Source organism: Cyprinus carpio, chromosome A5 (assembly GCF_018340385.1).
Source record: "Cyprinus carpio isolate SPL01 chromosome A5, ASM1834038v1, whole genome shotgun sequence".
Lineage (NCBI taxonomy): Eukaryota > Metazoa > Chordata > Actinopteri > Cypriniformes > Cyprinidae > Cyprinus > Cyprinus carpio.
The window spans coordinates 27,778,798-27,922,976 of NC_056576.1; the positions used below are offsets into that span (position 1 = coordinate 27,778,798).

A 144,179-nucleotide genomic window follows, 5' to 3' on the forward strand; every position below is an offset into this window, starting at 1 on the left:
TTGATCAGGATTGCCAAACTATTTGCAAAAAAAACACTAAAACAATACAAAAATACACTCAGAACCAAAAAAGCACAATACATCCAAAAACAACTTACAATAATTGAGAAGTCAGTGAACACAAACCAATTTTGGAATAATTGGAACAATCGGAAAAAAAAAAACTGATCATGAAGAATTGGCAATCCAAAATGGAGAAATATGGGAAAGTCATTTCCAAACATTGTTTAATAAAGTACAAACAGACACAAACTGTAAACAAAATGAAACAATCAACCAACTGGGAAAACTAGAATTAGCAATCAAAGATGACCAAAACCCATTAGATTTCCCAATAATTGGTAAAGAACTTAAAGAAAAAAATCAAACACCTCCAACTCAAAAAAGCATCTGGACCTGATGGTTTATTAAATGAAATGATAAAACATACAAGCAGTAAATTCTAATTAGCCATTCTTAAACTATTCAATGTGATTCTGAGTGTAGGTTACTTCCCTGACATCTGGAATCAATGCTTGATGACACCAATCTTTAAAAACTGAGGTTAATTTGATCCTACCAACTACAGAGGCATCTGTGTGAGCAGCAACCTGGGAAAGTTATTCTGTAGCATAATAAATGCTCGACTATTAGACTTCCATCACCACACACAATGTACTGAGCAGAAGTCAAATTGGATTTTTACCAAATTACCGCACATCAGACCACATCTATACATTACATACTCTAATTGAAAAACATTTTAACCAAGATAAAGGTAAATATATATGCATGCTTTATTGACTTTAAAAAAGATTTTGAATCAATTTGGCACCAAGGACTATTTTACAAATTTAATGAAAGCGGCATAGGAGGTAAAATCTATGACCTTATCAAATCAATGTACACTGAAAGTAAATGTGGCGTAAAAATCAGCACCAAACGTATGAGGTATCTTTCCCAGGAGCATGGAGTGAGACAGGGCTGCTGCTTAAGCCCAACATTATTTAACATTTACATCAATGAACTGGCGAGCAGTCTGGAGCGATCTGCAGCCCCTGGCCTCACCCTACACAACTCACAGATCAGGTACCTGCTGTATGCAGATGATCTGGTTCTGCTGTCTCCCACTCAACATGGTTTACAGCAGAACCTGGACCTGCTAGAACAATACTGCCAGACCTGGGCCCTGACAGTCAATCTGAAGAAACCTTCTACGCCATAAAACGGCAATGTCCTATAGAAATCCCTATTAGAATTTGGCTTAAAATATTAGAATCAGTAATTGAGCCCATTTCCCTCTATGGCAGTGAGGTGTGGGGTCCACTGACAAATCCAAATCAAGATTTCACCAAATGGGAAAAACATCCAATTGAGACACCCCTGCATGCAGAACTCTGTAAAAATATATTACATGTGCACTGGCACACAACAAATAATGCATGCAGGGCAGAATTAGGCAAATATCCTCTAATCATAAAGATACAAAAAGGGCAATTAAATTCAGGAAACATCTGAAACTCAGTGACCTCCAATCATATCATTATAAAGACCTGCAATACCAAGAGATGAGCAAAGAAAGCAGTCCCCTCCCTCAGCTGATCCAGAGCTTCAGTCATGATACTTCACTAACATCTACTGATTCTCTGAATAACATCAGAATCAATCAGATTACTGCACAAATCAAACAGAATTACATCACTCACTGGCAAATCCAAACACAACAACAGAGTAAAATGCAATGCAATTTGGCCCTAAAGGGAGAGTACAGTATGGCAGAATATCTATACACATTGTCAGATAAGAAACTGAGAAGCACGCTGACCAGATACAGACTCAGCGGACACAAGCTGATGACAGAGACGGGACGACACAGAAAAACATGGCTGCCACTGGAGCAGAGATTGTGTCCACACTGTGATCTGAATCAGATGTAAACAGAACTGCACTTCCTAACAGAATGCTCCGAATACACGGACATACGGACAGTGTTCTATGATAAAATACAGCAGATCCATCAGTAATTTAAAACTCTTTCAAACCAGGAGAAACTGCCGTATCTGTTAGGAAAACACAACTGGTGTGTGTTTGTTGCTCAATATGTGTCTGCCTGTCACCATAGAAGAGAAAACACTTAATCTGCCCTGATCTGATGTTTCCAGCACATGTAGATTATGTTATGCCATATTACTCTATTACATTATGTAGATGTATATTTTGCCTCTGTAAATCTAATACTTTATCTTATTTTATTTTACTTCTAACTTATATACTTACATACACTAATTCATTTTGCACTACATGCTTAATACTTTTTACATATTTTTATTATTACTATTACTATTATTATTTTTCTTTCTGTTAATACATATGTGCACTAATTGTAAGCAGCCCAGCTGCAACTGCGTTGGCAATACAAATGTACAGTTTTTGTCATGCCAATAAAGCTCACCTAAACTAAAATTTCATTGAAATTGAGAGAGAGAGAGAGAGAGAGAGAGAGAGACAGACAGAGTCATCGCTGTTAACAGTGAACGTAGGTAATAAAAATAGGGGGAAAAAAGGCATCGGCTATTTGCACTGTGTAAATAGCGATAGAGGCTATTTACACTAAGTACAAATAGCAGCATTTTATAATTATATGCTATTTGCCAATAGCTATAGATTCTATTTACACTGTTAAAATAGCAGGATGCTCTACTATTTATACTACTTATTGCAAATAGTGGCAATTATCTGTACCTCAGTATTGTAGTACATTATAAAACAGTATGCAGCAATAACTTGAGTGTAAATTTTTAATTTAATTCAAATTATTAAATGGATGCCACCTCATTGGGACAATAAAGCCCTCCCATGTCTACACCTACCCTAATCCTAACTGCTTTTCTGAAGTGATTTGAAATGGGAGAAAAAGTTTGCCAAAAGTCGGATTCGAACCCGGGTCGATTGCGTCAAAATGAGTACACACGTTTTCCAATCCACGCCATTGGAATTGACAACTGTTGACTTTATTTTGTAATGTTGATTAGAGTCAGTGTAAATAGTCTCTGCCAACAATGCGTGCTATTTACACTTAGTGTATATTTACACTTAGTGTATAGACAGTCAGAAAAAGAAATATCTGGACCTGTTCAGCTTAAATGTTTTGTTTTTGTTTTTCCTGAAATAGTCATAAATAGTCAAATGGTAGAACAACTCCAGTACTGCTTCTATCTATCCATATTTATATATACATTATGACTGACAGTTTTAATTTTAGGACACCCAAATGGAAGTAGCCTGAATGAATAGGTAAATTTTAAAAAGCTGAAGATATCTACTATACTAGACAGATACAAGTGGAAGAAATTTTAGTAGAGCCCAACAGCTAAAATGTGTTACTGGCAATCACCTTTAATGTTACAGTAAGAAGCATCTGAAGAAAAAAATCAATTATTTTATATGTTATTAATAAAGTGGATAATAACAAAGGCAAGGCAAGTGAAATCCCTGGAGATAGATAGACCAATTATGGCTAAAGACATAAACCATCCATTCCGTTAGGAGAGAGCGCTCTCTTGCTCTCTCTCTTGGGAGACTTTTTTTGAGTGTTGTAACAGACAAAAGTATGAAAAGCAACTAATAAAACATTTCTTTGACCTGACTGAGGCGTTATTAGAGAAGTAAAGTCTTAATATAAATGTAATTTTTTATTACTTTATTATTATTGAAAATGTTTGTAATAGCTATATTAGAATAATATAAAATCTAAATAACCAAAATGGATCGGCATTAATATAATATCCCCAATTAAATTTAAATAAACATAACGGATACAATCAAAAAGACATTTATGCAAACTCTGATAGAGTTAATATGTATATCTTAATAATTAGCTATTTACAGTGCAAAGTCTGAATATCAATCATGTTACAGTGCTTGCTGTATCCTTATAATAATGGTTACAGCACTGATGTGCATCCTGGCGATAACATATTAAATATTTACATTTAAATTTAGTAATTTAGCAGAAGCTTTTATCCAAAGTGACTTACAAATGAGGACAATGGAAGCAATCAAAATAAACAAAAGAGCAATGATATACAAGTGCTATAACAAGTCTCAGTTAGCTTAACGCGGTACACGTAGCAAGGGTTTTTTAAATATAATAAATAAAAAGAAAACAGATTTTGTGCTTCTTTGGGATGGCACAGTCAAGCGACATTCACTTGCAGAAAGAAAGCTTCTAGAGGGTACATAACTCTGAAGTAATGAATTTAGGTAAAGGTGTGCAGAGCCAGTGGTGGTTTTGTAGGCAAACATCAATGCCTTGAATTTTATGCAAGCAGCTATTGGTAGCCAGTACAAATTGATCAACAGAGGTGTCAAATACATCATTTCAACATCACAAAAAAATAATCTTCCTGCCGCGTTCTGGATTAATTGTAAAGGATTGATAGAACTGGCTGGAAGACCTGCCAAGAGAGCATTGCAATAGTCCAGCCTGCACAGAACAAGAGCTTGAACAAGGAGTTGTGAAGCATGTTCCGAAAGAAAGGGCCTGATCTTTTTGATGTTGAATAAAGCAAATCTGCAGGAGTGGACAGTTTTAGTAATGTGGTCTGAGAAAATCAGCTGATCCTCGATCATAACTCGAAGGTTTCTGGCTGTTTTTGAAGGAGTTATGGTTGATGTGCCTAACTGGATGGTGAAATTATGATGAAACGATGGATTTGCTGGAACCACAAGCAGTTCTGTCTTGGCAAGTTTGAGTTAAAGGTGATGGTCCTTCACCCAGCAAGAAATGTCTGTTTCAAGTTCTATGGCAAGTTGAGATGCGAGCAACTATCCTCGGATCATCAGGATAGAAGAGAGGTAGAGTTGAGTGTCATCAGCATAGCAGTGGTATGAAAAGCCATGTTTCTCTATGACCAAACCTAATGATGCCATGTAGACAGATAAGAGAAATGGTCCGAGAACTGAGCCCTGAGCCACCCCAGTAGTTATATGTTGCGACTTGAACACCTCACCTCTCCAAGATACTTTGAAGGACCTATCTGATAGGTAAGACTCAAACAACTGGAGTGCGGTTCCTGAGATGCCCTTTGCCTATAGAGTTGACAGGAGGACCTGGTGGTTAACCTTGTCAAAATCTGCGGACAGATCCAGCAAGATAAAAATTGAAGATTTGGAATCCGCTCTTGCCAGTCTTAGGGCTTCAACAACTGAGAGCAAGGCAGTCTCGGTTGAATGTCTACTTCTGAAACCAGATTGGTTGCTGTCAAGGAGGTTGTTCTGTGTGAGAAAGGCAGAGACTTGGTTGAACACAGCTTGTTCAAGTGTTTTTAGAAATGAAAGGAAGAAGGGAAACCAGTCTGTAGTTTTCTAAAAGAGATGGGTTAAGGGTGGGTTTCTTAAGTAGTGGGGTTATACGAGCCTGTCTAAATGTTGAGGGAAAAATACCAGTGTGAAGGGATATGTTAATAATGTGAGTGAGTGCAGGTACAACTGCAGGAGAAATGGCTTGAAGGAGATGAGATGGAATAGGATCAAGCGGACAAGTAGTAGGATGATTAGAAAGGATGAGTTTGGAGACTTCTGCCTCAGAGTGTGAAGACAAGGATGTGAATGAGTGTATGTTTTCTGGTAAGATGTGCTTGACAGATTGTGGTGTGGAAAATTGTGCACGGATGTTTTTAATTGTGATAATGAAAAACGTGGCAAAGTCGTCAGCTATTAGAGTTGATGCAGGAGGGGGAGGAGGACGAAAAAGGAGTGAGGAAAATGTTTTAAAGAGCATGCGAGAGTTAGACGAATTGTTAATTTTGTTATGGTAGTATGTCTTTTTAGCAGTGGAGACATTAGCAGAGAAGGAAGAGAGGAGTGACTGATACACATTAAGGTCAGTAGGATTTTTGGATTTACACCACACCCTTTCAGCAGCCCTGGGCTTAGAACGATGTTCGTGGAGAACATCAGATAACCAAGGGGCAGAAGGGGTGGTACGGGCTGGCCTGGAAGACAAGAGGCAGACAGTGTCTAATCAAGATGTAAGAGTGGAGCAGAAAGTATCACTAGCACTGTTAATATCAAATGATGCTAACAGTTTAGGGGAAGGAAGTGAAGATGAAACCATAGCAGATAGCCAGGAGGATGAGAGTGAGCGTAGGTTACGTCAAAAGATGACATGTGGAGGGGTATGTGTTGTCAGGAACCATGTTGAGGTAAAGAGTGAGGTGGAAGTCTGAAACCTGAGGTTTATCTAGGTGGATGTTGAAGTCTCCAAGCATAACCAGGGGAGTACCATCCTCAGGAAAGGTTGAGAGCAGCACATCTAATTCATCCAAGAAGTTACCTAGTGGTCCTAGAGGTTGATAAACAACTACAAAATGGATTTTAAGAGGGTAGGTAACTGAATGAGATTCAAAGAAGCTGCTGATACCCAAAGATGGCAAAGGATTAAACTTCCAACCATTAGAGATAAGCAGACCAATGGGAAAATGAGAAATTACTGGAGAGTGCTGCAGGTGTAGCAGTGTCCTCTGCAATGCAGGCTATTAAAAAAATAAATTAATTAATAAATAAAACTTTTAAGTTGCCAGTACAGATGAAAACATTGCAGACGAATTTAGACATTAAAGTTTTTACATTGTAATGTAATGTAACTCATCATGTAGATATGTAATGTAGGTCAAAAACCCTTGCTACATGTAGGCTACTGCATTAGACTTCACTTAGACCAAGTCGTTAGACTAAGTCGCTGTGGATAAAAGCATCTGCAAAATGATAAAATGTAAATAAAAACATGAATTTATTCTAGACCTACTACAGAGCTACCTAGTGAATACAGTACAGTCCAGAACGTCATCGTGCTGTAGGTCGTTATCATATGAAATTTAAAGGGGACTGAGGTGATCACAAATTCATGTACAGTTTATGGAGCTAATCACAAAATTTAAAAATGGCCTAGTGACACCCATGATTTACTAAAAGCAGGATTGCCAGTTCTTACACATTTAGCGTGAGGCACACTTCCAGGCTCTGTCTCATGCTCTCACTCTGCCCATATAAATCTCATGCCAAACTGGCAACCCTGCTTGTGATATAAAACAAAGACTTTTTTGTAATTTTGTAAGTTTAATTATGAAATGCAAACAATAAATGCCATTTTGCCGCACTTGATATGGCAAAATTTGTTGTAGCACGGTGCCTCGGTTAAAGCCAGAGGTTCACCGCTTGAGAGGATTCCAGAGAACGCAGCCCTGTAAACCTTGGTTCCAACCACATTAGTTCCCAAGCAAAATGGAGGAGAGGTTGATTATTGCTGTGGCGGGTTGCTGATGTGCATTAACGTTATAGGAATAATAATCTAATGATATAATAAATAATAGTATAATAGTCCCAGTTCACTTTTAAACCTTTAAGTAAATTTTTCTGATTATACTTACATTAAGTAATGTTTTTACCTGATTATACTTACTTAAGTACAAGATAAACAAGCTTGTTTGCTTTGCGGCCCCTTTAAATACAAGATAAGCATTCGATCTACGTAAGAGCGTCAGAGCATCCACAAATCTTTCTACAGCGTTCTTGGCAGCGTTGTCAACCAAAAACAAACAAATAAATTAATTAAAAAATATAGAAAATATAGTATGTTTAGAACTTTAGAAGTGTTTACTAGCAAAGATCAGTGAACACATTGTCCTAGAGGGAAACATGAATGAATGAAGAGACACATATTTTGTACATTTATAGTGAATGAGAGAAATGTTGCTCAACAGTCTCAGTAAAACATCTGTTTTACCTGCTAGACTTCCCATCTGAGATTATCAATGGCAAAAATAGAAAGTCGTATCAAATGCTGGCTAAGAGTGTTATGCTAACGGTTTAATTTTTCATAACAGGACTATAAGAAAATCAGGTAGATCCCTTTTTGCTCAGTTACTATTACTGTTTTGCCACACATTTGTATTTCCTGCTGTGATTTAGATTTATGCAACGTTAAGCTAGACACGTATGCTGTGACTTCCGCATTTACTTGCAAATACCATTTAGCAATTCCTCATCCTGTTTTTTCAGTAAAAATACAGTAAATCTGAGTCAAGATTTCAAGAAGATGATCTGAATGAATGTAAACAAATAAATAAAGGGAAATTAATCCATCATTTGCAGTATCAGTAGGCCTGGTTTACAATATAATATAAACACACTTAACTTGCACTTAAAGTTTTAATTTTTTTAAAGAAAAAAAAATAGCCTGGGTTGTTGGCCCATGAGGTATCTCTCTTAAGTTAACTGTTAAAAAATCCAGTTGAGTTGCAAATACTGAAACTCATCTGTGGAATGTGAAAACACATTAAACAATAAACAATAGACAAATCTACTTTTAATATATATATATAAAGGTCATTATGAATTGTAATAATAAAACTTAATAGAGGGGTTTTACAGCATTTTGATCAAATAAATGCAGTCTTGGTGAGCACAAGAGGCTTCTTTCAAAAACAATTTGAACAGTAGTAGCTCAAATCTGAGGAGAGCTGTGCTGCAGGTCTCCTGTCTGACACAGATATGTCTCATAAATGCACTTGTGAACAGAAATGCCAGTGGTCTGAACAACAGAGGTCCTTTTGTGCTCAGCAAATCTCAGCTGATTGGCAAGCTGTGATTTGCCTCAAGTAGCCTACTAATGAGTTAATCCATATTTTTGTGAACAGCTATTTCAATTTTGCTTTATTATAAAGGCATGAAAAGTATCAACAGTTTATACTGATCAGACCCAATGCATTTCTTTGAAGACATAAAGTATTATTTTTATGGTTTTTAACAGCTAATCAGAGTGAAATGAAAGCTAAATTAATGACAGAAACCTGCTCAAGCAACTCAGAAAGGACCGAACTGTATGTCAAAGGAATGCAGAGGGAATGAGAGCGAGCTTTATCACTTATTTGCATCAGCGCTACATGAATAGAGGTGGAGCAATGCATGCAGCCCAGCACTATAAAACCATCAGAGCTGCGACTTTAAGGACCTTTTTGCTTCTATAACTGGCCTCATATATGCCTGGAACACAGCTCACTAAGGTACATCTTCTCCTTTCTCTCTCACAATCTTAGTATCAGTAAATTTCTGTCTAATTTAGTATGATGGTATCTAAACTTGCTTAATTAAATTGAATGCAATAATAAATAATATATTTAATTCTTTTTTTTTTAGGTTGGCCCACTGAATCTCTGCAGAACTTCTACTTCACAGTATCCCACCACTCAAAACACAAAGGTGAGGGGTTTCCTGTTTTTGTCTTTTGAAAAGGAAAATCCGGTCCTACTTGCACCAAAGGAACATAAACACCCCCTGCAAAGAACATCAATCCTGAGCCTGGTTTTGATCAGCACCTTTATTACACCACTGAATTCTGTGAACATTTACAGGAGCTACAACCACTCATGGCAAATCCAGTCTGTGAAACTACAGAGAAGAAGAAACAGCAGCCACAGGGACCAGAGAGGCCAAATTCACATCAGAAGTTTAAAGCAAAGCTCATGCAATGCATCTCTTACATTGCTGAAGACATGCCTGCGTTTGGTGAATGGATGAAAGGTACAAGAGTTAGTAGGATAGTGTTTGTAATTTAGAAAATGATCAATGAGGTAATCATATTCAGGTAGGGAAAAGCCCTGTTCTATGACCGAGCTAAGCATTTCTGTTTCTTTCACTATAAAGATGACTGAACAACAGTGATATTTTAACTCATCATTCTAAAACTGTTCTGTTATCTGTAAACCAGTGGGAATCTGTTAGATTTGCTCATTTAGTTGGTTTACTCAGCACTTTTTTAATCCACATGCTCTAGCAAGTTAGATAATGAGTGATCCATACCCGACTGAAAAACAATACGCTCTTACCAAAATTAATATATGCAGTCTATTGACATATAGTATAATCTTTATAATGACCTTTGTTAACTACAAAACACACACTCACAGATATGCAGATTAGTAGGAGTACTGGAGTAGCAGTCATTATTTAAATGTTCATAATGTAAATACAGTTTTGTATTCAAACTTTTATGGAGATTTTCTTTGTACCGACCATGTTCTCTCACATGTTTACCCTGTTCAGGGCAATTTATCTTGCTCCAAATTCTTGACTGGGTGCTGCGGGGAGCTGCTCAGGTGATGTTTGTGAACAACCCTCTCAGTGGGCTAATCATCTTTGCTGGACTGATCCTGCAGAACCGATGGTGGGCACTCAATGGTTTTGTTGGCACTTTGTTTGCTACGATTTCTGCCCTCATCATTGGTCAGAACAGGTATTTAGGTGATGCATTTACATTATGATGCTGTAAATGTTTGAGCAAGGTTTCAGTGTTATGCTATATTCCCCTCAGAGGTGCAATCGCAAACGGCCTGTACGGATATAATGGCATCTTGGTTGGTCTCCTGATGGCAGTATTCTCAAATGCAGGAGATTGGTATTGGTGGCTGCTTCTTCCCAACATTTTCATGTCAATGGCATGGTGAGTTCATCTCTTGGTTCTTCACTTCATTCATTTAGATTTGGTTTAAAAAAAAAAGAAATCACCAAAGACTGTAATACACTATAAGGTGGTCATAGCTGGTAGATTCAGTCTGCAAATATTGGGTGGTCATAGCTGGTAGATTTCACAGAAAATCACATAGTGTATAATCAACATAGTTTTTTTTTTTAGCTTTAAACTATGAATCCATCCAGTTTATGGATATCAAAACATATTTGATATTTTGAACAGATTTTTGAACACATATTGTTTTCATTTGTCACGCATCTCCTATCAACAAGGCGTATGTTTCTGCATGAGTTTGTTGTGTTTGGAATGATTAGATAGTCAGAACATTTTTTCTTCATCATTGCAGTTTTCTCTGAAACCATTTACAATTACGCAAGACTATGATGCCTTGTGTTTTAATATATGCTCATATTTTATAAGTAGTGTATTGTAGCCATAAGGAATCATCAAAAAATTAACAATTTACATTCAACAAAAAACAAACAAATTCACATAAATTATTATCAGTCAAAGACTGTCATATGATTGAGTTACATAAATGATTGAGGAATGTAAAACATTTAACAGCTATTTTAAGATGTTTGTTTCCTCATTGGGTTGTGTGTGGACAAAATGACTTGAAAGTCTGATTGTATCTACCTAAATATTAGTTAGTCATGCTGGTTGGCACATTTCACAGTTTAGTGTTGATCTTTTGCTAGTCTAGACCACTGATTCTCAGTCGGTTATGCTTTTTAATTTAGGCTTACTTTAGACTTTTAAATGAGATCTAGTGGTGATCCAACACAGTACCAAAATAGTTTATCATACAGAAGTAGACTGAATCTGACTGGACACATGCTTTCACACCTCCAAGAAATGTGAAGCATTTCCTCCTATTTCTACCTACTCCTATTTCCTATTCATTTGGCAAACTATACATGATTATATAGTTGCATTTTATTATTTGAATTATAATTATTGTTTCCCTATCAGTTACCCATCATTTATGAACTACTAATTTAGGTTCAGTGCTGAATTCTATAATCCTTATAGTGTTGTTTTCTCCAGTCCCATAGTGTCCAGTGCCTTGGCTTCCATCAACAGTCGGTGGGACCTTCCTGTCTTCACCCTGCCATTTAACATACTAGTGTGTCTCCATATGGTGGCGACAGGCCACTACAATCACCACTTCCCACAGGTTCTCTTCCAGCCACGCACATCCATGCATAACTTGACATGGTCTGAGCTGGATTATCCAAAGGTAAGTTAACAAGTAAATAATGTGGCCAAAATCAAAGATTTCAGAAGGGGAAGCTGTCCCAAATTTGAATCCTGATAAGCAGCCACTCCCCAGAGCAAGAGAATGTGATTGTGCAACAGTTCTGTTTAAGAATCTTCTAGATTGATGTCACATGACACTGAAGAGAGCAGGTTTATCACGAGATACTGTAACTGAACATTTTTTAAAGAAGTCTCTTATGCATACCACATGATCCTTCAGCGAATATTCTCAAATACGACTGTTTTTACTGTATTTTTCATCAAAAAAAAAAAGGGGGCCTTGGTGTGCATAATACTTCTTAAAAAAAAAAAATCATAATTATTCCAAACTTTTTTGTTTTTCTTTACAGCTCTTCCGCTCAATCCCTGTGGGTATTGGACAGGTATATGGGTGTGACAATGCTTGGACAGGAGGAATATTCATGATCGCCTTGTTCATCTCCTCGCCCATAACATTTGCACATGCGACTATTGGATCAGCAGTTGGTATGGTGTCAGGTAAGAGATCACAAGTGTATTTTACTATTTAATTATAAATAACATCAACATCAGACATCTCAAACTCATGATTAAGTCTCTTTTACTATGACTTTCAGGTCTCGCTCTTGCTGCGCCGTTCCAGAACATCTACTTTGGCCTGTGGGGTTATAACTGTGTTTTGGCCTGCATTGCCATTGGTGGGATGTTCTATGCTCTCACATGGCAGACACATCTTCTGGCTCTGGCCTGTGGTAGGTTCATACCAGCTATTTTCTCTCCTTCCTAATTATGTAATAACAATTTCCTATCATTACTCATATATCATTACACAGTTATGAGCAAATGACTGAAATTACATTCTTGTTTTCCTATAGCATTCTTCTGTGCATATCTTGGCTCTGCAATCGCAAATGTGATGTCTACTGTAGGTATCATAAACCCAGAACATGAAATATACAAAAATGTATGTGACTTTAAATGGTTTTATATGGTATTTTAACAGTTTGGACTCCCAGCATGCACCTGGCCCTTCTGTCTCTCTGCCCTCACTTTCCTTTTGATCACTACGGAGATAAAAAACATTTATAAACTGCCCCTTGCTAAAGTCACCTACCCTGAGAAAAACCTGATATACTTCTGGAAGATGAAGAAAGAGGAGAGGATCGCCAAACAAAGAAAAGAGCAAGAGAAAGACATAGCATCACAGCAGAAGAAAGAGAAAATAATAATGGCTGCAATGGAAATGAAAGCTCGTCAGCATCTTGATGCTTGCACTGTGGACGTTCTGCAAGAGGAAAGCACACAAAATAGGCCAGATAGAAAGTCAGAGGCAACTGAACTAAATTTAACTCAATTATAAATCTCCCTAAAATGGTTCACATGATGTTTATTTGTTCAAGGAAAATGCCACACAAAAATAGATAAGGGAAACATCACCTTCAATTTACTAAGCATCATTTTTAATTTTTCGACATTTGCCAAGTAAAAAAACAACAACAACAAAAAAAACTTATTTGTTTTTTACTCAAGTCACAATCTATTCTGTAGAAATATCAATATATATTAAATCATATCAGTATCAACAGAAAGAACACACACAATAGAAATGTAACTCATTTTCAGATAAATGAGAATGTATTGTTGAATAGATAGCCTGCACTATTTCAATGTTTTCATCATCTGTAGCAGCATTGTGTATTACTTTTTGACTTTTATAAATTCCAAATAAAATATATATTTTAACATAAAAGTGTATATCTTTGGAATATAACTAACACTAATCACTAATATAAGCATTATGCTCATGTAGATTCATTGAAATAGAGATGTAGGAGCACTACATAACTTAAAATGAAATAAACATTATTACATACTGTTCAACGGATATTTAGGTAATGCATAATCAAAGTTAGAAATGTCAAGAGAACTTTGATTTATTTTCATATATTCAAGAAAAAAAAGAAAAATACAATTGAAACTATTTTCATGTACAATACTTGTAGACAGTACGTGATATATACTTACAAAAATAGGGCCAGGATTCACAATCATTTTCTGATAGTTTTCTACAGCTCAGCCTGTAAACCAGTGGGAATCTGTTAGATTTGCTCATTTAGTTGATTTACTCACCACTTTTTTAATCCACATGCTGACACTTATGCTCTTACTAAAATTAATGTATGCAGTCTATTGACATATAGTCAGTCTTAGTCAGTCATAATCTTTTTTAATGATCTTTGTTAACTACAAAACACACACTCACAGATATGCAGTTTAGTAGGAGTAATGCAGTTATAATGTAATTGTTCATAATGTAAATACCGATCATGTTCTCTCACATGTTTACCCTGTTCAGGGCAATTTATCTTGCTCCAAATTCTGGACTAGGTGCTGCGGGGAGCTGCTCAGGTGATGTTTGTGAACAACCCTCTCAGTGGGCTAATTATAATTTAGAAAATGATCAATGAGGTAATCATATTCAGGTAGGGAAAAGCCCTGTTCTATAACCCAGCTAAACATTTCTGTTTCTTTCACTACAAAGATGACTGAACAACAGTGATATTGTAACTCATCATTCTAAAACTGTTCTGTTATCTTTAACCAGTGGGAATCTGTTAGATTTGCTCATTTGGTTGATTTACTCACCACTTTTTTAATCCACATGCTCTAGCAAGTTAGATAATGAGTGATCCACACCCGACTGAAAAACAATACGCTCTTACCAAAATTAATATATGCAGTCTATTGACATATAGTATAATCTTTATAATGACCTTTGTTAACTACAAAACACACACTCACAGAAATGCAGATTGGTAGGAGTACTGTAGTAGCAGTCTGTCAGGGACCAGTCAAGCCCGGTCTCATCAATCCCACAGCAATCACGCTCCCCGGAGTATTAATCACCTGCACCTGCACATAATTATCAACCTCATCACAGAGCACTATAAAGCACTCACCACAGCCCCAGTTCGATGTCAAGCCTCCAACAGGAACAGACCATATGCCATGGTCTCCCGACCTGTTGATTCACCGCGGACTCAAGGACGTAAAGTATACTCACCTTTGAAACACTAACCTCTGTGTCATTGTCCTCCTGCTTAATTCCCTGCTACCTGTGACCTGAAGTATCTCCGAGCTCCCAGTGTGTTTCTCTGAGCTTGCTTGGTTGTACCCGCACCTGAAGGAAAGAGAGACAAGTGCTAATCATCTGTGACTGCTTGGCATTGACATATCTATTCAAGACGTGCTCACCTGCATTCAGCCCCACACTGAGTATCTGCACCGAACCTGGGCCAGAAGTCACTAAGAACTCACCTTGCATTTGTGATTCGCAAATAAAACACTGTGATTGGATTCACTTACCTCTGTCTCTCGTTTATATCCTGACAGAAGGCTTGACCAACACCGCAATGAATCCAACACCGCCTGAAGACAGCGCTTCTGCAAACCCTGCTTCCACGCTGGTGTACATCGCCAACACCGTCTCGTGACCAGCGCCCTTCTCTGGTCGGGCGGAAGACTGTATCGGGTTTCTCGCTCGCCCTTGAACAGCACGCTCACCAATATCCCACGGAAAGATCCAAAATCTCGTTTATTATCCAGCAGCTGTCCGGGGCAGCGTTGAGATGGGCTGAAGCGTTGTGGTTTCAAGAGTCGGCGATCACCTCGTCTGTGCAAAGTTTCATTAATCATTTCAAAAAAGTGTTTGAACTCCCCTGGCGATACCCCTCTCACAGACAAAAAATAACACATACACAAATAAAAAATAACAGCCGCGAGAGTGTGTAAAAAAAAAAAACCCCTCACTACTACCTAAGAGGATTAAACCCCCTCCACGCTTCGCCTCCAGCTCACTATTTATGATGACAATTTGGGGTTAGAAAAATTCATGCAACAAGCTCTCCGAGTTCATCTAAAATCACAATCCTGCTATCAGGAAGTTCATGCTCCAGTTCCTGTTCCCCATCAAAACCTACCCGAAGAATCCCCAGAGCTGAAGTCGGAAAAGATGCAAGTGGAAACCCATAAGCTGTCTCAAGCAGAATGTACCCGTTGGCGAGAATTAAACCAATGCCTCTACTGTGGAAACGAAGGACATTTCGTTTGAACATGCCCGTCTCGCCCTCCTTGATTACTGGTGAGTTCAGTCCATCACCAACCCTCTGTATCCACTCCATTAACCATATGTGTAACTCTGAAGTCTTGAGATTTCAACGTTGCAGTCTCCGCCATCGTAGACCTGGGTCAGCGGGCAACTTTATATGCGGAGATCTCGCAAATACGCTCCAACTCCAAAGAACCCGTACCTCTAAGCCGTACTCAATCCATGCAGTGACTGGTGAAGTTATCAACCACAGGTATGTAACATCGCAGATAAACTCACTTCCCGCCCAACCTGAACCTGTATCCGTGAATTCCACCTCCATTGAAAGTCCAAAAGAAAATTTGTCAGTCAATATTACTCCGTGCTATTCATCTTTTGCAGATGTATTCAGTCCTACGGCAGCCTCCAAATTACCTCCACACTGACCTTGGGATTCTCCAGGCCCTGCATACCAGGAGAACCCTTCAAGGGTCGGATCTATCGAGCCATCCCCGAACAAGCCGCCATGCAAGAATACATCAAGAGGCTCTGAGACAAGGGTAATTAAACCTTCCACCCTCTCCAGCTGCCGCCAGCTTCTTCTTTGTCCCCAAAAAGGATGGGGGGTTGCGGCCCTGCATAGATTATAGAGCCCTAAATAAAATCACAGTGAAATTAAGTTATCCGCTCCCTCTAGTCTCGTCCGCCCTAGAACAACTCAGAGATGCCCGTATATTCACCAAACTGGACCTCAGAAGCGCATATAACCTAATTAGGATTCGAGAAGGAGACAAATGGAAAATGGCATTCCTCACCCCTGCAGGGCACTACGCCTGGTAAACGGCCCCGCTGTGTTCCAAAGTTTCATGGATGAGTTCCTCCGAGAATTCCTGAACCACTTTGTTCTCGTGTATATTGATGATATTCTCATCTTCTCCCGTAACAGATCTGACCATCAACATCATGTCTCCCAAGTACTTCAACGGCTCCGAGAGTTTTCCCTGTTCTTGAAAGCAGAAAAGTGCGTTTTCCACCAGACCTCCATCGAATTCTTGGGTTACCACCTCAGTGAAAAGGGAGTCAGGATGGATAACCAAAAGACCCAAGCCATCACCTCCTGGCCCACTCCTACACCAATCAAAGAGTTACAGAGATTCCTGGGATTCGCAAACTTTTATCGCCGGTTCATAAACCAGTACAGTATGATAACAGCCCCATTAACATCACTCCTGAAGGGGACGCCAAAGACCCTTCACTGGACTCCAGAAGCGGAACATGCTTTCCAAACATTGAAGACCACCTTCAACACTGCTCCCCTGCTCCAACATCCAGATCCAGAAAAAGTTCATTGTCGAGGTGGACCCCTCAACAACAGGCGTGGGGGCCATCTTGTCACAGTACCCTGAGAACTCATCCAAGCCCATGCCTTGTGCCTTCTTTTCCCGGAAATTATCCCCCGCGGAAAGGAACTACGATATTGCTAACCGAGAACTCCTAGCTGTGAAGCTTGCCCTGGAAGAATGGAGGCATTGGTTGGAAGGCCAGACATCCGCCAGACATCCGTTTCTTGTACTTACCGACCACAAGAACCTCCAGTATTTAAAGGAAGCCAAGAGACTTAACCCTCGCCAAGCTCGATGGGCTCTGTTTTTTACACGGTTCCACTTCCAGATATCCTACCATCCCGGATCAAGAAACACGAGAGAAGATACCCTGTCCCGTCTCCACGCTCCCAAAGAAGACATCGAAGAACCAGAAACCATCCTGCCTACCAAAATATTCGTCAGTCCCATTCAGTAGGACCTTGATGATCAAATCCTCGAACTATCACAGAACATGCCCGTTCCTCCAGAATGCCCCGCTGACAAAACCTACGTACCTGAAGATCTTCGCACTTCCCTCATCTCCTCCGCTCACTCATCCGTTGGAACCGGTCACCCCGGCATCAGCAAAACATACTAGACCCTTCAGCAAAAATACTGGTGGCCAAGAATGGAGGACGACGTCACTCTGCGCCATAACCAAGGTACCACATCAGTTACCCACCGGAAAGCTAATCCCTTTACCCATCCCTCATCGTCCTTGGTCCCATATAGGAGTCGACTTTGTTACTGACCTCCCAGTCTCTGATGAAAACACATGTATTGTCATAGCCATCGACCGATTCTCAAAGGCGTGCAAACTAATCCCTCTCAAGGCCTTGCCTACAGCCTTTGACACAGCGGAGTTACTATTTGAACATGTGTTTTGTAATTTCGGCATCCCAGAAGACATCGTGTCTGATAGAGGACCCCAGTTCATCTCCCGAGTCTGGCGATCATTCTTCACCCTCCTCAGTGTCACAGTAAGCTTAACATCCAGTTACCACCCACAAACAAATGGGCAAACTGAACGAAAGATTCAGGACATCAGCCGTTTCCTCAGAACATTCTGTCACTCCAACCAGAACCTCTGGAGCCGCTACCTGGTCTGGGTAGAATACGCCCAAAACTCCCTGCTTGTCAGAGGGAGTTTTGGGCGTATTCTGCCCAGAACTACCCCTGGTCCGGTGAACCCTGCCCAGAACTACCCCTGAATACCTGGATGCAAAACAGTGAAAGAGTTTGGAATCGGGCACACCACCACCTTCAACAGGCGATAAATCGCCACCAGCAATTCGCTGATACCCACCGCCACCAAACTCCCACTTATCAACCGGGACAACTGGTATGGCTCTCCACCCGTGATATCTGATTAAAGCAACCCTGCCGTAAATTAAGCCCAAAGTACATCGGTCCCTTTCCTGTGGAAAAACAAATCACTTACCGACTTCGGTTACCCGCTCAGTATCAGATTCACCCCACCTTTCATGTCTCCCTATTAAAGCCTCATCACTTACCTGTTTCTGTTCCCTCTGCAGACCCGGTCCCTGACGATAACCCCCCGATACCACCCGTAGAAGCCGAGCCCATCTACACGGTAAAGGAGATACTGGACTCCCGACGTCGTGGTGGGCGACTCGAATACCTGGTAGACTGGGAGGATTATGGTCCAGAAGAAAGGTGTTGGGTGCCTCGTCATGATATCCTTGACCCCAATCTGCTCACCGAATTCCATGCACAGTATCCGGAGAAACCGCCCCCAGGACCCTGGCGCGGACCCTGGAGGGGGGGTAATGTCAGGGACCAGTCAAGCCCAGTCTCATCAATCCCACAGCGATCACGCTCCCCGGAGTATTAATCACCTGCACCTGCACATAATTATCAACCTCATCACAGAGCACTATAAAGCACTCACCACAGCCCCAGTTTGATGTCAAGCCTCCAACAGGAACAGACCATATGCCATTGTCTCCCGACCTGTTGATTCACCGTGGACTCAAGGACGTAAAGTATACTCACCTTTGAAACACTAACCTCTGTGTCATTGTCCTCCTGCTTGCAGGACTCCTGCTTAATTCCCTGCTACCTGTGATCCGAAGTTCTTCCGAACTCCCAGTGTGTTTCTCCGAGCTTGCTTGGTTGTACCCGCACCTGAAGGAAAGAGAGACAAGTGCTAATCATCTGTGACAGCTTGGCATTGACATATCTATTCAATGCTCACCTGCATTCAGCCCCGCACTGAGTATCTGCACCGAACCTGCACCAGAAGTCACTAAGAACTCACCTTGCATTTATGATTCACAAATAAAACACTGTGATTGGATTCACTTACCTCTGTCTCTCGTTTATATCCTGACACAGTCATAATGTAAACGTTCATAATGTAAATACAGTATTTTGTATTCAAACTTCTATGGAGATTTTCTTTGTACAGACCATGTTCTCTCACATGTTTACCCTGTTCAGGGCAATTTATCTTGCTCCAAATTCTGGACTGGGTGCTGCAGGGAGCTGCTCAGGTAATGTTTGTGAACAACCCTCTCAGTGGGCTAATCATCTTTGCTGGACTGATCCTGCAGAACCGATGGAGGGCACTCAACGGTTTTGTTGGTACTTTGTTTGCTATGATTTCTACCCTCATCAATTGCAGTCCTCGCGACCCCCTGCTCTGGACATTTTGTATGTCTCTCTTTGTTAACACACCTGATTCAGATAATCAGCTTGTTAGATTTGAGCTCTGTGCATTACCTGTGTTCCGATTGATATGGTCCCTACACAGTGTTCATCGCTCCCTACTCCCTGAGCAGGGGAAATCTGTTGAAGTTTACCTCACTTCTGAACATTCATTCATGGATTTGCACTGCGCAATTACGTCACACATAGACAAGTGTGACATCATATACTATAAATAAATAAATATATACTCTGTATATAAATACAATTTAAATTCACGTTCAATGCACTTTGAATGGAACATATAGGCTCGCTTCGAGCTGGAATATCCTGTGGTGGAATATCCTGTGATGTCCACTTCGCAGGGCACTTACGTTTGAATAGAACAAGCATCTGAAGCCATAAGAGAAAAATACCAAATTTGCAGAGCAGGGGGAACTGCTGTTCCCTATCATAGGTTCACTTCGATGCTGCGATGACGTCATTGCTTTGGGAACAACTTCGGTGTGACAAATGTCTGCAGCCCTTATACCATCATGCCAATTCATTGGCCAAATAGCACTTAGCACCACCCCAACGTGCACGTATGTGTTCTATATAAGCGTGCTGCCTGCTATTTCATCAGATTTCATTTCCTTCAGGAAGCAAATCATCTGTCGCCCGTAGGAGAGCATTTTTCGTCGTGTTCTCAGCTATTTTTCTTAAAAGCAGTTTACTTCTCTTCAGCGGACATGATGAGCTACAGAAGATGCGTCAAGCCATGTGACAGGTTCATCACAAGAGAGACACTCATGACAGGTGCGTGCTATGTTTGGGCTTACAACATGCTCAAGCAGTTCTTAGTGGCCTCTCTGATTGTCAACACTGTGATAGTCTGCGGCTAAAAGTATTGCGCCCAAGGCTCGCGGCCTTCTCTAAGGAAGTATGCCCCGAGTCTAACCCCCGCTGTCCCGTTTCTGCGTTTGCCGAGGTGCCGCACGAGATGGTCACTTGGGGTGACGCATGCAAGCCGGGGCTCTTAGAGGGTGAGACAACTGAGTTTTCTCCTTTTCTCTCGCTCTCTCCAGGCCAGGTGAAAGTGCTCGAAGAGCGCTGCGGGGATCCCGTTGTCTTTGTCAACGATAATTTGCGGCCTACCCTGGAAGTTTGTGATACGAAGTCTTTCGGTTGTTTGCCGTGTGACAAAGACGTGCTGTCCACAGCGGCCTCCGATTCAGAGGATTTATTGGATGAAGTGCGCAGTTCTCTCCCTCTGAGCGGACAGGAGAAATGCACCTCCCTGTCTTACAGTGAACTGTTAGACATTGTAACACGCACCGTGGATAAGTTGGGGTTAGAGTGGGATAGCGAGCCGGCAAAAAATCAGGCCCAGTTAAAACTGGACGATCGATTTCTGTATAGCCTCATTACATCTCAGCCCTGTAGGCCTCTCCCTTTCTTCCAAGTTCTCCACCACAAGATTTCGAGGTCTTGGAAACAACCTTTTTCGGTGTGTATCACTAATCCCGCTGATTTCGCCACGGTTTCTAAAATGGCGGAACACGGATATGCGGTGATTCCGGCCATAGAAAAGACTCTCGTGCTGAACTCGGCTCCGTCTTGGAAGTCATGCCCCCTATTGCCATGCAAGCAGTGTAGAATTATGTCCGCTTTGGTCGGGAAATCTTATATGGCCGCTGGACAAGCCGCAGCTGTGCTCCATTCTATGGGTGTACTCCAGGCTTATCAAGCAGATGTGCTTAAGGGGCTGGACGAGGGAGAAGGCCTGACTCCGGAGGCTGTTAAAGAACTCAGACAAGCTACTGACTTGGTGTTTAGGGGTCTACCAAGCATATGGCTTGAGCAATAGGCAGGTCCATGGCAGGTTTAGTGTCAGTTGAGCGCCACCTTTGGCTCACTCTCACTGACATTAAAGAAAAGAACAAAACATTTTTTTGGACGCCCCCATTTCTTATGATGGCTAGTTTGGGGATTCAGTCATGACTGTTGTGGAAAAGTTCCGAGCAGCTAAACAACAGTCTGCCGCGTTTCGTCAGCTCATCCCGCGCAGGGTTAGGGAAGTAGAGCATCAACCACCTGCAGCTCGTTCACACTCGTCTTTTGTGCAGCGCCCTCACGAGGTCCAGTGCCATGAGCCATCGCCAAGGATACCCCCTCGTAAGGACTGGGGCCCTAGGTCTTGCCCACCTGCTCGCCCACTACAACACAAACGGATAGACCTGAGTTTGACGGCCAAGGCCTCTCATTCTCAGGCTCCCAATAGCAGTTCCTGATTCCTTTGCTCATCTTCGGAGGCCAGGCCCCCCTTTGGAGAGTGTGAACAAACCGCACAAGCGTATATGCCTCTCTCGCTGTGGCCTCTCGACTCAGATCTTAATGGTCCCGCCGCATACTGCGCTTCAGGCAGTTATAAGTCGAGTCCTTAAGACAAGCACTTCCTCAGATACTCTGCGCGTTCCAGCCTTCAGAGTTTGAGGGAAATCCAAGGATCATGCGAGCATGGCCCGTTTATGATGGCGATCAAAGCCCTTACTCTTGTGGTGGTGGGCCTGCCCGACAGGACATTTGGACATCATCCTGTTATAGAATTCCTCGCCACTCAGGTGCTTCGGGGCCCTATGCCGGAAAATCAGATTAATAATTCAAAAGTAGAATGACTAAAGCCCCTAGCAGACTATTGGGCCATGTGGAGATGCTTGCCCGATGTCTCACTGTGGGTACTATGCACCGTTCGACACAGTTACACCATTCAATTTCGGAAAGGGCCACCTCCTTTCAGCTGGGTTCTTCCTACAATGGTACATCCTGGGGAGGCCTCGATTTTAAGGCAAGAAATTGTGTCACTCCTAGAAAAAGGGGCTATAGAGGAGGTACTCCCCACTCAGATGGAGTCAAGCTCTTACAGCCGATATTTTGTTGTGCCCACTTCCGATTTTGGACTTGACTTCCGATTTTCTTGTCGTCTAAATCTTGCGCTCAGAGTGAGCAAGTTCAAGATGCTAACGATGAAGTCCATTCTGTCTCAGATCCAACCCGAGGATTGGTTTGTAACCATCGAACTAAAGGATGCATACCTACACATCCAGATCATCAAGAGACACAGGAAGTTCCTTAGGTTTGCTTTTTCAAGGGCAAGGCTAGCTTTGGCTCCTCGAACATTTACAAAATGTATGGATGCAGCTCTGGCCCCGTTGCGGCACCAAGGCATCAGAATTTTGAACTACCTTGACAATTGGCTAATATTAGCTCATTCTCAGGATCAGGCACTGTCACATCGAGATTTAGTACTCGATCATCTAAGAAGCCTTGGGTTACGGACGAACCTACAAAAGAGTGTCCTGCTGCCGTGTCAGCAAACAACCTTTTTGGGGGTGGACTAAGAGTCGTGCATGATGCGGACACATCTGTCTCCCGCATGTGTACAGTCGATACAGGCTTTTCTAAGTCAGTTCAAGACAGGGTGCCTAGTGCACGTAGGCTTATGTCTCAGACTGTTGGGTCTGATGGCGGCAGCGTCCCCTGTAGTTCAGTTGGTCCTGCTCCACATGCGACAGTTTCAGTGGTGGGCCAAGAGCCAAAACATTTAACCTCATTGTCATTCACTTCGCAGAATTATGGTGATACGCAAGGGCTTTCGTGCTCTAAGCCCATGGATGAGACCTCAGTTCCTTCAAAAAGGAGTCCAACTGGGGACATTGTGTTATCGCAAGACGATCACTACGGACGTGTCCCTTATGGGTTGGGGGGGCAGTCCATCAAGAATGCCCAGTCAGTGGAGTCTTGATGGAGGTGCACTGTGGCTGACACATAAATCATTTGGAGATGCTAGCAGTCTTTCTGGCTCTTTCTGTCATGTGTTAGTCAGGATGGACATCATGACAGTTGTTTCGTACCTCAATCGCCAAAGAGGATTACATTCCTGCCCCCTGTACAGGCTGGCGAGGCTTGTTCTTCTTTGGGCTCAGAAAAAGTTTCTGTCTATCAGAGCAGTCCATGTCCCAGGTCGCCTGAACTCAGGAGCAGACTTGCTATCGAGACAGAGTCTGGAGAATGGAGATTGCTCCCTCAGGTGGTGGATCTCATATGGCAGAAGTTCGGCCAAGTGGAAGTGGACTTGTTTGCTTTGAGCATGGCTCCCAGTAATTCTGTTGAGTGTACGATCAGACAGAGTGGAGCACTTGCTGGTGGTAGCCCTGTATTGGCCCACTAAGTAGTGGTTCTTGAACCTGGTCAGTCTGCTAGCCGGCCCTCCATGGGAGGTTCCCCTTAGACACGATCTGTTGACACAAGCTTGGGGCATGATTTGGCATGCTCGACCGGAATTATGGAGGTTATGGGTGTGGCCCCTGAGCAGAGTACGCTAATGTGTTCAGGTCTCTCGGCCGAGATCACTGACACTATTATAAATTCTAGGGCTCCCTCCACGAGACGCTTATATGCTTTCAAGTGGAGACTTTTTGTCTCTTGGTGTAGACAGCGCTCTCTAGATCTCTAGACTTATCGATTGTTTTAGAAGGCCTGACAGGCCATCCTTTTGAGCCACTGGAGTCTGGTGTCAGAGAAACTTTTGACCCTCAAGGTGGTTCTTTTGGTGGCTTTATCTCTCCATCAGTTCTTCATGTATGGATTTTGCCCCAGGGGTGGTTAAAGTCTTTTTGCGACCTAAGCCTGATTATGTTCCTAAGGTCGCTTCGTTAGGCGTTATGGTATAGCGTTCCTAAAGCGATGACGTCATTGCAGCATCGAAGTGAACCTATGAGAGGGAACATCTCGTTTATGTATGTAACCTTGGTTCCCTGAATAGGGAATGAGATGCTGCGATGTGGGCTGTTCTGTACCTTCGATAGCGCTTCCTTCATAAACAAGTGGAAATCTGATGAAATAGCGTGCGGCACGCTGATATACCTCAACTACATGCGCGTTGGGGCGGTGCTAAGCGCTATTTGGCCAATGAATTGGTGTGATGGTATAAGGGCTTCAGACATTCGTCACACCGAAGGTGTTCCCAAAGTGATGATGTCATCGCATCATCTTGTTCCCTATTCAGGGAACCAAGGTTACATAAGTAACTGAGATGTATTCCCCTCAAAAGTGCAATTGCAAATGGCCTGGACGGATATAACGGCATCTTGGATGGTCTCTCCGGTTTATTCAAATGCAGGAGATTAGTATTGGTGGCTGCTTCTTCCCAACATTTTCATGTCAATGGCATGGTGAGTTCATCTCTTGGTTCTTCAGTTCATTCATTTGGATTTGTTTTACAAAAAAAGGAAAGAAAGAAAGAAATAACCTAAGACTGTAATACATTACAATAATGCCCCCCCCCCCCCCCCCCCCCAATTGCAGTCTTGATTAGTTAATGCCAGCCTGCAGCCTACTGAGTGGTCATAGCTGGTAGATTTCACAGAAAATCACATAGTGTATAATTACATTTGTTAGTTTTAGACTATGAATATATCCAGTTGATGGATATCAACCATATTTTATATTTTTAACAGCTTTTTGAACACATGATTGTTTTCATTTGTCACGCGTCTCCTATCACAACGGAGACGTACATTTCTGCATGAGTTTGTTGTGTTTGGAATAATTCGATAGTCAGACTAGGTAATGTGTCATCTTCAGTTGTTTTGTGTATGATGCCCAGTTTTTCTCTATATCAAAAATACAAAAAAGGTGTGCACATCCAACAAACCCAACTAGAGTTCAGGTACAGGACAAGAAAAAGGGGCAAAGATAAGCAAAAAACAAATGAAATGTCTGCACACTGATATAATTGCTCCAAAATATTTTAATAAAACTCGTACAACATTTAGACTATGAGGTCTTCATCATTGCAATTTTCTCTGAAACCATTTACAATTTGGCAAGACTATGATGCCTTGTGTTTTAATATATGCTCAGATTTTATAATTAGTGTAATGTAGCCATAAGGAAGGATTAAAATGTGAGGAATTTAGATTCTTCAAAAAAGTGACAATCGCATGGAATGTTTTATCAGTCAAAGACTGTCATATGATTGAGTTACATAAATGATTGAGGAATGTAAAACATTTAACAGCAATTTTTAGATTTTGTTTTCCTCATTGGGTTGTGTGTGGACAAAATGACTTGAAAGTCTGATTGTATCTACCTAAATATTAGTTAGTCATGCTGGTTGGCACATTTCACAGTTTAGTGTTGATCTTTTGCTAGTCTAGACCACTGATTCTCAGTCGGTTATGCTTTTTAATTTAGGCTTACTTTAGACTTTTAAATGAGATCTAGTGGTGATCCAACACAGTACCAAAATGGTTTATCATACAGAAGTAGGCTGAATCTGACTGGACACACGCTTTCACACTTCCAAGAAATTTGAAGCATTTCCTCCTATTTCTAGGTACTCCTCTCTCCTATTCATTTGCATTTTATTATTTGAATTATTTATTTATTTTCCTATCAGTTACCCATCATTTATGAACCACTAATTTAGGCTCAGTGCTGAATTCTTTAATCCTAATAGAGTTGTTTTCTCCAGTCCCATAGTGTCCAGTGCCTTGGCTTCCATCAACAGTCGGTGGGACCTTCCTGTCTTCACCCTGCCATTTAACATACTAGTGTGTCTCCATAAGGTGGCAACAGGCCACTACAATCACCACTTCCCACAGGTTCTCTTCCAGCCACGCACATCCATGAATAACTTGACATGGTCTGAGCTGGATTATCCAAAGGTAAGTTAACAAGTAAAAAAAAAAATGAGGACAAAATCAAATATTTCAGAAGCGGAAGCTGTCCCAAATTTGCATCCTGATAAGCAGCCACTCCCCAGAACAAGAGAAGGTGATTGTGCAACAGTTCTGTTTAAGAATCTTCTAGATTGATGTCACATGACACTGAAGAGAGCAGGTTTATCACGAGATACTGTAACTGTAACTGAACATTTTTTAAAGTAGTCTCTTATGCATACCACATGATCCTTCAGCAATTATTCTCAAATACGACTGTTTTTACTGTATTTTTCATCAAAAAAGAAAAAAAGTATCATAATTATTTCAAACATTTTTGTTTTTCTTTACAGCTCTTCTGCTCAATCCCTGTGGGTATTGGACAGGTATATGGGTGTGACAATGCTTGGACAGGAGGAATATTCATGATCGCCTTGTTCATCTCCTCGCCCATAACATTTGCACATGCGACTATTGGATCAGCAGTTGGTATGGTGTCAGGTAAGAGATCACAAGTGTATTTTACTATTTAATTATAAATAACATCAACATTAGACATCTCAAACTCATGATTAAGTCTCTTTTACTGTGACTTTCAGGTCTCGCTCTTGCTGCGCCGTTCCAGAACATCTACTTTGGCCTGTGGGGTTATAACTGTGTTTTGGCCTGCATTGCCATTGGTGGGATGTTCTATGCTCTCACATGGCAGACACATCTTCTGGCTGTGGCCTGTGGTAGGTTCATAACAGGCTATTTTCTCTCCTTCCTAATTATGTAATAACAATTTCCTATCATTGCTCATATATCATTACACAGTTATGAGCAAATGACTGAAATTACATTCTTGTTTTCCCATAGCATTCTTCTGTGTATCTGCAATCGCAAATGTGATGTTTACTGTAGGTATCATAAACCCAGAACATGAAATATACAAAAATGTATGTGACTTTAAATGGTTTTACATGGTATTTTAACAGTTTGGACTCCCAGCATGCACCTGGCCCTTCTGTCTCTCTGCCCTCACTTTCCTTTTGATCACTATGAAGATAAAAAACATTTATAAACTGCCCCTTGCTAAAGTCACCTACCCTGAGAAAAACCTGATATACTTCTGGAAGATGAAGAAAGAGAAGAGGATCGCCAAACAAAGGAAAGAGCAAGAGAAAGACATAGCATCACAGCAGAAGAAAGAGAAAATAATAATGGCTGCAATGGAAATGAAAGGTCGTCAGCATCTTGATGCTTGCACTGTGGACGTTCTGCAAGAGGAAAGCACACAAAATAGGCCAGATAGGAAGTCAGAGGCAACTGAACTAAATTTAACTCAATTATAAATCTCCCTAAAATGGTTCACATGATGTTTATTTGTTCAAGGAAAACGCCACACAAAAATAGATAAGGGAAACATCACCTTCAATTTACTAAGCATCATTTTTTTTTTTTTTTTTTTAAATCTCTTATTTGTTTTTTACGCAAGTCACAATCTATTCTGTAGAAATATTAATATATTTTAAATCATATCAGTTTCAACAGAAAAAATACACACAATAGAAATGTAACTCATTTTCAGATAAATGAGAATGTATTGTTGAATAGATAGCCTGCACTATTTCAATGTTTTCATCATCTGTAGCAGCATTGTGTATTACTTTTTGACTTTTATAAATTCCAAAAAATATATATATTTTAACATAAAAGTGTATATCTTTGGAATATAAGCATTATACTCATCTAGATTCATTGAAATGGATGTAGGAACACTTCATAACTTAAAATAAAATAAACATTATTACATACTGTTCAACGGATATTTATGTAATGTATAATCAAAGTTAGAAATGTCAGGAAATTTTGATATATTTTCATATATTCAACCTTAAATGTGACCTCTTTAAAAAACATTTGAATTTGTCAGTGTTAACAAAGTTGATTAAATTGCACTTGTGTGTGTGTATTGTACACAAAATAGAAACAAATTGTTTTCATGTATATTTTTCATGCAAGATATATACTTACAAAAATAGGGCAAGGATTCACAATCCTAATAATTTTCTACAGCTCATTATCATTTCTGTTGTACATTACTTAACATATTCCCCTAACCAGCATGCCTGGTTGTGTTATATAATAGAACTCTAACTGATCCTATTACTGCATATAATAAAAAGTCCTGGCCACAATTTCAATAACCTGGAGTTAATGTCCTGATGCTGAACTGCCAGCCTGCATACTGCACAGGTATTTGATTGTGTGGCGTCAACAGAAGCACCAGGATCACCTATTAAAAGAGCTCTACTTCATCAGATAACAGTACCCATCTGAAGATTAAAATCTCTTGCATGAGCTACCAAAGATCTCAGCTATGCTGCTCTTATGCAACATGCACACTAATTTGATCCTAAACAAGGTCATTGCAAGGAACAGTGGTTCAGAACCGGCAACTCCTGTTCTTGAGGTAACATGGCCATTGATCGTTTTGACAGCTCACACTTTTGACGTGTGATGAAAAATGAGACAATGTGTTCTGCATTTCATCAGATTAGAGTACAACCTAGAAACTTCCATGATCAAGTTTGCTTTTCATAAACTAATGAAAAAATAAATATCATCTATCATTGTGAATTTTGCAACATATACACTCATTGGAAATACATGACATACGGTGCAGTTTCCAGGTGAAGTGAACACTAATGTTTGTTATTTTTAACAAATTGTTTGCAGGGGCAGATTGTCAAATAACAAAGACTTTTTTTTTCATGCAATTCCTTGCACAATACTATGTTATGACCTCAAAACACTTTTACCATGGTGCGTGATTTGTAAAACAATACATTTTGATGTTTGCATCACATAATCAGCTCCATCTGTCTGGCTTTTCTGATGTAGTGCTCGGTAGCTTACCTGATACAGCACAGTACTTTCAAAGCAGGCTAAAATGGCATGGTTGCGTCTGCAAATGTGTTTTTATCTCATGTTTGTAAACATTATTGTGTTTAGTACCTTCACATAGTTCTACACAGTTTTGACCAACATGCTTCAATCTGCAGTGAATCATCTGCACAGCAATTGGTTCAATTGATTAAAAGTTTCAGAAAGGTTAATTTCTACTTTTGCTAAAGTGAATAAGATCTCAAACAAAATTCACTTTGAAACCAAGCAACTTTCTATTGGTCAACGTGCCAAACCCATGCAAAGTTCCAGATTGCGTGGATCTCTAAATGACTGGATTTCTCCCATGAAAATTGGCTAACCAACAGAAAATGTGACCACCACCTTGAGTGCTTTTTTAATAAAATGTGGCTGTGATCAGATCACAGTGAGGTAGATGCAGGATGAGGTGTACTGACAGTTAAAAATCCAGTGATACGGTGTCATGTGAGGATGAGATCAGGTTGGTTGTTTGCTTTGTGCGTTAGTGATGTGTGCAGTTGTTAAAGGTCAACTGAGGCCAGGAGAGTAAGTCAACTGTGGTATGCTAGTGGTTTTTAAAATAACCGAAACCCACAAATGGAGTGTCATCTTCAGGGGTAAGAGCACGTCTGGCTCATTAATGAAGTTGCCTATTTGACCTTGTGGCCAATATATTAGCAGTTTATATTACAATTTAGCAGGATCACTAACAGTAATTACAGCCCTGTCGGAGGGGGTGAAATTACAGAAGACTGCTGCAGGAGTTACAGTGTTTTCTGGATATATCAGTATCTCAGAACCACTGAGAAAAAAGCGCTGCACACACAGGGTTGTGCCTGTTGAGATGCACTCATACCTGATGAGCTAAACTTGTGTTAAAATGGACCTTGGAGACTTGCACAGATAGACCTGCAAGTCTTCACACAAAAATATTTAGTGAATGATAGCCAGCTATTTACAAGCAACCAGGTCTCACACAAAACCAACTTAAGCCAATAGCTTCACCAAAATTAGCCCTACGTACAAATACACAGCTCTATCCTGGAAATAAGGCACCCAATATTGCATATTTATAACCAAACTGAAAAACATACCCAAAGATGCTATTAATTAGCAAGCCTGCCAACCCTGACTCGGGTGATAAATTGCTTCTTGTGAACTCAGATGGTTATATATATATATATATATACTTATATATAAATATATATATATATATATTCATTGTTTTCTTTTTATATATATATATATATATACTTATATATAAACTGTATGTGTACTGTGTATGTGTGTGTACATACACTATGGAACACTGTATATGCATTCATTGTTTTCTTTTTTCTATTAAGTGTCCCTACTTATCCCTATACTTATCTCACATGATTGTTGTTTTCATCGGTCTTTGTACCTAAACCTTTTTTTTTTTTTTTTTTTTTTTTTTTTTTACAAAAGAGAGAACAAGCTAGAGAACAGTGCCATCTACTGAATGTCTAGAAGGAAAACATTTGTGCACAAAATCATTTTTTATTTTTTGTCTTGTATAACCATGGGTCAGTGGTTTTCCATTGTTAAGCAACATATTAAAAGCCTAGAATTCAAACCCAGTGTTTAACAACATAAAATATGACAATTTCCCAATATCCTATTCAAACAAATGAAATATATTTCTTCGGGCATGAGAAGTTTTTCACAAGCCATTTAAAATACTGCAAATTGTTCATCTCCTCACCCAAAACATTTACACATGCAACTATTGGATCAGCAGTTGGTATGTCAGGTAAGAGATCATAAGTGTACTTGAATATTTAATTATAAATAACATCAACATCAGACATCTCGAAAACTCATGATTAAGTCGCTTTTACTGTGACTTTCAGGTCAGGTTTTCATAAGCAAGCATATTTTTCCTTTAAACTAACAAATTAACGATTGGATTTGTGCCCAAAAAATTACTAGCATTTCTTAAATGCAGTCTCTGACAAGACAAGGAAACATTTCAGGGGAAACAAAACACTTAATGAGGGACATCACAGAAATCAACAGGTTTACATGAATCCCATATTGTGGCAGCTGAAACAATGAGATCTAAATAATTCCAGAAAATGGATTCAACAGACAGACAGCATTTTTGACACCTCATTGTGTTTAATTAACCAGATCCAGATGAATTCAGATACAAGGGAATTACAATCATAACGGTTGTGTCTAAACAGATCTATAGTAACAAACATGAATACATTCATCGATAACTGTAACACTCCAACCTGACATTAGAAATGTCCATTACAGTGTAACAATGCTGCCGTTGTCCTTATTCATGTCTATCACAAATACATGAATAACGCTTCTGATTAAGCAAAACTTCAACTGCTACATACAAAATTATTACAATGTACCAGCTGTATTACAATGTACCAGTCATATTTGACATTTTATGAGGTCAAATCACTGAGCTATAATCAAAAACCTGAAAGTGTATTAACGTTTGAGCTATAGACAGTGAGCACAGATTCTCACACTCCATGAACTAAACTAAACATTTATGTATGGAGTAAAATAATACAAAAAAATACATGCATAAAAATGCACAGATATTCACACTGTATTATGAGTTTAAAAAAAGTTGGATAAATGTGCATTTTGACATATATTTGTGCGAGGTTGTGACTCCATATTTTTTGACCAACTAAAAGCATTAAAAATATTCAAAAATAATTCCTGAATAGCATGAAAATCTGTGAGGAAAATCTGTGAAGACATCACACGCTCAAAAACCTACAATCCTTGAAGAGTACAAATCAGTAGCAACCAGTGAAAAATGTAACAACTCTCAATCAGTGATGTGACTTTACAGCCCGTTTTTTGCCTTGTGGCAAATTGACAAAAGCGCTTTACCATTAACTAAATCCCTGTACATGCAGACTTGCAAACAAATATATTTCTACTAGGGCTGGGCGGTATATCCAATGATATGATCATGCGCATCTAGTCAGTAAATCTGGTTCCGTGATTACAGCTAAATCGCCATCACCTGCTTTCAAATGGAGCGGCATTTAATAGATAGAGCCGTAGATCACTGACAAGCTACATAATATCACGTTCATTAATGCAGATGAATCGCTTTCGATAATGAACGCAATATTGTGTAGCTTGTCAGTGAACTACGGCTCTGTCTATTAAATGCCACTCCATCTGAAAGCAGGCGATGGCGATTTAGCGGTAAGCAGGGAACCAGCTTTACTGACGGAATGCACGTGACAATCGCATGCAATATATCGCCCAGCCCTAATTTCTACATCTCAGCTTATATGGGTAAAACCACAGAGTTTTAATAACAGAACTGTAAAATATTTCAGCTTTATCAGAATGTGCATAGCAAAACCCAAAATAAAATCCACACCTAAATGTTTAAGAAATTCTAACATAATATTTCCAATGTCAAACTTTTACCTATATGCAAGCCTGCACAAGAATGATATAATATACATACTCATTTCTAAATGAAACTCCAAAAAAAAAAAAAAAAAAAAAAAAAAAAATACATTTTGTGCAAAAGACAAAAGTTGAAAAACCTCTAAGGCAAGAACATTTACACAGTGCTGGATTCAAGCATTGCAGACTGTGCAAATGATTAAAATTTCACCTCCACACACATAAATAAAACGTTTATATCTAGAAGAAAGGGGGATTGTGATGACACCCATGTAGCATCATTTCAGTTTTCATAATTTTCTTTTTTGGCAATTCGTGATAAGGGGATATTTAAGAGATACAGATGGGAGGTTTTGGTCTGTAGACGCTGACGTTAATTAAAAGGGTTTAAATGCATCATGATATTTCAGCAACAACCAGATTTGCCCTGAGCAAGCTGAATCTTAGAATAGTGCAAATAGTGCTCAAGGCCAGAGCCATATACATACTGAGTTGGGCCCCAAGTGAACCCCAAAAAGACAACGCATCAGCCTTCCCGAAGCAACATCTAACACTTGAGTTATGACACAGGAAATCATATACTGACTGTACGGTTTCATTTCGTTCAGAACTTGGAGGAAAGATAATGCATTAAAGGCTAAATATTTTCAGGCAAATATCTGGCAAGCTTCTGGCTACTCAGAAAAAATCCCTATTAGATGCCCTGAAAATAAATGTTTTTAAACGGCCCTTTACGCCCAAGTTAATCTGCCCTTCTGTCTAGAGTTTGCCCTAACGTTGTACATTTATGGCTCTGGCTGTTGTGATGGTAATATCACTCACACCTGCATGTTCCCGGTGACGTCACCTGAGGAAGTGAGAGGCACGAAAGAGGAGCCGTCTCCTCCTCACACTACAACCATTTCTGGAGGGCGTTTAAGTTCTTTTCCATCCATCGCATGTTGAGCTTAATGGTCTCAATGGCCTCCTGCACGATCCTCATCTGAGAACCATTCGTCCCCAGAGAAGTGAAGAAGTTCTGGGTCTGGATGAGAAAAAAAAAAAAATATTACCATAGTACAAATACACAAAAGTAAAACTTTACTGTTTTTTTATTTAATCATAGCTATGCTTTTTTGGGGATGAACAGACCTCCGTGAGACGGGTTTTTGTGGAAAACTGACTGGTTGCGGACATGATGATGCTCTGAATGGCAAAGGATCCAACAGGAAACTTGCATGAAAAAAATTAAAAAGAAACAACATTAAATTATGCACTTAATGTTTTAACATGCACAATAAACATATAAATACATATACTGATTTTCTCTCTCTCTCTCTCTCTCTCCCTCTATATATATATATATATATATATATATATTATATACTGTATATATATATATATATATATATATAAATATATATACACACACACACACACACACACACACACACACACACACACACACACAAAATCAGTTCAATATAAAAACAAAGGGTCTACATGCAAATCAACAAACCTACAACATAAGAAAATGCATTTACATTTTGGTTTTATTTGCAGTACTAAGAAAATTACTAAATGACAGCACAAATGTTCATACTAAATACACTGAATAAATGTGGTTGAGGTCGATAGGGTAAAATAAGTCTCTTAGGATCACCAAAGTTGCATGTATTTGATAAAAAAGTACAGTAAAAATGGTAATATTGAGAAATATTATTGCAATTTAAAATAACTGTTTTCTATTTGAATATGTTTGTAAAATATAATCCATTCCTGTAATGTCAAAGCTGAATTTTCAGTCTCCAGTGAATTACTCCTGTCTTCAGTGTCACATGATCCTACAAAAAAATCATTCTAATATGCTGATTTGGTGCTCAAGAAATGTCTCTTATAATCAATGTTGAAAACGTCTTGGTTACGTATGGTAACCCTCGTTCCTTAAAGGAGGGAACGGCGACGCCACGTCAGTGACCGACGAAAATGGGATATCGCTTCGATAGACCAATCTACTTCGAGTGTAAACTAAACGAGCCAATGCACATTGGCATGCAATTATTGCATCCAGCTGCCGTTGATCACAGCGTGAGTATAATAAGGCATCAGGTGCAATACATACCAGGTTTTCGCTGAGGAGACGAGCCAGAGACCCAGCGGCTCAGCGGTGGTATAGCAACCATGGTTGACGGGACGTGGCATCTCCATTCCCTCCTTCAGGGAACGAGGGTTACCATACGTAACTGAGACGTTCCCTTTCAGTCAGTCACTCTCGACGCCACGTCGGTGACCGACGAAAATGGGATCCCTACCAAAGCGCCATGGGTGCTGCCCCTTCCAGTGCCCTGTGCGAGCCACCTGCGCCCCATTTGGTGTAGGCCGGGGCTCAGAACAAGTAGTTCCACTTACCATTGTCAAAGCACTACCTCACTGGGTGAGATTGGATAACACTGGGAAAACGTATCCGTTCCGCTTGGAACAGGGATGCTGCGGAAGCCCCATCCTTCCCGAAGGGGGTCTCGGGAGCAAATACACATATAGCATCCATTTATGTGTATATGGAGAAATTTTAGGGGATTAAAATCCTCTTGGGAAGGCAGAAGTCTGCCGGGGAAACATGGGCTCAAAGGCTATACCGTGGACTATACACATATGAGTACCGCTTAGGTCTCAATATGGAACCCAGCCTTCCATGGTTCTCACGGATTCATGAAGGCCTGGCGCTGGATGTTCCGCCGCGTCCAGCTGCCTAGGGTGATGGAGGATCTCAACAGGGTCTACAGTACGGACACTCTGGAGCAGTTTTAGCAAGCCGACACTAACCGGGGCCTCTCGGTGCCACTACCCGTTTGAGGTGAGACACAGGAGGATACTGGCTCTACACGAAGGCTATAGAACCTAGCAAATGTGTTAGGGGTCACCCAGCCCGCAGCTCTACAAATATCTGTCAGTGAGGCGCAACGAGCCAGTGCCCAGGAGGATGCAACACTTCTAGTTGAGTGAGCTCGCAACCTGAACGGGCAGGGCACACCCTGTGCCTGATAAGCCAGGGTTATGGCATCCAGAATCCAGTCGGCCATCCTCTGCTTAGAGACGGCATTCCCCTTCTGCCGGCCTCCGTAACAGACAAAGAGCTGGTCTGAGGTCCTGAAGCTTTGTGTCTGGTCTACTTAGCATCTCAATGCTTGGACGGGACAGAGCAAAGCCAGGGTTGGGTCTGCCTCCTCCAGGGGCAGCACTTGTAGGTTCACCACTTGGTCTTTGAAGGGTGTAGTGGGAACCTTGGGCATGTAGCCGGGCCGGGGCCTCAGGATTACCTGGGAGTCAGCCGGCCCAAACTCTAGGCAAGAATCGTCGACCGAAAATGCATGCAGGTCCCTCTTGATGGAGGCCAGTGCAAGCAGGAGCAGAGTTTTCAATGAAAGAAACTTTGGCTCAACTGAATGCAAAGGCTCGAATGGGCCCTGCTGTAGTGATTTCAGCACCAGAATCAGGTCCCAAGAGGGTATGGAGGGGGGCCGGGAAGGATTTAACCTCCTGGCTCCTCTAAGAAACCTGATGACGAGGTCATGTTTACCTAAAGACTTCCCATTCACGGGGTCATGGTACGCAGCAATAGCAGCAACCTGGACTTTGAGGGTGGAGGGAGACAGCCTCCGCTCCAGCCCTTGCTGCAGAAAGGAAAGCACGCGGGTGCCAGTCAGTAGATCCTTCCTCAGAGGAATCGGCCAAGGAGGGCTGTCACAAGGAGCATTAGTTTGGGGAACCAGGTCAGAGTGGGCCAATACGGCACCACTAGCAAGACTTGCTCCTCGTCCTCCCGGACTTTGCACAGTGTCTGTGCAAGAAGGCTCACTGGGGGAAACACATATTTGCGTAGGCCCTGCGGCCAGCTGTGTGCCAGTGCGTCCCTGCCGAGAGTTCCCTCGGTCAGGGAGTAGAACAACTGGCAGTGAGAGGTCTCTGGAGAAGCAAACAGGTCTACCTGAGCGGCTCCGAACCATCTCCTAATCATCTGGACAGTCAGGGGATGGAGTCACCATTCTCCAGCTTTCAACAGCTCGTCGGCTGTATGGTTGAGCAGGCCCGGAATGTGAACAGCATGAAGTGACCTCAGAACCTTCCGACTCTAAAGGAGGAGGAGGTGGCAGGTGAGTTGTGACATGCAACGGGAGCGCAGACCACCTTGTCGGTTGATGTACGCAATGGTTGCTGTGTTGTCCGTTTGGATCAGCACATGCTTGCCCCGTAAGCGACCTTTGAGATGGTTCAAGGCAAGGTGCACTGCTAACAACTCTAGGCAATTGATGTGCCACTGCAGCAGTCCTTCGAACGCAAACTGCAGAAAAGGTCTGTGGCGTGGAAGGATCAATACATAAAAGTACGCGTCCTTCAGGTCGATCGCTGCAAACCAACTTTGGGGACGGACGCACCCGATGATGTGTTTCTGCGTCAACATCTTGAACGGTAGCTGATGAAGGAACCGGTTCAAAACTCAGAGATCCAAGATCGGTCATAACCCACTGCCTTTCTTGGGTACAATGAAGTAAGGGCTGTAAAACCCCGTCCTCATATCAGCTGGAGGGACCGGCATTATCGCGTCCTTCGCTAGTAGGACTGCGATCTCTAGAGAAGGCACGGTGACCTTTGTCGCTTGGAGCACGAGTAAAGCAGATGCACCTACTTCTTTCAGAACTTCTGGATCGTGACCACCCTTGTGCAGGTCCTTTAGTGCCTTGGCCTGGTGCACCTGTAGTAACCCCGTAACGTGTAATGCAGATGCAGCTTCTCCACAAGCCATATAGGCACTGCCAGTTAGACCAGTCGAATGCCTAAAGGCCCAGGAAGGAAGCACCGGGTCTCCCCCCCAGTAGGAGGCAGACTTAGGACACAATTGCATCGCTACCGCCCGCTCCACTGGGGGAAATCACCAAATACCCCTTCGCTGCACCGCCATCGAGGGTCGTGAGGGAGGAGGAGCCCACCGGCCAGTTTCTGGCAGTAAAAGGTGCCATCCACGACCTGGTGAGCTCGTCATGCACTTCCGGGAAGAAAGGCACTGGGGTGAGGCACTGAGAACCAGCGCGAGCCTCCTCAAGAAACCAATCATCCTGCTTCGAGGGCTCGGGACACGGTGGAGATTTCCACTCGAGCCCTACCCTCTCAGCAGCCTGGGAAAGCATAGATGTCAGCTCCGGACCCAATTCAGGCATCGCCACCGTCCTGGAGGATGGCAGCGCAGCCGAACCTTCATCTGACAGCTCTCCCTTCAATGCTGAGATCGACATCTGGTCAGTGGGGAGGCCCACTGGATACCATTGGTACACTCTTTGAAGAGAGCCCAGCGCGTTCCGTGGGTTACTCCACTGGATCGGAGATGCAAGAGGAGTGATGGTCCCCAGAGTGTTGGTTCCCTGCGGGGTTTGCCACCACTGTAATCCTCAAACCGCCCGTGCTACTGCTGAAAGTGGTTCTCATCTGTCGGCCGCTAGAACGAGCTCCAGATCTTTTTTGAAGGTAGCGGAGCCTGGTTCGCAGCTCCAAGATGTCCGAATCCCAAAACTGGTAACAATAGCAACCCACGAAATCTAACACACCATGCTTGCCCAGACACGTGAGGCAGCAATCGTGACCATCACCCGTTGCCAGGTAACAACCGCACCCAGAAACGCACGGGTGAAACGGCATCCTTATAAGGATGATCCATCGTCTTTACAAAGACGCACCCATGAAGCTCTTTTAAAGAAATTTGCTCTTTAGGAAATGCTATTTTAGTGCTGAGGCGCACAGGGGAATTGGCCGCTTGCAACACGACAGGGGGTAGTGCAACCTGAAGTGTGCAACCCACTCCACTCGGGAACGACCACCGCTAAAGCGCCATCTCGCCAACACGTGAAGCTTCAGAGAGCGTGCTGAACTCGTAGTTCACAGCAGACACAGTTGAGCAGAACAATACTAACGCTCGGCTCCGAAGCGAAAAGCTGGTATGCATTGCACCTGCTGCCTTATTATACACACGCTATGGTCAGCGGCAGCTGGATGCAATAATTGAATGCCAATGTGCATTGGCTCATTTAGTTTACACTCGAAGTAGATTGGGCTATCGAAGCGATATCCCATTTTCGTCGGTCACCGACGTGGCGTCGAGAGTGACCGACTGAAAGGGAACAGTGCTGTTTATAATATTTTTGTGGAAACAGTGATATATTTTCAGGATTGTTTGATGATTAAATAAATTGAAAAGAATAGCATTTATATGGAACAATGTAAAAGTCTTTACTGTCACTTTTGAACAATTAAAAAGTATTAATTTCTTAAGAAAAAGAAAAAGAAATATTTTACAGACCCCAAAGTTTTATATATATATCCCCGAACATATATCTAGATAGTCAATATCAGGTCTTAAAACTTCTATGACCTTTGCCCTCTAAATAAACATTGTTTAAGGTATCTTTACGACCTTATACCTTGTCGTCTTGTTATGTTGTTAATGTTATTATTATTCTGCATAATATTTACAATAAACGTGTGGATTCAAAAAGTCAGAAAATATAAGTTCACCGCTCACTTCTGAGTGATTTTATCCCAGTTTTCCTTCACAAAATCCCAAGCGTAGAGGTAGCCAGCAAAGTTCTTGCAAATTGCGTTGATCACCAAAGGAAATTCTTGAGTTTGAATCACACTTCCATCAAGACTTCTCTGTAGAATCCTTAAGGGGAAAAACAAATTAAATTCAGTATGTCTGTACTGACATCTCAAAAGAATTTTCTTTCCAATGGAACAGGCAGCCCAGCCTTACCAAATGATTTTCCGTATATCCTGAGTGCTGGCCAAAGCTTCCAGTGTCTTGCGTTTCTCTTGGTCATTGATGGAGTGTTTATATATGTCTAGAAGCTTACCCCATCCTTCATCTGTCTGAGCAGCAACTTTGAAGACTGTTCTCATGAGATCGCTGGGAATCCTAAAACAACAAGGCATATCACAAGAAGTTCCTCTGTTCCCAAGAAATACTGCAGTGAAGAGTAAAAAAGTCATTAGACAACAGCTCTTTCCTTCTGCTTTTTGCAAATCACAAGATTAGAAGAGCATTCCAACTAATTCAGCCAAGGGTCAATCACCACACAAACTTACTGAAAAGTCTTGTTGGAAATAAACCACTGATCAAACAGATGCTTGGCCTGTGTTGAGCAGTTACGTATGTTAAGGGAACATGCCATCTCCAGCAGGGCAGACCGAAGCGTCATCTCTGACACAGAAGATTCCAGATCCCATGACTGACTCTCCATTAAACTTCCGAAATGGTCATCAATGTAACTCTGCAAAGATTGAATTCCAAGAAAACATTCAAACAAGTTTCAGCACTAAATAAGTTTTTATAAGATGAAATAAAAGCCCCTCACATAGTAATACCAGTAAATTACCATAAAATGACTAGAATGAATTTACCGGTAAATACAAAAATGTGCTGTGGTCAAAAATGGTCTTTGCACTTGACCACTTGACAACTTATATGACGTATTTCCTGTATTTGGCCCAAGTGTTCAAGTGAGGATGAAGACCACAAGTGTATGTCGAACTTTTCATTACCTGATGGGACACACTTATAGTGTTGTAAAAATGCAAGTGTTTACATAGCTTTATTTTAATTTTAAATACTTTGCATTTTAAAATCAACTTCTAAATGTCTGTTCAGTAGTCCCTATAACAAAACATAATTTTAATTTGTGGTAACCCTAATAAAGTGATAAAAAGCAGCTGCAATTGTTGTCCAAAATCTTTGCATCAATAAAACATAAAAACACTGTTTTTCTACTAAATTATATGTAAAATCTTATTATTATATTAATATTTAACTTACATTGGAAAGGTTTCCGTGACCTCTCGCGAGATCTCGGCAAAAAGTCTCACGATTTATTTCCAGAACATGATGCATGATGGGATACACTACAGGTGCTGGTCATATAATTAGAATATCATCAAAAAGTTGATTTATTTCACTAATTCCATTCAAAAAGTGAAACTTGTATATTATATTCATTCATTACACACAGACTGATATATTTCAAATGTTTATTTCTTTTAATTTTGATGATTATAACTGACAACTAAGGAAAATCCCAAATCTAGTATCTCAGAAAATTAGAATATAACTTAAGACCAATACAAAGAAAGGATTTTTAGAAATCTTGGCCAACTGAAAAGTATGAACATAAAAAGTATGAGCATGTACAGCACTCAATACTTAGTTTGGGCTACTTTTGCCTGAATTACTGCAGCAATGCGGCATGGCATGGAGTCGATCAGTCTGTGACACTGCTCCGGTGTTATGAGAGCCCAGGTTGCTCTGATAGTGGCCTTCAGCACTTCTGCATTCTTGGGTCTGGCATATCGCATCTTCCTCTTCACAATACCCCATAGATTTTCTATGAGGTTAAGGTCAGGTGAGTTTGCTGGCCAATTAAGAACAGGGATGCCATGGTCCTTAAACCAGGTACTGGTAGATTTGGCACTGTGTGCAGGTGCCAAGTCCTGTTGGAAAATGAAATCTGCATCTCCATAAAGTTGGTCAGCAGCAGGAAGCATGAAGAGCTCTAAAACTTCCTGGTATACGGCTGCGTTGACCTTGGACCTCAGAAAACACAGTGGACCAACACCAGCAGAAGACATGGCACCCCAAACCATCACTGACTGTGGAAACTTTAAACTGGACCTCAAGCAATGTGGATTGTGTGCCTCTCCTCTCTTCCTCCAGACTCTAGGACCCTGATTTCCAAAGGAAATGCAAAATTTACTTTCATCAGAGAACATAACTTTGGACCACTCAGCAGCAGTCCAGTCCTTTTTGAAGCGAGATGCGTAGTGGTTCTTGAAGCACTAACTCCAGCTGCAGTCCACTCTTTGTGAATCTCCCACACATTTTTGAATGGGTTTTGTTTCATAATCCTCTCTAGGGTGCGGTTATCCCTATTGCTTGTACACTTTTTTTTCTGCCACATTTTTTCCTCCCCTTCGCCTCTCTTGTAATGTGCTTGGACACAGAGCTCTGTGAACAGCCAGCCTCTTTTGCAATGACCTTTTGTGTCTTGCCCTCCTTGTGCAAGGTGTCAATGGTCGTCTTTTGGACAACTGTCAAGTCAGCAGTCTTCCCCGTGATTGTGTAGGCTACAGAACTAGACTGAGAGACCATTTAAAGGCCTTTGCAGGTGTTTTGAGTTAATTAGCTGATTAGAGTGTGGCACCACGTGTCTTCAATATTGAACCTTTTCACAATATTCTAATTTTCTGAGTTACTGAATTTGGGATTTTCAATAGATTAAACTAAAAAACATCAAAATTAAAAAAAAAAAACATTTGAAATATATCAGTCTGTGTGTTATGAATGAATATAATATACAAGTTTCACTTTTTGAATGGAATTTGTAAAATAAATCAACTTTTTGATGATATTCTAATTATATGACCAGCACCTGTAAGCCTTGAATAGCACTCTGGAGCGGTATTCGAGATGGAATGGATTTAGTGTGCATTAAGGGCACTGCGCTTTGCAGTTTTTAAGACCTGGGACAGTCTTGCGCACTTACTTCCGGTCACGTGTACGAGCTCTCAAGTGGCCAAGACCACAAGTAGGGCTGGGCAAAAAATCTATTTTCTGATTAATCTTTTTTTTTTTTTTTTTTTTTTAATTGTGTCGATTTGATATCGATTCTCAAAAGCCGCAAATCAATCTTTTCCGGTATTTATTTCAGCAAACATTTAAAACAAAATCTGATTAAAGTGAATCTTATCATGTCTTCTTTACTAGATGTCACCCTCTTATTTACCTTGCGCAATGTTACAACTGAAAGCCTGTCATTCATTCAGTGCTTCTCATGGCGGAGATACTGTTGACAAGAACTAAGAACAAAATAATATTCATCATTTGCAATGCTCAGGTGAAATTCTATAGTAACACCTCAAATCTGCGGAAGCATTTGACATCACGCATAAAGGTGCCATGATTTCCACAATGAATGAATGAACGAATGAATGAATGGCGGATAGTGCGACGCACTGTTTTGTTTACTACACACTTACTAAAGCACGGACGACGCCCGCTGTGTTTTCAGCCTGTCGTCTCACTATGATTATATGTATACAGGAATATCATCCCCAGCTGCTCTGAGAGTCACTTCAATAGCATTTTACCATTTAATTTAACAAAACTACCATTATATTCAAGGGTTTTAAAAAGTCTTAAATTTAGTTGTATCAAATTTAAGGCCTTAAAAAAGTCTTAAAGGGATACTCCACCCCAAAATGAAAATTTTGTCATTAATCACTTACCCGCATGTCTTTCCGAACCCCGTTAAAGCTCCGTCCATCTTCGGAACACAATTTAAGATATTTTGGATGTTCCCGTCGCTTCATATAACCTAGATTGCACGTCTGATGGCAGATGGAGTATTCTGAAGACGACTTTCATACCTTTTATGGACCTTGACACTGCTTTTTACTTGGCAGTCTATGGGACAGTCTCAAGCCTCCTGGTTTTCATCCAAAATATCTTAAATTGTGTTCCGAAGATGAACGGAGCTTTTACAGGGTTTGGAACGACATGGGTGTAAGTGATTAATGACAAAATTTTCATTTTGGGGTGGACTATCCCTTTAAATTGTACAAGAAATCTTAGTTATGATTTCAGCTAAGATTATGATTTCATTGAATAAACAAGCACTGCACGTTCAAAGTCGATTAAACTCCAAAATTATAATATCATTAAATAAACAAACAAACAACCACCAAACGTCCAAAGTCCGGTGCTGCGCTGCTTTGTGTTCTTCTGTTACTGGGGAAAGTTATATTTCTACCAAACGCTCCACCTGCTGGCAGAGAATGAATGAGCATTTTCAATAAGCCTGTTGTTTTGTTCAGAGTTCAGAACAATGCTAAAATCGACCCATGTTTTTACCCTGCAAACACGCAGAGCTTTAAATGTGAACTGGTGGTTAGATAAGAAGATAATGCATTATTAAAATCTAAACATGGGGGGTGTGATATGTATGGTCTGTGATAATATCATAATTGTAGTTTTAATGATGTGTGATTTGATATTATGAGTATATCGCAAAAAAAAAAAAAAAAAAAAACCGGACCTACAGAGTGCACGCATACATTAGGTGATAATTTAATTGATATAATAATTCATTAATATTAATTGTTTAAATTAATACAATAATACTTTTGACTCATCTTCTCAACAATGGTTCAAATGATGAAATGTAAAGTTAATCATTTTATAAAACTTTGTTTCTGTAAAAACTTGTATCTGAACTGTAAATTATGCATTTTACAGTAATTTTACTGTTTGATATGGTACTATAGACATTGCCCTACCCCGCTCATATGGAATTAATTTTATTTGTGCAGATCTTAAAAAGTCTTAAATTTGAGCTTAAAAATCCTGCAGAAACCCTGATATTATATACACAGCAGCTGCAAGTTCCTCACGGCAAACCATCAAAATAAAAGTTTAGTTTAACGTGAAGAAACTGTCAGAAATATATTACTATTTAGCAGTCTTAAGACTCAATGTAACAACAATGATACTACTACTACTACTACTACTACTACTAAATATTAATAAATCTTTATTTTTAAAGGAATAATCACATTTGTTTTCTTCTTAATTTTAACATAATTAAATTTAACTTAGTTTGCCAAAAATAAAAGTTGTTTTTTTTTCATTTGATTAGAATAAATTAAATGAATGTTTTATGCCTTCATCTGATTACCAAAAAAAAATAAAAAAGAAGAACATTTTATATGGCCCTGTTATTGTTTAAAAAAGGACCCTATACAAAAAAAGAATAGGTTTAAAATACAGGTCTGTGGCTCTTAATTTCATTTTAGAAATTCACAATTTGTAAACTGATGTTTACTGTTCATTTTTTAGAAATATCAATAGCATTTGTATTAAAACTACAGTATATTCACTGAATGTAATAAAAAAGAAATAAAAAAATCGAGAATCAAACCAAAAACCGAATTGAGAGCTTGCGAATCGAAATCGAATCGAATCAGGACATCTGAATCGATACCCAGCCCTAACCAAGTTTGGATTTTTGGACGAGGCATGGGTGTGTTGGACTTGAAGAATTGCCGCGAGAAGTGATTTGAAAGCATACGGATTTGTCTGCTCTCTATAGCTCCTGCGGTACTTTGATGTCAAACCTCGATCGGTCTGTTATTATTGGGAGATGTGAGGATCTGTAGTACTTCCCATTGGAAAAAGCCTAACAACTAACTTCACATGAGGCACCTCAGCCAATTACACAATGGCCCCTGGTCTCTTTCCCTGCGTACCGCAGCTTAACATTAGCCGTTACACTTTTTTGGCTAAAGGATACAGGCTTGCCTTCCAGTGGCTTTGTCATACCCATAAACTGTATGGAAAATTCAACCCCTCACAGTTCTCATGAAGGTCAAAATTAGCTATACAGACCATAATGACTTTTTGTACCAGGCTGTACCAAATTTTTTTTTCTGCTGTAAAGTTTTTTAACATGGGGGGTCTATGGGATTGACTCCCTTTTGGAGCCAGTCTCTAGCGGCCAATCGATGAATTGCAGTTTAAGTAACTTCCATGTTGGATTCAAGAGAGAGACCGGAAGGTTGCCGCTTGGTCATACCTCTATTCTCGTTCTGCATTCACACAGAGCATATTACCGGTAGACCCAGACCACAAGACCCTTCAGCGGACATTGAATACAGTTGCAAAGATCATCGGTGCCCCTCTCCCCTCCATCCTGGACATTTTCCTTACACGATGCTCCAGCAAAGCCAACAGTATCATAAAGGACCCCCACCCATCACTCCCACAGACTCTTCCAGCTCCTACCATCAGGAAGACGATACCGGAGCATCAGAGCCTGCTCCGCCAGACTGCTCAACATCTTTTTCCCCCAGGCTGTGAGAGCCCTGAACTCAAATAACCCCGCCCTACTCTGAAGCCCCATACAAACCCCCTACCTCCTGAAACCATCTCACCTCCTCCACTCCCTACATCCCCCCCCACCCAACCTTACCACATCACAGAAAACTGTCTGAAACATTCTTTTTTTGTGGAGTTCTCCTCTATGCACACTAGACACTTTTCACACACACTGCTGTGTGCACATAATCCCACAAAAGACTCAAATATTTGTTTACATGCTAGTGCACTACAAATCATCTTGCACTATTCCCCAGCCACCTGCTTGACTTACAATCTTTCTCTTTGCACATGTACAGTATTACGTGAAGCATTTGTATAGTCTATATATTTTTCCTTTTCAGTCTATGTATAGGTAAACATTTATATATAGTATATTCATATTCAAAATCTGTCAGTAGGTTAGCTGTGTATAGGAACAGTGTTTATGTGTAGCATCTGTATAGTTTGTATTTGGTATGTATGTAAACATTTATATATAGTATTTAAAGTCAAAATCTGTCAGTGGGTTAGTTGTGTATAGGTACAGTATTATGTATATCATATGTATAGTCTTTATTTTTTAGCTTATGTATAGGTAAACTTTTATATATAGTATATTTAGAGTCAAAATCTGTCAGTAGGTTAGTTGTGTATAGGTTTAAACTGTTTAAGTCATTGTTGTATGTCTGTATTTATGAAGCACCGTGGTCCTATGAGGCACGACATTTCGTTCCACTGTATGTCCACACATGTAGCGGAATGACAATAAAGCTCAACTTGACTTGACTTGACCTGTAATTCACGGATATTATTACAAATTCTCATACAGGTAAATAGCCAGAATTAATTTACCAGTATTTTTGAAAAGGTCCTGTTCACACATGATCTCTTAACGGCAATTTACCAGTAAAGACTGTATGTGTGAAAGGGGCTAAAGAGAGCCATCTGACCACAACAGCCACTCAAGGTGTTGTAGATGAATGCTGTACCTACCGTCATTCTAGAGGCCAAGTTAAACTCTGATCGTTTGTCCAGCAACCTGAAGATCTGACCAAGCTGGAAGAGAGCTTCAGTCAGGGGAGCCGTTTGTGTCTCATTTCTGATGTACTCCATTAGATTTAAGACATCTCTGAAAGACACCTTGCCCGATCTGGAGGAAAGATGAAGCATACATTCTTGATTTTCACTTATTTACTGAAAAATGTACACTACTGTTCACTACTTTAACACTGGGGTCAGTAAGATTTTTTTAAATTTTTTTTTAGAAATTAACACTTTTATTCAACCAAGGATGCATTAGATTTTTTTTTCTGTTGAATCCTAAAAAAAAAAAGAGTTTCATTGTTTCAAGAAAAATATTAAGCAGCACAACTGCTTTCAACATTGATAATAATAAGAAATGTAACTTAAATACCAAATCATTATATTAAAATGATTTCTGAAGGACCATGTGACACTAAAGACTGGAGTAACGGCTGCCAAAAATTCAGCTTTATGTCACAGGAATAAATTACTTTTTAACACATATTAGAAAAGAAAACTGTAAGTATTACTGTATTTTTGATCAAATAAATACAACCTTGGTGAAAAGATACTAAAAAAATACTACTGACAGCAAACTTTTGAATGTTAGTGTATCTTAAAAAAAGAATAAAAAAAGGACATAATTTAATGCAGAATTTTACATGCTGGTTTTGATGGATATTACAGTATTATCATATCACTGAAATGTTCTGGAAAACATACTACATCCACATCAATCAATTTTGACGCAATCATTTCCGGTGATTTTCCAGTTGATGATGGGACAGTTAAATTTATATTTCAATTATTCTAAAAATAATTTGCAAAACAGAGCTAAATAGATTTTTTTTTCTAATAAAAATATTTTAATCTGAACCACAATCCTAATCAATAAATTGCTTTTTCCAGGTTTTCTATGATTGTGGGAATCCTGCAACATCAGCTCTTGAAAGTCTTGTCTAATAACTTCCTTTAAATGCAGATCTACCTTGAGAGAGCAAAGATGTTATTGATGAGAGCTGCTCGGTCTTTACAGGAGAGGACAGTCACATCCCCCTTTAAAGCATCAATCAAGTTCTTCCATCCCTCCTCATCATAATGCACTATGTAGAAACCATCACTCCTGAAGTTGAACTTCAACCACTTCACCTGATCTGGAAGATTTAACGTGGCTGGAAAAGATTTAAAGCAACAAACAATACATTACTGAATATTTTCAGTAATTATCTGTCTATGCCAGTATACTCAGTACACTCCTGGGGACAAGCCTCACCTGTTTTGTCCTTGAGATGGAACACTTGCTTGCAGGAGCTGGGAACACTACAGCTGTCATTTACATACGTCAGGGGAATATGCCACAGGCTGCTACGGGTAACACAAAAGTGGACCAATTAACATTCCACATCAAGAGAGGCAGAGTTCACATACAGCTTGCTTTTTCAGTAGATCAATATTGGATTTTGACTCTAATCAATATAATAGCCCTTGTTTAAAATGTTGTTTGCACCTTAAAACAAACAAGACTATTCTGTCCCATGACATACACTACAGTTTAAAAGTTTGGGGTTGGTAAGATTTTTGAAAAAAAAAATTTTTTGGAAGTCTCTTATGCTCACCAAGGCTGCATTTATTAGATCAAAAATACATTAGAAACAGTAATATTAGGAAATATTATTTTGTTTAAATATAACTTAAAATAGATGATTTTATTTTCTATTTTCATTTATTGTAAGATGTAATTTATTCCTATGATGGCAAAGCTGAATTTTCAGCATTATTACTCAAGTCTTTAGTGTCACATGATCCTTCAGAAATTGATGTAATATGCTGATCTGCTGCTCAAGAAACACTTATTATTATCAATGTTGAAACAGCTGCTTAAAGTGATAGTTCATCCAAAAATTTAAATTTAATGTTAATTTACTCACCCTCAGGCTATCCAAGAAGTATTTGACTTTTTTTTTTCAGTAGAACATTAGAATATTTTTAGCCGAAGCCATAGTCCTTGGTTATTCATAAAATGCAAGTCAATGGCTACCAGAACTTGAGAGTCAAAAAAGCACATAGAGGCAACACAAAATTAATACCTGTGGCTCCTGATGATATACTGCAGTCTGTGCAAGAACATAAACATCATTTTTAACATTATTACCTCAACATATCGTCAGGAGCCACAAGTATTAATTTTGTCTTGTCTGTATATGCTTTTTTGACTCTCAAAAGCACTAACTTGCATTTTATGAAACACCAAGGACCATAATTTCAGCTAAAAATATATTTTACTGTTCTACCATCTTGAATGGCCTGAGGGTGAGTAAATTAACAGCAAACTATTTTGTGGAAACTGGGATATATTTTTTAGAATTCTTTGATGAATAGTAAGAAACACTTTTGATTAATGTATAAAAAAAATCTTAATAATACTAAAACAAATCTTACTGAGCCCAAACTTTTGATAGCTAGTTTTAAAACAACTTTCACAGCCTCATTCGTTATGAGACATGTTTAGATCAATCTTCACAGTTGCAGTAAAAGTCCTCTACCTGTCATCCGTGCTGTTTTCAGCATTCAGAAGGAAATGTTCTTGTGTCAGTGTCACTTGAGTGCCTTTTCTCTCCACTGTGACCAGAGGAAAGCCCTTATGAACAGTCCAGGTGTTCATCATCTTAGATACACTTAAGTTTTGTTTGCTCACCTATGGAGAACATGGGTGTCAGCACACACTTATAAAACCATGGCTCAGATGTCAGCTCAGCTGCTTCATCATAATGTAAAAGTGCACATTGTTTAATTTTGTAACTGCCTTTATCATACTCAGAACAACTCTTTGTTTTGTTCTCGTAAATAATGAAATGCAATCACTCTGCAGGCACCATAAGTTCATCTCACTTAGAAAAGGACTGACCTGGGAAAGACTGTCCCATAAGTATTCACTTTCTGTGTTTGATAGGTTATACTTTTGTAAGTACTCAATCACTCCTTTTCGAAACTCCCCATCTGTGAGTGTTGCATTGAGCATCAGCAGTATTGAAGCCCCCGGATTAAAAGCAGACCAAGAAACATGTTCAAGTTTTGAGAATAGCTATACGATCAATAACACTCAATGACAAATTATTACGTTGCACCAGTTTTCAAAAAGGCGGTTAATTAAAGCCACTTCACAAGCAACAGATAATTTATGACGTACCTTCTCATAAGACACAGAGTCAAACATCTCTTCCACCTGCTCAGGGGTGCTCACTACAGTAGACACTGGGTGGGATGAGTTCAATGCATCTTTGGTCAGCGCTTTAAAGCGAACATTTAAGAACACACAAACATGAAAATTAAATACACATTACTCAAAGTCAACTCCGATTTTTCTCAAAAATGAAAGGTTTCTCAAAGTCAACTCCGATGGAATTGATTCTTCAACATTTACTTTACATCAAAACAAGCTCAGGCAAAGAATACAAGATTGCAGTCATTATTACCACTTGATGTATTCTTTTTTTCTCCAAAATGAAGCCTTAAATTCAATTTATTAAAATGACATTTTTTGCGAAACTGTCCAAATTAGCCCAATTTAGAGATGACATTACCTTGAAATGATGAGTAGCCTATCAACATTATTACCTAGTTGTTGCCAATACCTTATTTTACAGCGGTAAAAGTCACGAGAAACAGCATTGTTCAAAAAATTTAATAAACAAGAGAGAAATTAACATAATCTATTCTGAATTCTGAATCAAAAACCAAAAATGCCATTTTTCACTGACAATTTTTCGGCCAAAATTTCAGTGCATCCCTAATACATAGAAAAATACTTTAGGGCCATTCAGAGACCAGGACTCTTCTCAATTCCTCAACACTACATTAAAAAAAAAAAAGGTGCTGAAAGAAACAAAGGGTAATTCTTAATTTAGACTAATACTTACCATATCAAGTTCTGGGAACACAGTTTCAATCGACATGTACTGCATGTAGGTTGCAAATCCTTCATTCAGCCAAAGATCATTCCACCATCTCATAGTGACAAGATTTCCAAACCACTGAACAGAAAAACAACAGTGCATGACATAATGAACACAGCATTTCCGCCTAGCCTTTTCAACTGAACATTACATTTGAATTAATAATATATGTTTTATGTCAATATCACTTTTGTCATTTACTTCTCCCAAAAATGTGGAGTGAAAGCTTAAAGGGATAGTTCACTCAAACATGAAAATTCGGTCATCATTTATTCACCCTCACATTGTTCCAAACCTGTATGAGTTGAACACAAAAGAGAATACTTTGAAGAATGTTGGTAACCAAACAGGTGCTGGTAGCCACTGACTTCAATATATATATTTTTTCTGTACTATGGAAGTCAATGGCTTGCAGCAACTGTTTGGTTACCAACATTCTTCAAAATATCTTCTTTTGTCTTCAACAGAAGAAATAAAGTTATACAGGTTTGGAACAAAATGAATGCTTCATTTTTGGTGAACTATGCTTTTAAGAAAACAACTTGAAGTAGGTCAACATTGTAATCAAAGCTGGACGTAAACGATACTTAAATACACACACCCTGGTAAAGCAGCCACCAACTCAGGATATTTTTATCATGTGTTGTTATTCATTTAAACGTGACTATTATTTCCCTGTCATGAAAATGTTGCTTTATTTATAAAGTGAATTACCTGGTGGGCAAGTTCATGAGCAATGACCGAGGTCACCAGTTGCTTGTCTATAGAGGAGGAATTACTCCCTACTAGCAAAGTCGTCTCACGGAATGTGATTAGTCCCCAGTTCTCCATGGCTCCAGCGAGGAAGTCAGGAATGGCCACTAGATCTATTGATTTTGAAAGGACATTCGGTCATGTCACTAGAAATAAAAACTTTAAGGTTTGTTATTTGTAAAGCAACATTAGCGTGTATGTCCAGCTATCCTAGAAATCTAATAATCCCTGTTTAAGAGTTTCTTTAAGGAAAGGTGTCTCACCCAGCTTGCTTAAAGGGTAATCGTACTCAAAGAATGTATTGTAGAACTCCAACAGTTTACAAGCTGTGTCCAGAGCATACTGCACTTGATCCTTTTTGTCTGGAACGGCATACACAGACACCTACACAACATTTTGGGAAAAAAAAATACCATAATGCAATATGTTTACATAATATTTGTAACACAAGACACTGATTTTGAGAAGAACACATACCTTAGTTTTAGAGACATTATTACTGACACCGATGAATTCAGCCACAATAAATGCAACTAGGTAAGTGCTCATTTTAACACTTTTCCCAAACTCATCTTCTTGAAGCCCATTTTTTAAATCTGTAGTTTTGACCTAGAAAATAAAACAAATTGGACAATAAAATTACAAAATTTATAATATGAGAAAAAAACATGCATGACAATATTTGTAACTCATAAAAACATCAAAACTAAAATGAAAAAGTAAAATAATAATAAAAAATAAAAATAAAACAAATACAACCTATAATAAAATGTATATATAACCAATTACATTTAAGAAAGTAATTGAAGATTTTATAGAATAGTCTCTTAAATTAGAAAGACTAAAATAAAATAAATGTTACAAAACATGTTTGACCTGACCAAACAGCAATGAAGACGTTTTATGTATTAGCCTCTTAATTTAAAGTGAAAAAGCAGATAGATAAATCAATCAATCAATCAAACAAATAAACAAAAATAACTACCTTGGGCATGTTTGAAAGGCTGATGTACTTGCGTTCTCTGGTCAGCTTAATTGTAAAATTTGATTTAAAAGCTGGCTCGTCAAAACAAGGGAAAGCCTTGCGAGCAGCCAAAGGCTCAAACTGAGTAGCAGCCAAAACTCTAGAAGAAAGATGGAGTGAATTAAAGGATGTGTCTGAGAGGCATAAAGATATAACTAAGTAGAAGAAACTGTCAATCAATACACTGAAGCTGAATAGTTCATTCAAATGTATCCCAACTGTTCAGAATGTTACACAAAGGTTAACTGGGCTGCAAATACCTTTTTGTACCATTTGTGTCGACATATGAGCTGTTGTAGAAGCCATCATAGCTGTTGGAGAGCTGTGCCGTGTAGTTAATGTTCAAAACATACTGTCCCTTCTTAAGATCTTCTGGAAATTTGATGGCGATTTGCTGCCAAGGTTTGTACTCCAGGACGTGGACCTCTTTACCTTCAAAAGTGACCTTGCTTATGTTCATATCAGAACTGTGAAGGACAATATTCTTTGTTTCATTCAAGACTTGCACCAAGATGGATACACTGCCTTGGAAGGTCATGAGGGTCAGGTTGGGATGGAGTGATATATTGTAATGCACAGGATACACACTGGGCGGTAACCTCAACTCGGTCCATGGGAAAGGTTCACCACTTGTGGAAATGGGATAGATGCTGTCCATGGTCGAATTGGACTTCTTGCAGCCTTTCCTGGTGAAAGTGCAGCCTGGCAGGAAGTAGATGACCATAATCATGGAGGCCACCAGCACCAGGATGAGAACACCTACCACTGTTGTCTTAGTCGAAGGCTTCAAGCACGATTCAGAATACTGCTGGCGGGTGTAGGATGAGGCAACGTTGCGCTGGTTGGAACTGCGATTCATGAAGGACATTCCAAGAAGACGGGCAGATGATTCGTAATCTTCCTCATCTTCATCCAGGTCGTTTTCTCCAAGGCCTCGGACTAACAGTCGCGAGCTGCGGGGTTCATAGACCGCATCGTCTGAGTCGATGGGGTAGGAAGGGGACTCCTTCGCCAGATCCACCACATCTGGCTCTTCCTCAAACATGCTGTTCTCAATCATGTTCCTGGGCAGTGGAGCTCTTTCTGTAGGTTACAGTGGAAACAGAAAATGGTGTGTGAATACAATACAACAGCACAGTTGTTGGAAGTGGCTTCCTGTTGACAAGAGTGCTACAGTCTATGATAACTGAGAACTTCTCTGAAAAGTTGAGTGATTTTGTATTCAGCCTACACAAGTGTTTAAGTAAGAGCGTAAAAAGAAGAAAACAAATGATAGTGAAACTAAAGATGAAAGAAGCTCCTTTGATGCATCTGCGCAGACAAACATTAAGACTGTTCCAGTAAATACTTGCACCCATGACCACAGGCTGTCACTAATGTACAGCATAAACTATTTTATACTCAATTCAATGTGTCTCAACTATAGTCTACATAAGATTTGTCAATACACTGGCAGGAAATAAAGTGTTTGCATGGTTCCTCTTTTACTTCCTTCTTCAACGGAGAATTAGACTAAATATATTCAATAACAAATCAAGGCACTGCACTGCCTAAGTTAACAGTGATCAAATTACCATTTAACACATTGCTTGAAACCACTGATATCCTACCAGCTGACCTGGGGTCAATTCATGTCTGCTGCACAAATACTCTTGTTCTTTAAGTGACCTGAATTTCAACTTCTTTTTAACAAAATCACATGCCTCATTTAATGTTAGTGCAACACTTTCATTTAGTACCGTGCAGAGTTAGTAAATTCTTCAGCAAACACTTTAAGCAAACACTTGCTACAGTTCCTTTGCAAATCTCACAAAAACATGTCAAGGACACATTTTAGGACACAAGCCAATCATATATTTTGCATATGTGATTAAAATTCAGCCTATTTTTAAAGATGTTCTGCATTATGATATTATACCCATGTTCATTAAGTTTGCAAGACATGAAGCTTGCGATTGTATTTTCTTTCCAACTGTGAGGTATATCTGAGTGAAACGACTTCTCTGGCAAGAAAAAAGTAGGGCAGGACTTTGTTTTGTCCATCTGCAATTAACCAGATTCTTGTTGTCAGCTAATTGCTATGATCTCATGTGAGTGACAGGTTTCTGGAAGTGACAGATTATTGCCCCACCCCTTGTGCTTATGCACACGTCATCAGAAAATAGACGTTGTTGCGAGAGGTTAATGTTTTCAAAGAACAATTAGGAGGGCACATTAAAAAAATTATGATGTAGCTAGACTGATAATTCATTTATAATTTGTCATTTTTATAACAGTAAATGCACTACAATATTCAATAAAAATAAGACTTTTTGATTCATGGTGACTTTAAGGTCATTTGGTTTTCAAATTCTCATTACAATACTAATATGAATCCAAAGGATTTATTTTTATTTATTTATTTATTTTTTTGAATTCCCATTATTCACAGTGGTGATTCTCATTAAATTGTCATTACTGTATGATTATTTAAATCTGCATAAAGGCCTAATTTGAAACACAAACTACCTTGATGTTTAAATACTATACAATTTAATACTATATTCTGCATGACAGTATTAAGAATGTGACATTTTGCTTCATGGTAATTAAACATATCTATATCTATCTATCTATATAGAGGAAATATGACCCAGATATGTTCTTGACATTGTCAGCCAAACTTTCTTAACATGCAAACTTTTATTCAGGAAGTCAACAAAACAAGAAAGGTTTACTGTATTTCGTGACAGTTAGATGGCAGAAGCTCTTAAGTTACCTAAAATAGAAGTAAAGACAGTACTAAAAAATGACAACCAGCTGGTCAGCGTGTCAAACGTACGCAAGACCATAAAAACACAAAGCTGCAAATGTCACCTTGCCAAGATTTGGACAGGATTTGTGCAAAACATGACATATCTTTGGAAATTTGTGTCTGATGCACGCAGACTGACAGATCATGACTTAAATGGAATATAAAGTCTAATGCAGACTGCTAACAGCAGAGCACTGTGAGACATCACGTGCATGACAGTCACCAAAACAAATAAACCACTGATCTGATTTACTCACATTACCAACCCCTCATGAACACTAATACGTTTTTATTTAATCAGAGCTCCTGTCACGACCTACTGTGAACTTTGTGAAGAAGATGCACTGATGGCTATTTAAATATTATTCATATAACGTTAGCCTGCTTGAACTTTTCATACATGTTATCTTTCGTTCTAATCAACACCATAACTAACTCTTACAATCATTGACACATAACCAGGACCACGATAAAAGCAAGTAATCACACTATAAGAGAAGTACTCGAGGAGATTAAATTTCATTATACATAAAAAAGCGACACAGCTAGCGGTAGCATGTTAGCTGGTAACTTTTTGCAGTGCACGACCTCGCATACATATAAAGAGTCCATATTAGCTGCAGCCTTACCGCTTTCAAACGTCTCCATGCTTAAATGTTTAAATGCAGGTCTGAAGTAAAAAAAAACAAATCCTGTTTCAGTTGAAAGTGCGCCTATTTAATCCTGGGAAAGCTGAAGAGTCACACATTCATTCAACGCAGGGACGCATCAGATAACTGGTGCTAGCTTAGCATCGTTAGCCTAATCTACAGCTCTCTCCCTTCACCACATTAAAACGATCGATCAGCGGTTTATTGAACCATCGCTGCACACTGTTTATCGATATAACAGCGGACACGAGCTGAAAGCGGTGATCACTGCTGTCAAACAAGAAACCTGAGTTTTACTTCCCACTTCAGCTGCCCCGTTTAAAGGGACAGTTCACCAAAAACTTGCTATTCTGACGTGCTGTTCTAAACCCGTATGACTTTAGTGTTTTCCCTGTCGAGCGTAATATTTTTTTTTTATGCATGTAAAAATGAATGAAAGTCAATATCTATCTATCTATCTATCTATCTATCTATCTATCTATCTATCTATCTATCTATCTATCTATCTATCTATCTATCTATCTATCTATCTATCTATCTATCATCTGTGGACTGGAAGTTTCACCAGGGAAAGTCTATTTGGCAATAATTTGTTTTCTCATTCTACTGATTCTAGTTTCCAAACATTCGGTCTAATATCTCCTTTTGCGTAAATAATGACAGAATTGTAATTTTTAGTTGAACTGTCCCTTTAAGACTTCGCTGCCTCTGCCCTCCCAGAGAAATACAGCAACTGAACTTGCTGCATTGCTGGCATATTTATAATTTTATCATTAAAGACAACATCGCATATACAAACACATGTATATCTTTGAATTCAAAATCTACAAAGGTCTGATTACAAAACGGATTAAGATAGCACCAAATCTAAATATATATGAAAAATAATCAAGAGGTCATAAAAAGATTAATTCATACCAATAGCTCCATATTCCGGCTGCTGATTTAAATGGTTTGCCGATTCCATGCGCTAAGACTGACTAACATGCTCAACAAGAAAAACTGTAATAGCGTCACTGTTCGGCAATTTGGACAATCACATGCAAACAATTTGACTCTGTGAAAACACACTACAATAGGCTGGTGTTTTCTCAAGAGCTTGCAGTGTGCAGCACATTTGGGCACCAGTGTACTCGTTATAAATAGTAAGGTCATTGTACTCTTAAGAACAGCGGTTTACTGTTTATTGTAGAAGACTATACAGTGGAAACAGTAGCAGAAAAAAGTAAGAGCTACAATACTCGACCGATAAACCACCATATCACCAGTTTAATAAATATGTATCAACATAAGTACATGTAGTTAGTAATTCTTTGTTTGCTATGCGTTTTATTTAATATTAAGCATTTTTTTTTTTTGTACAATTTACCATTGAGCACTGGCTTAATGCAGTTGATATAATTAAGACTGCTCTTTTTCTAAGCTGAAGTACTCTGGAAATAAAAGAGAAAATGTAATTTGATGAAAAATATCTAAATACTATTATTTTAATGACTTTTATCTGTTTGTTTATACACTCTCAGAAAATGAGGTACAAAAGCTGTCACTGGGGCGGTACCTTTTGAAAAGGCACACCTTTGTTCCTAAAGAATCCATATTGGCACCTTAAAGGTACATATTAATACCTAAAGTGTACATAATAGTACCTAAAAGGTACAAAAGTGTACCTTTTGAAAAGGTACTGCCCCAGTGACAGTTTTTGTACCTTTTTTCTGAAAGTGTAGACATTGTTGGCTTGAGTGAATAGTGAACTGAAGCAAAGCAATACTGCCTCCTAACGACAGTAGAAGTCTAACACACTTTTAGGCGTAGGCTGCATTGTGTGTTTTTTTCTCTCCATACTATGGAAGTCAATGGGGACCAGCAGCTGAAGGTGAACTATCCATTTGGCTTTCTAAATGGAGACATTCCTTAGCTCAGTTCTGGCTACAAATTTGTCCCCAAAATATGGTTAAGCAGGCATACACATAATCATCACCATTAGCCTCTTTAGCAAGGAAAGTGGTTTATGATGGTTGAATTTCTTTTTTGGTTTATTAATATCTGTATATAACTTGTGTTATTTAACCAATGTTAAACAGTCTTTTGAGCTTGACAGATAAATAATAAAGCAAACAAAGGTGATCTGAAGTAAACCTAATGAAGCTAGTTGCGATGTATGTTCTGTGGCTAGATGAATGATGCTAAACTGTTTTGAATCGGTTCCAAATTACTTAGTAGATTATATACTTTATCTAATCATTCTTTTTGATACTTACTTTGCAGTAACAAACAAGACTAGTGAAGGTCAAGGTGATAAATGTCCAAAATGTGATATCAGTAAATGAAAACTAAAAGTAATGTCCTTCTAAAAAATAAAAAAAAGTTCAAATTTTCACATTTATACTACATTTTAATCCATTTCCTGTCATTGTCATATTTCACAAGACACATTTTTGTTTTTAGGCTAGATTCAGTTGCATCCTCCCTTATATAAAACATTTGATTTATTTTTATTCCAAAACTTATTTAATAAGTTCATTAATGTTCAGCATCTTCAAGTATGATTTTGTGCCACCAATTAATAGTCAGAGTCCTATCAGCATTAGTTAAAAAATGTGACACAGCTGTCAAGAGACCAATCAGAGGCAAAGAAAAACACCAAGACAAAACCATTAGAGGTTTGAAATGGCATAGCTGTTTTTAAACCTCATTATCTAAGTAAACCAAAAAAAGCAAACACATCATGCGTTACAGAATATGAGCTGTTACCCAAAATAATTAAAACACTATCTTAAAAAATACCAACAGAAAACTTGAAAAGTCAATTAGAGTTTCTGAGCTGATCCTGATACTGATTAATTAACCAAAAATCATTATACTAGTAAAAACTAGTATAATGCTTGGCTGAAATGTTGGTCTTCTTTTTACATTTTAATTGAGTCTTTGCTGCAACCAAGTCCTCATGGTCTCTAGATTCCTGGAGAGCCACATAATATTCTTCTCCACATTTTCTGTGGCCACCTGTATGACACGCAGCTCAGATACCTGCTCTGTGATGGACTTGAAGAAATCCTCAACCTTTACACAAAAAAGACAAAAAGCAATACTGTAAATGAACCATCAAAACAGATGATCATTCCCTTCAAAACAACAAATGAACAACCCACCTCTCTCAACTCCTCTGTCGATGAGAACTGAGTCACAGTGCCAACAATTATATTTCTGATTCCAAAAGATCCCAGCGGAAACCTTTGATAATGAGACATAAGCATGTTAAATTTACGGTATTAAATATATCACAGCTAGTGTTATATCATCTTTCTAACATAAATAAAAAGCAGTGGATTGCACCTACTTTTCTACTAATTCATCCCAATGTTTCTTCACAAAATCCCATGCTAGGAAATGACCCACTGGATTTTTGGCCACCAAATATATGAGACTGGGTAAATTTTGTGTTTTTATTAGAGTTCCATTTATTCCAAGCTGTAATAATCTACAGGAAAGATGGAGACATACAAGGCATTGCATAATGTTAACCTCATTAAGATTTACATTTGCATTCATGTGTTCCAAACCCCAGAAAATAAAGCCCGAAATCAAGCATTGCATTTATCATATTTAACAATTCTGCATTTCATCTTCTATCTGTATATTTTATATATAACAATAGAATTTTTTAAGTTCTTGAAATAAGTCTCTTATGCTCACAGACGCTGCATTTTTTGATCAAAAATACAGTAAAACAGTAATATTTGTGAAGCATTATTACAATTTATTCCTGATTGCAAAGCTGAATTTTCAGCAGCCATTACTCGCGATTCTTCAGAAAGTTGCATTTCTTATTATCAGTTGTGCTACTAAATATTTTTGTGATGATTTTTTAATAAAGTTCAAAAGAACTGCATTTAAAAAAAATAGAAATCTAACATTGTAACATTATAAATGTCTTTAAAGTCTGTGTAAAGCAATATTAAATATGTGTTCTGAGTTTGTCAAACCACAGAAAAATGTTACTAACCACCCAGCCAAATCTGAATGATAAAAAATGCCAAGTGAATAAAATAAGTTATCGAAATCTTGAAAAAAATAAGCAGTCTTCTCTGCTCTCAAACTTTGGGGGCGTGTCCACTGTTGGCGCTGAAACCAGATGATTATCAGTAGGCACATTTCTATTACAGATTTAAACAAAACTTTGGCGATAAAATTATAATTGTCGATAAAAAAAGTACTGCAAAATGATGGCGTTTCCATTAGGCGTATTTTCAATTCGCAATTTCAACGTGCCTAGTGAAGTTGGTAAACTATCCTGTGTAAAATGTTCACTGTAGAGGCGGGTGTTGGTGATCCTCAGCTCTCCATCAAGGTGGCTCTTCACAAAACTAATCCACCTCTTCCTGATATCGTTTTTATGAAATTTTAATATGGACAGCTGTTTTGAAAATTATCGCAACCAGGTAATATGCATTTCCGTGACGAAGCATAGCTAGCTAGCAAACTGTAGGCTGTAGTAACTAACGCTAATGACAGACATTCGCAATTGGGCAGGCGAACCACAGATGCTAATGCACTCTAGTTATTATAGTGTTAGGGGAGGGGCCAGGATCAGTGGCTCCAGTGCGTCATCAAGACATGATTTCAGCTCCGACCAAAAAGTCCTGAACACAAAAATAGTGCAAAAAATATTTAACAATTTTACAAAAAAATAAACAACTACATAGATCAGAATCTTCGTAACATGTTTTCAGCAATACATTTCTAACATTGTGTTTAGAAACAATTCTCTGAATTGCCTTTACACAGACTTTAATGTCGCCTTTGATCAGTTTAATGCATTGTCGCTGAATAAACAATAATTTCTTTCAGAAACATCTTACCCGACCCCAAACTGTTGTATAATTATACATACATATGACTTTCAATGTGCTGCTAACAATGTACCTTGATAGTTTTTCAGAGTCCTTGCTGCTTGCTAAAGCTGAGAGAAATTTGCTTTTCTCTGTCTCACACATGGAGACACCATACTTTTCCAGAAGGTAGGCCCAACCGCTGTCATCCTGAGCTCCAACCATGTAAACCGTCTCAGACACATCAGTGGGTAAGCTATATAGTTTGTAAAGCACCATAATCATTCAAAATTATGAAAATGTATATTGGAGGGTGCTATTGCAGAAATAAATACTGTGTTGCTAAGTCACCTGATTGCACCATTGGATTCCACCCAGCTATTATAGAGGTGCTTAGCCTTTTCCAAACAAGGTGGATAATCAAAATCACATGCAAGGGAAAGAACCTCTTCACGCAGTCTCCGGTCTGAGACCATCCCATCATCACTCCATGACTGTTTGTCAATCACATCTCTGAAATACTGCAAGATGTAGGTCTGCAGGGAAAAAAACAGGCATAAAGTGGCTATACGCACATATGAGCCGAAATAGACCCAGACAAGAAATCTCGGAAGATCTCATGTGAAATCAAAGGGGGGTGGGGTGGATTGGGCAAGCAGCCTTACTGAAATGAAAGACTCTTTGATGGATATGTGGAGGAATGAGGACAGTAAATTCGATTAGACTCCAGGAAATGTTTGTGTCATACCTTCAGATTATGAGTAATGTCAGCTATGTTTCTCTTCTCTATCATCTTGTAGAATGATTGTAGATAGCCAAGCCCTTGCAGGAGAGGAACATTGTGGGTCTCAGACTTCAAGTACCCGATCAAATCTAAAGCTCTGTTTAGTGACAGTCGTCCTGCACTGTATAATACACAACAAAAAAAGTAACATTACAAATGAGCTAATAGGATAATACAGTTATGCTCATTTTGCAAGTTAATATAGAATTTCCTGTTTTCCCAGTGTGGTAAGATATGCTTTATAATCTCAGATGTCTTGATGAGAGCAGTGGACAGAACATCAACTCACGTGACCAGCTGGAAGGCGTTATGAATGAGGCTGGCTCTGTCCTTAAAGCTCAGAGCAGTATGGTTTATTCTCAGCAGCTCCGTCAGGGCGTTCCAGCCTTCCTCATCATAATGGACAATATAATATCCATTCATGTCACTGTTGAGCTTCACCCAGTCAACTTCCTCATCCAGCGTCAACACATCTGGGTTTGAGAGACTGGTATTATGTACAGTAAAATGTATGAACAGTACATATATTGGGGAAACTGGGGCTAGTTGTCAGACGTCTTATGCCAGTTAATATTGCCAGGAAGAAAGATATTTTTTTCACACTATGTGGGGTAGGCAGGGTTGTTATTATTAAATAAAACGAAAGCTATAAGTATAAGTTTGTTAATAGAAGGCATTAATTTAAAGCTAAAATAAAATAAAGTATAAATAGTAGATGAATAATTAACAAAAAATAGAAATGTTGCTTGGCAACCACTAAAATTACTGATTGGAAAACTAAAACTGAAAAATTAATGAATAAATTAACCTAAATTAATTTGAAAAAAAAGCACATAACGACATTACAATATATATATATATATATATTTGGTTTTCTTAAATGAAAACCAAAACACTGAACCACTGGAGAAAACACATTTTTATAATAAGACTTTAGAATTAAAACCTTATATTAATGAGATATAAACCTTGTGACAACTTCCTTGTGTGACAGCTATCCTCGGTTGCCTCTAAATACAGTGAATAAATGTGTGAATGATTTTTTTTCCAGATGTTACCTGATTTTGTGGTCAAGATGTGCTTCATCTCATAGTCAGAGTGGCTTGTTTTATATGTCAAAGGGATGTGCCACAGGTAGCTATGGAAAAAAATTTTTTTATTTCTGTTTATCAGTCATATTTTTACTGCCCTTAAAATTGTAGTATAACTATAAAACATAAAAGACAGAATGAGCTACAGAATCAAACAATGAACCCATGAGATTTTGTAGTGTTTTACCCTTCTTGAAGTGAATGCCATGAGGGATCATCAGGCAGGACTATCTTTAAGAAGCGCTCTTGCCCAATATACAGTTTCCTTCCTTGCCGCTTCACTGTGATCAGCGGTATGCCCTTTTGTAGAGTCCATGTATACATCATTTTTTTCAGGTCTATATGCTCCCCAGCAAAACGATACTACAATCCAAAGAGTTACACAAGGAGATATTCAGAATGTTAAGTATCACCTTGCACCAAGTGCAAGAAAACATATTGAAGAACGTCGTTCATTATCCATATTCTGTGTTTAAGGAGCCCTGTGAATTATAAATAGCAAAAATCTAATATTTCATTCATGATGTGACATCTTTACCGCATTTTTAGTGGCTTGTGTACTGCTGTAACAGTATTCTCCTGCTGTAAATTCCTCTTCTGAACATGTCTGTAGAGAGAGTGAAGTGAGCATGAGTTTTTGTTTTGATGCTGAATTCTAAATGTATGACAGAAAAGGGCAGCAGATGAAGTGACATACTTTAATAAGGCTGTCCCACAGGTCTTCATTTCTGGCATTGCTGTACTTGAACCTACGAAGGTACCGAATTATGCCACTCTGAAAGCCTTCATTTGTCAAGAAATTCCTCAGCATATGGAGAATACATGCTCCCTAAAGTATTCAGTAACAAAGTAGATGAATGCGATTAACAATTCAGAATGGTGATAAAGTGTTTTTGCTTAAGTGTTTTCCCACCTTGTCATATGACACAGTATCAAACATTTCCTCTATCTGAGCAGGGTTCTCAGCTAAACTGGAAATTGGCCTGGAAGAATTTAGAGAATCCCGTCCAATAGCTCCGAAACAGGTGTCCAGGAAGTGGTCCTCCTAGCATGCAAAAGGAAGCATGTGAGACCCTACTCAAATCTAGTTTGTCTATAGAAGTATTGGTGTGAGTATGTATGTATTTATTAATATTAATACATTTTTCAATTATTGCTTTATCGGCTCAATTCACTTTGGCCAGTCACATCATCCTGATATCATTGGCTGTTATTTATAGCAACACTGTACATCAGTACACTTGAAACCAGCGCTACTTTTAAATGTCCCATTATCATTATCCCAAAATAAGCCCCTTCATGTGGGTCTTAATCACCCTTCAGAGTTTACGATAATGAGCTCCTAACATCACACAACGTCCATTATAGAGAGAGAGAGATATCTTAAGCTTGAACATACAACTTTAAGCTCTGGATATACTGCCTCAAGTGAGACAAATTCCATATATCTGGCAAAGCCTTCATTCAGCCATATGTCATTCCACCACTCCATCGTCACCAGGTTTCCAAACCACTGGGGAAAAAAAAGAAAAACAGCAGAAAAATGACTTGTATTCAATAGCACTGTACTGCTGTAATTCATTGATTCATTCACTAATAGCAGATGAGACTGAGAATGTGTTTTATAAAACCTGATGGGCCAGCTCGTGTCCTATCACCATGGTAACCCACAGCTTATCTGAGGCTGATGAGATGTCAGGGTCATACAGAAGAGACGTCTCCCTATAAGTAGTCAAACCCCAGTTTTCCATAGCGCCTGCCTGGAAATCTGGAATCGCTATCAGATCTGGAACACAGCATAAAATAAACAACAGTTTAAATATCCAAAAGCACATCATATAACTTATGCACTGAAACACCAGAAGGAGAGGTAAGGAACATACAAGATGCACTCACCCAGTTTTGGCAGCGGATAAAGTATGTTGAAATATTGTTCATAAAACTCCAAAAGCCTCAAAGCAGCCTCAAGAGCATAGTGTGTCTGATGCCATTTCTCTGGAACTGCATAAATAGTAATCTTTGGGAGAAGAAAAAACAGCTCATTCAAGAAAACTTCATAAAAGCAGAAGAAGTTGTTGTGTTCACATTTCTGCTTCATGCTGTTTAACCCAAGCTCTAGCTACTTACATTAATGCCGGTTGCAGTCATCCCACTAACAGATCTGAAGTCACAGACAATGAAGGCCAGCAGGTACGAGCTCATCCTCACACTCACTTCAAACTGGTCCTCAAACAGACCGTTGCCAATTTCCACAGTTTGTTCCTATAAAATAAATATTTTCAGCATTTTAAAATGATAGACCATGCTTTATGTGTTTGATAAATAATTTTTCAAAATTGTTTCATATAAAAAAATCATATACCTATTATTATATTAACTTTTATTATTGATAATAATATTGCAAATAATTTAGATAATAATGCAAAATAATAATAATAATAATACAAATTTTAATATATTTTTCCAAATTGTTTACAATATATATAATTTTAAAAAATTTTCAAAATTTCAAATTATCCCATTTTTTTATATATTTGTTTAATATATTTTTCCAAATTGTTTACAAGTGATTTAGTTTTCCAAGGTATAACTTATTATTATTATTAATTTGTAAAATAATAAGTTATATTAATTTAATAATAATAATAATAACAATAATTTTGAAGTAAATTTGGTTTTACAAATAGGCCTTTACATTTATAAATTAGATTAAAAAAAACACATTTCTGAATTTAAAAATGTTATCGCATTTTTGTATGTTCCATGTATTTGTTATATATTTTTTTCCAGTCAAAGTAAATTTGATTTACATTTCCTGTAAATTGATAAAGTAGACATATAACGTGATCTTACTAATGGCATGTTGGACAAAGCTATATGTGACGGGCCCCTCCTTATTCTGACTGTGTAATTAGCTTTGAAAATGGGCTCATCGAAGCATGGCAATGCCATTCGGGCAGATGTGGGCTCAAAATGGGTGGATGCCAGGACCCTTCAGGGGAGAAAATTTAATTTGATTATTTAGAAATTATTTGCAATCTATTCTATGTTATGTTTTTGCATGTATGATTTATGTAATGTTAGATTTCTACAATTTTTACTATACCTTGTCTCTCCTGCCTTTGTCTTATATGTACTCTTATAAAATCCATAGAAGCCATCACTTAATGGTGCACCAAATTCCAAATACAGGAAGTATTTTTCCCCAGAGGTCAGAATCTTTGGGGAGAAGATGGCGATCTGTTCGTGTGAAGGATATTCCAGCACCGAGAGCACTTTGTCTGACAGATGGGCCTCGTGCTCATCCAGAACAGTGGCTGTGAAGATCTTGAGGTTCTTGCTGTGTAGCACCACCCAGTTTGTATTGTTTTTAACATCGATTTCAATCTTCACAGATCCATTGAACCTCAGGGTGGTGAGATTGGGATGAATAAGTAGATGATAATGTACAGGCACTATGTAGCTTGGCAGGCGCACTTTACTCCATGGAAAAGGAAGGCCGTTTGTCGCCAGGTTTTCACCAGCAGGACTACTGCTGTCAGATGACTGGACACAAAACTGTGCCTCCAGAAAGAACAGGATTACAAGCAAGAGATGCATAATGAATGTTTTTGGTGTTTTGGTGTTGATGATTTTGTTGGTGATCACTTTCGCATTTTAGAACGGTTAGAAATTGTCACTGTATCCTGTGAAGAGAAATGCAAAGTTGACGTTTTTACTGCACTTAATACCAATAAATCCTTCTTCATTTGTGGTGGCAAGTCATGTCCCTTTGCAACAGTTGAAATAAACTAGAAATACCAAATTGTTTTAAAAAATATTTTTTTTTATTTTAAGGAAAAAGGATTTTACCCCAACTTTATGTCTGTGGTGTTAAAAAAAATGGAATATAAACTTTGACTTTCTCTGAATTCTGAGTTCACTTCTCGCAATTCTGACTTTTTTCTCTGAATTATGAGTTTGTATTTCGCAATTCTGTTTTTTGTTTCTGCCATGAAATAGAACATTTAAGAAAAGATAATTGTGACTCTTCGTTCTTCTCAGAATTCTAAGAGTTTATATGTCCAGTTCTGACTTGTTCTAAGAATTGCAAGAAAAAAGTCCAAATTGTGAGATAAAAACCTTTTTTTTTTTCATCCTGCGATGGAAACAAGTTTCTGTAGCGGGGTGCATGCATGGTGAGTTTAGTCTTTCTAATTCATTTTCATAAATTTCTGACAATTTCATGTGTAGCACTTCTGTGGTGCTACAATCTGTGGTGTTACACTGCTTAATATTTCTAAAATTTCCTGTGATCTTGAAACTATCATGATGGCAGCCCTGGGCCCTATTTTAGAAAAGTCTTTATTTGTGCTAAGTAGTTTGCACCATTGCTAATAGGCATAAGCACAGGTATTTGACTAAAATTAAAAATCTTAAAGCACATTAACTTTCATTTGAGTAAATATAGTCTATTAGAGATTTTAAATACATTATTTAAAAAAAATGAGAATTATTTTTTACAAATTCTGCCTCTCGTTTGCCACTCTTAACTGAAGAATCACCTACATTTCATCTTTACTTTGCATTCCACACTGTAGATATTCTGGCGCATTTGAATGATCAAAATGCTAATAAAAATAAAAGACTACAAACGAGTGTTCTTAAAATAACGCACATGGCAACAGAGAGCAGTGCTGAGCGACCGTTCTCTGTAATGTGAGCCTGTTCACGTTAATACACTGACATCTGCTGTGATGCAGTACCAGCTCTCTAGCTCTATTCTGGCATTCGTTTGTGTCACTATGATGTGGTCTCTGTAAAGTAGGACAAGCATCTACTAACAACATTACTGAAGAACACACTCTTTTTAACAGTTCAGTATTGTGTCTTTACCTGAATTTCAGCTGGATCATTGTGTTGGCTGCTTTCATTTTCTCTTTCATTTGTCCTGCCCACAGTTTCCTGGTTTGCAGCAGTAGCTGCCGAGCATGTGCTGCTGTCAGGCTGTGTCTCTGTATTCAAATGACAACACAGAGGGGCTCGAGCCACCGGACAGAGAAATGACCTACAGCCATCAACACGTACAAACACTCAGCTCATGTCCGAGTAGTAAACATGCCATGTGTCATGTACTGTGACAGAACAAAAACAATGAAGTTCTTTGTTGTTTTGACTTTTATATGATAGTATATAGAGACAAAAACAACCTTTGCCAGATAAATTCATTTTGTTTTGTACTTTTTTTATTTTGGCTTTTCAATACACATTACACAGTGTTGTTGTTGTTTTTTTCTATATCTTTGAAAAAAAAAAACAAAAAAAAAAAAACGGATACAACAACAACAACAATTAATATTATTATCGTTATTGTTGTTGTTGGCACTGTTGTTATTGAACGTGGCAAAAATATTATTATCAGATTATTGGCAATAGTTGTATGTTACTTAGACTTGATCTAACTTGGACATTTATGGTTTGGTCTTTTTAACGATATTCAGTGATTAATGAAGTTTTAAATGTGTACGGGAAAAAAAAAAACATATCAGCAAGATCTGCAATAATATAAATCAAACAAGAAAAGTATTTAAGGCAAAACACATATTGCATTCAACACAATAATTAGTAAATAATATTAAAACAAACAAACAGTTGAAAGGACCAGGTGCATAGCCATCATTGCTGAAGTGAGGATGACACCAATGTCAATAGTAATACTTTTTAAAATTCTTTTAAAATTTTTTTTTTTTTTTTTTTTTTTGCCTAATTGACAGGTTTAATGTTTTTATCTCTTACTTTAATTGCCCCCCCCCCATTTTTATCACATAATAAGGCAGAAAATATTTATTAGTTTCTATGCTGTAATAAATTATTATATCAGTTATCACTGCATTATTCATATACATTGTTTATTACCTGGTGATCACTTGAAAAATGCACATAGCCTTAACCATATATTGTCACAATTGTGTGTTTGTTGTCTTAACGTTTCATAAGTCAAAACGTTTCTGCTTTTTATTCAGCTTAGCTTCAGCGATATAGCTGGATGCCTTTGTCCATATTAGGGATTTCCTGGCACGTCATAAGTTATTACTTCTGTTATTACTTAGAGTTTGAATAAAACATACACTGCATGCGAGTGTTTATGACTCCATAATATTCACATCACCTCATTTTGGATACGAATGAAGCATCGGGTCATGCATAGACTATCTTGTCTCTTTGAATTTAAATCTAGATTTATTCACACTGGCCGTGAATACACTTGGCGGGGGATGAATTTACACAACATTACTGTTTCTACTGTATTTATAATCAAATATATTCAGCCTCAACTTCTTTCAAAAACATAAAAAATCTTACCAACCCCAAACTTTTAAACTGCACAATTATACACATTAATGGATCGTGACAAAAAACTGCAGGATATTTTGTGGAGAACTTTTAACATAAAGTCCAGTATGGTGTTGTCTATGCAAAAATGCATTTAAAAAGTAGTGCCCAGGCATGGGAACGAAAATCATTTTCTAGCCACTTTTTCCGGGTTCACCTTATGGCCTACAATGCAGAAACAATATTCACCTAGTAACTGCTATAGTAAATTTCACAACTTTACAAAGAAACAACAAGTAACACACTAAATTAAACATGAAATTTTGAAGTAGAAAGACTGAAAATATCTTGTCAAACATTCTTCATTCTCCAAAACATTTTACGTTGTAGTGTATTTTTATTTTTGTAGTGTAAGGACAAAAATCACTCAGTTATTGTAGAAATAAGAGTATTTTGAACTAAATGATGTAGTGAAATGCCTTTTGGTCTGTGAGATTGCTAAATGTGTTAGTAATTTTACTAGCTTCCCTATGAACTCCACAACTCAAATCAAACTTTTCCATTATTATTTACAGATGGTAGACAACCAAAATGAGTAATACCGCCGCGCGTACCGCCGCCGCAGGGCCGCGGCGTTAACTTCAAGTCAGTCAAGTGTTAAAATCCTTCGCGAAACTACCACCAGATGGCGCAAAGGGACGGATTGCGAACTGAATGTAATTGTAAAATGAGATAAAAGCAGGAGGTAAAACAACAATAACATTATGATATAACATTGTACCATCTTTAAAAAACCATTAAAAAATGTACAGTGAGTTAATTTCAAAATGTAGGATAGTCTTAGGCTACAGTCTACTCATCAAAAATTAAAAGAAGACCTTTACACAAAGGATCTTATGCTTGCTATTGTTATTAAACAGTCATTAAATATAAGGCCTATATACGGATAAAAAGCTAAATGTTTTCATTTCGGTTCATTCTTGGTTTAAAAAAAAAAAAATCCTTCAGGTTCCATTTGCAGATAGAAAGGAGAACGGTCCAGCATTTAGCAATAATTATGATTCATTCTGTTATTATTCTTGATTTTTCAAACTGCTAACACTTTGCATTTTTGAATTATGCCTTTACTGTGTGACCAAAAATTTTGTATTTTCTGTTTCAGCTGTTTGATCGCGCTGGTGCCTCACGCACATTCATTGGAAACAGTAGCCGTTCACCGTGCCATTCGCCGCGAGCAGCGGTCCACTTTGGCATATTTTTGCTAATTATGATTTTAAATTTTTTTCCCCGTCGATACTGAAACACGCGTGAACTACAAAGCGTATTTTTCCTAATGAATAATAGTTAAGCTTGAAATAGGCAACATCACGAATATGAAAACGTTTGGATTTCTCCCGAATGAGAGCCCAACCTTACCTTATGGGTTCGCTTTATATTATTATTCATTTTTTTTGTTTGTTTGTTTGTTTTATAGCTAAGGCCTATAATATTATACTGCAATTTTATTTATCCATTAGAATTATATATTTGTAATTATTGTTCTGTTCTGATAAATTTGTTAAATTTAAAGGGATTTGTTGTTAAGTGAAGAGAACTAAAAATATCCTGTTGGCACATTATAACATTATTAGGCCCAGCCGTTATTATTTCTGAATGTAATAAAATGCAACTTATACATGACTTATATATTCTTATATATATATACTTATATATTTTTTCCTCTCACAAACTTAATTTATTTTTTAGCCTGTTTTAAAAAAATAAAAAATAAAAAAAAATAAAAATAACATGCAGCAAACGAAAATAGGTGATTAATCGGTTAAAATTTGTTACTGTGGGGTAATTATAATTATTATATACTTAGGAACAGAGTCTGGGCCTAATCTAGGCTATCCAGGGTTTTTTTTTAATTATTTTTTAATTTTCATTGCATCTGAAAAATGACTTTGTGCAGCCCATTCACGCTCAACCTGCCTCGCGCGTTGCTCAGCTGTGGACGATTTAAAAATGTTTGATATAAAGGTTGCTGTCCCATTTTATACAGGAATTGTTCATTTAAAAAAAAAAAAAATCGAATTATATTGTTAGTTCTAATTATATTGTTAACACAAGTTAATTTAGGCTATTTAACATGCACTGTGACATTTTACCCTTTTTAACTTATAAACTCCTTGAGATTTTAAAGTCAGTTTAAGTATTGAAGTTCAAGTTTTTAAAAAAAAGGTTTTAAATGCTTAAATTATTTCTATGAATTAATAATATGTTATCAGGTTCTAATTGCTTAAATTATTTATATGAATTAATAATATGTTATCATGTTTTATTCTTGTAGCAAAATAAGTGTTTATTCTTTAAGAAAATAAGGAAAAAAATAAGGGACGATCCAAATATTATTCATATTTGTTTTGCTTCACCTATTTATGTAAGCTACAATTATTCTAAAAAAAAAAAAAAAAAAAACATAATGTAATTAAAAGTGCCATCGGCCTGATTAAATTTGACCATTATAGAATTGTGACTTTAAAGGTTAGTGATTTAGGAGGTGAAAATACTGTGAAATTACAAATGTTATGGGATTTTAAAGCATAACAACTGAAGGTCCAAGAAACGTTAGCCCAGTGGTTCTCAACCTTTTGCAATGGTGCAAGTGCAAGTCTCGCGGCCGCACGCATATCATTTACATATTACGTTATCAATACAAACCAACCTGATTTATAATATTATAGCCTAAATATTATGACATTTAATCGATTACATTCATTGAAATAAATTAATAATTCTACTCCCCATAAATAAAACACCTGATGCTGTCGGGAGCTGACCAATTTTGTGAAATTCGGCTCGAAAGGAGTAACAGCACAATGAAGTTGCGATTGTAAGTTGCAGTCTGTAAGACGCGCACGGGAGCATGACTTGACGCGCGACATTGCAGAAAATGTGCGTTCACAAATGTAGCCTATGTTGATCCAAATATGGAAAGCAGTTTCGAATTTAATAATATGAGGTTCTCTCCAGAGATGTTTTGGCCACATTTCTGCAATTAAGGATGATTGCTGCGTAGTATGGGTGTTTCTATTTGCCTGAACTTCTTCAAGTGAGTCACGGCGCAAACCGAAAATCCAGAACTCTCCTTCACTGCTGATACTGTGACTATTCTTGTTTGTATGTGTTCATTTGCTGGCATTTCCACACTTCTTTTTACTCCCTTAAAAACAAATTTGTCAATTCTGATGCTCAATTTTACCGAACTAATGGCTGTTGATGACTATTTGAATTGAATTCTGCCAAAGTGCGCGCTTGTATGTGTTCATAAAATGCGGAACGTAGGTCTGCTCATGTCTGAAAATAATAGGCTATATGAAAAACAAAAGAATTTTACATATAAACATTAGGCTATAGCTTATATTTTTTTAGTACATTTTTAAATGAATGTAAAAACTAAAATGAATTGTAAAACTGAAAGTTATTTTTTTTAAATTGTGTTCAGCATGGTGGGCCGCATTTGAATTCGTGACGGGCCGCGGGTTCAGAACCCCTTCGTTAGCCAATAAAGCATTTTTTTAAAAACAATGGCACTTAAAGTTTTGAACTAAAATATTATTTCAACCATCTAGCCTGTGAATAAAACAAAATGCATACTTTTCAATGAAAGAACACTGAGAGTTTACTTCTGGTGTTTGGATTTGTACTTCAATAATGAGCTCCAAGTTTAGGAATAGCCAACACGGTTTTTTTTTTTATTTCTCTCTCTCTCTATCTCTCTCTCTCTCTCTCTCTCTCTCTCTCTCTCTCTCTCTCTCTCTCTCTTTAACTCTCTATTTAATTAACAGCATTAACTTACAATGAAACATCTTCCTTCAGGTAGACTGAATGTTTTTCTGTTTGCTAAATGTTGGGCTCATGATCAGTAAGTTGTATTTGCTCAAACTGATTTAGTTAAATCAAAATTTGCGGACTTTGAAGCTGGGCGCAGTTAGCGCGAGTCACGCGCGCTGTGAAGCGGGAGCAGCTGATGGAGGACCCCGCTTGGTCTTAAAGCCTTCCGCAAACGCTACGTTCACAAATAACAATGATTTTCGTAAAATAATGATTAATTATCAATTGATAATTTGTTTTTATTATGGTCTTGTGAAAACAATAATATGGGCTGCGGGTAAAATAATGAATAAAAAGAGTAAGGCTGCTGTGAGTGCAGGCATGTTTCAACAAAGTAACATGAGAACACACCGTCTCCTCACAGCCAAAAAACAGACCGAATTCAGTTCAGCTGGAGGGGGTTGGGGTAATTATGTATAGCTTGTGGGGGTCGAGATAAAGGTGTGAATCTCTTGGTCTTTCATATGGACAGTATCTTATGAGGGTATCAAACTTGCAGAACAGGTTTAGATAGGACTGGTCATTTTGGTTTTAGGGCAACTTTGAAGAAAGGTTTTGATCCACTTCAAATGTTGACTAATGTATAGCAATATAGTTTATTAGTTATTATAACTTCAGAGGAAGTTGCCTTAACTCAATAAAATAAATAAATAAATTCACAAACGACATCAGACCAGTCCAGACAACAATATGATCCGTCTATGATGTTTTATAGGCTTTTTTTAGATTTGGGAATACACATGCGTTACAGACATGACAAAAAAACTTTTTGGAGACATTATTTTTAGCCTATTTACAATGCACAAACCAGAAGCAACAATATCTGCAGAGAAGGGTTGGCCATTCTCAAAAAAAAAAAAAAAAAATCAATTTTATTTAAATTTTCGTTTTTGTGTTTCAGAGGAAAAATCAGTGTTAAGGCATCTCTCCAGACCGTTCTGAAAGAAGAATTTATGCAAACGCGTATAAAATGCTTTAAAAACTTTAACAGAGATGTCTAGAGGCTATTTAATAGATCTGCCTCCCATGTAAGATTTTTCTAGTTACTAGTCGTTCATTTGTCATTATTCAACTAATCGCTGGATTATATTACATTTACATATATAATCCATAATGAGCCTTAATATATTTCGCGCTCAAGCACATGCATTAAGTTTGCCCCAAAGCACAGGCAGAAGTAGCCCAATAATTGTAAAAAAAGGAGACATTTTAATTATTTATTAATAAACAAATGTTTTCTTGTCGGCTGCAAGATGAAATTCACAGTGCTGCCTCTCTCCACATGAACGCGCCTTTAAACAGAAATACAACCTTCACAGATTACACAATGCTTTCGTTCTGAATTGATTCGTTTAAAAGACATTTCAAGCTTTCTGTAGATATATTTCTCATGTATGTGAGACACCACAATTTTAAGTTAATTCATTATCAGGAAAAAATTCAAGTGATCTAGAGGGCGCCTCCCTGTCCTGCATGCGCATTAATAATTTTCGCACAAGCACTTAAATATGAATAGTTATTCACATTTTGCATATGCATTACAACGTAAATTATTTTTTACATGCAATTATCCAAAATAAAACCAAACAAGATTTGTAATGAAGATAAAACAAATAAGAATAAATGCTGCGCATGCACTCAGCATCACTCGTGGCGTGCAAATCTTGCACGCAGACATTTTACACACCTGCATTTAAATGCGGCTGCAATTTTTTTTTTTTTTTTACTTAAATTCTATGTAAGCAAGTAACGGCGGCTCCCTTTAAAATCACTGAAGTTGTCTATTAATGAAGATCTTTTTTTTTTTTTTTTTTTTTTACATCATTTGCAGTTTGGTGATTATAATGAGAGAACTTGAGTTTAATCGTGAGGACGTTTTATTAAATCCGTCCATTCTTTAGAATTTCAATGATTTAGCTAAATCGTGCAGGTTTAATTTATTCGTTTCTTGTTTTAATCAGGCCTAAATAATGGGAACGAAATTATACAGTGCCTCACGTTTTACTAAAAGAAAATAATTTATAAAACAAGCAACAATTTCTTACAGACAAATATATTTTCCCATTTTGTCTGTCAAAATAAAGGACAGTTAACGAATAACAAAAATGCATGTTGTTTTATTAAAGGAATTTTAAAATATAAATTAAAATATAGGCCTAATATATGAGAATATTGACATTTTGCATATAAATCCATGTAGCCTAGCTCACTAAAATAGGCTACCACTTTTAATGCTCTGATGCAAAGTAAACCACAATTTCTTTTGAATAATATAACACATAATTCATATTATATAAATAATACTGCACACCTATTAAATGTGTCAAATCTAAAATATGGTGTAATACTGTGTAGCTTAGAGAAAATATAAGCACAGGCTCAGGCACAGGCTTGACATTTATCCTGCTTGAATTCGTTCTAAGAAATGCACATAACTTTATAATTACCAAACTTTCATCTGTGAATATTAAATATTTTGAACTATAGTGTTTTTCTTTCATTTTCTCTGACTGCAGCCGTCAAAAATATAACACATCAGAGAGGCAAAACTGACGTCTATTTGCGAAAATGTGCTTTGATGCGCTTGTTTGAAAACTTGTGATTAAAGCGCCACTCAGCGGTCAAAAGCTGCAAATGCACTTTGCAGACGCCGCGGCGGCGGTACGAGCGGCGGTAGAAGTGACGTTTTGGATGTCTACCTACTGTAAGTCTTGAACCTGACTTGCAAAAATGGCCAGTGTCCAGCGATTGCTGCTACTTTCGTTTCATGTAAAAGACTTTTAGTAAAGATCAAGAACCTTTATCCAATACCTGATCAAAACATTCTTTGAAAGTGCAGTTTTATTTCATCCAGATGTACAAAGCAGCAGGTACAGCCGTTGGTATTGATATGATCAGTCTCTCACCACAGAAGAAACCAACATAAAACAGGTGTGAATCTTTAGAAAAACGCGCTCCACTTCACATTCTAACAAGTATTTAAAACATATCCCACCAGAAAGAACATTTTTTTTATGTCTATCATTATATAAAAATACATACTTTGTCTGACAAATATTCTTAAATTCAAATGATGATGGAACTGGAGACAGCGAGGTGAATGAGCGGATTGTGTAAAATGTTGAATTGCAAGCAAGTTATTTTATCCCATGAATGAAACCTGATGCCAAAATAAGTGTATCGGCATGTTAAGCAGCACATGTCTTTTGTGTTCTCATTTTAGTCCAGCCATACAGTATTTTGGCACAGCTCCCCTGAGACCAACACAAACAAACGATGGAAAGATTCCACGCGGGTGTGAAATCACATGACTGAAACTTGATAATCCTTTCCAATGGCTGGCTGAACTCACAGAGCTAGACAACATCAACATGCTTCCGACCCTCCTCACCACCATGCTTTTTACAAGTAAGTTGTAGACTTTATAGGGAAGCTAGCACAATTACTAACATTTGTAGCAATTACAAAGCTCAGGTAAAGGCACTTCATTAAATCATATATGTATTTCTGCAATAATAGGGTTGCTCTTGTCGTTTATTTTTAAATAGGCTATATACTACACGGTTATATATAAAGATTTTAAAAGAAAATACTATTCAGTTTTCCTACTTCAAAATTTCACATTTAATTCAATGTGTTACCGTTTCTTTGTAATTAATTGGAATTTAGCAGCTTCTGGGTGAAAATTGTCACTGTAACTTTTAACAGTGTACAGTTCAAAAGTTTGGGGTTGGTAAGATATTTTTATGTTTTTGAGGTCTCATGAGGCTGAGTACATTTGATTAAAATACAGTAAAAAACACTATTTTGAAATATTGTTACAATTTAAAATAAATCTTTTCTATTTTAATATATTTAAAAATTTCAGCATCATTACTCCAGTCTTCAGTGTCACACAATGCTTCAGAAATCATTCTAATATGTGACCACAAAACCAGTCTTAAGTGTCATTTTTTTGAAATTGAAATGTATACATCACATGAAAGCTGAATAAATAAGCTTTCCATTGATGTATGGTTTGTAAGGATAGGAAAATATTTGGCTGAGATACAACTATTTGAATATCTGGAATCTAAGGGTGCAAAAATCTAAATGTTGAGAAAATCACCTTTAAAATTGTCCAAATGATGTTCTTAGCAATACATATTACTAATCAAAAATGAAGTGTTGATATATTTACGGTAGGAAATTTACAAAATATCTTAATGGAACATGATCTTTACTTAATATCCTAATGATTTTTGGCATAAAAGAAAAATCTGTAATTTTGAACCATGTATTTTTGGCTATTGCTACAAATATACCTGTGATACTTAAGACTGGTTCTGTGATCCAGGGTCACATATGCTGATTTGTGGATTACAAAACATTTCTTATTATTATCAGTGTTGGAAACAGCGTAATATTTTTGTGGAAACCGTGATACTGACCCCAAAATTTTATAACCGTCTATGTACACTAATACTAACATTTCTGAGTTTTGTTCTCGTCTTTGAAGTGGGATCAGATGCTGTCCCATATGCCATCTTATCTCCACCATTTCACTTGAACACTGATCTCAGAGGCTTGTCCATCCTGGTGTGCGTGGTTCATGACATTCATCAAGGAGAGCTGGAGGTCACCTGGATTTCTAGTGGCATCAGAGGAACTAATCCAGCGGTTCCTAACTTACTCCAAGGACACAGTGGCATTCAGAGCACAATGTCTGTTATATCTGTGCCCACGAGTGAATGGATGTCCTACACCTGCTTTGTGAGTCACAGAGGCTCCGATCAACTCATGCACAGACATTATGCTGGACTCCCAATGGAGACAACTGGTAAACTATACTGTAACAATGCTGTATTTATTTTTTATTTTTTTATTAACTACTATTTACATAGATGAATAAATGCTGGAACAAACGTGTTGCTCATTGGTAGTTCATGTAAGCAAATGGGACCTTATTGTAAAGCGTTACTGTAAAATGTATCACTAATAAGCTGTTCATTTCAGAAATGGATGATGATGAAGAAACGTTTGATACGTGTTTGGACAATCAAAGCAGTTTTTTGGAAGGTACAGTACATTATTTAATCCTTAAAAATTAATTCTTTGTTTATTTTCTACTCATTTTTCTGTACTTTTACAGATGTTCGAGCAAACAAAGATCTATTATTTGTTCAAGCTCTCAGAATTATCCTCCTCAAAATCACCATTTTCAACGTTTTGATGACAGTGCAAGCCGTTATAAAGTGGTAAGTGCTAATATATCTGCATATGCAATGCCAGCAGTGAAATAATTCATACAAATTTTTCACAGTTATACTGAAACCTGTCATATTTGTCGTCTGCAAAATTGCAGAGTTTCAAAAACAACTGCCATGGATGTCTAAGTTAATTGGACGTGCTGCTGGAGGTTTATAGCAGGAGGAGGAATTCCAGTTCATGTAAATGAGAATCTGAAATGTTGACGAGGGTCTCGATGAGCTTCAGAACAGCATCATGCCACAAGACGCAGGTGCTTCGATATGTGGGCAGATGAGTGTAATAGCTGCTCAAACCACATCATGTACACAATACAACAAATGCACTGCACCACAAGCTGTTTTTGTAGGCCATTGTCAAATATAAAAGCTTTAAATGACATTGTAAAGTCAGCTTCCATTAATGTAACACTGATGAACTTTTGATCTGTCTGACAATGATGAAGCTTTGATGAAACTCTCTGTATTGCAAGTGAATGAGATCATTGTGCATAACACTCTATCAAAGATTGAGACACTGTTTCATTTCATTTTGGGAGATTTGTGAATGTGACATCAGTGCTTCATCAAGATTATTTTGCATTTATTTTTTGAGCATAAATATTCACAATTTGTTTTAATTACACTACCGTTCAAAAGTTTGCTGTTTTTATAAAATAATAATAATAATAATAATAATAATAATAATAATAATTAAAGTCTCTCCAGGCTCACCAAGGCTGCATTTATTTGATCAAAATTCAAGAAAAACAGTAATATTCTGAAATATTATTAACCTTTAAAATATGTGTTTTCTATTTGAATATATTTTCAAATGTTATTTATTTATGTTGAATTATGAATTTTCAGCATCATTACTCCACGCTTCAGTGCCACATGATCTTTCAGAAATCATTCTAATATGCTGATTTGTGGCTCAAGGAGCATTTCTTATTATTATCAATGTTGAACACAGCTGTGGTGAATATTGTTGTGGAAACAGCGCAACATTTTTTTCAGGGTTCTTTGATGAATAGAAAGTTAAAAAGAATAGCATTTATTTGACAGAAATATTTTGTAATATGTATTAATATTAAAAAAAACAACAACAACAATGACCCTTAAATTTTGAACGGTAGTGTATATTACAGAAAAATAGAAAAAATGTTATTAAGAGCACTTGACTTTGTAGAACTAAGGAGAACTTGATTGTTTGCATGTTTACAAATCTGCTATAGTTTTGTACTACGATACTTTTTTATGTTAGTGCTACTTGTACTGTGTTACATTGGCTTGAGTTCTTGCTTTGGATATATGCATATGCTAAATTAATAAATGTAAATGTACATGCCAATTAATGTATATGTCAATTAATGATTACACCACAATTGAAAAGCGTAAAAAAAATAAATAAAAAAAAAACCTAAAGCCAGTGCATTTATGTATTTTTCATTTATTGTTTTAAATAACACATTTTTTTTCCTTTTTTTTTTAAACAGCATCTGTACAATACTAAAACACTGATGTAACAATGGTGACCCACTAGGTGGCAGAACAATCACATCTCAAACGTTTTTCAACGGCAAGAGTATGGAGCTTAACTTCTCTAACAAGACACTATATTTCATAAATAATTTAAGTATAAACATTAAGCAGTCACTCTTCACAAAAACAATGTTCACACAAAAGTAAGAGATCACAAGATCAAATGCGAAATGCAAAAACACAGGATGAAGGCTTTCCATGGCAGTTAGTTAATTGCACTCTGATGCCTTGTTCTGGTTTATAAGGTGGAAAAAATCCCACTGTACACTGATTTAGGCCATTCGGCCAATCAAATGATCCTGTTTCGGATCTGGCCAATCACTGCCCCTGAAACTCCCAGTGTTCCAAATACAATCGATTACACTTATCACAGTATTGTAGCAGCTCTTCAGCACTGGCAGTAGTTAAACAATGACGTCTCTACAGTAGCAAGTCTTGGTTTTGAAACGTGCTTAACAGGAGTGTTGGCATGGCTTCTGGAGCAGTTGGGCAGTAAAGCCCAGAAGGTATACAATTCGATTTCATCAAATGAATTGTGTGTCCATCAGGCCAATGCCACACTCAAAGCAAATAGAGACATAAGCGTTTCGGAATATCCTTCATTTGCTTTGAAAGCTCTCTGAATGAAATCACTGCTGAGGTGCATTCAGCAAAAGAACCACGGCTCAAGTTGCACTTTTGGCTGACGAAATAACTGATACAATGCTTGCAGGGCCAAATAATGATTCCACTGAACATATTTCTGATTTTTTAAAACCAAGTCAGGTGAGTCGATTTATGGCACTGGCTTGCTAAACATGACAATACCACACCATCGTTTTTGGCAAAATATAATGTATAGGGAAGCCCACAGTATGTCTTGCAAAAGATCTGAAATGCGTGTTGCTTCTGCATCATATCTTTGGTCAAGGATAAAACAAGGACGTAAGGGAACTTAACACTTTGAACAGATAGTCAATATTTGTTTGGCAAAGGGACAAAGATAATAAATGTAATCTTGCGAGAAGCCATTCTAGAAGTCCGTTTGTGCGACTAGGAATGAGACATGGCCCACTTTAGCACTTATGCAACATCCATTTTCCAGTTCACTCAATGAGAGTCACTCACTATGAAATTAGATGAAACTTTTAGCATAATTATTTTGGTGTCTCTAAAACGGACTCTTCAGGATTAATGTTTTGTGTTCGCCCATTAGGTAGACTTTGCACCAAACAAAAGAAATTCTGATTGTCATTTATAAAATGGACCAAACTCCCAATACAATTCCAATATTCAACGACAGAAAAATTTCCATTTGAATTTCTGAATTAAGTGCACTTCAACCTTCGTCTGCTGCATTCGCCTGAATTCGTCACTTGATTTTGCTGATCAACGTGACTCAACAGCTGAGTACCAGAACTAAAAAACAGATAAAGTGAAAGTCTAGTCAACATGATCCTTCGTTAAACCTCTATCACACAATCACTACGCCAGCCACATTGTGAAAAATGGTTCTACAAGAACAAGATGGTGAGGTAAGTACCATTTGTACAGAGACCTACAGAAATGTATCAAAGAAAATGTGCAGAGTGTAAGATTATTGAGCACTGGTTCCATGGAACAGTTTTCTAGTTGCAAAAACAAACAACAACAAAAAAAATAAATCTAATAAAAATAAAGTGCTTCCATTAAGATTTCCTCTCCTGAGGACAAAAACATGAAATCTCAAAAAATTCACTCACAAAAATCTACAATATTCAGCTCTCTTGAAAACATGATTTACACAAAATGTACAGTCTAATGAAGGTTCGTATTCTAACATTCATTCTCCACACAGACAGTATATACAAAGTACTCTTTACCCAGAGTACTGACTTTTTACAGTCTCGTTTTCTGTCTTTTTTCTTCTTCAAAACAGTTATCAAAACACTGTACACCTTATAAAAGCACAGTGATGAGGAAGCCAGTTAGCAGTGCATTGAGGAGCAATGAAAACGGCCTCAGCCCTGGGGCTGAGTTAGGAAAAATATGCCAGTGCTCCCTCTTGGGGTGCAGAGTCTCCATGTCCTTCAGGGCGTTGTAGGCGGCAGTGGTGAAGTTCGCATCTCCAGTGGTGAGCAGGTCAAACACGCAGGAGTGGAAATATATGTCCTTAACCTCCAGTTGCTCCCTGCACTTCCTGGAGGCGCTTTCGAGGGTGAACACCCCTCTCTGGGCTTCGACCCTCGCCTGCTGCTGAAAGCTGGCCTGCTGGAGGCCCAGCATGGGCAGCTGAAGATGTCCCTCCTGGTCGATGCGTTCTGATGTGGGGCAACCGTTCATGCAAAGCTGCAGGTCCTGCGTTTCGTCGAAGGCCATGGCGAGCTCTTCTGGCATTCGCACAGCTAGCGTCAGGTAACGGCCCTGCTGGCGTATGATTATGGTGACACCGATGTATGCGGCGTGGATCTCGACGTGTCGACCCGGCGACTTCTCCAGGATCCAGATGCTGCGGGTCTCGCTATCGCCCCCGCTTATGGTGCCGTCCACAAAAGCGGCTGGAAGGTCATCTGTTACGGCCTGGTAGACCTTCTGGTCTGTGCATTCTTGGTATGGTTTGAAGATTATTGTGATCTTAAAAGAAGCACAGAAAGCATAGTTAAAAACTCCAGTATTGACCAAAAACATCGAAGTTGACATGAAATGGATTTTCACCATATCGTTTTTCTAAATGCATGTTATTGATCTTTTTGTGAATGATTCATCAATGCATAAGTTTCCATTTTTCTTTTAATTTTTAAACCAAATTGTCACAACTGGATCTTCTGGTGGACTTGTCCAATCATTTAGTCTGCTTGAACTTTTTTTTCTTTTTCTGTTTCACTGTAATATATTACATTTCAGAAGAAAAGATCTGGTGCTACTTCCACTTATTGCATGAGATGGTGAAGTGCAAATATTCTGCACTAATAGCTGAGATTAACCGATGTTGCTTTTTTATGACCAATATCAATACAAATTATTTTTTGTTTAGGTGTCTGATATCAAATATGTTGAACGAATTTTTCTAAATGATTACTACAACAATGAAAACATATATTATTATTATTATTATTAATACACCAAAATGTGCCATTTATTTGCAGACCCAATAAAAAAAAAATTATAAATTGAAAAGTTATTGCTTTTTTTTTTATTGGTTTTATTTATTTTATCAGTCTGGTTTCATGGACACTCTCCATATCTGCCTTTGGTTAGACAAATAGATATCCTCACCACAAACACATGCCATTGGTTGAGTCAATGTTGCTCTGTTGGTCCGGTCAAAATGCACAAACAAACAGAGGAATGTTTTCACAGCACCACAGTGTTAGTTTCTGGAGCAATCAGCCTACAAATGGCCTTTTTACTCTCTGCATATTACACTGGGATAGTAAAATGTTTATTAATACTGAAAATAATAACACAATTCACCTGCAAAGTACTGAAATGGTTTTAAGCCCGAGACTGAAAATGAGAAGTGATAAAACAATAAGATCCGTATACGTCAGTTGTTTAGAATATAACATGTATTTACAGATCCGCAAACCCTTTCGCCCTGCAAGTGTTAACCATAAAATGCAGCCAGTATACAGCTGTGAAACTCTAAGACTTGTGGGAAGCAAAAGCACTGGCTAACAAGAAGTGTGGCGTTACATTAGCGGCGGATGAATAGCAGCTTTGTACACAGAACAAGGATGAAAAATGATGACCAGTTGGCCATAAGGTGAGGCAGCTGAAAAGGCCTCAGTTAAGCAGTGTGTGCTAATAATTACTTGCAAATGTTTAATAATGGCTCCCACCTTCAAGGTCAAGGGGTCAAACGAGAGGTAATTAGCATCAGCGGCCAAACTTAGCATTTGAAGCCACATCTGTCCATTGATGGGCTCAACTGCTTTACTTTGAAAACAAAAAGCGAGTATCTGACGAATGCAGTCTGCTCAGGCTGTAATATACACAAGCTTCCAGCTACTTCAGGTTATAAAAATCAGTAAACATGTCGCCAGCAGTCAATATTCTGCATCAGCACATTTGAAATGGGTTTGAAATGGGTGTGTGTAAGCGGGTTTGCTTTGAGTGTTTGCCTATAAGCCCCACACTTGGAAAAATGAAGACAGAGGCTTCTTTCAAAGTCACCTTATTATGGGTCACGCCACAGCGCAGGCTTCCAGTCATTAATGATATTAGAATTTCACAGACACGTTGGTCACAAGTGTTAGTCACAAGACTAGAGCTGTTCGCTTTGTTTAACTTGCACCTGTGAATACTTGGTCAAAGTTGAAAGAGATAATTCTTATCTGCTTTCTGCAGCTCATTCTGATAATCTTACCCATATACTCTTATTTAGAGAAACATCATACACTTCAAACAACGATAAAAACATTTTTACATTTTTATTAGAGAAAAAAAAAAACTTCTTGCAATTTAGGATCAAATTCGACTTAAAAGTTTCAAGACCTGAAATAACAATGAACAACACATTTTCAGGATCTATTTGACCTGGTTAATTTTAATTTCTATGAATACTATATATTTTTTAACATTTCAATTTGTATAAAATAACATTTTGAATTAATGTGAATTAACAATGAACAAAATGTATCAAAATCCTGCAAGGAAAACATTATTTATTTTTAGTTCAGTATGAACCAGCGTTATTTTAGTATTTATAATATTTTAATATCTTTTATCCATTTTTGTCATTTTATTAGTTTTTTGTTTATATTTTTAGCAGTTTTGTGTTTTGGAACTTTAGAACTTCAACATAAACCACTTTATTATTCAAGGTTTAAATTTATAACCTTTAGAACTTATTTCAGCTTTATTCCAATTAAAGAACAACATTTAAAATTTTCGGTTTCAATTTTTAATTTGGAGTTTTTATTTCAGCTTTATTCCAATTAAAGAAAACTATTTTTAATAGTTTTAGTTTACAATAAGTTTTAGGTTTTTTTTTTCATACAATGTAAGTGTTGTTAACATTAATAACACTGTAATGAACTGCACCATATAGTGAAGTCCTACTAACTTTTTATTTGTAATTTTTGGAAACATAAATACGCTGCATCTCCAAGACACTTCTCACAAACTAATCAACTTTTCCCAAAGAAATTAACACATAATTCTTCACAAAAAAGACTTGTATGATATTAGTTATATAATAAAAAGAAAACAACTCACCTTGTTGGTTGCTGTGGCACTGGATCCATATACCACTGGAACATTTGTGACCTGCACTGACAGGTAATTGTTATCAATAAGAGGCCATGCCCCTTCAACCTTACAGGTCTGAAAATGGTCCTTGAAAGTTCTAAGATGAGGGTCCCCAAACAGGCCACAGAACAAGTAGATTGGTCGTGGGTGCTCTGGAGCCCCAGTCCCAGTCCCGGGCTGAACTGCTTGGTGATGACGGCTGTGATAGTTGCATGGCTCAATGGGGATGACGGGATGAGTAGACGATGTTGGCCCGTCCTTGGAGCAGTTCCTCTGGCTCATGAGATCACTGATGCCCAGCATGGCAGAGTGGAAGACCAGGTTTCCCCTGCAGCTCTTGGATGTGCGCTGGGTGCAGGCGGAATAGGCTCGCAGTGCCTTACAGAACTCAGTATCAAAGCCATCTAGTGAAGGGTTAAGATGGGAAGTGAGAGAGACGAAGTCAGTGGTGCACTTCTGGATACGGCACTGTGGAGTCTGGACCTGGCTCTCACCTGAGAAACAACACAAAGTTTTAACATTCTTCATTTCAGAAAACTTGAAAAAATTATTATTCAAAAATTCAACTCAAACATATCACGAACAACCTGAATGCACCTCTTCAATGATGAGCATGTTTTCATGCAAATTTCATATATATATATATATATATATATATATATATATATATATATATATATATATATATATATATATATATATATATATTTTAATATATGTCACCATGATGCAACTGTTGCTTTAGCACAAGAAAGGGAAAAAAAATAGTTTGGCATGCATTTTTTTATTATTTCTATTAAAAAACAACACAGGGACGGGACGGGAGTGAAGCAGTTATATAATTTTATTAATATTTGAAAAACAAATTCCTTATCAAAGTCATGTGATGCATCTAATAAAAGTCATGTGACACAAGCAACATGTGGTAAAAAATATAAAAAAGGAAATGATATCACAGAAAGAAGCCTGCAGATGCTCATGACTACCTCAAGTCTCTTAAGATTTCGATCATTTGACCTTTCTAATGACAAGGCAAGGTTAGTTCAGGTTGTAAAATGTCATATTAAAAGTATATTTATGATATTTTAAAAAATATATATATTTATAAATTCATGATATTCATAAAAATACTCTTCACCCTAAAAAAAAATGTGTACACTCATATGAATTCATATTGCAAGGAAAATGTGTTATTCCTTTTTACTTGATTGTTATACCACATGACAATTTACATTTAATTTTTTTCTTGAAAAGTGTTTCAAAACCATATGAAATCAACATGAATTTAAAGAGAACATTTCCAAGAACTTGGCACGTGCGTTTTAAACTAGACGTTTAAAAGAATACTGATTTAACCAGCTGAACACATTAACTATGAACAAAAATACAAGCCAGAATCTTCTGACATCTATTGTTGTGCCTCGTGTCATAAACCAGTTTAAACTGCTTAAGTGTAATAAGGTGTGCTAGAGGACTGTGCGTTTCTTCACAGCGTGACTCCATGTGTGTTTTACATTATGGTCTAGAAACATGAACAGTCGGCTCAACAAGTGTGTGAAACCTCCTGTCATCTACAAAGTAGAATGCTTATGGCCGCAATAAAATCAAATAAAACGGCACTTCAAATGAGAAAAAGAGCACAGGAGGCTTTAGCCATCCACAAAATCCAGCACATGTGCTTGTAAGCACAAAAGAGTCATGGAATACAAACTACATCCAACTATTTACCTCAAAGCGTCATTAGGGTGTGGTCAAAGAGTAACAAAACCAAAAAAAATGTTTTCTTTGAATGCTCCTTTACTTGGAGTCGAGCCAATAACACTTTTATGGTTTTATACACACTTGTTGTCAAAAATACGCCCAAGATCTTGTCATCATGTCACGCGCCACCCCCAATTAGCCACCAATGACACGGCACAAGCAAAACAACATCTCCCAGAAAAGGACAACAGCCTCCACACTGCATCACTTAGAGTCTTAATGCCTCACTTTTGAGTGCGGCCCAATTGCATTAGCTCAGAACGAGCCCGTCCTAATCTGATATCAGCTGCAGCCTCTCCATTAACACGCTTGTGATGACTCTATCTTACACAGTCAGGGCCACCCATTTCTGCCTGCCACGCCAATAACTCCGACCGCAGCAGATTCAAATGCATCTGATTTGATTATCAGATGACGCGGAGTGCTGTAGCGGATCGGCTTATCTGCTTTGCGCTGCAGTCAGCGCTGGAGGAGAAGGAGGCATGACAAAGCACGGGCTAGATTGTGTTTCAGTAACATGCTGTAAGACAATACTGTAGCCTGGCTGAAGCCATGTTGATGTTGTGCTAGAAAGATATTGGCTGGAAGGGAGAGGAAAAAGGCAGTCCCCTCTCCCATCCACCTCCCGCTGTGTTTTATCAAGCAAGGCTCCAGTGACATCTGTACCAGAATGAAAAATACTTGGCAAGGCATGCAAGACAAAGCCATCTCCGGCACATTCCCTTTTATAGTCCGAGCGGATGCTCAAAGCAGATGCGCACCGAGTAATATCGAAGGACCAACAAACAGCGGTTTGCTGGAATATAAAAAAGACCGTGCTGCGAATGTAACTGTATTAGCTAGGTATGTCCTACATATGATGGGGAAACAGAGAGGCTTTTCATGGAGGCCATATGTGACCTCGTCGCCCATCAAACGCATGTGCCTCCATTGTTTCTAGTAGCAGTATGGTGTGAGGCGTTGGGAAGGCTGTCTGTTTTTAGATCTATGATATTTTGTGAGGAATATGGTGTAATCTGAATGTAGATTATCGTAAAAGTCCACATGTGTGCTCTTTCTAGTGCACAAAGTAAAGCGATAAATCTGCCACCCAACCATAATCCAGTTCACAGCAATCCTGGACTTGAGTTGTTTTTGCTGGATGCTTGTTGAAACACAATTAACTTGTCACCTGACAATCCCCTTAAGACCTGGTGTGAGTGACCCAATGCAATTTAATTCTTACTGACTACATCCTCTGTGCAAAACACTTGCAAGGACCGTCTTAGGGGACCCCCAGTTGGGGGCAGCAGATCCTAAGCTAGTACTGGCAGACGAGGGGGGAAAAATATCACACTTTGTGTTAGAATGTCTCAGTATCCTGACAAATGTTAAACCTAAACACTGAAATGCCAGAAATCTGAAGAAAGGCTCATTTGAACTGCTTTTAAAGTGGTTTACGGTAAGGCAAATCCTTAAATATCCACAAACCTAGAATGAAATGTATTTATTTCCTTTTTAATCAATAAATCTCTAATATTAAAACTACACATTACATGAATAAAATATTTAATTATTTAAACAACTTTTAGAGCTTATAATGTTCCTGCAAAGAACATAAAAGCACAGCAAATCACAGGATGGAGAAAACACAATGTTTGTGTCGCAGGCTCAGTACATTTCTGCGATCCTGCTGCTGGGGTGATCCGTCTCGTTTCGAGCACAGTGCACACCCTTGTTGCTATTAAGACGTTGGAAATATTTTCTCAAGGTGGCCGGCCGTCTGAGCAGCCATTCTCAGCTGTGGAGGGGCCCAAAGAGTGTGTGCGGAGTGAAATTTCAAGATGTGGAATTTGGCCTGGGCAGAGAGGTCAACAGGCCCACGCCTTCTCCAGGAGTGAACGCGAAGATCTGGAGAAAGCAGGGGGGTTTACAAGACTCAGAGTCTAAATGACATCTCCAGCCTTAAATTCAGAGCACATCATGTGTTGCACTGAACTTTGGGATGTGTTGTAATATGCTAGTTTAAATCAGACAAATAAAAACGAACCATGGTGCAGTGGGCTAATTTTAGTATGTATTAGTAAGATTTATCTCAGTAAACCACAAAAGTGTCTATTTAACAAGTTTTAAAAGGTTCCTTTGCACAGGTAGTCTGTGAAATCTTACGAACACTAAACGGACATAAGAAAAGACAGAGAAAGAAAGAGAATGAACAAAAAAAAAAAAAGAAACCGAACAGCTGCAACTGTCTCTCACTTTTGCCAAGATTATAATCCAATCAAATACCACCGAGGGGTAGATGTATATTTGGGACTAAACCCGTTTGGAGACGATACAGCCAGATTTAATAGCCAAAGATGAAATAAAAGAACAGCAAGCATGCAGTTGTTTAAAAAAAAATTACTCCGTTTTGTATGGATGTTTTCTTAAATCCTGTTCCTTATTTCCACATTATTTCCTTACCAAATGAAACACTTAATATAGGCTGCTGTTCAAATTATTTCAGAGATATTTTAATATTATATTATAACTTTAGCATATTGCAGCTAAAAGGAAAGCAAACATCTACAGCTGTAGAAAACTGAAGCCTATCAAGATTTGTGCATTTAAGAGCATGAAAGGGACAGTGACACTGGGAATGGTCACACTAAGTAAATTTCATAATCAATATAAAATACTAATACTTGTTTAAATGATTTTTTAAAAATAAAAACATATTTGAGTTGATCCATTTCATATCTTTTGCCTTACTGAGGAACAGTGAAGTGCATAGTGCCTGACTGCCCAGGGGTCCATGTTAAATTAATTATGAAGGTGTGACTGCTCAATGGACACCCAGCAGCATTCCATATCTTCTTAATTCATGATGGCATTAATACAGTCTACGGCCAGGACACCCAAAGTGGAGCACTTGACAAGGTGCCAAGTAAAAACAGGGCACCAAATGTGTAGTCTCCTACTCAGAAGCCAACCCAATTTGAACAAAATCATTTAAGTCTGTCCAAACTGGACAAAGGCACCAAAATAACTGAAATAAAATTAAACAAAAAAAAAAAAAAAAAAAAAAAAAAAAATATATATATATACCTATTTTTTCTTATTGCATATATATATAGCATTAATTAAAATTTTATATATATATATATATATATATATATATATATATATATATATATATATATATATATATATATATATATCAGTGCGGTAAAAACTAAATAAATAACAAAACAGATCAAAAGCTAGATGGATGTGCAACTTACAGTATACCGTCTGCCATCATAAAAACAAAAGCAAACAACAAATAAAACCGAAACACACAATCACTCATGAATACAATGCGAAATTAATTAATATTACGATCACTCATAAATATTTAATTTCCTTTGAAAAGCAACCAATCCAGTGAAGCGCAAGAGGGAAGCGTAGATCAATGCACTACTTTTATTGGAAATAAAGCTACAATAAATGTACAAGACACGGATGAAGGACACTGCCTCAGACGGTAAAACCGTCATATAAACAACCAGAATCCACTTTTTTGTGAATACATATCTGAATATTAACCAGCACTGTCACAACATAGCACGTAAATAAATTTAATATTATACAAGCGAGAATTGAACACACCCTCAAGACAAAATGTACTTTATATAGGTGGTTTAATGTATATTTTACTTGTTTACTTCCAATTAATCATGCATAAGTGGTAAGACTGTGTTTACCTATGTGAGTGAGAGAAGAGAGGGAGCACAGCACTAGCAGATGTAGTACCGGGGAGATGAGGCGCTCAGCCCCGGGGTAGTAAGATCCTGCTCTCCCCATACCCATCCATCCATCCAGAGAGACTCGAGAGTACTCCACGGGTCAAGAGATCGGGCCTCGCGTCTCCGAACTTCACCTAACGTAGGGATGCGTAACTCTGTTAAGTCGCGACTAACGTTACTTTTAGGTAACACGAGCCCTCCATAAGAGAAACAAAGTAGTGATTTTGGAAAGTCTGATCCAAAACACTTCTTCCTGGAGCACGGGAGAAAAAACGCTATTTAATTTGTATTCGTTTTTCTATTCAGTGAAGATAATCAGTACGAAAGAATTCTGTTTACGTGCTAAAATTAATCTGCGCCCCGCGATCGCCCGATTCATGTTGCCTACACATCAGATTTCTCCGCCACAAGGAAATCTAGCACCGTCTTTCCCCAATGATCCATAGTGAATCAACCTAACCCAGAGTTTAGCGGAAACCCCGCCCACACTGACACACAAGCCCCGCCCCTTAAACCATACACTCCAGCCGCAGATTGACAGCAGAGCTCTCACTTTCAGCAGGGAGAAATTAGAAGCAGTAGTCCTGGGGTGTTTTTGTTTCCTATATTTTTGTGAGAATAAAGCAAACTCAGTTTGCTATTATGCCAGTACACTTATAACTTGTGTGTGTGTGTGTGTGTGTGTGTGTGTGTGTATATATATATATATATACACATATACATATATTTAATATTAGTTTAACACAACAAAATCTGGCTCCATGGAAATTATAAGGGCTATATGGAAACATGCATAAATTAACAATGATGTAAACAAAACCTAAACTAAATTTAAAAAAAAAAAAAAGAAAATTAATATTTTTCATTTTTGATACATTTTGATTCATTATTTTTCTAGTTTTTGATGCATGGTATAATAAAATTAGATACCTTATCAAACTTCTCTTCATTTGAATTTAAAAACGCATAATTCTTTTCAATAAACTATTCAATTCAAGAGTGTTAACATGCGCATATAAAGATGCAGATATACATTCAAAATGCACTGCAATCCCAAAACTAAATTGAAACAATAGATTACAGATAAAACTAAAAATAAATTACATCTAAAAGTCAAAAGTTTGAAAGCTTTAATGAAAACTAAAGTAAAAGGGCACAATAAAAATGTGGATTATTACAGTATATGTGTTATTGTTAACAGAGATAGCCTACAGCTGAAAGAATGTCTCATGGAAAATATAATAAGACTACTTTATGAGCTTACATGCAGGTTAGTGAAGACATAAACAGTCATAAGGGTGTAATTAAGCTGCATATTTTATAGGAAAATTCATATTGAGAATCAGACAAAAAACTTAAGCCAATTATAGGATGATTTCATCAGCTGCTTTATAGCAATAACATACTAAGACCACAAGAATTTACAAGACATTAATACAGACATACTTCCTGTGCTGGACAGCTACAGTGCAAGTGTTATTTATAGGGCCACAAACTCCCTCTCACTGTAGAGAATCAGAGCTACTGCCGTCCAGCAGGGGAGCAGCAGTGTTAGAAATCCAAGACCAGCTCCACACTGTCAATACAATAAAAAATCAATTCAAAGAGAATGCAGGAGACCAAACATCAACCCATTTTTATATAAATACACAAAATTGGGTTATGCTGTACTATACGGCTCACAAGGGATTCCTTGTTTCAAATGATAATACTGGAAATTCTTCTGTTTAGTTGTTTTTGTGGCAGAAGGCAAAGCAGGCTGTCTGTAAGTTAATTAGAGTACTGAAGCAGCAGTTTAATGGGATAGCAGTGTTTAAGCGTGTGGAGGTTTAAAGTTTATTGGCTTTAACCCAATTTCTTTTCTTCCACTGCTTAAGTGGTCAGTCAAAAATCATAACAGTGACCTCCGTTTCACTTTAGTGTGACACCGCTTGGGAACTAGATAATAGAACTATTATCCAAAAGCCCAGAAATGTATTTTAGGTGAGGAAAACATCCAGGTTGACCGAATTTCATGAGCATGATATTGGAGTCCTAATGCTGGTGTCCCATAAGTCTAAACGATACACAGAGTGTGTATTGTCTTGGAGTGCAGTGATAATGACTTATTGATTGGTCATGGAGAGCATGCATTCAGATATGTCAGGGCCTCAGCTTGGTCCCCTCTGGCACATCTGAATATAGGTCAATGGCCAGTCACTATATAACCCTATAGTGACCCGACAAACCACAAAGTAATTCTGTGAGGCATAGACTTTGACATAGTAATTGTCATTAACTAATGTGATGGATGGTATATGCAAGCTTTCATTAATAATTTTCTTAAAAATCATGGTGATAAATTGTGGCCCCTAAGGAAATATCTAAAGGAATTTTCATAGAGAAATTAAAAATGTGCTCATCACAGAACAGGTGTTTTCAAGTCGTTGAATCAAGGTTATTATAGTTAACTAAAACTAAAACCATAAAGAAACCATTTTCGTTAACTGAAATAAAATCTATGTTAATTGAAATCAAATATAAATCTAAAAGTTGCCAAACCAACATTTATTGTTTTCATTTAGTTTAACTTTAACTCAATGATTAAAAAAAAAACTGTACTGTGTGAAATGCAGACAGACAGACAGACAGACAGACAGACAGACAGACAGATAGACAGATAGATAGATATTTAAAAATCCAGTACTCACAAAGGCCGAGTGTGAAGTCCTGTTTGCTTGGTGATTTGCTAAATCTATGCAAAAACAGATGGTTTCTAAAGTGCACCAGTTTACCCCGAACCTCGTTAAAAGGCAATATGAAATCTGCATTGTTAATTATATGCATTAATTCCTCTTTTTAACAAAATATACATCATATTTGAAACACAGATTTCCTTTGTCAGTACCGTAGGGCATTGGGCTCTAAGCCAGTCTAATTTACTGTGCTTTGTCTGTCCAGGTGGCCTAGCTGCACTTCTCCTAATACGTCAATAGACAAGCTTGAGAGCATACCAACTCCAGACAACAACCCTCCGCACAGCTGCAAGAGGAAGGGCCGGAGCCTGAACCCAACTCCCACAAAGAGCCGACCCTAAAATTTCAGCTCAGTAACACCATCAGTGCAACATGGCTGAACTTGCCTGAGACTTTCATGTCAGTCAGAGAAAAAGGCGAGCCCTGTGCGATGCCCTCCATGGTAAGAGGACAACAGGATCACTTACAGCCCCTCCGTGTCCAAGCAGTCACCCTTGTTCTGCAGCTGTACATGTTTAATGTATAATACGTCTTACTGTCAGAATCACTCTTAAGGTTGACCTACAAAATCTTTCATTAGTTGTTACTACTTCAGAAACTGGATATTTTGATTTAACAACAACATCAGGCTCACTGATTTGACACTAATTTCACATGTACAAGGATAAAAGATATATAATCACAGACAGCGTTCATTTTACTATTAGTAATTATTGCAGCTCATTTTGCAAAGGCTCTTGCTGTGTTTAATGTGCAGCGTGGAAAGAAGCGCACTAAATGAAGCACTCTAAATTAACCGTTCTAATGAGTTTCCATTATTGTGATCGACATGCATTGAAACACAATCATAATCACACTCCACCAATCACCCATAAAGAACCAGGAGAGCATTTGATTACTGCAGATAGAGCTGGAAAACATGTAAGAGGGTCCGCACGCATTGTGGTGACCATAATCACACTGATGGGACCACCCCAAAGGTCATGTTACCACAAGTTATCAAACCTTCATGTAGATACATGTCATTGAACCAAGGGTGCAGCTCTTATCATTCGAACACAGGTTATCTTTGATTGGTCTTGTTCCGAACAGTCAACACAGTGGTTCCTTTCATTCAGCGGCCAGACACAAAGCCACTCTTTTATCTTTACTTCCCCCCTTAAGCACCTTTGGGGGGAAAACAACGAAGCTCCTGTTCCAAAGCATCCATTTTAATTAAAAAGAGAGGCAAACATCAGATGATGCTCAATCGTATCGAATGTATTGAGGAGAAAGGAGTGGAGAGAGTGTGTTCGGTGTTCTTTGACCTTGTTTCCCCATTCCCAGCCATCTGTTTTGGCCACTGTCAAAAGCCTCTTTGGTGGCTCCCTGGCAAGGCCTCACCCCTCGCTAGACTTCCTCTATGCTTAGGGGACATTTAATATGGTGTCTGATACATACTGTTCTGTGACACCTCAGGACAAGGGTCTCTTTGTGCAGCTGCAAGGTCCATCTATGAAGGTACTGTGGGTCTAGTTGCACTGCAGTCACACACAGACAGGCACATTGCAGACGCACACTCGCTAATACGAAAACACAAGCACTCGCCCGTGTGCATGGACTGCACATACGCCTCCTCCTGGAGGGCTTGGCCAAATACACAAGCTCCCTTTTTCTCTCCTAAGCACATACATAGAAAATCCAAAAAAGTGCAGCTGAAGAAAAAGCTAATGAGGCACATCTCTTGCATTCCTGCTCAGCTTTTGGCAGCAAAGGCATTTACCACAGTCACACAAGAGGGCCTTACACAACTCCACAGGTGTTGGCTTAGCAACAGCACCTGGCACAAAAGAAAGCGCCCTAAGCCGTGGACAGTAGTGTTCAATGAGCACTGCCTCAGCCAAAGCAATTACTCAAAATATGCAACGCATCCAGTGCTGTTATATTCGGCACAGACATGTGATTTTCCAAATGGGATTGAATGTTCTTTGGCAAGTTCACAAAACAGTCACTTCATACTGATAAAAAATGGCATGCAACAACTATTTTTTTTTTTTTTTTTTTTTGCAAAACTGTTAATTCTGGTCTTCTAAGCTGAGGTGGCAGTTCAGTGCTGGAGGTGCTGTTGTTTAGTATTCACTCACTTGTCTGTGTTCTTAACTTTCAAAAGCTGAGCTGAAGCGGAGTGATTTTGGAGTGAGGTTTTGTGTTTTGGATCGCATGAAGTGGGGTTTCTCTCATCCGTGAGCATGGAAACCTGGAGTGGAACTGGTTTTATTTTGGTCTGTAACACTGTAAGATATTGTGGCCATGTACTCTAAGAAAAGGAATTTTCTGTACTGATTTTTCACAGGTTTTTTACACATAATTCAGTTTGCACATCAGAATCAGAATCAGAATCAGAATGACCTTTATTGGCAGGTATGTTTACACATACGAGGAATTTGTTTTCGTGACAGAAGCTCCGCAGTGCAACAGAATGACAGCGACAGAACAAAAAACACACAATAAAAGAATAAAAAATACAAAAAATACAAATCAGTAGGTAAGGAATGACAATATACAAATTGACAATTGTATGGCAGATATATTACAATGAGCAGTTATGCATGTACAGGTATATTATGTGCAAAAAAATAATAATTTAAGTGTATACTAAGTATGTGTGTTAGATAATAAGTGTAGTGTCTGTAAATATAAATAGTGTAGTGTGTTCCACAGTTATTATCAAGTGTTCATTAGATGGATTGCCTGGGGGAAGAAACTGTTCCTGTGTCTGGTCGTTCTGGTGCTCAGTGCTCTGTAGCGTCGACCAGATGGCAACAGTTCAAACAGGGAGTGTGCTGGATGTGAGGGGTCCAGAGTGATTTTGCCAGCCCTTTTGCTCACTCTGGATAAGTACAGCTCTTGAATAGACAGGAGGGTTGTACCGATGATTCTCTCAGCAGTCCGGACTACCCTCTGTAGTCTTCTGAGGTCAGATTTAGAAGCTGAGCTGAACCAGACAGTTACTGAAGTGCAGAGGATGGATTCAATGATGGCGGAGTAGAACTGTTTCAGCAGCTCCCAACACATTGTATTGTGTTGGGTTTCTGGGTTAAAGGAAATGTCTGTTAACTTGACAGATAATGTCCTGGCAGAAAATCACTAGTACCTTTTATGTTTTTCTATGGATTTTCTTTTTTTCTTCGAGTGAAAGACCTGTCCCACAGTTAATCTGTTTCCTCATTTTAGATCATAGCGACCAGAAAATGAATTAGTAAAATGTGGCCATGATTTAACTAAAATGAGGGACCAAATTTCTATAGCAAGTTCATGAATGATTAAGCGAATCCTTTTATTTGTGGCCACCTCTCCTTTTATTCAGGGTGAATCCTTTTATTCGTGGTCACAACATCAAACCTGTCATGACTGACTGTTGATCATACAGTATTCTCCTTTCACTCCATGCTATCCAGAAGCCTCCAAAAGTCATGTACTGTATAATACATAACCATTGCATTGTGACCAAACAGGGTTATCAGTCAGTGATTTCAGGCCAAGGCCCATAGTATAAATCTGTCTTTATTTGTTTGTGTCTGTGCTCAGTTGAGTCAAATCACAGTCGAAATAAAAAACAAACCCCTGACTCTGTAGATATGCAAATATAGAACAACTGACATCTTCAATCCTTGTTTTTTTCCCCAGTGCATCAATAGAAACCCCCTCATGCACCCCCAGCCTTAGCGCATCATCTACCGCTGTCTCCTGGGACAGCAGTCTTCACAACCCAACATATGGGTTTCATGTTTAATGCATAAGTTGAGTATGAGCCAAGAGTCTATTCTTAAAGCACTGTATGGAGCTTTGGGCTCCGAGGACGGGTCTCTGTCTTAATTATAATATTTAATACTGCTTTTAGAAGCAACATTGGATTGCTTTCATTTGGGGCGCAGACACCAAATGTGTGTGCATTGTACCATCATGTGGGTAAGGACAGCAGCATTAAAGACAACTGTCAGTCTGGATCAGGATAGAGCTGAGCTCACTGTTTTTCCATTAATGAAGTAGAACACTTGAGAAATTGCAGACTGTGGAAAAAGAGCCTTGTTTTGACTGGAGAGACAATGTAAGAAAATGTCTTTCCTCAATAAGAGCATTTCAAGGTTGGCGATACAAGATGTAGCATGCAGGACGTGTGGATTATGTTACAGCAGTGGTGTATCAGATACTGCAAATACTCACTGTTTGACCGTGACCACAATCATGCTGATGATGACGTTGAATTCCAGTTTGCGATGTGCGGCCATAAGAAGATCACCCCACCTTATGGGCCTCTGGCGATAAGCCTCATATACTCTCATCAGTATCTGGCGGAGAGCTGTGCCGTTGCAAACATATTCATCACATATGCATTACTCTCCAGTGGATTTCATCTTATTTTCTCTGGTAAAAATGTAACATAATTCAATAGATGGCATTAGACAGATATTGTGGGAATGACAATTCATTACTAATGGCTTTATATCACTGATTAATTCCCAAATGTTGCTGACACATTCATTATTATTCTGACAAATTCAATGATACATTCAGGGTTGCCAAGTCTGCAATTTTCCTGTGGATTTGGGCTACATTTAAACTGTTGCTGGGGTAGATTTTATACCCATAGGTTAAAGCGATGACATTGCATACTGTAAATTATTTTTGACAGAATTGCTTGTGTTGAAATATTTCACCCAATCTACCCAATTTATATTCTACCAGTGATAAAAGTGTGCTAGATGATGATATTTTTGTGAGAGAGGGGCACTGGTAGGAAGTCTGTGTGTGTCTGTTTTTATTTTCATGGTAACATATTGGCAAGTCTCTGCAATTGTAAAATATACATTTCCTTTTCAAATAGTTCAAAAATAAAGTATTTCAGCTCTCACTGAAGGATTTTATTCACCAACTGTCAATCTTAAGGTAAGATGATTTATGAAAACAGTCTGTTTGTGATTACTACTATACAAAGATTTTCGAGTTGAAATTGTTTGTATAATAGTGACTGTAAAATATGTTTTTAGGTATGGGAGTGGCATATGTTGTGTTTTGGTATTTGTGCTAGATTCATTAGGCTAGTTATTTTGGTCAATGGGCTGGTTTTATCACCCAGTTGGTAACCCTGGATATCTTCCATTTCCAAATCGAACTAACTGAAATCTATCATCTATAATGAAATGTTAAACTCACATGCAAGAGCATGCTATTCAGACCAACAGCACTATTGCGAAGTGTGACATTGTTTACCATTTGAATTAAATTCTTTGTTTCTCAATGCTTCAAGGACATAATCATTACAACGGTCGCTTGTTTAGTTCCTTAAGGGAAGACACTAAAAGAATAACCACACTAAAAAATTTTAAGCCAAAAAAAAAAAAAACTTAGTACTAATTTCTCCAAGCTTTTTCTTGTTTACTTAACTTTATAATGATTGAAAAGAAGTTGTAAGTCATACAAAAAATGTTTAGGTGAGTTAACTTCAGATTGTTAGTTTTCTAGAGATTCTAGAAATGTAATGATTCTATAACAAACCTTTTTAAGTTGTCTGTAGAACTCAAATACCAAAAGTTAAGTGAATAACAACAACAAAAAATGCTATTGGAAATTGGTATATATTACAACTGAAAACAGCAATAACAGTGTCCAAGTTAAAAACTGAAAACAGTGACACATTATTAACTAAACATTTATTCAAAATTTTTTAAGACGTTTTCAAAAAAAGGCAATTAAACAGGCAATTGCCCATCATCATTACAATCAATTTCTTTTAAAGTCAGAGTTGTAACCACCATAGACATTGAGGAGGATAGGTCCCAAATGCCAAAAACATAATGCATAGCTCTGTTTGTTGTTAGGATTACAAAAAGAGCCAAATAAGCCAAAGTGATTCAGCACTTCAATAGTGAAATCAAACACTGCAGTTAAAACAGTTTTACAAAAAATTTGCCACTAAATATGAAACATGATTAAACAGTAGCATGTATATGATACAAACTTTCAGAATCTGAAGAATGGTCTGTAACAGGGCTAATCATTTGGTGGCCCGCCAATCATCTTCATCCGGCCAGATAGAAGAGAACACGCAGGTCGCACATACGTCTTGAGTTGTTTTGCACTAATTAGTTTGTCCACAAAGTGGTAACACTGGCCCAGGCGGGACAACAACAATCTACCGGAGACCACGACATCAATAAACGGCAATGTCGACAAGCGCTTGTGTGAGGGGTTATTATGAGATATCCACAACTCTAATTTAAACTAGTACCAAGGCAGTGTTATTGGTCATAACTTCTGGTCGAGAAATAGCACAGACACAGGACGAAGATTATTATCAAATGGAGTATACATTGAAAGTCTCCGTCCTTGCTGAAAGTATGTAGTGCTTTAACAGACAAAAACACACACAATGTCAAAATGCGCAGTTTTGCCGAGTGACCTTGCACGGTCTTAAATGAGTTATAAAGTCCAAAATGACCATAAATAGTTGGGAGAAAAGCAAATGTGTGTCAGATGCGCATCAAGTGCATCTGGTTTTAAAGGGAAACCTGCTGCAGTCTGTCATTGATGTAAATCAAAAAAAAAAACAAAAAAAACGACATTACCAAAGTTTCCTCCAGGATGATGCAGAAGTTTAGTCCTCTCGTTGTTCTCTGTAAGAGGTCATCCTCCATGACTTCAAGAATGCCCAGTTTCACTCCTGTTTATCAGTGTCCTAAAAAATGATTATATAAATTTATTGAAAACTGGTTGAGCAGTAAATATAAAAATCAAAGCTCAAATACACTCTTTCAAACAAAACATGGTGTATTACAGTATGTGCTAACCTGATGCAAACAATCCACATGAAAACCATGTCAGCACCTTTTTTAAATATAGCCACACATTTCATAAGCAAATGGTGATCAGTGAAAATATGAAAAGAACAAAATTTAAAAACATACCAAACAAATCTGGGAGATTCCGTTCCCTGAGGTAAAACGGGGGTCCTCATAGAGCCATGTTGTGGTAGCTAACAATATTGATGACATCTCTGTTGTGTAAACTCTTACTTAATCATATACCCTTTTGCCAATTTTAACTTGATAATGTGGGATTTATACTGCTGCTGAAGCTTGACCTGTTTCCAGATCTTTAGATCCATCAGTGAAAACTGTATAATTTGAACTATAATTCTGCTCAAGATACTGCATAATCATTGCATCCTTAGTTATCACCGTACTACTATCAGTGAAAATTATACATGAATGAAGCCTTGATATTAATACTGAAAAGAGCAATGATGACATGGGTGACATTACTACTGTCGGGCTCAATTCTACATTTATGATCCCTGGGAAGAGAGCTGGGAAGCTGCCTCCTTGTCATTTCTGACTTATAACAAAAAACAGAGCAATGCCTAAAAGCTGCTATGTGACAAGGTGTACAGTAAACAAGCAAAAACTATGTTTTTATAAGCTGTCGACCCAAAAAACACAAAAGTAGAGCACAATGTGTCATATTACTCTGAGAACTATGCACACTGGAGGGAAACGTAATCGGTGACAAGACCATTCATTATTTTTAACCATGTCAAAGGATTATTTCACCACCCTATGTGAATCTGAGAGCAAGAGAAATAAGAAGGCTATACTAAGAAACAATAAGAAACAATGTCAGTGTCCCTTTTCCTAACCTTCCTTTTGTTTGAGAAATTATCCAACTGAACGGCCCAACGTGAAATACCCCGACATCTACAACTATTTGTGTCCTAAACACTCGTTTTTTTAGGGGTCGACAGCTTATAAAAACATAGTTCTAGGTTTTTTAGCTTGTACACCTTGTCATATAGCAGCTTTTACGCATTGTTCTGTTTTGTTGTTATAAGTCAGAAATGACAAAGACTATGCAAAATTGTAGTATCATATGGAGTTCTGTGCTTTTTGCAGTTCATTGTTTTTTTTCACAAACTTGTCAATTTTGAGATTTTGGGCTCTTTGGCTTGCATAAAATCCATAACGTTTTTCAGGCTAGTGAATGGAAAGTGAATGATTCTCATATGGAGTTCTGTGCTTCCAAATTATAAAAACAAGTTAACTCATAACTATGCAAAATTGTAGTATCATATGGAGTTCTGTGCTTCCAACTTGTAAATACAACTTTGCTTTCTCATTCATGTGCCTGAAACTTGTAAGTATGATTTTGACTCCATTGGAAGGCCAACATACAAACAGGAACGTACCAGACAGTTCTTTTGTTGCACTGTGTAGCAGCACTCTGCAGACTCTGCTCAGCCAATTGAAATTAAGGGCTCAAACTAACTCTCGTTAATGCATTTTATCAGTAAGGATTTTTACACAAACTTAATTCAATGCTGTGGGTAGATTACACTATGATTCAATAGATTTACCCACATCCCATAATGTACCACACTGCCCCAGCCTTAAAGCACAGACATTACGTGTCTGTACTATTTTTAAAACTCAAACCAACTTTCTGTATCAGCAAGTTAAAAGTGCCAATAGCCTAGGACCCATTTGCATTTAGTTCATGTCTACTGGGATTGTAACCTCTTTTCCAGAACTCCAATCACCAATGCAAATACCCCGTTACTGTAAAACACAGGAAATGTGGGATTTGTTGTTCAGGAGTTCTCCACACATCTGTGCTCCCATGTGTGCCGGGGCAGATGTCAAAATTCCTCGGACCCTTTGGGAATAGTTTGCACTCCGATGAAAATAACCAGTCTACACCGGTTTACTCTGCTCTGATTTCAAAAGCAAACTAACTGAGCAAGTCCACTGTCAAGATTCATAGTTTATACAATATCACTCAGGAAAGCTTTTGCGGTGGATGTTTATAATGTGTCTTGATATTTGTCAGGCAAGTTTTTGGAATATGAGCACATGGCAGCACAGGCGGGAGGTGTGTATATCTGTGTGTGTGTGTGTCTGTTAGTTGAGACAAGTGTGCTTCCCAAAGGGCTGCTGAGCAGAGCTATGCCCACCCACTTCCTCAACACTTGCCACATTGTCACCGGGCTCCATGAAGGGGAGAAGAGCCAACAAATGACTCGAGCAGAACTCCTCACAGCTGGCACTAGAAAGCTCATAGCCAAGAGACTTCAGCAGTATGTAGCATTACTAGCCACCTTTTGTTTCTGGTTTTTGGTTGTGATGAATTGTAGATAAGCGGTGTGGTTTTGTCAAAGCTGATCAGTTATTGATTTAGATATAGATCATTCTTTTTTATTTATTTGGCAAAATTTTGTGTAGTAGCCTTTTTTGGAAATTGTTTTTATTCTAGGTTTGTGTTTGTGCGTTTTCCCTTATGGTGTCAGCATCTGTTGTTCTGTGCTCCAGGGCTCTTTCTAGAAAACCTCCAAACAGATTAAAGTGAACCATTTCTGTTCATAGTAAGAAACGTGTTCATTTTATCCCCCAAATATTCTTAGGTATAATTTTTATGAGTGTATTAGATTCAGAGAATCCCATAAGATTCAGTCGCGCAATCTTCTTTTATTTATAATTCATTTGTAGCTTATTCTGAGAAACAAATACACCATGGAAAATCAGATTTGTATGAATTCACACAGACGCACAGAGTTATTAGTTTAAAGCAGGGTTATTAGCTTGACTTTGCTGATTAAGACAAGCTGACATCGTCTTATAAGATTTCCAAAGATCTGATATGTAGCTGGAATAACATCCTAAATAATTAATAGATCTGAATTTTTAATCGGCCTGTCAATTCAAATCAATGATTCTGGAACAATAACTGAAATTGAAGACATTGTCTCTTTGAGTCAGTGTTACAGTACTTTCTGCTTTGTAGAAGATGTTCAAAAATGCAAAGAAATCCGCAAAGGTCCCTAGAAAGGTCCATTCTGGAAACTATATTAGCATATTGTGAATTCACTTTAAGATAGGGATTGTTTATTAATCGCATTATACTGTGCTTTTTTTTTTTACCTCACTCTGAGTCTCTTTTTTCACATGTGTATATCATTTGTTTCTGGGAGCAGCTTAAATCCAAATGCACAGCAGCCATTACTGTTGGTCAGTGTCTGTGACCCTCAAGCAAATTATAGCCTAATTTATGTAAATATTTGAGATTAATTATTTGAAACAAAGGTGAATAGAATAGCTTTAATGAGCAAACGGAAAAGACAGGTGGTGTGGAGGATCCTGACTGGCAGAAGAAGAAAGGCTGGAAGGCTGGTGAGAATTTCAAAGTGAAAGGCAGGTTGATTTATAATGCTTCTGATTTGACCTGAGGCCTGTGAAATGTGCGCTGGCAGGAGTGACTCTACAGACTCTGCAACCAGTCTCTTTATTGTTTTGCTAGGCCGTGGAGGTCTTCCAGAAGCGTTTGAACTGCCGTAGACCTTGTGCTCTCATGGAGACGAGTGAAGCTAAACAAACATGCATCAGTGTTAATGATGTGCTGAAATGATCATAACAGACTATGTTAATTTCACAGATGAACTCCTGATATCTGGCACTGGGACTGCTTCGGAGACTGCCATTTTAAGTTTTAAAGCGTGTTGCCCGTCTGATCTTCAGACAGTGTCAGTGAGATGTCAAAACAAATGGTGGCGCACGGGGGGCTTGGTGCTGGAGTTCACACCGTCCCACCCTTTGGGCCTGTCTGAAGCTTTGCATTGTACGTTGAGCTTGACACAAACTTTAGTCTGTGTTTAATTAGCCTCTGTAACAAAACGAAGGCTCATGACTATTAATGAGAACATGTTCTCACTGGCCATTTGAGGGAGCTGGCTTGTTAGCATTGCAGTCATCTGTATGTAATGTGCATGAAACCATCACTGCATACGTTTTCATTACATACTTTTATTTTAATATGTGTATTTAATGCATTTAATATAAAACATAATATATTTTAACAAATTATTATTGTTTTTAAATTAATTATTTACTGGTAACTGTTTAACTGTTAAATTAGCAAATTATTTAACATAGTTTTCATTCCTTAATTAGGTATTTAATATGAAACATAATACATTTATTTTAAATGTATTATTTATTTATTTAATATATTTTTTTCATTTCACTACATACCATTTGATTAGGTATTTAATATGAAATATAATTAATATTTTAACTTAAAACATAATGTTTTAACAAATTACTTTATTATTTCTTTATAAATAATTTTACTAATAAATTAGCCATTTATTGAATATAGTTTGTATCACTTTACATATACTTTAATAGGGTATTTTATATGAAATACAATGATTATGTTTTAAAAAATTATTCATGCATTAATACATTTATTATTTATTATTATTTAATTAATATAGATCCCATTGCATACATACATTTCCATTACATGCATGAAATAGGAGGCAATTACGTTTTAACAAATTATTGTTTATTATTTATTTAACATTACAATTAACAGTCAAATATGTTTTTAATTTATAATAAAAAATAGTCAAATAATATATAATTACATTAACCATATTTTCTTATTTGTTCAAATAACAAACAAGGTCTTTGTTGGTGTTCAGTTAAACCAAAATTGTAGCATGGAAGAACATTTTAGCCCATTTTAACACAGTGAATTAATAAATAATTATGTAAGTGATATCATTGCCATTTTTTTGTTGAAATCTGCTATTTCTGCTAGTAAGGTTTGGCACATACTAATGCATATTTGACAATTTAACCACACATAATGGTTTGGTATTCTTCACTGGGTGAATGATGGCCCATTTACATTAATATTCCCCGGTGAATTACAAATTACAAAAGACCCCTTTCCTCCACCTCTTTCTAAATGGAGAGATCGTGGGTGTCTGATTAAACCGTAATTGCAGCCATTTGGCTTAAGATTCACTTGTCTGGCTGGGAGAGAAGTAATTAAGGTGGGTATGGATGCAGTGATTTGCCAGACCGTCTGAGACTCATGCTCCTATCACAATTCAGGGTCTGGATCGGAGGATCATTCTACTCCTTAGAGACAGTGTGGACGGCATAAAAATGCCATTTTGTAGTGAGTAAGCCAGAGTAAACTTGTTTGAATCCCCTCTTTTAAAAAGAAATTGGCTTTAAAGAGGTGGTCTGAGCTGAATCCAGCACAGGAGAGTGCCAAGATTTAGTCCTGGTTTAGTGATGCTGAGCAGGACCTTCACCCAGGCTTCACTCAGCACTCAATTAATAAACCTGCACCTGCGTGCTAAAGGATCAAGACTCGCATCAAACACAAGCCTTGGAATATAAAATGAGAAACAGCAAGGCTAGCTTGATAAATGAATCTTTTTAATACCTTACAAAAGCTTTTGTTCTATAAGTCTCACATTAATGGTCAAATTAAATAAACAAATTCAAAACACAAAACCTTGTGAGACTTTAGTTGCTAGTCCATAATGGATGAAAGCTATAGGTTTACTGGTCAGAACTATGTCTCATTTCGCCACTGTTTTGCAAATTAGTTTCTTTATTGAGAAAAACTGATATGCACACTATGTTCTTATATGATCTAAATATTACATCAAACAGATTAAACTATATCTGGTCAGCAAGTCCTCATTTAAGTCTACAGTGAGTGATTATGCAAAATAATAAGCTAAAGTTACAAATATAATAGACTGGAATGTTAACTATAGTAACCTAAAGAGGTGACCAATCACTTATAATAAGTTTTAAAGTTGACTAATGTACTACCCTAAGATATATACCAATATCACAAACATGAAAGTTAAATATGAACAGTATTCACCTCTCTAAACAACAAATAAATACTAATAAATCTAATAAATCTGGACCTCTTTATACAACCATCTAACTTCCACCGTCATAACGCAGCAACTTGGGTGTCATTGAGAATTATGAGTTTCCAAGTTTTTTCAGCTTTGTTTGGTGTTACATTTCTGACTCCACTTGAACACCAGAAAAGACGTACAGTACAGGGTGCTTAATGGAATGGTTCACCCAAAATCAAAAATTTGTAACAGTTTAAAATTGACAGTTTAGAGTTAAAATACCTTAATGATAAATTTGTTTCTTACAAAGTGCAACTTTTGTGGACTGGAGTTACTTGTAGATTACTGTGATGTTTTTATCAGCTGTTTTGACTCTCATTCTGATGGCACCCATTCACTGCAGAGGATCCACTGGTGATCAAGTGATGCAATGCTAAAGTTCTCCAAATACATTCCTATGAAGAAACAAACTCATCTACATCTTCGATGGCCTGAAGGTTAGTACATTTTCATAAAATCGTCATTTTTAGGCAAACTATTCTCTTAACATGAATTTCTAAACAAAAGGTGAAATACGAAGCTTGATTTTAGTTTTTTGTGTTTTATATGGCAAGTGTTTTTTTCTAATGTATATGTTCTAAAAATGCTAGTTCTTTACTAGTTTCTTTAGGCCTTCATTTATTTGTCAGGATTTATTGTGCTACCAGTTTTAAAAGCCCATTCTTAAAGTGTTGGACTTACTCAAATATTTATTTTGCCTTGACCGAACTGAACATCGCAGTGTTTCTTACTTCCTTTGCCAAGCGCTATGAAGGTCCCTTGTGTTTCAAAGGTTAGGCCCTCTCATTTTGTTTACAACGCCTTGGACAGCCATTGCGACCCATCCGTGACTATGAATAAATCTCTATGGTCTATATGAATCATGCATTAATCAAATAATTGATTGACTGGACGAGATTCCAGTAAGCATGTGACCACAAGGAATTGGATTAATGTTTTTCCTGCTGTAAACAACGATATCTTGTGGTCAGAACGCAGTTTTTTTTAAACAGTCCACAGTGAGCTGCATGGCTTTGAACAAGTAATATATCCCTGAGACAATAATATGAGTTTGTTATGCAACAGCATTTCGAAGGCACATTATAAATCAGTTTGAAGAAACTGCCTGGCATTCATTGCACAACACTAAAACATTTATGGCACTACTTTTCTGTGTTAAGATTTTATAGATAATTTCTCATGCAACAAGACAATATGACATACAGTACTATAATAAAAAATAAAAATAAAAACAAGCATAAAAAAAAGATAATGGGACAAGCGGAGATGAGTTTGATGTTTTTTTCCCACCACCCCCCTGATGTCTAAGAGTGAAACTGAATTCCTCAGGCTGCTGTCAGTGCTGCATATTAGACTGTGTCCTGAGGCTGTGCACCTGGGTGCTGTTACTGACACTACCAGCAGCCATGTTGACAATATTTATGGTCACTTCAGGGTGACCACAGATGTTTAAACACCTTTAGCATTTGTCTGGGACACTTCTGGGCATTTGTCTGGCACGGCTTCCTGAGTACACAACTTGTAGGACATGCTTTTCATCAACACATACAAGCACAATCTGTCACACTCACATTAACCCAACCTTATTACACAACAAATGATAGAGCTTGAACTCTCTACCAGGTCATGAATCATATATGTAGTCCCTCTGACAGACTTTAATGCCACAGTTCTTTGCTGACATAAAGACATAAAAAGAAAAATAAGAAAGTAGTACATCCATTCAATCACCTTAGCTTTTTTTTTCATAATAAAAGCATAATTTCAATGATTGAAAATGTCGTCTATGAGACCTTTAGTAAATGATCATGATTATTTATTATTTATTATTATAGAAGCCTGTTTCTGCAAGTTTACATCTTGCAATTCTGTTTTTTCCCCCACCACGCAATAAAAAATAAGGTAATTGCAACTTTTTATCTTCTAATTTTTAGCAATTCTGTTTTTTTTTTCTCTCAAATCTGACATAAAAAAGGTCAGATATATTGTGAGATATAGTCACAAGGTTTTTTGTTTGTTTGTTTGTTTTTGTGGTGGAAATGGCCTTCCATACTTTATAATGAATGCTTTAAAAAAAACAAAAACAAAAAAAAACCTTAATCTGTTTGCTTGAATGGATTTTACTTCTGATTTCTTATTAAAAAACCAAAGCAATGTCATGCTCAAAATGCATTAATAAAAAGTGAGCTGGAAATTTAATTTTCATCTAAATATGTATATGCAGTACTATATACAGGGATAAACTGTAATGAATGACTATTGGGACCGAACTGCAGTCTGTAGTATTTGAGAAACATTTCTTATCCTATTGATATGCACTAGGTGTGCAAGTGTTCTTGCAAGGTGATTTTTTAAGTATTTTTTTCCACAGTGTTTGTATGGCCTTGTTGCAAACAGTAAGAGTGAAGACCTTGGGACTTACAATATGCATTTCACCAGCGGGTTTTAAGAATGTGAGATGAGGTCAGAAATAAAATGCTTTTTAAATTATTGAGAGACTGAAGTTGCTGAGGTTTACATGTACCTTAATGCTGGGTGTGGAGGAGTAAAGTTTTCCTGTTCCTGTCCAAATGGAGCCATGTCTGTGTGATTGAGGTTTACAGTGGGAGGTCAGCAGTGACAGCCTCAAGAGCCATCTGGGCATCATAAATCAAGACAGAGCACTAATCACAGACAGCAGAATTTCTCAGTATAAAGACAGGTGCCTTCTGCAAATACCACACAGTTAAAAAACCATCTTCAATACCAAAACAAAACCTTCTGCAATACCTTAACTGACATCTGTACAGTTAGATTAAGTCTGTTTCTCTCTTTTTTAAGACAAGATTATTTATAATACACTTTTTATTTATATTTATATAAAATAAGTGCTTATATATTATATTCCAACATATAATTATATGACACTGACATTATATCTGACGCTACATTAGGTATATACAACTATAAATTACATTTCTTTATGGCTTCTCACATCATTCACATGCCAGTGCTCATTTACCTCAGAAAGGCAGAGAAATGCTTCATTTTCTTCACTTTTTAATGCCATGTGTGGTCAGAATCCAAAGGATTGTGCTGGAAAAATAAATAAAAAAAGATAGCCAGAAACCAGAAAATCTATAGCTGAGCTGTTTTGTTTCAGTGTAAAGAATTTTTTTAAATTCTTACCTGTGGAAATGCTTAATGACATTCATACACCTTTAATTCCCAGTTGCTTATTTTTTACCTTTTTATTTGTGAGAACCCTGAAATAATAGTTAAAAGAACCCTTTTAATACATATTTAAACTATCACTATTTCCATAGTGTCTACAGTAGACTCTCATTTTCAGATGGTATATAAATCAAGTGGCACTGTGAATTTAACATGTTAATTTAGTGCGATCCATTATTTAAAAAATAGCACAGTAATAAAATATTAATCAATCATGCCCTCAACCCATATGTAAATTCCTTAAATAATTTTTCTACCATCAGAGCCATTCATGCTGGAGTAGCACCTTCATGTTTTGCCCACTTGCTACTACAAACAGTGTGTCTCAGCAAACCACACAGAAAGAATGAGAAATCCTTCACAAAGCATGGAATAGAACACAGTGATCCCAAGACATGCTAAAAAACATCTACAATCTGCAAACAGACTATAAAAATACGTCCTCTATATACGACTCCTCACTTGTGGTCACATTTATTGATGTTCTATTAATCTTCGCAAGCGAAATGTAGTCATTTCAATAGGTCTCCATGCAATCAAGAATTGCATGAAACTTCGAGATTTTGCAACAGTTTTAAATTGAATGGAAAGCAAAACAAAAAACAAACCATATATTGACTTTGTCCAAATCCAATTATATCTGATTTATATCACTTGGAGGATAATTTGAAGCATATCATGTCACTCATCATTTTCATTGATTAACAGCCCTACATTCTTAAAAATAAAGGTTCTCTATTGGCATTGATGGTTCCATAAAGAACCTTCAACATCCATGGAACCTTTCCATTGCACAGAAGGTTCTGCAGGTTCTAAATGATTTCTCTCAATAAGTAAAAATGGTTCTTTTAGGAACTATAAACCCAAATGAAAACTTTATTAAAAAAAATAATTATTATACAGCATCAAATTTCAACCCCCCTTTGAAACCTTTATTTTTAAGTTTAAGTTTAAGATATATGTATAATGCCATGGAATCGGGCTAAGATGGGGGTAATTTCCCTTCAATCACATGTAAGGATTCAGCCTTTAATTTCTTTCACACAAATCAAGCCCACTCATGTCTAGTCCTCCTTCTGTGGCCTTTGTCCTCGAATTCACCCAGACAAAATGGCAAGGAAATTAAATTCATGTCACAAATGTTGTTTTTTTTTTTTTCATTGAAAAAGCCCTCTGCGACAGGCCATCCTGAAGAGCACTGCTTCATTATTCACTATGAACTCTACAGGACCTCACACATATTCCTCGTGTGTGTGTGTGTGTGTGTGTGTGTGTGTGTGTGTGTGTGTGTGTGTGTGTGTGTGTGTGTGTGTTTGTGTACCGTATGTCCTACAGTAAGTGGCTGAATTATTCACTGCGGTGCGATGATGAAGCAGTTAGACCATAGACTACAGCGAGTGCTTTTCAGCTCAGAGTGCTTCATCCTACAGTCTCTCACAGCCCGAGTACTGACGCATTCATTTTTTCAGCAGTACAGGAAGAAGCCTGCAGCAATTTAACTCTAGAAGTGGAGAAATAGTTAAATATCTCCAACCTACTCATGACAAACTTCTTGTCTAGCTATGACTTTCCTCTTTTGACATTATCTTGAGAGCATACGCTTTCTGCTAAGCCTGTTTGTGAAGAGATTAACATACATTTTAGGTGGTAAAAAAAGACAGCTTGTCATGAATAAGCCAGATTTAAGTTTTTTTTTAAATTATATTCCGCTCAAGGTCTTTTGTTAAGCAAACAATACCACATGACCACAGCAATTAATAAGCTGAATACATATGCATTCATTTCCAAAAGCCAGAAGCTCTATTCCAGAGACAGGGCTTAAATTCGGGATCAGCACTGGAGCAGGACCATAATTCCATATCATCCCCTCTGAGCTTTGAAGTCCAGTTCCCCTTCACTTGTTTTTGCTGCATTAGTGCTGTTCCAATGATGCAAAGCTACCTAAATTACATCTGTGAATGGTCAACACCTGGGTAGCACCTCCCCCTTCAGTAGTAATTGGTCCATAGAGTATAACATAAGCCGCCTCTGACACCCCCTGAGGTTAACGGCCAATCAGAGTGCAGCTTTTCTGAGCTGTATGGGGGCAAAGACAGAGCGTTATCTCTTCCTCTCTTTCTCTCTGCGACACTGGCACCAATTACCTCAACATGGGATCACGCTGAATTAGCAGGGTGTAAATGTAGACCGCATCAGCTTTGTTTGCTGAAGAGGAAATACTGAGCCATTGGATGGGGATCTGAAGACAGAGCAGTGTAATCATGGCATCAATTTATTTATTTATTTGTTTATTTTATTTTATTTTTTTGCATCAGTGGGATTGAAAACAATAAAAATAACGAGAACAGTAACAACAGTCATAATAATAATAAATAAAAAATAATCTATCCAAACATTTTACATACTTGACAAAAATGAATATGAAGGCTACTCAAGTTGAAGTCAAGTGATAAAATGTGACAGACAGTACTATAAAAGAGAAAGAAAAAATAAATTATCAAAAAAAAAATAAAAAAATTAATAAAAACAAAGAAATAAATATGATTTAGCATCAATTTAATTGCAAAATTAATTAAACAAAATCTTTAGTTATTACAAGGCCTTAAAACATTTTTCTAATTTTCCACACTCCAAGTGGAATATGAATGCCCAAAATTCCTCCCAAACTTTTAGCTTGATATTATAGTTAACTAAAAGTAAAAAAAAAAAAAAAAAAAAAAAAAAACCTATAAGATTTTAAATTATTACTTGTTGTATATATTATTCCAACTAGTTGCCAAGGCAGCATTGGTCATTTTTAAATATAGATACTAAAATAGTTAAATGTATAATTTGATTAGCTATATAATTACATACTATATAATATACCTAACTACTAAAAATGACAAAAGCACAGCAAAATTTTAACTGGAATTAAACTGATAAATTAAAAACTGATTCAAAATATTAGCCTAATAAAAACTAGTATCTCAGTGATACTAAAATAATCAGCATACTTGTTCAGTCTTGCTGTGGACTTTGACTGTTTGTATTCTTCTCAGTATGTATCAATGCTCCTGAAGGAATATAATTAAATGTCCCATGAAATTTTTATCAGAAATGCTTTCTCATAAACAGAACAATCAAGTTAAACAAGTTTTAGAAATAAAAGAAAAAATACAGATTAATTGCTGCACTCAAATGGAAACAAAAGGGATAAAGCACTCTTCCTGGTGTAGCGGAACGGAATCACTTCTTACATTTGAATGCATATTAAACAAAAGCCTCAGCAAATCTCCCCAAATCCTTTCTCAAAACTATGCCAAATGGCTCCGTAAGAATTGCTCAAGCAAAATATTTACTGAGGCAGCTCAACTAGAAAGTCAGATCAGCACAATTTGGCCAGTCAGTCAAACTCAGACATGAGAACACGAGTGGGGTTTGAAGGGATGGCGGCAGCGAGGGTCCATCTGCGGCTCCAGATAACAGACCCCAAGGATCCAGACATAAAATGACCAATGACACTTCTGTAATATTTTACTTTATTACAGATGCTATTTACACCTGGTCACTGGTTGATGTGTAATGATGATTGTTCTAGTGATTTTTTTCAAAATTTGTCAATTTGTGCAATTTCGTGTACATTTTATGTATATATATATATATATATATATATATATATATATATATATATATATATATATATATATATATACATATTAAAATTATAAAATATGTAAAACAATCTGAAGACAGCACATTGCCCTGCTGATTCTATTCATTCATACATTTATTTATTAATAGTAGTGTCTGCCTTGTCCGAGCTTATACATGCTCTGTCAGCACAGACTAAACAAAACTGCTAAACTGTTTCTGAATCACTGCTAAATATCTATACTAAACATGCATTATGGAAAAATTTTCATAGTGCATAAAACACAATTTTCCAGATTACATTTTACTACCAGACCCCAATGAAGCACCTTTGTTGCACAGAGAACAAGTTTCCTGTCTCACTGTCTGAGGAGCATTTAAAATGAAAGACAAATGTGAAATTGTCTATGGAAAACATAGATATATTAGGTTCATTAGGCATCACAAATACATTAAATTAACATTTTAAATAATGCAAATGCCTTTTGCTTCATCTATCTCTCCCCAACGAGGTACCAGCTATAGTAGTAATTAAAAAATGCAGCAGCCTCAGTTTCATCCGTGGTAATTAAATGACACAAACCGCTCAGTTAAGCGCCTCCTCATCTGGAGGGGAAAACCCCTGCAGTCTCTTCCTTTTGTTTCTGTCCTTGATAGTGGAGGGAGCCCAGATTAGCATAGCTCAATCATTAGAGGATAGGATAGAGGTTTTTTCAGCTTGATGATATCTTTGATGAGCTACTGCGCAGCAAGCAGAAAGCTGCTTTGCATATTAACAAAGATTTCGGGCCCAGCTGAGCCGCTCTCACATTAATTCTCACAGCAAAGACTGATATGCAAACAGAATCTTTCCACTCGTGTGCCTCTATACCACATACTGAGGAAATACATTAGCAATCAAGTTTTTTTTTTCCTATCAGTGATTAAAGAGAAGGTCATTTCGCTCTGTTTGTGAACACCGATGAGGTAATGATGGCGATACTGTGTCCACGTCAATATTTACCCTTTTCAAATCTGTTTTTCTCTGATTTGCGTCTGGAAAGCATCTAACATCCGTACATCATTTTGTGGATTTGGAGGATTTGCCATCAAAAAACAAAACAACCTATCAATGGCACTTTTCTATTAAAACAGAATCCGTGTAGTTTTTGTAAATCACTCTGGGTACATGCTGTTTCTTAGATAAATCAATCTCCACAGCTTCATATTCAAATGAATCTGAAGCTCAGCACCATTTTAAATGGGACCAGCTGTCCACTTCAGACTCCGTGTGAGGCTTCATTGACTTGTCAGGTCTCTTTACCCACTGCAGTGATGAACAAGAACACCAGCACTTCACATGAAGGCCACTGCATATTAATTCTCAGCTTAGGATTTAAATATGGGGTACTTCCCTCATATGACACCTTTAATTCATTACGTATGCTAATAAAGTCGTGACTGATGTGACAGGTCACAGGGTAGAAATTGTGTGTAATTACATGAAAGAGCTAACAAAGGATAATTCGGTTCAAAATTGCTGCCATATTCAGCACTCAAATGTCAATTATGGATTATACAAAAGAGCCATGCAGATGATTAAATGTTACCCAACAAACCGATGGGAGGAATTAGTGTTAGACATTTTAAAAACACGGAGGAGAAACATTAGGAGGAAACAAAAAGCTGTTATCATCAACTAAAACTAAAAAGTCATACTTTAGTTTGGGGAACAATTGTCACTATAAACTAACTAACTACAAATTTTGCCTCAATATACTCCTAATTTGTTGCTTATTAATAGTTAATAAGGAAGTTCTTAAGTTTAGGAACCGGGTATAGGTTTAAGGGATCTAAAATATGATCATGCAGAATAAGGCATTAATTTATAAGCACTAATAAACAGCTAATATGCTATTTATTTGCATGCTAATAAGCAACTACTTAATAGTGAGAATTGGTCCCTAAAATAAAGTGTTAAAAACATTTTTGTTAATTGAGATAAAGATGAAATTGAATAAAATTTAAATATTTGATCATTTTTAACATAAATAAAAAAATAAATGAAAACAAGAACTGTTGGCTACTAACTGAAGTATGTTGAAGTTTAAGTACTAAAATAACTAAATTAAAACAAAAACTACAATTGAAATAAAAAGAAATGAAAACTAGTTTAGTTAAAATAATAACTGCAATTTTATTTAGATTTATTTATACTTATAAATGTATTTATTCATAAATATTCTTAATAAAGTATTTTTAATATTCTTAATTGTATTAAAACTAGAATATTAAAAAACTATTCAAATAAAAAAATGAATAGAAACTAATGACGTCAAAAATTAATTAAATCTAATAATATAAAAATAAAAATATGAATTAAAACTATAATAGTGTATAAATAATACTTAAATAACACTGTTTTAAACTGCTGTTCTAAGTATGTAATTTCGGTGCCACTATTGGCATCAAATGGAATTGCATGAATAAATTCAATAAAATAAACTGTTTACTGGAAGGTTTCCTGAACACTCCCCTCGTCTGCCATTGGTCAAATTAACAAGTAGCCCCGCCTCAAAATCACACATTGTTTGACACAATTGTGAGGGTTTTTTAAAGTGCTCTTTAAAACACATTTAGAATGAATTAACCTACTGATAACCTATTTTTAGTTGTCTCAATATTTTAAACTTGCAAATGAGAAAATGTTTCAGCATCCAAAAAATGAAACACTTCACATTTAAAATGCCTTTGTTTTCTAGCCACATTTGACATGGCCCCAGACATTTAGTGTTATTGTACCTGTGTGGAAAAATATGCTCACTTGCTCACAAGAGGCTGCTGTAATATCCAGTGTCAGAATACATTTTCAATGCATGCATTTGAACAAGAACACAGAGTTTGAGTATTGCCAAAGCTAACACATATTCAATATCCCAAAAAAGGACATAACTCACAGTTGACCAGACCTATTGACTAGACAGAGGTCAGAAAAACACCTCAGCATTCTTAAATAACTGCATGTGGCTGAGTGCATATTCTGGAATATAAATGATGACAGCTTAATCCAGGCCCCACTGAGGATGAAAGTCCTGCTATGACAGTAGTTCACACTGAACAACAGGATGGAACTAAGTCTGCTTTCTCTCTGAGCGCTCAGTTTATCTCAGCTAACTCTCTGGAACGTCCCATCACAGACACTATGATGTTTTGAATAAAACGGCGCTCCATACTGACTCACAACACTGGGACTAAACCGAGGCTTCCATAGGCTGTGCTCATAAAGCAGGAATATTAAATCCAGAGCTGTGTGGTATCTCAATGGTTAACAACCATCTTAATTGGAAGGGTGGTGGATGAGACATGTCATATGAGTCATGACTGAAAAACGCTTGGATGTCAATCTTAAAAAAAGAACAAAAAAAAAGAAAGAAAGGAAAAGCTTTTGTTTGAATAGGCTAAGCGCATGGAGAATATAAAGACAGACTGAGGAGAATGGAAATGATATTGAATTCACTATTAACTAAATAATTGAATCTTTGGACGTCTCAGGTGTGAGGGTCAATGTCAAATAAAATGACTGTAAAATCATAAAGAAATAGAAAATCTTTTGTAAGACCTAGTTCAAAACACATACCAAGTTCTTAGAAATGTACTCATCTTGTTTTGAAAAGCTTTTATACCATTTTCAAGAAAGCTTTAATGATTAAATGATGAACCATCAAGTAAAAACATGTTTTCCTTACACCTTCAATAGATTTGAGTGTATACATCTTAATTATTTCTTGTAAAAAAAGTTTTTCTGTTTTACAAATATTATAAATGATTATTTCATGACTTTTTACCATAACACATGACCTTTTACAGCCTGAATTAACCTTGCCGTGTTATAAAACAGACTTAATAACCTTTACACACTGTAAAAAGAAGTGTGCTTTAATATATAATATTTTATTGTGGTTTAACAAAGTACTCTTATTTTTCTGCATTGACTAACATATTACAGCACATGTAAAGAATTTGATCACATTTAAAACTGTAGTGAGTTATTTACATTTAAATTATTATATTTTATATGTAATAAATTGCAACTTCATCATTATAAATGTGTAATTACAAAGATATTCAAATATACGACATACAAGTTTCAATAAAATCATACAGTACGTTTACCACAAATACCAGTCAGTACATTAAGCAGTACGCTTAGGTTTACCATATTTCAAAGACAATAGGAGTAATTATGAATTTACATATAAACATGTAGGTCCTAATTAGGTCCTACTTACGGGTCGAAAAAAGCATTCGTAAATTCAATTATTTCCATTTAATATAAATTTAAATTTTCATTGAATTGTTATCATACTAACATATAAATAAGTGTCCTAAACACATTCAGTTGGTACATATATACATATATATTTAAAGTATAGTATTTCTGTAATGAATACTTATTTTTCACAAGAGCCAGGTCATCTATGATGTCATTTTTTTTTCCATTGCATGTTTCTGTTTGTTATGATATTGTGATAGTTGTATTGCCTTAATTACATATATTACCTGATGGTTATTAACTAGAACGATATAAATATGGTCACATACTCACTACTTTCTAGACAGAAATAATAAATAAATATTTCCTTTATTACAATAATAAAAAAAAAAAAAATTAAAATGTGACGTGTGGTGCATGTCAGCCGCCATACTAGCATGTCACTATAGGGTCAAAGGAGTCATTTAAGCAGGTTAAGAATGATTCAAACCACCTAATTATGTGAAGGCTGCTGCTACATGACGAGTGACCTTCCAGTGAGATTAAAGAACAGGAGACTGTGTCTTTCTCACTTAAATTTGAAGCATGTCCTATTGGAGAGTTTCCATGACCTTACAGTCGCTTTTCATCTTAGACAGGCAGAAGATGCTCACTTGCACTGTATGTGCAAGTCATCCCAAATGCAGACTCTCTTGCCAGTCAGTGGGATGATATCCGGAATAGTCTTAGGAAATATGATGAGACCGGGGTGTGTCAGAGGAGCCCTCATGTGCGCATTATAAATCCTGACATGTTCACCGCAGCATATCTGCAGATATAATACTCCCATAATGACATCCTCACCTTCACTCATTCCTTATTCCTGGCAGTAGAGAGGTTTCCGTGGGACTAAAGTACATTCAGCTGAATGAAATGAAACTAATGACATGCAGTATTTGTCAAGTGAAGAGACAGATGACAAGGCTGTGTACTTTCCACACGCATAAACAGACTATATGTGATTTAAACTTTCCATGGCTCTATGTTTTGGTTGTTGTCACAGATGAAGAAATGATGATGTGGTTCGGTACAGAACTTGCAATAAATCTTGTGAAAGCAATATGATTTCACAATATATGGCAGAATTTTCCTTTTAAATGTGTGATTCATTATTGCTGCAATAGCAACTCCCAAACAAGAATTAACTTGCTATTGTTATGATTGGAAAACTTTTACAGTTAAATAAAAATTTCAATTAAACTAAAATAAAATGTAATCAAAACATAAAAAAAAAAAAAACAACACATATCATATTTCCCTTCAACAATAAAAAAACCTCCCCCTTATCTAACCATCTATCTATCTATCTATCTATCTATCTTAGATATTATAAAATTATGCTTCCATAAAACTTTAGGACTTAACGTCAGGAAACCTGGCAGAGCACAGTGTGTCAAGGTCAGTATATCTATAAAAATATCAATAATTAATGTAAAAATATCTGAAAATTTCACGGGGAAGAAATTGATTAAAATGATATTGATAACAATGGCTGATTATATTAATACGTTTTCATTAATAATCTATGATATTTATAAAAAAGTCTATTTGGGTTTGTGATAATTTGACATTTTTATGACAGGGCAAGTTTAGTTCAGATTAAATTGATGTGCCACACTGATTTGTTTGCTCTCAGCTAAAGAATTGCCTTTATACTTGCTGTAGTTATCAACAACCTTATTTATCTTTAAGGTTTAGAAAAGCAGTGCGGGAATGCACATGAGAGATAAAGCTTTAACAGAAAAATTGTAATTTACTCAAGAGTGATGCTCTATAAAGGTTTGGCTGATTCAAGGTTCAGGCGTACGACGGTGAATCGGAGACAACAAAGAAGTCAATTCTGAAGAGTACCAGAGGCAGCCATGTACCTCAAGCAGAGATGTCACAGTTATTCTGTGTTGTGTCGTTAGAAACACTGAGAGCACAGGTGGAGGAGAAACACAGTAGGGCACAATATGACAGAGAGAGTCAAAATGAAAAACTGCAAGAGCTGCCTATTGCTCATCTAAAGGTCACTGCACCAAGGTCAAACTGGGAAATAAATGAACCTGACGGACACTCGTCCATCATTTAATTCGAACCTGGATTTTAATTGAACCCCTGCACTGACAGCATGACAGATCTGCAGTGTGCCTGATGCCTCTAGTTGGCAGTATGACAAGCAGGAGGGGGCCAAGACACATCTGAGAAAGAGAGAAACAAAATAGAGAGAAAGCACAGTGAGCCGATCATCAGCACTTGCTTTAGTTAAAAATGTATTCCTTGCTCATTAATAATAATAATAATAATAATAATAATAATAAAACATATAAAAAGCTTGCTATTTCTTTGTACAATTCTTTGTAAGATTTACAAGCAATTTCTGAGTGAAAACTGTTTCACCACCATTTTTTTTTTCCAGTGTATTAAAGGGAAAGTTCACCAAAAAATGAAAATTTGATGTTTATCTGCTTACCCCCAGGGCATCCAAGATGTAGGTGACTTGTTTCTTCAGTAGAACATAAACCAAGATTTTTAGCTTCAGGGGTTGAAGTCTTATAATATAAGTGGATGTGAATCACGACTAAAACATACAATAAAACAAAAAAAACATAGGCAAACAAAACCAAATTAAACCCTGCGGCTCGTGATGATACCTTGATGTGTAAAGACACAAAAAGATCAGTCTGTGCAAGAAACTGAACAGTATTTATATCATTTTTTACTTCGGATTCAATGTCTGAACTGTTAGAACTCTCCTGAGTGCATCCTCTTGTGCACGTTCCCAACATCAGGCACGTGGGGCGTCTTCCTCTTCTTCTTGCTTTATGGTGGATCGCAGAATTATAAGTGCATTACCGCCACCTATCTCTCAAGTGGACCATTGACACTCCTAATTGAGATTGTAGATAGAGTGTCAATGGTCCATTTGAGAGATAGGTGGTGGTAATGCACTAATAAGTCTCCGATCCGCCACAAAGCAAAAAGAAGAAGAAGACGCCTCAGGTGACTGCTTTTGAGGACACGATTTCTAACAGTTCGGACATTGCGTGAATCAGAGGTAAAAAAACAATATAAATACTGTTCAGTTTCTTGCACAGATGATCGTTTTGTGTCTTTACATATCAATGAATCAACACGAGCCGCAGTTTGTGTATGTTTTATGACTCTCAAAGCCGTGATTCCCATTCACTTACATTATAAGACTGATAGACTGCAACGGTTTGAGCTAAAAATCTTGGTTTGTGTTCTACTGAAGAAACAAAGTCACCTACATCTTGGATGCCCTGGGGGTAAGCAGATAAACATAAAATTTTCATTTTTGGGTGAAGTATCCCTTTAAGATTCAAAATATTACTGAAGCATATCCTAGATAAAATAAAATAAATGCAGTGTTGTACGTGTTTGTGTGTGGAACTCTTTTCTTTTCACAGGTCTTGATTGTGTATTAAATGTTTAAACTACTAAAGAGCTACACATAAGGAGAAGGATGAGCATACACATACCTTGATTAATGACCTACAGGATTACAGAAACCAAATTGTGGGTTTTTGAATAATCTGGAAGATAATTGGTAAGGATGGTGAGGGAGGATGATCAATAGTGTGTCTATAAAGTGCCAGGGGACATTGATTTTCTTTGACTTTAATTTGGGAGAGCGGACTGGGAAACTGAGGGATGGGTCAAAACATACTGTAACAAAGAGAGGCTTAATATCTGATGAAGAATCATTAGAAAACGTTTACAAAGGACAAAGAAAGGAGTTACACATTAAGTCTCAATAAATCCATCCAGAGTAACCTTGTACTGTAAAAAAAAAGCAAAAGTGTTACTGTTGCAAGATAAAGATAAAAATGAAAACTGACATTATTTACTCACCCTCATGCCGTTCCACATATGTTTGTTCAACTTGCACCAAAAGTGTTGTATATGCTTAGAGAGCTGCATCATAAACAAATATAATCAGTGAATGATAACCTTAATTTTGGTCTATTCATCACACAAATTTTTCATTTTACAGTATTTTAAATGCATCACACCCATAAAAATTACTTCTTACATTTATGCCTTTTGTTGGTGTAACCTAATGTAGTCAGGTTGTTTCAGTCATGTTAAATCAGTGGTTCTCAACCAGAAAGCCAGGGCCCACTAGGGAGTCCTCAGCAAACTTCCAAGGGAAAAGATTTGTCTGGTTACATGCATGTATGGTAGCCTAATTTTAAAAGTGTGATTTCTAGACCACGAAAAAAGAAATCTGAGTAAATCACAAACATCTAGAAAAGTCATGGGGTCTTCAAACATTGTTGTGGACAACGAAAGGCCTTGAGTGGTTGAGAAATACTAAATGCTAAATGTTTACATCTACAATGTTCAACTACTGTAAATCCAGGTCATTTACATGAGGTACATTTTAGGATCCTAACAAAACATTTTTAAAGGAAATGTATTTAGTTTAACAAAAGTTCATTTTAATTTATTTTTATTGAATTGTTTGATTTGATTTCTTACAGGAGTACTGAGCCTCTCCTCTAGAGGTGGTGAAGGTGTCAGGATCCTGCCCTCACGGTCTTGTCAGTGTTGTCTTTGTTTCATGTTTCTTTGTTTGTGTTGTGTCTGAGCACATGGCTCTGTCTCTGTTGTTGTCTGTCATGTGGTTCTCTCATCCTGCCTCCTCGTTTCCCGTTACCACACCCCCTTGTTAAGTCCTTGTTTGTCTGAGTGTTCTCACCTGTTCCTCATGTTCTCTGCTCCTTTATATTGTTCTCACTTTCTCTTTTGTTTTGCCAGTTTGTTATTTTTATGTTTCTGTGTTGCTAGTTCGTCTTACTATTCTGGATGATTCCTAGTATTCCTTGCCTAATTGTTTGTAGTGTATTGTTAAGTCTCTTGTCAGTCCTTTGTCTAGTTTAGTCTTGTCCTGTTCTGTCCTGCAGGCTAAGCCCCTGGTCTGCTCCTTTTATCTGCCATGCAGCTAGATCTGTGTAGTGCCTGTGAGACCACGAGTGTGATGTGGCTGAGCCTCGTGTTCCTGTCAGGCCACCGCTGCTGCCTGTCTGACTGTCATCCTGGACTGGACTCTGTGTTCTTTCTCTCAGCCTGCCTGTTCTTTGAGTCCTTCCCTGCCTATCGTTTGGACTGTGTTCACTCCCCTTCTAACCTTCCCTTGTCTTAAAGTTTCTCTAATAAATCTGTTAACACTCACTCTGCATTTGAGTCCTCCCTCCAGATCCCTGACAGAAGGAGACAGGGCTTTGCATACCAGCACCTTCTCTCAAGTCCTCCAATATGGAAGCAGATTAGTCTCAAATATAGTTCACGCAAAAAACACGATTCACACATGCGTAGACAATTTCACATGCATGAAACCTAATTCACGTACACACAAAAAAAAATCACGTGAATATATAATTTTATTTTGCGCATGTGAATTGCTTTTTGTGAATATATATTTTTTTTCACGCACGTGAATTTTTTTTGTGTGTACGTGAATTAGGTTTCATGCATGTGAAATTGTTTACGCATGTGTGAATCGTGTTTTTTGCGTGAATTAAATTTGAGACTAATCTGTTTCCATACTCCTGATCAAAGCCATCATGATCTGCTGTGACACCAGGGAAACAAAACAACAACCACACCAACACCCATAAAAACACCAAGCAAACATGATCAAACGCTTACCAGAGTAACTGCTCTCACAGCACCAGGGAAACACACCAACACCTGCTCCATTACCCAGAAACATTTCCAGCCAGTCTTAAATCTGAAATTAAAAAAAATGAAACCAAGAGTGATGAATCAGGAATAGCTGTATTTTTCTGTATTTATTTTTTAATGAGAGTATGTTTTTTATTTTGTATTTTTTATTTGGTAACACAATAGCAGGTATCATAAATTAACATTGTATTGCCTAAATAATGTTAATTTATAAATATATACTACTGTCCATTGTTAGTTCATAATCAAATTTTTCAGTTTTATGGCTTTATTATAATGTTTTTATAGTAATGGCATGCAATATGAAGATGATACAATAATCTAAAACGCAGGAACTTGTTTTAGGAGCAAACTTGTTTTACAGCTTTTTTTCCATCACACATATCCAAGGAAATCCCCTGAAGGATGTTCTTATTTCAACGGTTGTTGGCGCACACACACACACTCATGCTCATAAGCTGGTTGCAGCTGTGGAGGATTGGGTCCTGCCAGTCCGATGAAGCATTTTTCCAGAAGAATATGGGGTCAGGGCCAGTCCATTAGGCTGAGCAGGACTGGACCAGCAGGCCATCACTCGGAGCACAGCGGTCATTAATGACTGCAGCTGAAACATGGGCGTTGGCAGAGATTCTTCACTGATACAGGTTTGGGGCCAGTTTGTAGTTTCCTGTAAACGTGTCGTACAACAAGCTGTTCTGGGACCAGTGTGTATTGTGTACATGTGCACTGCACTGCTAAATCCAGCATAATTTTTTTGACTTTACACTGGTGTCTCCACAATCAGTTTTAAGGTTTAAAAAATAGGACACCCATCTCCAAATACTGTATGAAACGGTCTTTCCTAAGTTCTTTTTACTTCATTTCAAAAACCTTTTATGTACTTTTTTGCCCTTGACTTAGAATCAGGCTTTCTGTCTTAGACTATGAAAAGCAAAATAAAAATATAATATGAATTATCATATGTTTACAATTATGACGATCTCAATAAAGATTGAAATAATTCTAAAACCTTTCTATATATACAGTATTTACAGTACATATATAGTGTGTGTGTGTGTATATATATCAGAGTCAATAACCAATTTTGCTCACAAGTTAGTGTGATTGTTTACCGATGGGAAGAGAGTGCTGGTATTGAGCATGAAATAAAATATGATAGAAGTATTAAAAAAAAGATAAAATGCAGCATTAATATCACTATCACTAATATTATTAAACTATTGAAATAAAGCAAATAAATGAAAAAAAAAAACTGTTAAATGAAAAAAAAAAACGTCGGCAACTACATTAAAAATAAATTTAATACAATAAAACAGATTAAAACAAAAACTGAAAATTAAAAAATAAATGCCTATTCAAAATATTAGTACTATAATACTATAATACTATATAGGTAACAGTGAAATATCAGTGAATATTATTCTAAGCTGAATATTTGTATTGTGTATCATGTCCATTCAAACTGTGATAGTCAAATTATGCAAAATGTGTAAAAAATATTATTTAATCAAGGGTATTGAGGATACATAAGCCAAAGAAGCCATATATAAACCATTTAATAATAATAATTGTACTGTACACTTTCTACAGAAACAACGGTGGGAATGACAGTGTTGTTGCTGTAACAATCCCACGGTTGTTTGTACTCTTTTCGGAAACTCTGAAAAACTGCATTAGACCTCTGGAATATTTGTGAGATCATTAACTTAACCAAAACACCATGCACTAATAAAACAGGGGGAATTAAGAAAGCTCCACACATGTATAACACCAGAAAGTTCTTGAGAGGTTCCCCAGACAAGGCTAAGAATAGTCCAGAGTCAGACAGACTCCAAACCAAACAAACCATTAAACATTTATATCTCACTCAAGGGACGCATTGGGTTTAAACACCTGCAAGGTGTTGAAAGTTCAATATTTTATTTGCATGCCTCATAATGTAATATATAACACTATTCCACTAAAAATACCCAGCCATTCTCAAAATGTTTGTTATTTATTAATTAAATTACCAACTGGCTCACAGGGTAGTATGTGAAGTTTACACACGATATCCTAGAGAAAAGACCACTTACAAGACAACAAAAGGTTGAGCAAGTAGCTGTAAAGGTTTGTTAATGGTCTTTCAGTTCAGATTGTCTCACAGATCCTTCGTTGAACCTACTGATGAATGATGAATCTACTGTGTGTACAGCCATTAGACAGAGGAAGTGACCGAACATGATGTCACACATAATCTCCATGACCACTTTTGTTTGTCACATTTACAGTCTTGTGTCTTTCACTCATGTCCATTTGTCTCTCAGCTGCTCCATGTTCTGCTTATGTTCTTTTGGCACCGCGGTGGACTAAACTGGAATGAACCCAGAGCTGCTAATGCCCATATGAACAGAGTCAAACCTCAGGGGTCGCAGTGAACAGGAAATAGTTCACTTAGTGCAACTCAAATTTCAAGTGATGAAACAGCTGGATTTGGATTCAGAATGCAAAGCTGTACAGGAAGCAGCTGGGAGCATATGAATGTGCTCGCGCACACACACACACACACACACACACACACACACACACCACACATACACACACACACACACACACACACACACACACACACATACCCCTTCTGTCATCAATATTTGAATGTAATACTAGCTCTTGGACTGTGATTATTCAACAGATTGATTTCTCGGTGAGTTACAGTACAGATATATATGTAAATTAGCAGACTGAGTGATTCAGAATAGCTAATTAATAGCCAATCTGAATAGTTAAGGATCTGCTATAAAGTGAGGCCAAAGATTGGACTTGGCTCAATTACATATAAGAGTTAAAACAATTATAGTTAAAAACACATGTGGCTTGTTCTTAGAAATGTACTCATGTGATTAAAAAAAAATTAAAATTCAAGAAAAAAATTTAATGTATTGATTCTAAAAATGTAATTTGGTGTAATCATCAGATAATATTACACTTCAAACAAAGCATGCGAGTGCACACATCATTCTTTATAATAATAAAAAAAAGTTTGTATGTTTGTTTGTTCGTTTATCATAAATTAATGATTCATAAATATCACAAAGTTTTTGGCAGTCGGACCACGGACATAAAACCTGAACTAACCATGTCTTGTAATAAAAAGGTCAAATTATGACAAACAGTCATGTAGGGGTCTATCTATCGACAAACAGTCATGTTTTAGGGGTCTATTTCGATTAACATATTTTAATTAGGGCTGTCACAAACTGATTAATGCTTTTAATCATCTAAAATAAAAGTTTTTTTAAATAATATATGTTACTGTGTAATATCTATATATTTTAAATTCAGGAATGAAAATTTAAGAAGAATCTGAGGTGTATTATTAAATATCATTATGTATAAATCTGAATGAATATAAATGCAATCTGAATACATGTAAATATAAAATATATAATTTATGTGTGTATCATGCCATATACAAAAAATATACCCTGTACACACATCCAAAACTTTTATTTTGGATTGATTAAGTGATAATCATTTGACAGCCCTAGCACTATCTAATATCCATTTATGGTGTATTATAAAATCATTGCAATCTGGATGAAATGTCAGTCAGAATGTGTAAGATGCCAACAAAATCACACACATCCAAGTTTCAAGATGCTAGCACTTCAATTCCATTATGACAGCAGATACAGAATGCCATGAGCACACACCTGACAAGGCTTGGCATACAAGGCTTGGCATAGTGACTGGTTTGTAATGAAATCTCTTGCAGGAATTATGCATTACTTCCTATATTTAATATTTCAGTCTTTGGGAGGTCTGACTGAGCCCTAGTAACCACCAGTCTTACCTGCTTTATGCATGTGATTTTACTGGCAAAGCATATTCTTGAGGGTCCCTGGGGCAAGCCCTCTCTGCATGTGCACACTGACTAACCCTTCACTGACACACACCACACACACACCTGACCTTCATTATCTGCTCTCACTCCTCCTGCACCCCCTCTCTTCCATTCACTTCATTAAAGTGCAAATCCACTATTGTCAGTATGAATACAACACAGACAACATTCAAACCGCTAGGGCTCTGCAGGATTTTAAAATATTTTCTCAATGCTCCATTCAATCTAGCCAGGATCTTGTGTATGAATGTGCTTAAGAGAAATACTACCGTTGTACTAAGTGATAAAGCTAATTACCACACATCCTAATTTCAATAGCTGCAGACAAAGAAGGAAAGTGTTTTCATGCATAGCATTTGCTCTAAAATGCAATTTGTTATTAAATTAAAAATGAATGAGAATGTGCTGGGCCCAGTTCATTGTTTTTATATTAAGCTGCAAAATATATACCTTTTTAAATAACGTTTAAAAAGCATTATAAATACCAATAATATTTTCAGTTTTTCTCAGTTGCTTTGGTACATTTCTTGAATCATTCTTAATATCTGCAGACAAGTATGTGCATTTAAAACAAATCGTACAAACAGTACCACACAATGGATTGCTTGCAAAAGCCTATAACTTGCTCTCAAAAGTAAGTATTTATGACAATGAAAATATCAGTGCTATCAGAAAGACAATTTATAAATTCAAAACATTTACAAAAAAACGTCTAAAAATATTTATATACAGATTATGACAGCTAGCTCAACCATTTTGCATTGAATGACTTGAGCAATGAAGGGACAATGCACATTAATAATAAATAAAATCTATGTAAATTGACCCAGATTTAGCCAGTGTGGCTAATTTTCATCTGTAGTCCCAGAGCAGGGTGTTGCATAAATAAAAATAAATAAATAAATAAATAATAGAAAATCAATACATAAATACAAAATGTTTGATACTAAAAATCAGTATAAATATTAACAATATCTATAGATATAGACAGATAGATAGGATAATACTTAATATTTATAATTTATAATTTAATAATTGATAAAGTACAATTTAAAAAAAAAAACATAAATATATGAAATATTACACCAAAGAAAATTTATATTTTTTTATTAATGTGTTTTATCAAAATGTATATATTTTTATTAAAATCCAATGTGAACAACAAGAAATATGTTGATTTGCAGCTGCTGGTCGACTTGCTTCAGTGTATAAAAGGAACAATTTTGTATGACATTTTCTACACTTCCAGACTGCAAATGTAAGTTCACTTCATGAGACTTGGAATATTAAGTAAGTTTCTGAGAATGCAGTTGTGATTTTAAATCCATTACTCTGTTCTGTGTTTCTGCCTGAGTATGTTTTCTGAAGCTCATCATCAGTTTCTACATCACTGGTTTAATATTTAGCTCTGCTCGCGTTCATGTCGCTGTGAGGCACATTAGTTGCAGATGACATGCATAATGTTCAAAGCCTTTAACTAGAACTGTGTAATTAAAGAGATTGACTTTTGTTGCAAGTAGCTGGACGCTTTGAGGCTTTTTGTGCTGCAGGCCAGTTCGGCGGGGTCATTAGATAATGTTTTTTTTTCTTTTTCTCATACGCCTTTTCTTACCATAAACAAATTGGTCATACAGAAACACAGTAAAAAAAAGAGTAATCATGTTAGCGCTCAGGGGGGAAATGACTTGTACCAAGCCATTAGTGTTTCAACAAGGCAACACAAGAGAGGGCAGAGAGAGAGAGAAGCGAGAGAGGGAGGGATAGAATGAGAGAGTGCTAGAACAGAGAGACAGAGAGAGAGAGAAGACACAAAGGGAGAGAGAAAAAGAGATAGAGAGGAGAAGGATACATACAGAGAGCCAAAAAGAAGAATGGTATAAACAGAAAAAAAAGTGAAAGGAGGCAAGAAGCATCTGCAGGAGAGGGGTGTTTAGCTCATGCATAATGCATCAAGACAGAATTTGGGGAATAAAGGCTTTTCTAACTAAAAGCTGGAGGCAAAGAGAAAAGAATGACTTCACTTGCTTTTTGGCTTGTCTTATCTCATCTCCTCTTTCATTCTTTCTTTTGTTTTCACTCCTGAGCTGTCCGAGGAAGACAGATGCAGCGAGGGCTAATGCATCCCGAAACTACTTTTGTCTGCCGAGAGAAAAGGAGAAATAGAATATGTTAAAAACATTTTAATATTAAATTCACTTTAAATTTAATCATAAGATGATTGCTACAATATCTTTAAAGAAAAGTATGCCCAAAACTGAAGATTCTTCATTTACTCACCCTCATGTTGTTCCAAATCATTTTGAAGAACCATTGAAGTTACCATGTGAAGTTACCTTTAAGAAGCCATTATTTTTATTAACACTACTATGCTCTGACGAAAAGAATATTTCTCAATCTGTAATATCTTCATAATTTATATGTATATAATACAGAAATTAAAATACAGAAACACTACTATGCTCTGACGAAAAGAATATTTCTCAATCTGTAATATCTTCATAATTTATTTTAAAACAACAATTTTACCCATATTATCTACACAAATAGTTTGGTATCATATGAAAAATGTGGAAATCTAAAAAACAAATTCATATGCAAAATATGGGTATGTAAACACCAATTTGACCCATATTGTCTGACTTTTTTGACAATTCAATATATAAAGCTGAGAATCAGTTTGAAACCATTCTTCATTGACAACAATGTTAAATGTCTATTTTTATAATCAGTATAACACATTTTGTATTTGATCCATACTGAGTGATGGCAATGAAAGACACTGATTTTAAAATAAACTGTAAGCAGAAAGAGATTGCACCCAAAAACATGAACATGTCTAAACATGAATATGTAGAATTTTTAGTCTTTACTAGTCTTGTTTTGTCCCAGTAGCCAAGAACCAGTAATAATAATTCTCCATTCTGGGTGTGTGAGCTTTTCCTAAGGAAATATGCCAGTGGTGTCAATTATTAACACTTAAGAAGCATAAATATTTAATGAGCCTGATGCCCTATTTCAAGATGCAAGAAACAACAAAATGATGGGAAAAACATAGGCAAATATGCAAATTGAGCTTGGTACATGCATCCTTCTAAATTAATATGAATTTATTTATTTCTCTTCATGACACAAATATTATCAAATCTGAAAAATTTGTTTACTTACTTACTTAGATTACATCATTTACAACACTCAACATAAAAAAAATGCTATTTCACTGCTATTTCAATGCTATTTTCAGTACTATTTCAAAAAAAAAAAAGAGCAAAAACTAGTTTAGATCAGCATATTGATCCTCAAATTTAGATTTTCTTAAACTGGATGCACAACTGCAGAGAATGATAAAAATAGATGTGGACTTTGCCTGACACCAACAAAATAATGATCTCCTAAGTGCTCAGGTCCTGCTTGCAACCAGAGAGTATTCTATGAGCTATTAACTCTCTCTCTTCTTCTCCTTCTTTCACTGTCGGCTTGACCTAGTTCTTAAGGGGGAGCTCCAAGGAAGTGAGAGGAGTCCAAAGATAGGGCAGAGCATTATAGTCTGGTCTCTCTCCTGCTTTCTAGTGTATAGTTCTGCACCTTAAACCCCTTGTGTCTTCCTGAACTTGTCCTGGCCCCGTGTCAGCTGTACTTGTGCCATGTTTAGACACAACCAGAGTGACATTCACACTCTGGTCCTTACAGACTAAGCTGTTTCTCTGCTTTGATGACATGACTGTGGGCTGTTCAACCGGAGCTCCACTGAGACGGCTTCCAGCACTTCTAGGCACACTGTAACTGAGCTCCTGCTGAGCCGCCCCAGGACATGCAGTCTGGTTCAGGAACACATTCTGTTTTCTGGTCCTCTGCTGGCCTCGAACAGTCCGGAGGCTGCAGAAAGCCTGTTGGTTCTGCTTCTAACAACTAGCTGCTGTCTCCTTTTTCTGTACAGTGTTTCAGGCATCATTTTTCAGTCTGCAGGAAATCCAAAACATACTGTACCAGGGGCTTGTTGTAAAAAAAAAAAAAGGGAGAGCATACACAGTTGCAGTGTTGGGGAAACTGCTTTAACCCTGTAAAGCCTGACATTTGAAATAATAATCAGATAAATCTACTATTTTTTATTGAATGGTTTGTTGAAGTTGTTGAAAAAAATAGAAAAGAAAGGTTGAATACAACAGGCTTTATGGCTCATATAGTATGATATAATATGAATTAGTGCTGTCAGATGATAAATCGCATCCAAAATAAAAGTTTTTGTTTAAATAATAGGCCTATATGTGTGTGTACCGTGCATATTTATTATGTATATATAAATACACAAACATACATGTATATATTTTCAAAATATTTACATGTATGTATATACTGTATACTGACAGCACTAGTATGAATATGCAGCTCATACTCAAGGAGGGGGAAAAAGCAACTCAGTATTATTCAGAAGCTCAAACTGAGCAAAAATATGCAGTTTTATGATTATTTTTATTGTGTGGTGAAATGTATAATGCAATACAGTGATGATGGTGAGATGTACAAACAGCTCTAGCTTGTGCTATTCTAAATAATAGCTGAAACTTTGTAAGCACTTCTTGTGTTTATTTGTCTCTTTATGATGAATTGCTTGTTGTATTCCTCATTTGTGAGTCACTTCGGATCTGAAAAGCATCTGCTGAATGATTACATGTTTATTGCATAATTTTAGTGTTGTGTGTTACTCTGCGTTGTCTTTGTGTGTTTGATCCTGTGCACCATCTATACATGAGTATTGGCCATAATTTATAGACAGGCCACTTCTTGAACTCTGATTCATCGGTTTTACCACCTTTATTATAATGTTGGCTATCAGTGCATTTTAAGGTAAAAATATGATTTTGTTCAAGTAGGCTGGTATACATATACATTAACATTGTCACCATATATTTTACAGTAGATTTTTTTCCTGTTAACCACAGCTTCCCCTTTTTACTGTAAATTCAACAGGATATTAATATATATATATATACATGCTCTGTTGTAAAGCTCTGTTCTGCTGTACAAAAAAAAAAGGAATATAATGACATTTTAACTCTATAACAAAATTTTCTTTTTATATAAAAAACTGTATATGAGAGGTGTTCTTCTCTGAAAGCAGATGAAATACTATCATTTTTTTTTTTTTTTAATGCTATTGACACTACAGGGTCAAATAATAGCGTTGCTACTTTTAGTTTACTCACTAACACAGATGTAACTCAGCTCATCACTACAGGGTCAAAACTATACCACGTGTTTCCATTATGCTTTGACTATCTTTCTGAAAAATACAGAAGACAAATATGAAACGTCTGAAATGTTTATACTCCTTTCAGTATTTTAATATCTCTTTATGTGATGGTGGTCTTAGCTGTGTAAACCAAAAGTACTCTAAACACACATTTGCTCATATATGCTCAGTCAGAAAAGGTGAGTCACGAGCTGATTCACACAGCTTTATTGGCCAAAGTTAAACATTTGATTTCAAGAACAGCCTGTAAATCACAGCGGAGCATTAACCGCCATAATAAGCAGTTATAAACATTCACAGCAGAGCTGGTTTCCCAGTGAGCCCCACGTGCGTGCAAGCCTCCCTTAGTGTTTACCTTTCTCTGACAGATAACTGAAGCAGAAGGCTTACATTGAAATTGATGCAGGATGAATTTTCCCTGTTTTTGTCCTGTGGAAGAGTGGGGCTCTGAAAATGGGAGTGTCGAATGAGGGTGTGATAAATGAGGAGCACTTTGATGTAGAACACCATTTGTTTGGAATGACATAAATCCCAGGTTTGGGCTTTTTTGGGGGTCACCTAAGTGAAAGAAGGGAATGGGGGCAGTCTGAATTAACTATTTTTAAAACCACATATTTTAACACAATAACTAGTGATACATCAACGGCCATATTGGTGTCAGCCATTGAATATGACTATATAATGTTATTGTTACTGGTCAAATACATAAAACATGCCAATATATTAAAGCCAATAAATTATAACCACAATCACAATAGGATTCCATATTATTTTTGTATTGTGTATTTTTAAACACAAATAAAATAAAATGTTAGCAGTACATCACACTGTTTTACCTGTATTTTAAATTTTGCACTGCATTGCATTGTGTTTTAGGGTTAATGGAAATTTCTGTAAAATTAATGGATAGCTTCTTGGCAGAAAATTACCAGTATGTGTCTTTTTCCAACTTTCCAGGTTATTTCAGGTTAGTCCAAGATACACGTGGCATAACTATGCTGTACACTATCTGAGATCAAATGGTTTAGTGGCACGCTTGCCTGACAGACCCAACAGTACAAGACGGCAGGTCAAAGACAAAGGAATAATAGGCTGATAATAAAGGTCACCGCCATCACCTACTGCAGAACAACAGACTGACACATGAAGCATTGTGTAGGAATGGCGTGGTGAGATACAGCCAACACATGAAACTTGATGAATGTGGTAAGAGAGACAAGATCTTGTTATAACGTAAATTGTTTCACTGAGCCCCTTTTGTACCCTAGCAATGGTCCACATAGATAAGAAGAAATGGATTCAGGTAATATCAAACTCTGACAGATTTCAAGAGACAGAAATGCTTTTCAATAAACCAAGAGATGTAGCCACATTCTGCCTGGCCTTGGTAGCTGTCTATTCATTCAGGCCTCATGTAACACAATTTTCTGTCCACACTGAAAGCAACATCAGCTCAGCCAATCAGAACAGCCAAGAGCTTTGCACTCTCTCACAACACATTGCACAGCTAAAGAGCGTGAAACTAAGAATGTATAAGAGCATTATATTTTCATGATTTTCACGATGCTTCTGCAGATGGCATATTTATTGTTTATCTTGTGGAACTTGAAGGACTTGCCACATACAATAATAGGAATATGCAGTGAAACCCTTGTCCGTATCTGTATCTACTGCAATTACAAAACGCATCTGCTTCTATATCTCTTAAGGTTTTGCTTGATTCATGTTACACTTGACAAGTTTGGATTTTGGAAAAATGCTCAATAAAAGGATATGCAAGACAGCCATTTGATTCAAACATGAAATCAAACTGTGTGATTTCATTCATAAAGTTCACACTTATAATGGCTGCACAAACTCACCATTACATTATATTTTTTGACTATATATATATATATATATATTAGTGGTGGGCATAGATTATTTTTTTTAATCTAGATTAATCTCACTGCATCTTGGAATTAATCTAGATTAATCTAGATTAAAATGGCTCATTTGAATTCTTCCGAAGGCATCCAAATTATGTTCAATAAGATGTACTTGTTAGTACTATTAGAGCTGTGCTGCACATACATAGTAGTTTGACGACGACTCTTCCCCTGGGCTACATTGCTTGGCCCGGCATCTTCCGCATTAGCTAAACCAGGGATGCTTTGCGTTTAGGTGGTACTTGAGACTGGAAGAACTCCTACAGTAAACTAATTCCGCATTGCATAAGTTGCAAACAACCTTACGCCTGTTTTCATACATACTCCGTCTGCAGTGCGTATGCGTTGCATTTTTTTTACGCACCCATGTTAACGGATTCCAGCGTTCACGCGGTTTGTGGTCCGTCAGTGCGTTCCAGGAGCAGTGCGTCTGCAGCGTATGACAGCGCATTGTTCACGGTAAAAAATTAACATGATTGACACGGAAATGCAGTACTTTCACAATAAATGTATACTAATTAAAGCCTACTGTTTTTCACACGCAACACAAGCCTCGTTTTTCACAGCCAACATGGGTTTTTGGCTAGGTTTTAAAACAAGAAACAGAGCACCTATAGATAAACGAGGCAACATTATATAGGCCTATGCACTTTTTTATGGAAGCAGAAAAACAAAGTTCATTAAGAACCGTGAGATTTGCTTGTAATAAAGATCTAAATGCAAAAGACACGAGAGTCGATTGTTCTGTCAGTGGTGCTTTAATTTTAAATATTTGCGATATCCCAACAAGGAAAAGTAGGCTAATTGTTGTGTTTAAAATGTTTTGCCCGCTTGCTTGAGCAGCTTATTATACAAACCTAGAAGTCAAATGCATGAATAATATGTTGTTTATATTTATTAAGTTTAAAGTAATGTCTATGATTATGAATGTCTGTTACTGTTCTGTGATAAGAGTCACTTTTTTTTTTTTTTTTTTTTTTTTTTTTTTTTAACATGGTTTGAAATATAGAATGATGAACAAATGTTGTGTTTGTGGACTGGACTAAACAGCCGCGGATCAGTAGCGGACTGCAACGCGTCCCTGTGTGAAAGCACAATGAGTCCGTGCTGCTTCTGCACCACATACGTAACGCACACGGACTGCATACGCACTGCAGACAGAGTATGTGTGAAACAGGCGAGAGTCTTGTCAAGGTTTTTTTTTTTTTTTGGGAAGCTTGGTAATTTCACAGTAGGCATACACACAGGTTCGAAGACTCGTTCTCGCCCTATACAGTGCTAAACTATCACGGTGAAAGTCATCATAGCTTGCGTAGTACAGACCCAGTAAAGACATTTATAACCTTTTTTAAAATAACACATTTATAAAAAATAAATAAATAAATAAAAATCTATTTCTATTAGATCCTAACCCTTTTCTATCCAAAAATCCTGAAAAATATAAATCACTATAAGTTTGATATATATATATATATATATATATATATATATATATATATATATATATATACACATATATACATATATATATATATATATATATATATATATACATATATATATATATATATATATAGCTATATATATATATATATATATATATATATATCAATGCAACAAGCTAAACTTTTTTGAACATTTACAATAAGAAATGTTTGTTCCGCAGCAAATCAGCATATTAGAATGATTTCTGAAGGATCATGTGACACTGACGACTGGAGTAATGATGCTGAAAATTCAGCTCTGCATCACAGGAATAAATTACATATTACAATAAAAAAAAAAAAAAAAACCTGACACATTAATAAATAATAACATAACACAAAATCAATCATAATCAATATTAGCACAACATAATACACTTAATACAAAAACAAACAAAAAATCTTACCAACCTCAAACTTTTAAACAGTGGTGCATGTATGTAGAAAAGTAAGTGAGGGCAACCTACTGTACCGCATCGCCCCAGTATTAAAAACCAAGTGACCAACAACAGCTAGTGTCACACATTTGTTTGCAAGTTCTAATTGCATATATTAGTTTCATTGCCAAAATCAAACAAAGCTGTAAAGTGACAAGTAAGATACACTGTTAAACATCAACACAGGATAGACTCTCAAACAGTCACCACTTTTAAACAAATCGAAAGAGAGGGATGGTATACGGCTGATTTAACGGAATGACATTCACAACCACATTAAAGGAACCCTGCTCAGGTTCTCTGATGAGTCAAAACACCTCTGGCTATTATTTCAACAGAGTTTTGAACAGCGTACAGTTTCAACAGCCCTGCATTCCACCAGTTCCTTGTGTAAATATCTGGTGTCGATGTCTCTCATTGAGAAGGGAGGAGTGGCCTGGCAAGAGGAGAGAGTGCACCACAGCGAGTCCCAGAAGCAGCACGTGGGAGCCACAGAGGACGGACTCAAGCCATGCAGTTGCCTCCCTGGTAAGGACCACACACACAAAGGGCCCAAAGAAGCTAGGCCACCTCAGCGAAGCTGTGGAGTGGCAGACATGTTTGACTTGGAGAGCTGGGGAATGAAAGAGGGATCATTCAACAGTCTTGGACTGAACAAGATACGCCGGTTTTATGTGCATGAGATAAAGACTGTGCTTCAGACAAGTCTGAGCCAAAAACGTGACTCAAATTAAAAAAGTGTTATTTCTGGAAGAAATTGCATTGCCACTGTGAAAACTGAGAAGGGTGTATAAAATGCAGTAATTACACAAACAATAAAATCTTAAAGGGATAGTTTGCCCCAAAATGAAAATTCTGTCATTAATTACTCACCTTCATGTCGTTCCAAACCCTTAAGACCTTCATTCATCTTCGGAACACAAATCAAGATATTATTGATGATATCTGAAAGCTCTCTGACCCTCCATAGACAGCAAGGGTCATGAAACTTTCAAATTCCAGAAAGGTACCAAAAACATTGACAAAATAGTCCATGTCCAAGCCCTTCCAGCTCCCTGCACTTTCTCTCTCTCTGGATGTGACCCGGCGCCAAGTTCAAGTGCTGCGGATAACGCGGTTATTTTAACAACAACAGAAAAATGGTAAGCAGCAGAATTATAGATTACTTTCACCAAAACACAGCAGAAAAAAAACAATGCTGCAAATATAGTTATTTTTCTTACTACACACCTATAACCTATGACTCTGACTAGCTATTCAAACCAGATGTGACAAGACATTATTCTGACATTTAGCATTATTAATCTGTAGGCTAAGAACATTATACATACATACATATATATATATATAAATAGGCCTAATTATATATATATATATATATATATATATATATATATATATATATAAGATTGCGTCAAAGCATATATATATATATAAATAGGCCTAATTATAATTGGGAAAATTGTTGTTAGATGGCTAGGATGGAATTTAAAGTCATCTTTATTTTTTATATAGCGCTTTAAACAAAAAAGATTGCGTCAAAGCAACTGAACAACATTAATTAGGAAAACAGTGTGTCAATAATGCAAAATGACAGTTAAAGGCAGTTCATCATTGAATTCAGTGATGTTATCATGCAGCTCAGTTCAGTTTAAATGGTATCTGTGCAATAATTTGCAATCAAGATATCGCTGTAAATGAAGTGTCCCCAACTAAGCAAGCCAGAGGCGACAGCGGCAAGGAACCAAAACTCCATCAGTGAGAGAATGGAGAAAAAAAACTTGGGAGAAACCCGGCTCAGTTTGGGGGGCCAGTTCTCCTCTGACCAGACGAAACCAACAGTTCAATTCCAGGCTGCAGCAAAGTCAGATTGTGCAGAAAGAATCATCTGTTTCCTGTGGTCTTGTCCCGGTGGTCGTCTGAGACAAGGTCTTTACAGGGGATCTGTCTCTGGGGCTCTAGTCCTGGTCTCCGCTGTCTTTCAGGACTGAAGAGGTCCTTTCTAGGTGCTGATCCACCATCTGGTCTGGATACGTACTGGATCCGGGTGACTGCAGTGACCCTCTGACTTGGATACAGACTGGATCTGGTGGCTACGGTGACTTCGGAATAAGAGAGAAACAGACTAATATGAGCGTAGATGCCATTCTTCTAACGATGTAGCAAGTACATCGGGTGTTTTGGGAAGTGTTCCCCGGTTCCGGTTTTCCTAATTAATGCAGCCTAAAAATCCTTTAACGAATTTGGATATTAGAAGTGTATTAGTATGTTATGTGTAAGCCAGGTTAAAGAGATGGGTCTTTAATCTAGATTTAAACTGCAATAAACCCACTTCCTCCCACAATGTGCCCACAATATGTGACACTGGGCTTGAAAAATTCGCATAGAAGGATCTGCCGCCCGCAGGTGACTTTGATATTCTAGGTATTATCAAAGTGCCAGAGTTTTGAGAACGCAGCAGACATGGAGGACTATAATGTAACAAGAGCTCATTCAAATACTGAGGTGCTAAACCATTCAGGGCTTTATAAGTAATAAGCAAGATTTTAAAACTGTTAATAATCTTTTTTCTGCTCAAGATGAGAACTTTATAATTATTGTAGCTACATTGTTTTAAGTAGGCTAGATAGCCTACTGCTTTTAAGTAAAATATTAAAATAGTATAATTTTCAGGAGGAAAACCCTTAACAGAAACAGGTTTTTTTTTTTTTGGTCACATGGCGTAACATGTATCTAAATGTAAAAATACAATACATGTCATTTTTTTGTCCGGACCTCTGCTTGGAAGAAAATATAGAGGACGTGCCTCTTGGAACTTAAATTGAATACCCCTGACTTTTATCATAAAGAAATACTTTATTTGTATGGTTTTGTAATATCTGTGTCAAATATTTCCTTATGTGTCATGGTAGATCGGACTCTTATTACAGAATTTCATTTCAGGAAATTGTTTCGAACATGGTAATGGATTAAAACAAGTAACAGGCTGGATATAAATTAACCTTACATCTTAACATGTCTTTTTTTTACAAAGCAGATCATAGATTATATATTTTGTCTATAGATTTCAATACATGAGGATTCTGAATGGGATTTTTAAGCGAGCCATTAAATGACTTGAGACTTGACTCGGACTCGTGACCAAAGACTCGAGACCTGACTTAGACTCCAGCGACAAAGACTTCAGACTTGTCTCAGACTCTAAGTTCAAGACTTGTGAACATCTCTGGGTCAGAGCGCTCTCGGATTTCATCCAAAATGTCTTAATTTCTGTTCCGGAGATGAGTTAAGGTCTAACAGGTTTGGAAAAGCTTGAGGGTGCATAATTAATGACAGAATTTTCATTTTTGGGTGAACTATCTAAAGGGATAGTTCACCTAAAAATTTAAGTACTGTCAACACTTACTCTCCTACATGTCATTCTAAACATTTTTTTTTTTTAAATAAATTAATACTTTTATTTCGCAAGGATGCATTGAATTGACAGACATTTAAATGTTACAAAAGATTTTTATTTTAGATACTGTTCTTTTGAACTTTCTATTCATCAAATAATTCTGAAAAAATGTATCAGTATGCATGCATGCAAAGTTATTGCAAAATATGCATTTAATATCACCCCATTTTTGAAGCAGTTCTAAGATTCAGACTCTCTAATCCCTCCTTTCTGTGAACCTACTCTGCTCTGATTGGTCAGAAGGCCCAGTCTGTTGTTATTGGTCTACTGTCATACAGTCATGTCTGAATTGATACAAAAATACAGCATAACACTTTGAAACGAGGTAAAAAAGAAAATATAAACATCTATTATTTATCATACTTACAGGTTGTGATTCAATGGAGCCAGCTGGTTTAAATAAACTGGGCACAAGCCATCTTTCAAGAGCAAGCGTTTTGTGAATCCCGTGTTGAACTCCCCAAAATAAGAGAAGCAGTCAACAGTAAAATGACAGGAATACAAAAAAAGATTGGGGTTGTACTGCTGTGAACTTAACCACTGATTATTTGCATCCTCATCTTTTGGAAATAAAAATAAAACAAATTTACTTTCACAGCATAGAACACAGCGTCTTCTCAACATGATGTTAACCACATGAACAAGCTACACTGTGTGACGATGGGTCAAGTTGTTCATCACAGGCCAGCGTAGAACATAGGCAGGCATTATGCAAATGTGTTACTGACAACTCATTTAGGCTGTTCAGAGTCAATTCTTTATTTTAGGAGACAATAACTTTATTTATCATGCACTTTCGGCTTTTCAACTTTGCAGATCGTTAACATTCACATACAGCTACATTACACACTGCATGAAGGGCGATGTTCCAAATTGCATAATAGGGGCACTTTAAGAAGAACCGTTTTCAACACTGATAATAATAAGAAATGTTTCTTGGGCCCCAAATCAGCATATTAGCACTGATGACTGGAGTAATAGCTGCTGAAAATACAGCTTTGCCAGCACAGGAATAAATTACATTTTAAAATATATTCAAATAGAGTAGTTATTTTAAAGTGTATTAACATTTCACAATATTACTGTTTTTGATCCATCAACTATCCATCAATAGCATAGTGAAGTATAAAGCACTGCTCACACAGGAAGCCATTTCCTGTTGGTCAGCATAGCAAATTCATGTGACCAGCTTGAAAAGTAGCAGAATCCACATGTGGAAACTTTCCGCCCTCATGCAATACTCCTAATCACTACTAATGGCGTCATTTCGCCAATAAGTCTGACTACACCTTAAGAGACTTTAAAAAGACAAAAACATTAAAAAAGGTCTTACTGACCCCATTTTTCTAAAAAATAAATAAATAAATAAAATGGTAGTTTGTTTTATTCTGTAGAACATAAAAAGAAGATGTTTTTTAAAATATCTTTGTGTTTTCTTCTATGCACAGTGAAAGACAGTAAGGTCCGATGCTGTTTCGGACCTCACTGACTTTCATTATATGGTCAAAAGGTGGTTTAGAATGACATGAGGGTGAATAAACGATGACAGAATGTTCATTCTTGGCAGAACTATCTCTTTAATTTAAGATCCATCTTCTGGTTTCGCATGTTGAATGCACCATAGTGGCCGTAGCGAGGGAATCTGTGACAGGTGTTGTCCTATCAGCTGCGCTCTGGCTGTAGGTGTCACATTTATTATCCCAGGACGTATGCGGTAATGATCGGCAGGAAGCATGTGTGCATGTGGGTGGTGTGTCTGAGCAGTGAAGGAGTTATTAAGGGATGATGTCAACACTCAGCCTGGCTCATGTTGCCTAATCAGGCCTGCACTGCCCAAAGCCGCCTTCACAGGGAGGTCTGGGCTACAGTCCATGCCTGTCAGTCCCACATCACCGCACACCTCTGTGGAGAGCAGCACGTGCACACACACACACACACACTTTCACTACTCTACACACTCATACCACTAACTACAATGTCAAGCTGCCACACACACACACACACACACACTTTCACTACTCTACACACTCATACCACTAACTACAATGTCAAGCTGCCACACAATTGACACAGAGTAGCTGTTTGTATGCAAACCATGTCACACTTGTTAAATTTCTGAGTCACTGGACAAAACATGCTCTTCTGGAAAGTGCATTCTGTGCTGTAAATTTGTCTGCTTTAACAGCTGAAGAGCTTTGATCTGACCAGTATCATTTAAGGGTAGGATATCGCATATGTGGCACAAAATAACACACCCTGAGACCCCTTAAAAATACACACACAAAAAACCTCCACAGAAAAAACAAAAACCACACCCCATATTCACACACACAAGACCTTGACAAAGACCTTGACAGCAACGGTCCAACGTCTTCGTCAATCTGAGCTTTTAAGAGCAACACAGAGCAGGTGTCTGGAGCGAGCAGAGCAGGAAGAGTCTGAACTCCACTTTGATGGGCTTCTATAGCCTATCTGAACAGAGTTCTTGACTAAACTTGACAGGAAGTGGCAGAGAGCTGCCACCGACACTGTGCTCCTCAGATACATGAAAGAACATGCAGAAAAAGAGAAAAAAGGCTGCTGAATCAAAAAACCCTGTGGAGGTGTTTGACAAGAGCTGTTTTAATAATCTCTGATTAGAGAGTTGGAAAGGCATATATTTTTAATACTTTTAATACTTAAAAATTTAGAACTTTCATTTATAATCCAATATGTGTCTTTTTTATTATTTAGAAATTGTGAGTGTTTTTAAGTGCAAAACTTGTGCAAAACCACAGTAAGTTGTTTTAGTTTGAAGCATGTTGCTATGTGGTTTCTTTGTGGTTGCTTAGTTGCTTATGATATTCTGATCTGTAGATATATCTCGGGTCCCTCTTTAAAAAGTAATAGTACACCTCTACTTAACAAGCCACATAATCTGAGGTGTCATTCTTATCTGTAGCACATACAGTGTGTGAGTTAAAGTTACATTTATTAATTCTGTTCTGTGCTCACATATTAACTTTTGAAAAAGGATCTCTGACCACTTGATTCCTATCAAATTTAATTTCCCTCAAAATAAAAAAAGGGTTACAATTAAATATCCATAAATATGGCCAATCCATAAACCTTAAAATAATCACTTTTTAATATTATAGCCACAAGATGTAAAGGAATGTCAACATGATTATGTTGGCAGAAAAAATTACATACTAACATTTTATGTTCTATTTAAGTTATATCAAATTTGATATAAAAAAAAATAAAATATGCTGTAAAACCATAAACCCTAAAATGACTGTAAATCAGAATATTACAGATCACATAATCCTTTTTACCAGAAGAAATAACATTTTTTTTAAATGTTTGCTTTGAAATCCATAAATTGGCTTAAAATATTTTTTGTGGTAATCAAAATTATATCAGCTGACCTTAAGTTAAGTATTAAATCTGGCATATTCTTTTAAATGCCTTATATGTTCTAAAAGTACAAACAGTTGTACTTTTATACATTTGGTCTTGATAAATAAAATATAAATACACTATATATAATACATTATAAATAAAAAAAATCAATGTCCTTGGAATGTGGAAAACAAGTACAAAAAAATCCAGGTCCTTATGTTAAATTTAAAGTAGTTATGTGGCAGAGCACAGCATGTCATATTTCTAACCATAATAAAGTGTATCTGATCTCAGTCAAAGCCAGACATCAGAGGTGTTTAAAAATGCCTCATTGCTCCATCATTGCAAGTCACGAAGCATCGCAGCGCAATGACCCAACTGTACCGAGGCGTCATAACAAGTGTTGCATAAATCATTGTGTTTCTCCTGGCAGGCAGCAGTGTATCATGAATGATTGATGCCTGGCCCTTCTCCTCCACGTCCTAATGCATGCTCAGGGCTCTTTTTCCTGAAATAACAGTTTTGATGACCCCAGGGCTGGGGGAGGGCGGGTTAGACAAGAACACTCAAGTTGGGTTATTTCTGTATGAAATATTGATCGCCACTGATGGACCATTACCATGTAGAATAGGATGGATTACCACAGAGAAGAGAATCTATCTGAGGACTAGCGATAGAGACGAAGGGAATTAAATGGGAGATCTGACAGGAGAGAAGACACCATGCTGATAAAAATACAGAGAACAAGTGATTTAAGGAAAAGTAGAGATGTTAACTCATGGTAGGGGCCTCTCTCAAACCCTTTCTGCTTTCCTCTCTCTCTTTCCATTTCTCTCATTTCAGCTAAATGCACCTGCTGCTGGGCTAACAGGACTGAATAATTGGCAGATCAGTTAAGGGCCTGTGTATTTCCCCTACCCTGTGGTTCAGGCACCACATGGGTGAATATTCTCCACCTCCTGGATCCCCTGCTGCTCTGGACCGGGATCGAAATCAAGCCATTCATGATACACAGAGTAAGATATTCATTGGTGGGGGGAAAAACACTCATGAACAAGTTATTAGAAATGTACTCTTCTTATTCAAGTTGGTTTCATTTGGTTTTAAAAAACTTAAACATTTTCATGTTTTACCTTTAATGGGTAGTTCAACTAAAAATTTAAATTCTGTAATTTACCACCCTCAAGTTGTTCCAAACCTCTATGAATTTCAAAACACAACAAAAGATATTTTGAAGAATGTGGGTAACCAAACAGCTGCTGGACCACATTGACTTCCATAGATTTGTTGTTGTTTCCTCCATTCCTTGGAGGTCACTGAGGACCATAAACTGTTTGGTTACACAAATTTTCAGTCCAATGATCCAGTAAGGAATGCATTCAAACAATCAGTCCACAATAGAGCTAATGTCAAGAAAACAGGCTGATTACATCTAAGATGGCAGAGAGAATATAGACTCACATTGCATTTTCAGAGAATTATTCATCGAGCTCTGTGATTATTTCTGAAGAGCAGGAGCCCTTACGCATCGCGCTGTGTGAAATACAGACTGAACGGACTGTCAAAACATCCCATCGCTGTATGATAGGCAAACTA

At 37.2% G+C, this 144,179-nt stretch overlaps 4 protein-coding genes and 1 gene segment (V, D, J or C); 2 read left to right on the plus strand and 3 right to left on the minus strand.

The window, feature by feature from the left end:
- The first annotated feature begins 8,931 nt into the window (after window positions 1-8,931).
- On the plus strand, window positions 8,932-28,245 carry slc14a2 (solute carrier family 14 member 2). The gene is given in 29 exon segments (XM_042757404.1): window positions 8,932-9,044; window positions 9,178-9,240; window positions 9,393-9,561; window positions 10,084-10,273; window positions 10,352-10,480; window positions 11,561-11,753; window positions 12,124-12,271; window positions 12,370-12,504; window positions 12,628-12,677; window positions 12,756-13,100; window positions 15,693-15,766; window positions 16,054-16,113; window positions 16,242-16,385; window positions 16,786-17,034; window positions 17,135-17,621; window positions 17,692-18,088; window positions 18,739-18,867; window positions 19,667-19,849; window positions 20,710-20,898; window positions 21,019-21,205; window positions 22,335-22,476; window positions 22,900-22,988; window positions 24,966-25,013; window positions 25,015-25,086; window positions 26,391-26,583; window positions 26,931-27,078; window positions 27,177-27,311; window positions 27,436-27,476; window positions 27,555-28,245. Coding segments are annotated over 29 exon segments (4,770 nt in total). The 5' UTR covers window positions 8,932-9,020; the 3' UTR covers window positions 27,912-28,245.
- A 3,361-nt stretch (window positions 28,246-31,606) lies between these two features.
- Window positions 31,607-56,387, minus strand: LOC109064775 (leucyl-cystinyl aminopeptidase-like). Its single transcript, XM_042756694.1, is given in 18 exon segments — window positions 31,607-33,940; window positions 34,048-34,129; window positions 39,464-39,604; window positions 39,695-39,856; window positions 40,027-40,211; window positions 46,841-46,997; window positions 47,859-48,042; window positions 48,144-48,235; window positions 49,414-49,565; window positions 49,776-49,908; window positions 50,059-50,221; window positions 50,784-50,901; window positions 51,538-51,689; window positions 51,840-51,960; window positions 52,054-52,185; window positions 52,562-52,700; window positions 52,861-53,683; window positions 56,024-56,387. Coding segments are annotated over 18 exon segments (3,087 nt in total). The 5' UTR covers window positions 56,043-56,387; the 3' UTR covers window positions 31,607-33,808.
- A 2,022-nt stretch (window positions 56,388-58,409) lies between these two features.
- LOC109064799 (endoplasmic reticulum aminopeptidase 2-like) lies at window positions 58,410-67,768 on the minus strand. 2 transcript variants are annotated; one of them, XM_042756692.1, is made up of 19 exons: window positions 67,624-67,768; window positions 65,855-66,434; window positions 65,602-65,740; window positions 64,876-65,010; window positions 64,645-64,765; window positions 64,380-64,534; window positions 64,148-64,261; window positions 63,662-63,793; window positions 63,446-63,577; window positions 63,287-63,355; window positions 62,936-63,111; window positions 62,716-62,795; window positions 61,947-62,130; window positions 61,622-61,778; window positions 61,225-61,409; window positions 60,968-61,129; window positions 59,382-59,522; window positions 59,194-59,275; window positions 58,410-59,104 (listed from the first exon to the last, which is right to left on the minus strand). In XM_042756692.1, exons 2-19 carry the CDS (start codon window positions 66,346-66,348, stop codon window positions 58,958-58,960), a joined length of 2,805 nt encoding a protein of 934 aa, XP_042612626.1. In that variant the 5' UTR covers window positions 66,349-66,434; window positions 67,624-67,768; the 3' UTR covers window positions 58,410-58,957. The 2 variants fall into 2 exon arrangements, with proteins under 2 accessions (XP_042612626.1, XP_042612627.1); XM_042756693.1 differs by lacking the exons at window positions 58,410-59,104; window positions 59,194-59,275; window positions 59,382-59,522 and adding an exon at window positions 59,977-60,684.
- Window positions 67,769-76,016: 8,248 nt separating this feature from the next.
- Window positions 76,017-78,799, plus strand: LOC109064788. The segment is given in 5 exon segments: window positions 76,017-76,344; window positions 77,435-77,755; window positions 77,932-77,994; window positions 78,068-78,173; window positions 78,281-78,799. Coding segments are annotated over 5 exon segments (528 nt in total).
- A 798-nt stretch (window positions 78,800-79,597) lies between these two features.
- Window positions 79,598-90,881, minus strand: LOC109064774 (repulsive guidance molecule B-like). Its single transcript, XM_042756695.1, has 3 exons — window positions 90,386-90,881; window positions 84,885-85,411; window positions 79,598-82,298 (listed from the first exon to the last, which is right to left on the minus strand). The coding sequence occupies exons 1-3, from the start codon at window positions 90,489-90,491 to the stop codon at window positions 81,624-81,626; spliced, it is 1,308 nt and encodes a 435-aa protein (XP_042612629.1). The 5' UTR covers window positions 90,492-90,881; the 3' UTR covers window positions 79,598-81,623.
- Between the last annotated feature and the right edge of the window lie 53,298 nt (window positions 90,882-144,179).

What these genes read in the sequence shown, in the direction of transcription:
- LOC109064774 (XM_042756695.1), bottom strand. Translation starts at nt 90,491, where the DNA reads ATGGGTATGGGGAGAGCAGGATCTTACTACCCCGGGGCTGAGCGCCTC. An exon ending in CTCTTCTCTCACTCACATAG is followed by an intron (nt 85,412 to 90,385) that starts GTAAACACAGTC and finishes GTTGTTTCTCAG; the next exon opens with GTGAGAGCCAGGTCCAGACT. An exon ending in GTGCCACAGCAACCAACAAG is followed by an intron (nt 82,299 to 84,884) that starts GTGAGTTGTTTT and finishes GCTTCTTTTAAG; the next exon opens with ATCACAATAATCTTCAAACC.
- LOC109064799 (XM_042756692.1), bottom strand. Translation starts at nt 66,348, where the DNA reads ATGCATCTCTTGCTTGTAATCCTGTTCTTTCTGGAGGCACAGTTTTGT. An exon ending in GACACGAGCTGGCCCATCAG is followed by an intron (nt 64,262 to 64,379) that starts GTTTTATAAAAC and finishes TTTTTTCCCCAG; the next exon opens with TGGTTTGGAAACCTGGTGAC. An exon ending in TATATCCAGAGCTTAAAGTT is followed by an intron (nt 63,794 to 64,147) that starts GTATGTTCAAGC and finishes TTTGCATGCTAG; the next exon opens with GAGGACCACTTCCTGGACAC.